Here is a 120,327-nt window from a genome sequence, read left to right as displayed (position 1 = left end):
TTACGGTCATGTCAACTTGTTTTGCTGGAAACTTGCGTACGTGCGAAGTGGTGAAATGTAATACGTCATTGTAGCAGTCGTCACTCGAAGATGAAGGAAAACAACGACTTCTATGCACCTTACGTCACGTAGGCACGTGTTAATAATGTGAATAAAATAACGAAATCCTCAACGTTTCAGACCAATAAATGAGATATTAAATATTGTTTTTCATAAAATTAAACTTTAAGCGACAAAAAAGGACAAACACCGGCAAACCAAACTAAAGTTTTTCCTCGCGAACCGCGTTTAACAATTAGCCAATAGCCTACTTTTTGCATGTTTTGGACCGTAATTCCAAGTAAGTATGAACATGCGTTAATTAGTGTTGGATGTGTGCATTGCCCGATTTAACCTTGTTGGTGTCCCAAACCTACATACGTCGGCAGTCTGCGGCTCGGGGTGCAATATTGCAATGCATTTACATTATAATGTGGCCCGCGATGACACCGCAACTTACACCAGGTTCAATATCAAAGTGTTCGGGAGTTTTCTTTGGATTCTGATTCGAGCTACAATATTAATTCCTATTCAAGGGAATGTGATTAACACGGGTAAAAAACAACAATATGATCATCAAGCGACGGTGAAAACCATAGGCTATTTAGTTAGGCTTGGAAAAAATACAAAAACCCATTCCTTTTCAATTTTGAACCTATTGTTACATATTATTCTGATAATATTCCGTTCTTGATATATACACTCGAAACCCCATTATAAACAGACTTGATGTTTATAACTTCTAGTTGTCTTTTTAGCGCTCTCACGTCTAAGCTGAAAAACCGCTTAAATGCCGAGGTTTTTTAGATGATTGTTATTCATAAAGTTTCTCCACTAGTTGCGTTGGTAAAACTGGTTATGTTTTCAATACGCAACTCACCTGAACAAAATCTTTACAATCCAATGGCCAGAACGCCAGAACGCTTGTAAATTAATAAAAAGTAACAGTGGCAAGACATTTTCCATTGTTGAATACAGGCGATCGAAAATGTCTTGCCACCAAGACAGGAATTCGGAAAGGGTCTATTTATTCCTTCCACCTTTGTTTGACCTTCATTGCATCCTTCAATTAATGTTCCATCTTAAATGCTGTTGACAGTATTTTGTTGTTGTGTGCTTTGAATCTTCTTCCCTATTAAAGTGAGGGGCAAGTCCAAAAAAAATTGACCTTAAATCAATAGTTGTCAGTAAACACAGTGGAAAAGGATTTGCACTAATATATAGTGGTTAAGCGGTTATTGTTTATTGCCATAAATAGTGTCAAAAGAACGCAAACTCGTCGCTCAATTATAACGAATATGGCGATTGTTACTATGTCAAAATAACAGAGGTAATATGGATGATTTAGGTATTTGGATCATGTATGAATAGAATGTTTTGTGTGGTTGACAAGTAAATAGGTGTGATGAAATAGGTATAAAAAAGATATAAAAAGCGTAATTGACTGTATAATAAAAAAACTTTCGGTTAAATAATCCTAAACTTGCTTACCGTTGCCTGCCCAGGCGCATCTATCTTTACCATGTGTTAACTAAGCATCATAATTAGGGCGATTATTTTTTGACCAAAAAAACGAAAATTTTGACCTAAAAATTGAAAATTTTGACAAATTTTGACATTAAAAAACTATTTTTTGACAAATTTTGACGTATGAAGAACTCAAGTAGTTAATTACGCATTATTATACAAAATTTAAAACTTATTGTAGTCTAACAGAAGGGCAAAAATGTGAACACAGGCCTAGTCTATTCTGAAAAGGGAAATGAGCTAATTACAAATCACTGCCAAAAAACTGCAGCTAAGACACAACAAAACTGTTCAATACATTCAATACACTATAAACTAAAGATACATGAAGTATCTGAAGCAAAACCGAAGCAAGATTTGCACCTAACCTACAGCTGCCGCAAAATGACTTAAAACCTACCAAAAATTTACACGTTTTGAGGTGTGTTGAGCATCACACCAATTAACCTAATCAACCTAATTATTTAACTTAATGGTTAATGATTCACAATAAGTAGACTATGGGCCATTTACAACAGGGTAAAGTAGACTACGTTGTGTAAAATGAAAAGTTCACTGACAGTGAAACCTCTACGACACCACGACAATGCAGTTTGTAACAATTTTGACTTTATAAAAAATTTTGTCTTTGTGAAAAATTTTTACAATTTGACAAATTTTTGACTTTTTTTGACAAATCACAAAATAATCGCCCTATTCATAATCTTTGGATTTCCTCGTCTTTTCTGCTTAACTCTATAACTCAATTTGCAGTATGCTGTACCTATACGTTTTTCAGCCTTCTTCTGTATCGTTAGTCTTTCCCATAAGTCTCTCAGTCTCATCCATTTTATTTACCATTTGTTCAAAGACACACGGTTTTGGCTGCCATTATTTCACCGGAAAAAAAATCGTGTGTTCAAAGCTATTTTACACAGTTTCTTGTTAACCTAACGTAAATGTTATAAAATAGTAATCTAAATCTACCTTCTAATCTTAATTTAACTTCAATAAATCCTTAAATAGCTAAAATCAACTTTTTGCATATCAATTCTCCTAATCCTAATCTTTAACAACAAGTAGCGTGACCTACATACATAAGGTGATATAGTCACTTCACACGATTTTCTGATTTCATACACCCGCTTTAGGCATTATAGGCGTTTGCGTTAAAGATACAATAAAATAGCTTTCCGAATTAATAGCCTACTTCTATAGCAAGGTAATGTGCCAACGGACTGAGCGGTCGTAGTAATCAATAGAATGTTTGTTGATTTGATTCCGCATAGTTTTATATACTATAGAATATAAATATAGTATACACACAAAGTATAGCATAGCGTTAGAGAGTAAAAACACAAAATACATCACTAAATACATTAATCTAGTAAAATTCAGGATTTGTATACTGTTATGGGTGAAACTCCTTTCACTATAACTTTCTAGTTGATCCTAAACTAAACTATGTTGAATTTTCTTCATGACTATTGCCACAGTGTAGGCCTATTGTGGCCTATTGGCCTATTGTAGGCCTATTGTGCCTATTGCCTATTTTATATAACTTTTAACGATACATCCATAATTAACTTCAAACAACTTACACAAAATAGGTATAACATTAACAGACGGGTTTAAGGCATTTCAAAATCAATGTATACGACCTTAGAAGTTGTACATGGCATCTCAAGTGTGAGCATTATTAGTTGGCTGCTGAATTGTCCACGTATAGACATGACAATACATTTGAAGCGGTATTTGACATTCGCGTATATTGGACGGGGTAGACAAGCTCAGGAATTATAAAACAAATTTTTAAAACTTTTTTGATCCCCTTAACGTAACTCTAAATACGCAGCTGCATGCTAACTATACACAGTTTTACTTGCTAACGTATTACAGTGGTTATTGGTATTTTAATATTTTTACGCTGACGTTAATATTTTAAGTATAGCCTAGGCTAGTTGCGCAATTCTTTATCGATTGAACAATAACAAGAGCTGGCTGGTCTAAATAGACCTACAAAAAGGTATTGAAGTTCATAAAGCTAAACTGGTCAAGACACGCAATGATAAAGATATTTGGAGTTTTGGGCAACATAAAATCATATACAGTATATCATTATCACTCAAATCGTATAATTTAAATACTCAACAATGCTAATTTGGATGTTACAATAGTCGACAAGAGCACGGAACTGTTATTGGAGTCAGATCATTATGAATTCATGAAGGGGCTCTCTCTCCTGCGGCCATAAGCGATGCCCGTTAAGCGTCTTTCAAGTCGCTTCTCAGTTTGCACCCAAAGTTTTCAGGAGGGTATCCAGAGGACGCCTCGTAACGTATACATCCGTCGTTGGTCGGTCCGTCATCCGTCCGTCCGTCGTCCGTCGTCCATCATCCGTCCGTCACAAATGCAAGGAAATACCAGTAAAATCCCATTACAACAAGTGCGGTGCAAGAAAAAAAGAAAACGTGTTCCATGTGAAGTTTTATCAAAGTCTGTAGAGATTTCAATGGTCTTTGGATTTTATGGATGGAATCATTATTGCGTCATAATCAATCAGATGCAGAAACAGTTAATTAAAATCTTATCGGGAGGTGCAAAGAGATGTTTCAACCGTATTTCCCTAATTAGAAAATTATTGTACGAACTTTATACAAAATAATTCCAATTGGGAACGACCCTATAGAAAAACTGAAACGTCTGCGTATGGTATCTACACTTGAAATGAAGTTGGCAGATTAGAGACCAGGTATGGAAGAAGCAACATTGTCCAACTAAATTTCAACATCCTCTTTGAATATTGGTGAGAACAACAATTAAAGTGGTAAAAGATATTAAGTTGTCCGATCTAAGCCCTACTCAGAAAGCATTTGTTTAAGAAACAATTTTTAAAAATCGAAGTGGACGATCATCATAGGATTGAGAGCACAACTTTCAATATCAGAGCCGTGTAGGGCTATAAAGCCAAAACACAAAAGAATGAGTTGGTGAACAATTGTGGTAAAGAACTAAAATGACTTCGAACGTCAGTAAAAGCCTTTCATTGATTTGCTGTAAAAATGCTAGAAACAATAAGGGAAGTGAAATAAAAATATTTTTAATAGACAAAAGAGCCCTATCACAGCATTTCATGGTATAGGCCTAGTCTTGTTTTGTTTATCATACCAACCAATGGTAATCATCCTAAAGCAAGTGACAAGTGTATGCAAATATCAACTATAGTTATATATAGTTACCATTCTTACCAGCCAGCTGGCTATATACAGTCATTTTATAGCTTGCCTATAATATTAAAATACTGTATATATATGTCTTTATACGCGTGGGATAATGTCAGGTGACACGTAAGCGTAGGCTATGATAAACAATGTGCATAATAATCTAAAACGATAACAAATTATTATAGTAATACAATAAAAGGGAAATAAAATACCTGACATGTAAGCACACTGTTCATATAGTGACGGTGGCAATAGTTTTGTCACGCTTATACAGTATCTTTCATTAGTGTAGCGGTGTAGCCTATACACGTTCGGTATTTAAAAGTTGTCCAAAATGTGTTGTGCATTATTGCTCGAAATTCAGCACTTTTGTAAATATAAAAGGTCTAACGTTCTAATTCTGGTAAAAGGAAGGCATAATAGCAACCATAAAAATCTGCATTTGTTCCTCTGTAAAGAGCGAAGTTCAATTCACTTTAATTTAAAATAAACCTGAACAAATTTGTAAAACTATATCCATATACCGGTTTATATAGGTACTGTACCATATAGGCTAGCAATTTTATGTGGGTGGCGCAGGATCACATAATATAATTCTATCACGCATTGCAGAAATGCAATCTCTCGCAGATCAATCTTTAGTGCATGCCTGTAACAGCATTTCTCACTGTGACCATATAATATAGGCTATGTATTGCGCATAACCAGAATTGTGGGGTTTTGTTAGCCTGCGTAGTATAGGTACTAAGTTATTTACTAAAATGTTCTTCGTAGCTATTAAATGTATAAAAAAAGCTAGCTAAAGTTATGTAGATTTACGAGAATTACATCCAGGTATTACGGAAACATGGGAATCTTAAAATTGCTATAAAACTGAACTCAAACCAAAGTTTTCGAAAAGACTATAAATGTTTTGTCGTCATGATGGGATATCATCTATTTGACATTATTCTGTTGTTCGCACTACCGTTTCCCATATTGTCAAAGCCAGCAACTAAGCCAATTAGTTTGTATGCGTAAGTTTAATTGGTCGTGTGAATAAAAGTAAACTATTTAGTTTTGATAACCCACTTCTCGTGTCCACACATCTATCAATAGCATTTGCAATTATTACGCAAACGAATATAGGCTACAGTATTAATGGAATAGCTTATTTTACATATAACCACTGATAAAAAAATAATAATTATTCACAGTTTTATGCCTATGCAAGATTTTTCTTTCAGATTTTGAAACGTTCACGCCTATCGATGGGCCCTCGTATGCAGGTACTTCACCTTACTCCTCCGAACAACCGCCAATTAACGTTTCGATCGTAGGTAATTGAACCTAACCGCTAAAATTTTCTATTGTTGTTTATGCATGCAGTCATTGTAGAAATACACAAATTCGTTTTTTTTCACAGGTAGGCTAAAGAATTTCACATTTAATTTTCCTGAAACAAGGTTTGGATAACAATATAGGAAAAGTTTTACAAAACGTTTCTGTTACATCTCACAAAATAGCCTGGAGATGCATATATTGCATATATATTAATATATCGTATATGCCAAAAGTTATGGCTATTTTTGTATTGAATAAGGTGTAGGTATCCAAAATGACCTCGCGGTCTGCTGCTATATGTTTCTATGTTTCCTCTTTATCGCGTATAGGCTATCGTTTTACGTATTACTGGTACTTTAGAACTAACGTTCGGCCCCCATTTCATTACTAAAAGCTTAACAGACCATGTTAGCCTATAAATGAAAACTCAGGTAAGATATTTTTACCGGATAAATTAATAATAAAATTTTCCCATGATTAATTGCTAATTCAAGATGAGAGAACTTATCAAATATAAAAGTAGATAAACGAAATTTGTTAAGCCGTCAAATGAACGTTATTCTTGGACAAAAAGCAGGTCTGAATACATTAGTGTTACAAGCGCATTCATCAATTCTCATCCCGAGAATAAAATGATGATATCATATATGTAGCATTTATTACCATAGCTTAAAGGGCTTCGCATCCTTTCTTTTATTGATGTTATGGTGTAATACTATAGAAACCAGTGTTTCATCAACAAAAACATTTATCCCACATTTATACCACTGGTTATTTGTGCTTTAGATATCACTTATTTTTAGTTACTTGTTATAATCGTCGATAATTATGATTTTTAAGAGTCGACCACTGCCAACGGTGCTGTGTTAATCATTCCGAATACAGAAAAAGTAAACAGTACAGGTAACCAGTTTAACCAGTAGTGGTAAATTTTTAGTTTAGTATCAGCACTTTTTGTAACATAACATTCACATTTGATAATTCCCAACGAGCCAGTGTGAATACTTTGACGTCATTTGTGATAAAAATTTAAACAATTTTTGAAGATCTTGATCAATAGCTTTCTACTATATAGGCTCTATACCCATCATCCAGCACGCTAACGAGTCACACGAGTTTTCCAGATATACTACGTTTATAGTCAAGTTTACCCTTACTTCAAATGTAATGCCGACAAGTACCTCAGAAGCAGAATACGACACAAATGGTACTTTCGGCTAAACACTAATAGTTCTACCATGCAGTAGCCTACTACATTACTGAATGGTAAGCTTAAGTTTACAAGGTATTAAAGCTAAAATTTTTAACTTCATTAAAGGTTTTAAAGTTTGGATCGCCGCTGGTGTTTGTATTCTAATATTTTCCAGTCTCGTAATTCTGCTTTTTGCTTTAATATTTAAAAACAACCAAAGAGAGCGTCGTCTTGAGTTCCAACATGTTGAGATGACCTCCACTGGTATCAGTTGGCCAAGTTACGTAAATCGTACACCTAGCAATACAAATCATAGAGATCAAAATTAATTGTATATTGGCGCCAATTAGGCTAAACCTTTTATGCTGCAGTCAGATATGTCTAATTGACTTATAAGTGCAGTATTGGCAAGCTATACACTACGTACAGACGGTACAGTAAAAATATCTGTGATACATGTGGCCTAATTCTGTTGCTAAACTTTCAATAAAACTTTTTACTTTCAATAAAAAACTGACTAAAACAACTATAAAATTTTTAATATACATTAAATTCTTATTTTCCACAAATTTTTCTTTGTTTATGTTTTTACGTAAATCACCAATAAAGGTTCTTATCATGTGCAGAGGACGTTTATCATAGGCTATTATACTTCTATCAATTAGAGCAGCGTGGTCCAACTTCTTTTCATCGCGGGCCAAAATCAGAAAATTTTTTTATCTTGCGGGCCAATGTTTTTAAATTAGAACTGAAGAAATGTGAAATTAGAACTGAAAAACAATGTGACATTGATAACTTATTAGAACAGAAATTAGAATAGTTCAAAATTTAGCTATTAAATGCTGATCAACGTGACATCTGCGGTCGAGGTTCTTCCTCGACAATAGCGACTATCAAAGCTGACTATCAAAGCTGACTATCAGTTGGCGGGCCAAAAAATCAGTGCTCGCGGGCCAACTTTGGCCCGCGGGCCTGCAGTTGGACCACGCTGAATTAGAGTATAAACATGCTTTACTGTCGACTGTCGGCCTATGATTTGTAAAACATGCCACTTTCGCAAGCTCTATATTTCATTTTGTATTTCATTGATACTTGTTCAGTAGGCTATGACGCTTTGATTTGGTTGCCTAGTCGTATTTGACGTAATTATGACGTCACTGTGACTCGTTACGACTTAAGCAAAGTCCATTAAACGTCACAATAGATGGGATCACGACATATGGCCGTGAACAAACTCACCGGCGACAACTGGTAGTGGACAACTGACCGGCAACAAATTGGCCGGCGATCAAATTAACCGTGACGTAAACTGGCCGGCGATAAAATTAACCGTCGATAAATTGGCCGGCGAACAAATTAACCGGCGACAAATTGGCCGTCAAAAGGTCAAAATTCTAATTCACTATCTAGTCACTATCCAGTATGTGTATTGCAGTCAAGGTTGCCACTCGTAGAGTTTTTGGCCCCTTGTAGGGTGTAGGGTGACCCTACGGGTTTTTCACCTTTATTCATAGATTTCCTATTGTTACATGCATTTTCCGGTCTAGACGAGTTGTTTGATGTTCGGGTGTTAAATGGCGAAGCCAGACACCCAACCATTTGGAAATTTATAGAAGCTTTGAGGAAATTGCAGAACATAAACAAAAACAAGATTGAGGCGCTCTGTGCCCAAGGGCCTCCTGTCAAAAGGAGAAAATACAAGGATCTGGATGCGCGACTTCAAACCATCGTTGAAGATTTTGCAAACCGTGACATATTAGATTTTCTCAGAGGCATCGCCCACAACCTACAATTTGCGCAATAAACTTCCTTATTTGTCAAATAACAGTTTGTGTAAATTTTAGTGCCCTTATTATGTAGTGTCATATGTGTTTTGCAGTGAACGTCTTTTAATGTTGTTACTCGTATTTCTCGTATTTCCGGAAATATTTCTGTTAATTTCAATAAATGTTTCAATGTGTATTGAAATAAAAAAAATTTTTGTTAAAAACAAAGGAAATAGTTACAAACAAATATTTACATATCATATACTACCATCAACTTAAACACAATAATTCAGCACTTGCACGGTCAATTTACCTCCCGGTCAATTTTCATTCCGGTAAGTCTGTTCCCGGTTAGTTTGTTCGCGGTCAATTTACATCACGGTTAGTTTGTTCGCGGTCATTTTCCCGCGGTCATATGTCGTGGAACCACAATAGATAGCTGTCGTGGATTTAGCTATCCTTTTTGTCGACTGATGAGTCTCTTTCTCTTCTAATCGTGAAGTTTGGTGGTTCCGCTTACATCAACATGTAAATGCAATTTAGCGCACACTTACTTATTGATTTAATCGCCTGCAAGGAAATAAACACAACAGCAGCAAACAGAATACACTTTTTATTTATAACTTCCAGTCGCCCGATCGTAGTAATGACGTTTGCTTTGAATACATTTGTTTTACGGTATAAAATTAAGTTTTCATTTCTCCTCTATCTGTCTGTCTTGTGAATGGAATGCATCGTTTATATGGTGACGTAACTTCTTTGTGATGCATAAATCCTTCTTCTGTTCATCGTGTTGTTGACTTCAAACGTATGTGTTTACCAATCATTGTACCAGTTCAATCGAGGTAAGATCTTTTCTCTCTGTTTCTGATCACGCGGTCTTCACATGATCATTTCCGATGCAGATGTTTTCCACACGTAGACTTATGACGTAACATATAATCACGTGGTTGTGGTTTGGTTGTCACAAGGCTACATATACTCAGCGGATATAGTTATGTTATACTCTTTTAATTTCTGTATGTGTATAGCTTTATTTATGGAGCATTTTTGTTCAAATCTTTTGAAGCGTAACCCAACACTTTTTCAAGCCAGTTATGCGTGAATTGTGTGTTTAATGAATTGTCTATTGAAAAATTTATTGATGCTCATAAATTGAACAATTTCCTAAATTATCATTATTATGTAGTGGAAAGTTACTCATGTTGAGACCTATTCGAGTTCGGACAGAGCAATAATTTCGTTCAGCCGCAAGGTGGCACAAAAATAGTTTTATTTTAAGTCCATTACGTTGCCGCTTTCCTTTTGACATATTAACAAAAGCAGAAAAACCTATAGCTTAATTTTGTTTTGAACTACTTTTAGTTGAAAGTAATAAAGGACCCCAAATTTTAAAATCTTCTGGATTTTTGCTACACTGTAGCTAGGTTTTAGTTTGACGCTGCAATTGATTTTTTGTTATAAGCTATAGTTCTACATAGCCTACCAACAATTAAAACACATGAGTTGATATGAGGTAACTTAAAAATTTGCAGACATATCAATTTACCATTTAGAAGCGGTTTATTGACAGTGTTGTAGCCTGTAATTAGGCCGTGCTCTAAGATGAAACACTTTGTCCCGACTTGACCGAAATTTTGCATGTGATTTTAGTATGCCTTTAGCCGTTATCTCATGAAATCACATATCTTCATTTTTTGCCATAACCCGTTAAACTGAAGATTACAATTTTGGGCTAAAAAAGTAAAAATTTATCAGTTTTTAGCTACATTTTAAGCTAACCAAAACATGCGACTTGGAAGATTTTAGAAGACGCGAGTGGGGGTCGTCTGATTATAATTGGGTTGCAAAATGGGTCGCTGAATAGAAGTGGACTTCCGTTTTGGACCATTCCAACGTCAATTGGATGTTAGAATGTTTAGAGTTGAGGGCCTCCGAAAATTGGACAAGATTATCGTAACCGTGAGTCCAGATCATGAATATATCATCAATACATCGCAAATAAAGGAGTGGCTTCGGAGGGAAATCGAATATGCTCTTCGAGTCGAGCCATAAACATATTGGCGTCCTGGAGTGCCATGCGAGTTCCCATAGCTGTACCTTTCTTTTGAAGATAAACTTTGTTTTCAAAAATGAAGTAGGCTAATTGTGTTCCAAAATAAATTCAGTTAAAGATTCAGTAACGATAGAGGTGTCGTTAGGCGGAAGACTACAACGGATGGCCTGAAGACGGGCTTCGTGAGGAATTTTTGTATACAGTGATTTCACATCCATGGTCGCCAGGATGGTGTCATCAGGTGGATCTCCCACTGATTCAAGTTTTTTTAGAAAATCAGTAATGTCTTGGATGTAGCTGTTGCTGCTGGATGCGTATAGTTTTAATACGCCTTCTACCAAGCCAGATATCATCTCTGTGAGTGTACCGTTGCCAGAAATTATAGATCGGCCAGGGTTATTAGTTTTGTGAATTTTGGGTAACAAATAAAATGGAGCAAGTTAATAAACATTCTGGGAATGTGAACGTAAGTAAGTGTTTATGAGAAAGCCGTAAAATACAAAGTTGTATAAGTGCTCATAAGTACAATTGCATTACAGTGATTAGTAAAAGTGAGTTAGTCGAGTAGCTGCCAGTCAGATTACATGTTCTTGGACTGTCTCTTTAGTAAATATGCTTTTAATTTGTTACTAAAAAGAGTAGGCTAGTTGATGTAAGTTTAGGGTTACCATATTTGATAATGCGCAATCCCTGACAAACTTACCTCAATTGCATTGACTAACTTTAGAATATTACCGAAGTACATTGCTGCCATTGTTTTTGTAAAAGAAGAAAAAACGCCAAACAATACAAAAACAGCAAAGAAATGTTGCATTGCAATACAGAAAAAAGTTCGAATGAGTTGGAATAAAAGTGGCAACCTAGAAAAACTTGGACTAAAATACAATTTCAAAAAATTCCGAACTTTTAAGCACATTTTAGCATTTCTCCCTGACGCAGATTTGAACACTAAATTCCCTGACATGTCAGGGAAAATCCTGACGTATGGCAAATCTAATGTAAGTTCTCTTACAGAGCCTGGTAAAGTATTCCATTGTTTTGGTCCACAATATTTTACAGACTGTTGAGTGACCTGCTTGCTGAAAAAAGGTGAAGTGTAAGATTTAGAAGTATTTCTAGTATTTATGTATGGTTTTTTATTAAAATAGTCGTTAAAACAAGAGGGTAAATTTTGTTGCCTAAATTTATGGATCAAAGTACACCTGTTTAGGGCTTAGACTAAACAAACTCTCAATTGACAACAGCGTACTGTTCTTCTTGCTTCCTGTTATCATTTCTTCAAAATTATTACAGATTTTTTGTACTTGTGATTTACTTGATTTTTAACTTGTTTATTAAAGACCTCTGACCATGCTTCCGCACAGGTATGCAATATCGAATATAACTTTCCATTAAAGAGTGGTAAAGGATAGTTCGTTTTTCTTCATTTAAATAGGGTTTGATTTTTCTGACTATGCTGAGATTTATTCATAGTTTTTGCAACAAGGTGGTCATGTGCACATGACATGTACATGCACATGTCATGTCATGTACACATGACATCCATGGATGTTCCAAGAAAGGTTTTCAACAACTCAAGTGTTCAGGTGTGAAACGGCTAACCTAGTGTGCAACTATTCAATATTTGTTTAGTCCATACCAAGGCTAATACTAATACTTGCAATTATAACTATAAGTTTATCTTTCCTAACACAACACCTTACGTTGTCAGTCGAATAAATATTCATTGATTCTCATCCAAATTTAGAGGCAGACTCAAAACCAAAAGTGCGTATGCTGTTTTTAAATAGCGGCTACTGCTGCTGCTTGCTGACTCAGTAACAGATAGGCTGCTGTTCGTGAAGTGATCAGTAGTACCAAGTTTGTTTTTAAACAAAGTGAGCGGCTTATGTGGATTTATACAAGAAAAATGTACATTGATTTTTAAAAAAGAATAGGCCTATTGTAGTGTTTATATGTTTCGTATATATTTTTGAATACATATATTTAAAAATTGTGTGGGTGAGGATAGCGTAATTTATTTTCAAGTCTTGATACTCTTTAATACCCTTGATATAAACAAACAGCCAGCTATCCATATTTCAGCAGCCACCAATAACAACAGACGTGCTACACAAGAAATGACAGTCTGCTGTTCATTACGTCATGAACTGCAGCATGTCATTTACTGAGCAGTAAACCAAGGGTCGGCAACCTACGGGCCGGATCCGGCCCGCCAGGCGCAATCGTCCGGCCCGAGACATATTAATTAGTTATCACAAGAATACGGCCCGCCGTTTCTTATTGAGTTTCATACTGCAGTGTTAGCACTGTTTGAAAAAATTGTGGTATTGTTGCGCCATAAGTACGTCGTACTAGTGACTAGTCTATTGTTACGCCATAAAACTGGTGCGAAGGCGGTAGACTAGTATCTCGTACTAAGTACGAGATTGTCTGTAGACTAGACTAGTCGTTATAGATACAAAGAGTGACGAATTGAAGGCAAAATTTCATACAAAGGGTTTGACTTTTACAAAAAGTACCTTCTTGAAAGTGGTCTTTATCCCAGCTTGAACAACAGTGCAAAAACATGGCATCGATGTTTGGTTGCACGTACACATGTGAACAAATGTTTTCAACAATGAAATTCACGAAGAGCAAGCTAAGATCGCGCATTTCCGACGCCCATTTAGAAAATGTTCTGGTTCTTGCTTCATCTGACTTGTCACCAGATGTTGAAAAACTTTCAAAAAGCAAGCAGCATCAAGTGTCACATTAATGCTGTGTTGTTGAAGTGTGAATATACATATATTTTGCTCTTTTTGTGATTGGTATGATTGAGTTTGCAGCAATGTAGCGTAATATACTGAACTACTGAAGTGAGTGTGAATTATAGTATTAATGAAAATTCCAGCTCAACTTTTGTTCAGAGTTTCAGACACAAAAGGAAGAAAAAAGAAAAAGCGATGACGTATCAGAACAGGCAATCCTATCATGCACGGGGTTGCCTTATTGGCGTTTTTCCTAACGATTTCTTCAAATTTGGCGTTTTTATGACGTTTGGCTTGATATTTTGGACTTGGCATTGCCACATTTTTTGGAAAAACGTGTTTCAAACCGACTTACTCTGTGAAAGGATTGCCTCTCCTGGAATGGAGCTGATTTTAAAGGAAAATGTTGTAGTTTCCTGTCAACTTGCAAGCCGCTGACTAAAAATTCATTATCGGTGAGTTGTCGTTTGGTTTAACCGATGTCCGCTGGCAAATTTTACACCACTGAAAGGCGGCACAGAGACAATTGTACCTCAGTATACTTTGTTTGAAATTTATCAAGTTGTATGCCAGACCTTTAAAACATAGGCTACACCGCAATAACCTTTCAGCACAATGACACACATTAAACGTATTACCACGTCATAACGGATACCGATTAATTATTTAGAAAGGTAAGTATTTTGCCATCTGCACGTCACATATTTCAATGTGACGTGCAGAGTTTTCGTCACATATTTCACGTGTCAAAGTTTAGGCAGTTACAATAGTTAGGAAAACGGATATGCCGAACGCTGTATTCAGCGGCGTAGTGTTTATGTTTTAGATTAACTTATATCAGAAAATATATTTAGTAGTTGCTGTATTTTGGCGTTAACAATAAATAATTTGTTTAAGCCGCCATGGTTAATTTCACATACTTAGTTAACATAACTGCGGTCTCTTAAAACTTCTTCGCAGTCGCCAAAGTCAAATCTTAAAAAACCGCAGTTCATGATAATGTACGATGGAAAAGACATGTTTCTGAGGCACGTTTATTACAATCCACGTCGACTTTAAGCCAAGCAAATTGCAGCAAAAAACAAAAACAAATTAGCAGCAAAAAGACCATCCCCCTGGCAGCAATAATACGGGCACCTTGGCAAGAAAATGCCATACATCAGTGGTCATGGTGCAACAAAACAAGCTAGGACAAACACGATAAATATTACAAACAATATTGTTGATATTGCACTTGTTATTTTCTCCTTTTTCTGTTCCTCTCTTCTTCTAATTTTGCTTCTCTCGCATCTTCCTCTTGAGCTATGCGCAAGCTTAAAAACATACGAGTTTCATTAAACGAAATGCTGACATGATTCGAATTGTCAGTGATATTATCATACAAAACACCATACCTTCTTTTTTCCTCACGTTCAATGTCTTTAAATGAAGCGTCCATTTTGGAAAGTTCATATTCGCTCTCTCTTCCATATTTGAACTTATTATAACCAAAAATAGCACCAATCTCGGCCGAAATGCTGTGGTCCAAACCTGAAACGTGTTACAAGTAAAAGACTTAAAGAAAGATTTTTGGTGCCGGTAGAAAGACACTGGAAATTGTCCTAATCATACTAAAACATTCTACTAATCAAATTAGCACAAATTTGCGAATTTCGGCCTTAATCAAACTAGATTTTTGTTTATATTTAAATGTTCGATATATTTTCTTGCTGTTCACAAGTAAACATCATGCTTTTCATAATACCGTCTTCACAATCATCAATGAAATCATCCATTTCAGGGTCATATTCATCCTCATCATCATCGTGTATGCGGGCATGAGGTCGTCGAGCATGTGAGGTTGGAGCAATTCCTCGTCGACTGTATGCAGCTATTATCGCGTCTCGAAAAGGTGCTGAAAAAAAGCAAGCAAACCTTCCAACTGGCAAACCTTTGTATCTCGATTTAAGCAAACAAAAACTTTTTGCAACTCCTTAATGGATGCATAAGTCAATGAAATTGGAGTACAATTAAAACAAATCTGTTTTCACCACTAATTTTAACATTTTGGGTCAAAAAAGTAAAAAAGCACACTCACATAGAAATTTTTAAACCGACTCAAAATATTGGCTACAAAACTTTTTTCAATGCCTAATTTTCACTATAGCACCATTTGATGTTGTGACACACTTTCCCACAACCCTGCTATGCAGTACAATGAAGTCAAACCAACTAAATTTCACTTAATTTATATAAGGTTAATCTTGGCTTAACTGAAGTTGGACAAATCAGTCCCAGGGCTTTGGCACACGTTTAACTGATCAGAGATAAGCTGACATAAAATTTTACCCCATTTAAGAAAGAACAAAAGCAGAGTACAATTTTGCATCACCCCTAAATTTGTTTAAATGCCTTAGGCTTTCAAAAATTAAATGAAAAGTAATACTAGGGAACAGAAATATGCCAAATCAAACTCGAATCATTATAATTATTTGAATCATAAACATTGACTATTTTTGTCATTCTCACAAATCTAAATCTTACTAGGAGATTCTATTTCATATTTTAAAGGGTGAGTAAAACGCTCTACCGTTACTTCAATCATACATCAATGTTCAAAGTGAAAAACTATAACCATAAATCCTTTGATCTTCAAGTACTTTCATTAAGGTGAATGCGCAATATTAGCAGATTTTCATTCACACAAATATCAAAATCCATTATTTGTATTATCACAAATCCAAATCTTTTTCGATTTGGAAATTCCTTGATACAATAACGTAGTTGAAAGCAAACTTCGTTCACAAAAACTGTGTTACCTTTTAATTTATGGATTGTGGCATTTTTTGGGTCTGTCATTGACACACCTGGATAATTGGTCCGCACCACATCGGTCTTTACACTCAAAGTACACTTGTTTCCTGCAATTCTGAAATTTCAAGAAAGTATTGTAAGTTGAGGTGATAATAAAATCATACTACACAAATAATTCTACTTGTCCCAGGATCACTTCTATCAATACATGTTTCTCTGTTGGGAGTCAAATTATTACAATTTCAAAGATGATTGTTACCACTAATTTTAGTACTTACTCCTTTGCTTTCGCCATGAGTTCAGCATAAGGATTGGAAGGTGTTTTAGGATATGACTTTGTAGAATTGTTTAATTTTGCAACCTTCTTTATATCCTTCTTGGCGTTATTCTGCTGGTTGTTGACAGGTTTTTTAACATATTTTGATTTAGCAACAACAGATCCATTTGGTTTTTTGTCTGTTTTCGGAACTTGATCACAAACTCGTTTTTTGAGCTCCTGCTTTACAATTTTAAAATTGTTGGGGGTTTTCGTTGTAGCCGAAGAACATAATCCTTTTCTTCGATCAAGTGGTTTAATAGATTTACTAGTGGCATCAGATTTGTTCTGTGATTTTTTATTGAACTTGGCAAGGACGGCCTTGACCTTTTCCTGTTTATTTTCTTCGCTCATTCCTTTGTCCAACTTTGGGACTTTAAAAGCAGGTCCATAAGTTGAGTTAGCTTTGTGTTTTCCATGTTTTAAAGCCTTTATTTGTGTTTCTAACTCTTCTCTTTTTCGTTTTTTCCTTTCATAGCGTTCGTTTGGGTCCAGTTCTTCATCAATTGGATCATCTACAAGCAAAAATTATTGCTAAATCGGGTAAAGTTATGTAAAAATAAGATAAAGGTTTCCGTAGACCACAATTCTTTAAGCCAGGATCATTACAAATTAATCTTTTTGTTAACTGGTATTTGCTAATATAGAGAACACTAACTTTCAGCCTTTCTCAACACCAACAGCATGCCTTGCGAATACGAGATCTACTTTGTGTTAGGTAGTGAGTTCAACCAGAGACTAGACAACTGTCGTTACAAGCGCAAAGGTTGACATGGCAAACGTTAGTAACATAGTTATTCAACAGTGACTGCTGATGCATGACCATAATTTGCATTTAGGTAATTACGTAAATCTTTGAATTACGCCAAGCTCTAGATATCTCTGTCATTATAGTTTGTAAATGCACAACATGAAGCTATTTACCTGAAAATCTGGAAGAATCATCCGACCATTTGCTCGTCTGTTCTTGTGCAAGATTCATTAAATCACTATAGTTGAAGTTTGAGGCATGCTTAGACTTTTTATAATGTTTTTTCGACTTCTCTTTGCATCCGTTGACTAACTTTTTTCTGTCTCCGCCTTGATCAAATGGGCGAGGTCCACGTGGATGAGCCTTAAAATTTCACAGCAAAAGTGAATACTACCTTAAAGCTCACGACTTTTACACCCACCAAGTAGAGTAAAGTTTAAGTGAAGTTTAATAAAAAGGAAACACAAAACTATTAATGCAGTTTGGCGAAGTTCAAAGCCTATCCAAAAAGTATCCGAAATTATCTCGCACCACCAAAAATAATGCTACGGCAGCATAATTGTTTTTGTACTTAGTGATGTCACTATTACAAGTTTGTAATTGGTGTCATACACTTTTTCGAAGCATTTAGTACGGTTGTATTGTGTATGCCCATCAAATTTTTTGTTTGCAAACGAAATGATAAAACGCATAATCAAACTAAAACAATTTACGATTCAACAAGTTTTTGGAGCTAAAGCCTGAGGCAGGTAGGATAAGGCATCCACAAGCTGAAACGAGAAGGTGTGAAGAATTATGATAGTATGATTTTTAAGCAATAATCTACTCTACCTCATGCTTTACTTTATTCATGAATGCCTTGTGCATTCGTTCCTCTTCTGGAGATAAACCCATTTCATTTCTGGCAGCATCTCCTTTGTAACCCTGGTGAACAAGTACAAGAGATTTATACTAAGTAGTTTATTTGCTGCATTGAATGGCAAATGACACCTATTGCTAGCATAGCAAAGCATATTTGAGAAAAAAACTTTTTTGATGTAAATGTATGCTACTTTGGTGGCAAGTGAAAATAAAAAATACTACAAAAGTAGTGGCAAAGTCAAGCCAAAGCCAAAAAATTCAAAATAGTTTACTGCTGATAAGCACATTCAAAAGAGTTGGTCAGCATTTCAGATAACAATAAATTATTAGACACCTACAATTTTCTCTATAGCTCAAGGAATACTTCATTTTAAAGATGCATTTCAATACATTTTAGAGAAAAACTAGGTCTTATATATGAAAACAAACAACTACATCCAACAGAACTTGTATTAAGTAGCTTAATTCTTAGTTAAGTTACACCATTATTTTATCAGTTTTCCCAGAAAAAGTTACTTTTGCCACTACAAACCTGCATATTGTCCTTTGTTCTGCTTGCCATGGCCTTGACTTTCTTGGTGTGTTTCTGTTCATCTCGAAGTTTTCGAAGATTTTGTTTTGTTTTCAATTTTTCCTCCGCTATCACACAAACAAACAAACTATGTTTTTACAAATGAAGCAAGAAACTTTTTTAATAATCAGGCGAAACAACTGATATAAATTGATATATCTATAATTAAATCGAATAACTATGTTAAAGAAAATACATTAAATCTCATAACAAAATAACGAGAACAAATTTTAATTGTTACTTTGAATTTTTTCCATTTCTTTTTTTCGTTTTAAAAATGCTTTTATCGCATCAGGGTTGACTGTTCGTTGAAGTTTTTGTGCGGGACGCACTTGGGTGGTGTAACCTATTTTCTGCAAATATTGAATAATTTGTTATCAGTTTGGTTGGTGCTGTTATTAGCCTTTTCCAAGATAGAAAGCAACACAAGATATTCAAAGCAATACACTTATATATAGTCTTGAATCTATTATAAAAACTATATATACATTGCATCTATTGCAACAAAATACTTGGCAATATGTTGAGATACACTTAAATTACATACCTTGTTATTTTCCATTTCTTTTTGATTTTTCTCTGCCTGTGATATCATCGCATGTATATCCATGTTCAACGCTATTTTGATTTTATATATTCTGCACAGTAATAAACTTCCTAAATTAGTAAGCCAATAAAACAATGTTCACGAAGAGAAAAATATTTTTAATAGTAGCTTTCATGAACAAAAGAGAATGAGGATTAATTTAAACAAAGCAATTGAACAAAGTCACAACTTCCCTGTGGTTCCAATTATTTAACTTATTCCAACAGAAAAAGAACTTATCGCTAATGCATGTACCACATTTTTACACCTACTTAACTTGCCTGTTGAGATTATATCAACAAATGCGCTGTTATGTACTGTCATGTATGCCTCTGGGATAAATGAGTTAGCAAATATTTGCACCACAACATGAAAAATATTTCTTGGTCCTAGACTAATCAGGACATCTTGTATAGTTATGTTACTAACAAGCTACTGCTCTTTTTGTTGACTTTTGCGGAGTGTAGAAAATTGATTACAGTGCAGTATGAGTAAGGTGTAGAAAATTTTGAAAAACATTCGATGTTTTTGGTTCACAAAAAAACATATTTTTGATTTTTGTTTCACTTGTCTTGAAGTATGAACTGACTTTACTTTCGGCTTATTTGTGAAAGAATTCGACTCGAGTCAGTTCTTCAAAAACATTTGATTTCAATCTTATAAGGATCTAATCTTAAAGGATATAATCTTGCAACTCGAGCTTGAAGACTTTTTAGGAATCTGTTGGAACTTGGGTACATTGGAAATAAAGCAGGTAAAAAAGAGGGCAAGAATTTTGTTAAAAAAGTACTGGGTCCAACAACCTTTTTCTGTCTTAACTTAAGCTAGCATAATGCATCTTATTCGAAAAACAAACATTTTAAATAAAAAGATTTGGGTTCGAGATCAAATAAAAGCTAGATACACAGTATGACACTAAATTAAATTTGTCTTGAACCGGATATTTTTCAAACAAAGTTCTTACCTTCTTTTGCCACCTGATATCTGGTAGGCTATGTTATACCTGATACCTGGTAGGCTTTGTCCTCTCAAGGACAGAATCGAAATTTGTCTTGTGGTATTGAACGGATTTAGAACTGTCCACCAGATCCTCTGAACAGGAGCAAGTGTTGTTAATGCCATGCCAAAGTGTATTACAACGGTAGTGCCACTGGGTATCAAATTCAAGCCACATTATAGCAAGGCCAGCCCTTGAACAACTCGGCTACCAAACCGACCAATTATAATATTCATGTTGGCCTTTACTATTTTGACTGCGAGCATAAATATTCGGTGGATGATGTTTGCCGATTTCACTTTGGCATAGAAGTTACAATATTCTGACCACAGACAGAACATGTCCAAACATATTTTAGCCTGAATCCATTTTTATCAGACTTACAAGGTGAACTAACTGTTTTCGGGGAGGAATTTGTTGCACTAGTTTCCGAAACGAACAATAGACAATTAGGCTATGCACTTTTTGAAAAAGATAACTTTGTCTTTTCACCATTTTTTTAACTAAGTGACTGTATTATCGACGCCCATTTATCAAAGTTGAAAAGTCACAATATGGTAACAGGCAGATTTCCACTGACAGGTTTATTACTCTCATTTTCAAGAGAATGTAGAAGGTTAAATTAAGTAAAACCAATAACGTAAACTTTCTAAATTTTCATGTGTGAATAATATTGATTATAGTATCAAAAATTGATATCGTCACTTGCATTACATGCACTTAAAAATGCCGTGTTTTCTCCACAAGTAGCACGGTGATTCGAGAAAAGCAGCCTAAATTCTACAAATAATAAATTAGCCTACATCAGTTAAAAACGTAAGTCAGCTGGCAATTATGAAACCTGAATAGGCTATCCAATGCTGAAAAATTAACAACTGATTCTGTTATATATGTTAGTAAAATGCTAACGGTAAATGCTATTTCATTTTGCTGACTTCTGCAATAACGACAGAAAATCAAATGACTGATCGAAGTTAGACGACAACAATTTGTCGTTTTAAATCATGCGCATAGACATCTTATTGTTTGGCAAGAATCCTTTTCAATCAACCAAAGGATTCCTGGTTACAGGACCGACCGATAAACAACAAAAACAATCCGGTCCTTTTACCAGGGTCGAATTTTTTAAGGTCGCTCATGACAGTGTGTTTTTTTAAGGCATTCTACGGGACCGAAACGATCTCTTGAATTTTTTTAAGGGCCTGTAGTACCATTTTGCGCAGTTTTGAAACGGCTACACGGCGATTGTGACGAAGGTTGCATGCACGCAAGACATCACTATAGAAAAAGTATAAATGATTCCGGTCCAGTGCGCATGTGGCCTTAATTTGTGATGGTTTGTTGTTGTTCTGGCGTTTGCTGAGTGTAGGTTCAGGCTAAAGTTGACGTTTTGTGTTGGTTCAAAATTAAGGCTTTTTGGCTGATTTTTTGGAAAAATGTAAGGAAAAAAGTTGTTAAAAAGTTGAAGCATTTGGTGTGAGAATTCCAGATACGACAATTTGCTCAAAATACTGCATTAAGTTCTTTTATCCTACATCTCGGCGGATAGAAAAACTCAGCAAGGTGACTGGGCTTGTTTAGAAGCAAATTCAAATTGAAAAATGGTACTTTGCATTGTTTAAAATAGGGCTTCGGATTGGCCTACAGCCCTTAACGGTTTCACAAAAATTATTTTTTGCAACTACAGCAGAAAATTAGCAGCTACCGTATGTGCTGGCGTATAAGCTCACTCCTTGTTCTAATTAAATGTACGGTATTGGCGATTTGGTGTTATCATCACGCTAGGCTTACCATATTTTTGTGATTGAAAAGCGGGACGCTTCAGAACAACGAGCCCTATCAGATAAATGTGGTTCATAATTCATATTTTACTAGAAGTATGAGACTATTTTGGATTCCTATCGTCAGGGACAACTGAAGTAGTAAGACACCAAGAAAAACTAAAATAATGGATTTTACTAGGAAACAAAACAATGTTCAAGCATTTGTAAATTTACATAATCGTCCAATCATACTTTTCTGTAGACTTTTCTGTAGCCTACTTTCTCCCAGAAGTCTATATTCGACTTTATTTTCTCATAAAAATCACAGCAGGAAAAGTCAGTTTTAATTTTGCAGGTGATAAGGGCTTTCACATTCAAATGGTTTTTGCAGAAGAAAATGCAAACAAGTAACGGTATCGTACGAAATAAGTTCTTTCAATAACCTAACTGCAAAAAGATCATCTCCTCCTCCTAGCCTACTATTACTGAACAAGCGAATGCGCTAACAATCAACTCACTACTGGACCAATTACCCGCTACAATGACGTAACAACTATTTCACATTTAACACAACGAAACAAGAACACGCATCGAGTATTGCTTTTCAGCAAGTTGGCTAAACAGACCAATCACATCATGCTAATATCCGTGTAGTGTAGGGCAATGCTGGCTCAGTAAATACCAAAGCGGGACTTTTAGTTGACTGACCGGGACGCCGGGACAAAGCCTTTAAAAGCGGGACTGTCCCGGCTAAAACGGGACGTATGGTAAGCCTACATCACGCGCAATTTTTCGTGACAACTAGCCATATGCATGTAGGCTAAGTCCAGCTCAACTTTTGTTCAGAGTTTCAGACACAAAAGGAAGAAAAAAGAAAAAGCGATTACGTATCAGAACAGGCAATCCTATCATGCACGGGGTTGCCTTATTGGCGTTTATCCTAACGATTTCTTCAACTTTGGCGTTTTTATGACGTTTGGCTTGATATTTTGGACTAGGCATTTCGACATTTTTCGGAAAAACGTGTTTCAAACTGACTTACTCTGTGAAAGGATTGCCTCTCCTGGAATGGTGCTGATTTTAAAGGAAAATGTTGTTGTTTCCAGTCAACTTGCAAGCCGCTGACTAAAAATTCATTATCGGTGAGTTGTCGTTTGGTTTAACCGATGTCCGCTGGCAAATTTTACACCACTGAAAGGCGGCACAGAGACAATTGTACCTCAGTATACTTTGTTTGAAATTTATCAAGTTGTATGCCAGACCTTTAAAACATAGGCTACACCGCAATAACCTTTCAGCACAATGACACACATTAAACGTATTACCACGTCATAACGGATACCGATTAATTATTTAGAAAGGTAAGTATTTTGCCATCTGCACGTCACATATTTCAATGATAAGTTTAGGCAGTTACAATAGTTAGGAAAACGGATATACCGAACGTTGTATTCAGCGGCGTAGTGTTTATGTTTTAGATTAACTTATATCAGAAAATATATTTAGTAGTTGCTGTATTTTGGCGTTAAAAAGAAATTTTAACAATAAATAATTTGTTTAAGCCGCCATGGTTAATTTCACATACTTAGTTAACATAACTGCGGTCTCTTAAAACTTCTTCGCAGTCGCCAAAGTCAAATCTTAAAAAACCGCAGTTCATGATAATGTACGATGGAAAAGACATGTTTCTGAGGCACGTTTATTACAATCCACGTCGACTTTAAGCCAAGCAAATTGCAGCAAAAAACAAAAACAAATTAGCAGCAAAAAGACCATCCCCCTGGCAGCAATAATACGGGCACCTTGGCAAGAAAATGCCATACATCAGTGGTCATGGTGCAACAAAACAAGCTAGGACAAACACGATAAATATTACAAACAATATTGTTGATATTGCACTTGTTATTTTCTCCTTTTTCTGTTCCTCTCTTCTTCTAATTTTGCTTCTCTCGCATCTTCCTCTTGAGCTATGCGCAAGCTTAAAAACATACGAGTTTCATTAAACGAAATGCTGACATGATTCGAATTGTCAGTGATATTATCATACAAAACACCATACCTTCTTTTTTCCTCACGTTCAATGTCTTTAAATGAAGCGTCCATTTTGGAAAGTTCATATTCGCTCTCTCTTCCATATTTGAACTTATTATAACCAAAAATAGCACCAATCTCGGCCGAAATGCTGTGGTCCAAACCTGAAACGTGTTACAAGTAAAAGACTTAAAGAAAGATTTTTGGTGCCGGTAGAAAGACACTGGAAATTGTCCTAATCATACTAAAACATTCTACTAATCAAATTAGCACAAATTTGCGAATTTCGGCCTTAATCAAACTAGATTTTTGTTTATATTTAAATGTTCGATATATTTTCTTGCTGTTCACAAGTAAACATCATGCTTTTCATAATACCGTCTTCACAATCATCAATGAAATCATCCATTTCAGGGTCATATTCATCCTCATCATCATCGTGTATGCGGGCATGAGGTCGTCGAGCATGTGAGGTTGGAGCAATTCCTCGTCGACTGTATGCAGCTATTATCGCGTCTCGAAAAGGTGCTGAAAAAAAGCAAGCAAATCTTTCAACTGGCAAACCTTTGTATCTCGATTTAAGCAAACAAAAACTTTTTGCAACTCCTTAATGGATGCATAAGTCATTGAAATTGGAGTACAATTAAAACAAATCTGTTTTCACCACTAATTTTAACATTTTGGGTCAAAAAAGTAAAAAAGCACACTCACATAGAAATTTTTAAACCGACTCAAAATATTGGCTACAAAACTTTTTTCAATGCCTAATTTTCATTATAGCACCATTTGATGTTGTGACACACTTTCCCACAACCCTGCTATGCAGTACCATGAAGTCAAACCAACTAAATTTCACTGAATTTATATAAGGTTAATCTTGGCTTAACTGAAGTTGGACAAATCAGTCCCAGGGCTTTGGCACACGTTTAACTGATCAGAGATAAAATGACATAAAATTTTACCCCATTTAAGAAAGAACAAAAGCAGAGTACAATTTTGCATCACCCCTAAATTTGTTTAAATGCCTTAGGCTTTCAAAAGTTAAATGAAAAGTAATACTAGGGAACAGAAATATGCCAAATCAAACTCGAATCATTATAATTATTTGAAGCATAAACATTGACTATTTTTGTCATTCTCACAAATCTAAATCTTACTAGGAGATTCTATTTCATATTTTAAAGGGTGAGTAAAACGCTCTACCGTTACTTCAATCATACATCAATGTTCAAAGTGAAAAACTATAACCATAAATCCTTTGATCTTCAAGTACTTTCATTAAGGTGAATGCGCAAACTTAGCAGATTTTCATTCACACAAATATCAAAATCCATTATTTGTATTATCACAAATCCAAATCTTTTTCGATTTGGAAATTCCTTGATACAATAACGTAGTTGAAAGCAAACTTCGTTCACAAAAACTGTGTTACCTTTTAATTTATGGATTGTGGCATTTTTTGGGTCTGTCATTGACACACCTGGATAATTGGTCCGCACCACATCGGTCTTTACACTCAAAGTACACTTGTTTCCTGCAATTCTGAAATTTCAAGAAAGTATTGTAAGTTGAGGTGATAATAAAATCATACTACACAAATAATTCTACTTGTCCCAGGATCACTTCTATCAATACATGTTTCTCTGTTGGGAGTCAAATTATTACAATTCCAAAGATGATTGTTACCACTAATTTTAGTACTTACTCCTTTGCTTTTGCCATGAGTTCAGCATAAGGATTGGAAGGTGTTTTAGGATATGACTTTGTAGAATTGTTTAATTTTGCAACCTTCTTTATATCCTTCTTGGCGTTATTCTGCTGGTTGTTGACAGGTTTTTTAACAGATTTTGATTTAGCAACAACAGATCCATTTGGTTTTTTGTCTGTTTTCGGAACTTGATCACAAACTCGTTTTTTGAGCTCCTGCTTTACAATTTTAAAATTGTTGGGGGTTTTCGTTGTAGCCGAAGAACATAATCCTTTTCTTCGATCAAGTGGTTTAATAGATTTACTAGTGGCATCAGATTTGTTCTGCGATTTTTTATTGAACTTGGCAAGGACGGCCTTGACCTTTTCCTGCTTATTTTCTTCGCTCATTCCTTTGTCCAACTTTGGGACTTTAAAAGCAGGTCCATAAGTTGAGTCAGCTTTGTGTTTTCCATGTTTTAAAGCCTTTATTTGTGTTTCTAACTCTTCTCTTTTTCGTTTTTTCCTTTCATAGCGTTCGTTTGGGTCCAGTTCTTCATCAATTGGATCATCTACAAGCAAAAATTATTGCTAAATCGGGTAAAGTTATGTAAAAATAAGATAAAGGTTTCCGTAGACCACAATTCTTTAAGCCAGGATCATTACAAATTAATCTTTTTGTTAACTGGTATTTGCTAATATAGAGAACACTAACTTTCAGCCTTTCTCAACACCAACAGCATGCCTTGCGAATACGAGATCTACTTTGTGTTAGGTAGTGAGTTCAACCAGAGACTAGACAACTGTCGTTACAAGCGCAAAGGTTGACATGGCAAACGTTAGTAACATAGTTATTCAACAGTGACTGCTGATGCATGACCATAATTTGCATTTAGGTAATTACGTAAATCTTTGAATTACGCCAAGCTCTAGATATCTCTGTCATTATAGTTTGTAAATGCACAACATGAAGCTATTTACCTGAAAATCTGGAAGAATCATCCGACCATTTGCTCGTCTGTTCTTGTGCAAGATTCATTAAATCACTATAGTTGAAGTTTGAGGCATGCTTAGACTTTTTATAATGTTTTTTCGACTTCTCTTTGCATCCGTTGACTAACTTTTTTCTGTCTCCGCCTTGATCAAATGGGCGAGGTCCACGTGGATGAGCCTTAAAATTTCACAGCAAAAGTGAATACTACCTTAAAGCTCACGACTTTTACACCCACCAAGTAGAGTAAAGTTTAAGTGAAGTTTAATAAAAAGGAAACACAAAACTATTAATGCAGTTTGGCGAAGTTCAAAGCCTATCCAAAAAGTATCCGACATTATCTCGCACCACCAAAAATAATGCTACGGCAGCATAATTGTTTTTGTACTTAGTGATGTCACTATTACAAGTTTGTAATTGGTGTCATACACTTTTTCGAAGCATTTAGTACGGTTGTATTGTGTATGCCCATCAAATTTTTTGTTTGCAAACGAAATGATAAAACACATAATCAAACTAAAACAATTTACAATTCAACAAGTTTTTGGAGATAAAGCCTGAGGCAGGTAGGATAAGGCATCCACAAGCTGAAACGAGAAGGTGTGAAGAATTATGATAGTATGATTTTTAAGCAATAATCTACTCTACCTCATGCTTTACTTTATTCATGAATGCCTTGTGCATTCGTTCCTCTTCTGGAGATAAACCCATTTCATTTCTGGCAGCATCTCCTTTGTAACCCTGGTGAACAAGTACAAGAGATTTATACTAAGTAGTTTATTTGCTGCATTGAATGGCAAATGACACCTATTGCTAGCATAGCAAAGCATATTTGAGAAAAAAACTTTTTTGATGTAAATGTATGCTACTTTGGTGGCAAGTGAAAATAAAAAATACTACAAAAGTAGTGGCAAAGTCAAGCCAAAGCCAAAAAATTCAAAATAGTTTACTGCTGATAAGCACATTCAAAAGAGTTGGTCAGCATTTCAGATAACAATAAATTATTAGACACCTACAATTTTCTCTATAGCTCAAGGAATACTTCATTTTAAAGATGCATTTCAATACATTTTAGAGAAAAACTAGGTCTTATATATGAAAACAAACAACTACATCCAACAGAACTTGTATTAAGTAGCCTAATTCTTAGTTAAGTTACACCATTATTTTATCAGTTTTCCCAGAAAAAGTTACTTTTGCCACTACAAACCTGCATATTGTCCTTTGTTCTGCTTGCCATGGCCTTGGCTTTCTTGGTGTGTTTCTGTTCATCTCGAAGTTTTCGAAGATTTTGTTTTGTTTTCAATTTTTCCTCCGCTATCACACAAACAAACAAACAAACTATGTTTTTACAAATGAAGCAAAAAATTTTTTTAATAATCAGGCAAAACAACTGATATAAATTGATATATCTATAATTAAATCGAATAACTATGTTAAAGAAAATACATTAAATCTCATAACAAAATAACGAGAACAAATTTTAATTGTTACTTTGAATTTTTTCCATTTCTTTTTTTCGTTTTAAAAATGCTTTTATCGCATCAGGGTTGACTGTTCGTTGAAGTTTTTGTGCGGGACGCACTTGGGTGGTGTAACCTATTTTCTGCAAATATTGAATAATTTGTTATCAGTTTGGTTGGTGCTGTTATTAGCCTTTTCCAAGATAGAAAGCAACACAAGATATTCAAAGCAATACACTTATATATAGTCTTGAATCTATTATAAAAACTATATATACATTGCATCTATTGCAACAAAATACTTGGCAATATGTTGAGATACACTTAAATTACATACCTTGTTATTTTCCATTTCTTTTTGATTTTTCTCTGCCTGTGATATCATCGCATGTATATCCATGTTCAACGCTATTTTGATTTTATATATTCTGCACAGTAATAAACTTCCTAAATTAGTAAGCCAATAAAACAATGTTCACGAAGAGAAAAATATTTTTAATAGTAGCTTTCATGAACAAAAGAGAATGAGGATTAATTTAAACAAAGCAATTGAACAAAGTCACAACTTCCCTGTGGTTCCAATTATTTAACTTATTCCAACAGAAAAAGAACTTATCGCTAATGCATGTACCACATTTTTACACCTACTTAACTTGCCTGTTGAGATTATATCAACAAATGCGCTGTTATGTACTGTCATGTATGCCTCTGGGATAAATGAGTTAGCAAATATTTGCACCACAACATGAAAAATATATCTTGGTCCTAGACTAATCAGGACATCTTGTATAGTTATGTTACTAACAAGCTACTGCTCTTTTTGTTGACTTTTGCGGAGTGTAGAAAATTGATTACAGTGCAGTACGAGTAGGGTGTAGAAAATTTTGAAAAACTTTCGATGTTTTTGGTTCACAAAAAAAACATATTTTTGATTTTTGTTTCACTTGTCTTGAAGTATGAACTGACTTTACTTTCAGCTTATTTGTGAAAGAATTCGACTCGAGTCAATTCTTCAAAAACATTTGATTTCAATCTTATAAGGATCTAATCTTAAAGGATATGTGATAAATATATCAATTAATGTAATATAAAATTGTGTACGACATAGAATTCTCGTCTAGCGAATCAGCGAAGCATAACACTGCGTGACGTAATCGATTGCTTCCCTGTTACTGTGCGTGCATTACGAATTATCACTTATCCGTTGTATGTTCAACGCCGCAACATGTCTGTATGCTGTTGCTGTCACAATGTTCTATCTTGATTTATTCGTTCAATAAAGCTTCAATATAATCAGATTATACAGTTGTCATTCCCGTGTTATTATTGCTGAAGTCTATCAAAGTTCACTGTTAAGATATACACAAGTAAACAGACTTTGTAGTGAAGTGGGTAAACCTTACAGGTTAAGGTACCATATACCACTTTTCTTTACAAACTGATGCAGCCGAGTGAGGACGATAAAAGAAGACATTTTCATTACAAATGTTTATGGTGCCAACGAGCTCGGTGAGAACTACGCTTTTCTTTTATCGAAGAAACTATGAACAATTAAATTTGAGGTTGAGAAAAGTCTAGTGATCTCAGACTGCAAGTTTCGAAGATATGTCTTATCTACATCGTATGCAAGTGCTCAACGAAGACTCGTTGAATTCAGTCAACTATGAATGCAACAATGACCGACGAACAGAGCAAACTGAAACATCCATGAGACGTGACAGTTCGGTAAAAACACTTCATCGGTATTTGGACATTCAGTAATGATTTTTTGTTTGTTTATTCTATATATATCATAGAGTTTTGTTTATTTTGCTGTATATTTTTGGTCAAGCCTATAAAGCATAACTTGAGTCTTATGTCTAGGATGTTGTCCATTTGTATCGCTGTCAAATTGTCAATACCTCTCAAGGGTTTAAAACAGGCATGCACAACATACGGCCCGCGGGCCGCATGCGGCCCGCGAAACCTTTTCGTGCGGCCCACGAGATATTCCGTGATTTCGCTCATTCAGGCATTTTCTCCACGGTTACAGTTACATAATCAACGAATCCGATGCTTTACCGCCGATAAGCGTTAAAAACAACTACATACTGTAGTGCGAGAGGCAACCGACTCTTGACAGTAACCATCTTCTCAATAATATCTCTTATTCGACGGTTAATCGGTCACATTATATAAAGTAGGCTACACGTTAGTTACAACAATGTTAGCACGCGGCCCGCGAAAAATTTTTTTCCCTAAAACGGCCCGTGTACTGTTTTGAGTTGTGCATGCCTGGTTTAAAAGGACCTGTGGTAGGAATCTCTGACAATATGATTTTACGTTTATAATAGCGTTATTGTGTAGTTTACGCTTAATTGATGGTGGCTTAATTGCCATACTCTCTAAACGGTTTAAGTCATGCCGTGGAGAAATATTTCTTTGTATTATTTTGTTATGCTTTAAACATAGCGGTTGTTTTCGAAGGTTAAACAAATACCTGAGGCTAACACCGATACACTATGTTGAATGTCAATTACAAAACGTATTTGACTAATTTTATATATATTTTGTAATACGCTTATTTCCAAGTGAAATATTCACACAGCTATACTGGTAAAACCAGATGCTGAAATATTATTAAATGGTCTTATATTTGAAAATGCCTAGCGCAAATTTCTTTTATGTTGATCAGAACGCGTGAGCATAAGAAAATTTTATACTATAAGTTGTTTACGGAAACGGCGTCAAGAAACGTGAGATGAGTATTAAGCCGACGATTTCCTCATTTTGCAATCCTGCGCAAAAAGCCGCAGCATGCGCGTGACGTGTCAATGACATTCTGTTTTCTATTTAAAGCCGTGACATAAATGTCATCATTGTTTGTTTTGTACACTAATTTTGCTTTATGAGTTAAAGAACACATATTACCACCTTTTTGCGAATGTATTGCCAATATGAATTGTATTGTACCTATGTTTCAACGTTTATTGTTATTTGATCTATACTTAACGTGTTATATTGACTTTTGTTATCTTGCTATTGTTTTAATTATTGCTCATCGAGAATTGTTTTTATCATAATCATAAAATTCCTTTTTTCTCCACAAAAAGAAATTTTCTTGCGGGAGGTTATGTGATAAATATATCAATTAATGTAATATAAAATTGTGTACGACATAGAATTCTCGTCTAGCGAATCAGCGAAGCATAACACTGCGTGACGTAATCGATTGCTTCCCTGTTACTGTGCGTGCATTACGAATTATCACTTATCCGTCGTATGTTCAACGCCGCAACATGTCTGTATGCTGTTGCTGTCACAATGTTCTATCTTGATTTATTCGTTCAATGAAGCTTCAATATAATCAGATTATACAGTTGTCATTGCCGTGTTATTATTGCTGAAGTCTATCAAAGTTCACTGTTAAGATATACACAAGTAAACAGACTTTGTAGTGAAGTGGGTAAACCTTACAGGTTACGGTACCATATGCCACTTTTCATTACAGATATAATCTTGCAACTCGAGCTTGAAGACTTTTTAGGAATCTGTTGGAACTTGGGTACATTGGAAATAAAGCAGGTAAAAAAGAGGGCAAGAATTTTGTTAAAAAAGTACTGGGTCCAACAACCTTTTACTGTCTTAACTTAAGCTAGCATAATGCATCTTATTCGAAAAACAAACATTTTAAATAAAAAGATTTGGGTTCGAGATCAAATAAAAGCTAGATACACAGTATGACACTAAATTAAATTTGTCTTGAACCGGATATTTTTCAAACAAAGTTCTTACCTTCTTTTGCCACCTGATATCTGGTAGGCTATGTTATACCTGATACCTGGTAGGCTTTGTCCTCTCAAGGACAGAATCGAAATTTGTCTTGTGGTATTGAACGGATTTAGAACTGTCCACCAGATCCTCTGAACAGGAGCAAGTGTCGTTAATGCCATGCCAAAGTGTATTACAACGGTAGTGCCACTGGGTATCAAATTCAAGCCACATTATAGCAAGGCCAGCCCTTGAACAACTCGGCTACCAAACCGACCAATTATAATATTCATGTTGGCCTTTACTATTTTGACTGCGAGCATAAATATTCGGTGGATGATGTTTGCCGATTTCACTTTGGCATAGAAGTTACAATATTTTGACCACAGACAGAACATGTCCAAACATCTTTTAGCCTGAATCCATTTTTTATCAGACTTACAAGGTGAACTAACTGTTTTCGGGGAGGAATTTGTTGCACTACCGTAGTTTCCGAAACGAACAATAGACAATTAGGCTATGCACTTTTTGAAAAAGATAACTTTGTCTTTTCACAATTTTTTTAACTAAGTGACTGTATTATCGACGCCCATTTATCAAAGTTGAAAAGTCACAATATGTTTTTTTTATGTCACAAATTGATATCGTCACTTGCATTACATGCACTTAAAAATGCCGTGTTTTCTCCACAAGTAGCACGGTGATTCGAGAAAAGCAGCCTAAATTCTACAAATAATAAATTAGCCTACATCAGTTAAAAACGTAAGTCAGCTGGCAATTATGAAACCTGAATAGGCTATCCAATGCTGAACAGTTAACAACTGATTGTGTTATATATATTAGTAAAATGCTAACGGTAAATGCTATTTCATTTTGCTGACTTCTGCAATAACGACAGAAAATCAAATGACTGATCGAAGTTAGACGACAACAATTTGTCGTTTTAAATCATGCGCATAGACATCTTATTGTTTGGCAAGAATCCTTTTCAATCAACCAAAGGATTCCTGGTTACAGGACCGACCGATAAACAACAAAAACAATCCGGTCCCTTTACCAGGGTCGAATTTTTTAAGGTCGCTCATGACAGTGTGTTTTTTTAAGGCATTCTATGGGACCGAAACGATCTCTTGAATTTTTTTAAGGGCCTGTAGTACCATTTTGAGCAGTTTTGAAACGGCTACACGGCGATTGTGACGAAGGTTGCATGCACGCAAGACATCACTATAGAAAAAGTATAAATGATTCCGGTCCAGTGCGCATGTGGCCTTAATTTGTGATGGTTTGTTGTTGTTCTGGCGTTTGCTGAGTGTAGGTTCAGGCTAAAGTTGACGTTTTGTGTTGGTTCAAAATTAAGGCTTTTTGGCTGATTTTTTGGAAAAATGTAAGGAAAAAAGTTGTTAAAAAGTTGAAGCATTTGGTGTGAGAATTTGCTCAAAATACTGCATTAAGTCCTTTTATCCTACATCTCGGCGGATAGAAAAACTCAGCAAGGTGACTGGGCTTGTTTAGAAGCAAATTCAAATTGAAAAATGGTACTTTGCATTGTTTAAAATAGGGCTTCGGATTGGCCTACAGCTCCTTAATGGCGGAATCGCAAAGTTTCAATTTGGCTTCAATTCTAGAGGCGAGTTGAGCGATCTAGTGCTTTATAGGATATCTATGAGCTAAACGCATGAAGCTAGCCATGCTCATTCGTCACGCTCCGATGATTCTAAAAATTTTTTAAGTTTACTTAGAACTTTTTTCTCAAGTATGATTATACAGCATCCTTACTTTGCGTTTTATGCAAAGCATCGTGTCGTCTCGCTTTACTAGATAATACAAACCTGAAGTTGTATTTTACAATTTTATAATACTTCAACAAATCACAAATTAAGTTGTAGAGGGTAAATTGATATGTTACTATAAATTGTGTTATTTTACATTTGTATTAGGTGGTATATGGTGATATATATGTTGGTACAGTACTTCCTCGATTATCCGTACCTCGTTTAACCGGCATTCAATTATCCGGCCGAGACATTCGATTATGACGTAACAAACTAACCGACTAATTCTAGAATGGAGAATGCATTAATTGTTGCATTTGTACTGGTTACAATTGTTGAATATGTCTCTATGGGTCCAGCAGCATATCCTTCGTAAGTAGTGTGAAGTTAGACCAGCCTAAACAATAAATACAGTATCGAGATGGCTTCATATTCGAGAAGTACTACTGTGAAACGAAAAAGGACAGTTTTATCTATTGAAGACAAGCTGATGGTGTGTGACATGGTGCGAAGAAAAATTCCTAAAACAGAAATTATGTTCAAATACAACATCGGAAAGTCAACTGTAAATGACATTTGCAAGAGTGAAGAAAGTTTAAAGAATTTCAAGATGGCAAAATGTGAACTAGGCATTTCAAAATCAGTTAAAGCAACCAAAACTATGAAAGGAGGAATGTACCATAAATTGGACAGTGCCCTTTATCTATGGTTTAGACAGCAGCGTGAAAAAGGAATTCCAGTGACTGGGCCAATTCTCTTAGAAAAGGCCACGGAATTTCACGACCTTCTTTATGAAGAAAACCCTAAGCCTTTTAATGCAAGTTATGGTTTCCAATGGCGCTTTTGCAATCGTTTTGGGATCAAAAGTCTTGCAATTGTGGGAGAGAAAATAAGTGCTGATGTTATCTCCGCTGACAACTTTGTTCGTTCTTTCGATGAGCTTGCTGATGGATATTCTTTGGATCAAGTTTTTAATTGCGATGAGACTGGTCTCTATTATAAAATGCTTCCTGGACGAACTTTGACTACGAACCACAGTGATCCATCTGGCACCAAAAAAGCTAAAGAGCGTATAACTATAAATGCATGTTCTAATGCAAGTGGCTCCATTAAACTGCCATTATTGTTCATCGGCAAAGCAAAAAATCCCCGATGCTTTCGTGGAATTGACAAATCGACATTGCCCGTTGTGTATCGACACCAGAAAAATGCTTGGGTTAATACAGTTATATTCAACGATTGGTTTCAAAACTGCTTCGTGCCTGATGTAAAGAAAAATCTAATTGAATTAGGACAGGAACCAAAAGCATTATTGATATTGGACAACTGTTCAGCTCACCCAAGCGAGGATGAACTAGTGTCCAATGATGGTAAGATTGTTGCTAAGTTTTTACCGCCCAATGTCACTTCTCTCATACAACCCATGGATCAAGGTGTTTTGGAGTGCCTGAAGAGAATTTATCGGCGGTCTGTTTTAAAAAGGCTGGTTTCTCAGACAGAGGATGATATGTTAACTTTTCTGAATTAAATTGATATGCTGAGAGTTGTAGAAAAGATAGCAAATGCTTGGGAACAGATAAGTCCAGAGACATTAAGGAAATCTTGGCAAAAACTTATTCCACTCGACGAATCTTCTCTGGACGAAATCGCCGTTTGTTCCGAAAGCATACTAAATGCTGATTTCGTGGAACAATTTGCCGCACTAAACATTGAATTAGAACCCTCTGACGTTGACAGATGGTTTCAAGCTGACGGTCCAGGTTACGAACATATGGATGAGCAGGGAATAGTTGATCTTGTTTCAGCAGAAGAAGAAGAGGATATATGTGATGAAGAAGATGCAGATGAAACTACAGAAGATGCAACAAAAAGAGCACAATGCCCTGTTTCTCATGCAGAAGCAATGCGAATGTTTGATCAGTGTCTGACGTGGCTACGTTTTCAGCCAGAAGCAACGGTTTCAAACACTTCCACGTTAGTACAACTTCGTGAGTTAGCTGCCGAAAAACGTCAATCTTCCCGCAAACAATCCAAGATTGATTCATTTTTTAGTAGATTTTAAGCGTAATTTTTTTGTAAACTGCTACATTTCGATCAGTTTTTTACCATAAAAGTGCTGAGTTATGACATTTTTCTGTACATTACTGCATTAGTTCTCTCTGTTTCTATTTCTATGATGTAAAAATACAAATTCAATTATCCGTTTTTTTTGCTTATCCGGTCAGATTTTTGAAAACATTGACCCAACTTGACCGGATAATCGAGGAAGTACTTGTAGTATATTAGGTGGTATTGTATATAAATAAATTCCCGATGTCAATGGCCACACCTTGCCTACCACAAACGCCGGATAGGTCAGGTCCACTAGTCACAGCGCACACCAACTTTCAACACCTGCCCACCAGAATTTTGTTTCTGCACTACTCTTCAGTCCAGGTTTCAGCACACACCGAAATTTGTGTGCTTCTGTATTTGCACGTACGAGATCGTAAAACCAAGAATCAAACAGACTAAAACTTGAATAGAGGAATATCAAATAAAATTACGAAATAAGCAACGTGCCCCAAATTACAGAAAATGATAAATTGCGGAATGTATTTTTAAAATAAGTCTATCTGTAGTAATTGAAATTGCGAATTTGAAATTTTATGACTCTCGTTTAGACAGTGGGAAGAAAGCAATGCGGTGGTGTAGGCCTAGTGGTTAACGATGGGACTCGTGTGCAGGAGGTCTCGGGTTTGAATCTTGTGATTATTTAACTTCTTTTTTGTCCAAATTTAGTATATTGTCCATTGAACAATAGTAACTGTGACATGCCTACAGGCTATTTAACAGTGTCCGAAGGTGATAAGTAATTTTGTGATCACAACTGCATATCTTTTTGAGCGAGTAAAGCGTTTGTAATAGAAAACGAAGAAAAAAGTATGGTATCCTTTTTTAGAAAAATTGCTCTTCTGCAGCTGTGCAATACTGTTTCTGCCAAAACTCTGAAGGGTGTGCTCTTGGCATACTCTGCAGTTAGTAGACACAATTTAAGTGTTATGTGACCAAGTTGATTGCAGCTGGAGTCGAATGCTTTTGTTATCGACTCTATAGCCTTGCTTAACTGTCAAGTCAGATAACTTTTTGCCATATGACTAGAATTCAATAGGATTTATTGAAAATGTGATGGCTGATAGGCAAGTGTAACTCATTAAGGAAATGTCACTATTATCTTTTTTCATTTAGCTCACTTCATTTTGCCCATCACAGTGATCCTGACTTTTCTAGCGTCAAGTTGTATATGTGTAGAAATGAATCAAAGCACGGAAGCCAGGCTGCATTTTGTACAACGGGTGTTAGTTTGACATACATAACAAGTCTTTGGCATCCCAAAGACAGGGGTTCTCAACCTTTTGTTATTGCAACCCATTTTTGATGCACGCAGCCCAACCTTTTGCTATACCAAATCAGAAATATCAATACCACTTAAAAATGTAACCTAGTCTTAAGTATAATACACGACACCATAATATGTTGCAAATAAATCATCAAACGCTAATATGTCACAACCAAATATATATTGGATCAGCTTGCTGAAATAAAACATTTTTATGCACCATTCTTCAAGAAGGGGCGCATTGTTTCTTCAGTGTTTTGTCATAAACGTAATATATGACACAAAAAACACTTATTAAAAACGTCACAGGTTGTTTAGCAATGGTTATCAGCCAATCAGGGAATATCCTTAAACTTTTTTGAGTAGTTGCCCACTGTCATCCCGGGTCTTTAAAACTGGGTGCCCCTGGAAAATGTTGGAAGCCCAACTTTGTGAAACTGTGAGACCGTGAACAATGCGCACAAATACAGTTAATAACGATTAACTCTTGTGTAAAATTTAAGGCTGATAATGCAGACGTGCCGCATAATTTATATAACGTCTTTAATTAATTCTAAGTTTTTTGTATCTCTGCCTTTTTTCTTAATTTTTATTCCTGTTGGCGTAAAAAAATTTTCACCTATTTACAACACTAACGTCAAGACAATCATTACTAGCTAGGGCTAGGTGCTAGTTGACATAAGATAGTAGGCGAAGACGTCATTTGCGACGTTTTTCATCATTAGCGTAGCAAAGATAAGAAACGATGTCAGATAATAGTATTATGCCTTAATAGACAAAAAACTTTTTTATTGATAAATGGATACTATGTGTCCATACTTTGAACCAGGCTGCAAGTTGCAGCGCATTCTGCGTTAGGTGTGTGGCTTGTTCTCCTCACTCCTTTCTTCTCGAGATCATTTTTCTCTTTTGACTTCTTGGCGTGCGCTATGTTTTCTGTACAAGGTACTTTAAGAGAAAGATGCCAAATTACCAGATGATCGTGTAATAAATACGATTTATCGCATCTGTTTTTATTTTGTCTGTTTTCCTTAGGTTTTAAAGACGTGGTAATTTGGTACAGTTGCAAATTTTTATCTTGCACAAACAGTGCTGTAACTTTTCCATTGCTTTTATGGACTGCATTGTGATTGTTCTTTTCTAAAAAGTCCATAGCGAAATGACGATGCAGGGCCAAGCGTAATCAACACAAGACGCTCTGTGCCGAGAAAGATTAAATTGCGTTCTCGTGAAGGGGATTGTTTATATTATAATGATCATTTTAAACAAGGACGAAAAATCAACCAGGGGAAACAGTTCAAAACGTGAATGAATAAGTAACCATAATAAACCAATCTACATCGTTTCGTGAAGAAATTAAGTCAAATGTTAAAGTTGCAATAACTTTTATCAGTCTTCATAACGTTCCAAACCTAAACATTAATATACCGTATTTTACGGACCATAAGGCACAATTTAAATCCTTTTTTTTCCTCATAAATTGATCGTGCGCCTTATAAGCCGGTGCCCCTAATGTATGGATCAAGTATCGTAGTGCTTTATTGCCTACACTCAAAACCAGTACCGATACTATTATTATATAAATAAACCACCGTCTTACACAATAAACTACGGTAAAAGCAACTAGCAACTGTGATATTCACTAGGCTCATTTTTTCTTTTGCTCATTGTACTATTGTGACTTGCTTACATTTATTACGTAACAAGTAAACTTTTATCGTGCGCCTTATGTATGAACAAAAAACTAATCGAAGCAATTTATTGACAGTGCGCCTTATGGTCCGTAAAATACGGTACTAAGAATGCTGCATTGTAATTAATTGAACTATAATGTCAGCTCAAAGTATTTCAATTACGTTGCCAGTCAACAAATTTCAACAACATGACAGACTTTAACTTCAAATTTTGTTATTTTAAGGATGCAGAGGTGCACTGTTTATCGCTCGCATGGTAATTCGGCCGATGATATGTAAAATATAGGCCATTATCCGGCCAAATTCTGGGATTCGACTAATCCCAGCCTTACTTGGTATTATTCGTAATATAATATATTTATTAAAAACAAAATTATGTCCTGATGGTAGGGATGCACAATACAGAATACCTGGCTATTCTAGAATACTTAATTTCGAATCCAGAATTTCGAATCTATTCTGAAATTACGCGGCAATTTTTTCTAGGCAATTTTTTCCAAATAATAACGAACAAAAAGCAAAAATATTTGTACATTATTTTGAATTGTATTAGTATCACATGACAAACAGTATAACATATGCTAAATCAAGCATCATACGATTCATATTCAAGCATAGAGCGGTGTAGTTCTTGCCACCTGCACTACCAACAGTCTTAATACCATACTTTTCGGAGGTAACACATTTACACATCGAATCATGGAATTAATCAAGAAGCTGCTTGTTGCAATGTAGGATATTCAGTGCTTCTAAGTGACTTCCGGTAAGTCGAGATTGCAGTTAGCCCTGCGCAGGAGAAGCACCTTTCTGATGCTGGCAGCGAAAGGTATTTCTGGCAAATGTTGTACCACATAGGGAATTCTTTTTTTTTTAAGTTCCAATACTCGAACACGTCTGTGTTATTGGAGTTCTCTTTTAGGTAGGCTGAAACCTCATTAGTTACAATAGTGTCAATGTCAGCTCCCTCATCATCTGCATCTTCTTGGTTGCTTTGTTGCACCTCCATTCCTAAATTAAACAAATTTTCCATCATGGAAACAGAACTGGTGGTGCTGTTGCCAACAGGAATGGGATTATGGGATTATCACTGCTATGGTTGTGTCAGAAATCATTTCTGATTTTAAATGCAGGCGAACCCTTGTTGCATGATGCGGTTTAAAATACTTTTCTTTGTATGCTGGGTGAAGCCATGTAGCCATATCAAATAAAAATGGAAATGGAACATCATCAGATGCAACAGCAAAGTCAAATCTGCATTCTATAGCAGATTTAATCTTTTGTCTAAATGCAGAAATATGCACACTAGCACTGCTTGTAGAGAAGGAGCTTGAGTAGTTGCAGAGAGACTGCCTTCAATTCCGCTGATATTTAAGAACACATGCTTTTTCTTCAAGTGCTTCAACAGACTGCCAGTACTGTTGCAATATGATAAAATTGCCTTGCAATGGCGACAAACCACGCTATTCTTTTCATCTGGCTTACAAAAATGTTCCCACACGCTGGAACTTTTTTTTCGTCCACGACCAGTCGACATGACGCAGTGATAATAGATTACCTTATTCCTCTACAGCAGTGTTTCTCAAACTTTTTGCGATCGCGTACCACTCATTCGTTTTTTTTGCTACACTGCGTACCACCTGGCTCCTGAATGACTTATTTTACTCAAATGTACCGGTATTTATTAGTTATTACCGTTATTACTATACCATAACACCAATGAATAGCAAGAAAACACAATTTAATTTGATAGAAGCAACTGTTTCTTCTGCACAAGCTTGTCTATCCGGGGCAACACATTACTCACAGCACATCGAAAATCATGTTCAGCGGTACGCGGTACCACTTAAAAAGCTCTCGCGTACCACAGTTTGAGAACCACTGCTCTACAGTCTACACTTACATACAGTCTACTGCTTACTTGTTTACGAATCTCAAGCGCGTGGTTAGTGAGTGAATCAATGTAGCTGTAGTTGTAGCTCTTCTTTTCACTTCGGGCTGTAATCCCACTTACAACTTTATGACGTTATCGTATGACGGTTTAGGTTGCCTAGTCGTATTTGACGTAATTATGATGTCACTATGTCACCTTACTGTTGTAACGCCATATTGCTCCGCATCAGTACCGTCTGCGTGCATATTACGTGTAAATACAACTACCATTATTTTTCATGATCTTGTTTGTGTTGTGTTTTGCTGTAGTGTACGCAAAAACATGACATTAATCGGCAGTGCTGATTAGAGTACACATTTAACCCTTACCAGGCCCTTACATTGAACTAAAACCGGAATTTAAGAACAATTTATATTGATTCGTCTATAGCGACATTTTTTCTTCATCCCCTTGAGGTGTCGATATAGGCTAATTCTACTGTATAACCTACAATTTGGTATTTACAATATAGTCAGAATCAGACATCAGCTTGTTTTTGAAGATTTTTATGGAAAGGGCGACTTTGTTGTATTAATGTGACATGAGTGTGGATAATCGTTATCGCCACCTTTCTTTCGAAAAGTTTTGTGATGTTTATAAAGAGTTACTGGCTGGAAATGGTATAAGTCCCCATCTCTTTAGATCCCTCCATTACAAACTGGAGAATGAGGTTTGCTTGTTAAAATGTATTTTGTTAAAACCATGATGATGTATGCTACCCAGTACAGTAAGTAAACTATCTAAATTACCTCTTCCTATTTCAAAAGGTTTATGATGCTGGGGATTATTTCATGTTAACCAGGGATGAAGAAGAGGATCACCTTAAGGCTGTTGCTTCCTGTGAAGATGGAATCAGAGTTTCTGATGCAAATGCAATTTTCTTAATTGATCATGCATGGACTTATCGTATTCGTTCCGCACGACAACAGTTATGTGAAATACCAGGTTGCAACAAAAATAATATTGTGCAGTTAATCATATTGTTAAAAATTTTGTAATGGAAAACAATTGTGTATACAATAACAATTAATTAATCGTAGGGTTATTGCCAAGAATAGCAGAGATCATGGGGTTTTCAGTGCATGGTGAGGTGTTTAATGCAGATGATGATATTGTGAATGAAGTTATGCGGAAATTGTGGAAATATAGCCAGACCTACACTATTAATGATGCGGTGTGTATTTAAAATATTGGTAACATATTTTTGATAAATAGTTTGTTTATAATATAAACCTTCTATATCTTTAGCCAACTGAAGAAAAGACACCAGTATGGTATGTTATGGATGAATTTGGTTCTCGTGTTAGGCATTCAGATCATCCAACAGTTGCCATAGTGCCTTTCTTTTACCAGCCAACACAAACACCATATTCATTGATGTGGTTGTTAGAAGACCTCGACTGTGGAGGTTGTTTATTAGCACTGCTTGTTAAAATAGTATTACACATTTTGTTCGACACATTCTGTTTAGAAGTTTCAATTGAATACACTATTTTTCGTTTGTTCTACTCAAGAATTTCCATTAGAAAATGTCATTGTAGCTACCTTGTAGCTCAATTTTACAGATGAAGCTACTAGAGATTATGCTAATTGGGAAAAAGACTCTCTGTTGAGAAAATGCAAGCTTCTTCCTTGGCAACCAGAAGATCTGACTCATGTTTCAACTGAATCAGTATATTTTCCTGACAAAAAATATGAGGCATGTAGAAGGAAACTTGACATGTTGGTTGACATCTCTAAGAAGACCAATTGTAAATTTTGTGTGACTGATTTGATTCTGACTTTTTGATTTCTGTGTACTAAATTTAATCTGTGCTGCTAATTTTGCACTTATGTGCCAAATTGTGTTGTGTACAGGATCGTTATAAATTTTCGAAGGAGACGATGCCAGATGATGAATGTGGAGAGGTTGCTGGTAAAACAAGGTTGAAACTGTACATGCCTATTTACAGTGAACTTTTAACAAATGTTATGAACTTTGAATTAGTGGAAGAACCAGCTGAAGCCGACGTCATTTTTACTGAACAACGTATTAAAGATTTTAAGTATGTTTTTGTCTAAGTTGTATATATGAACGCATTGAATTGTTGTATGTATTTGTGCCATGTATAGTGGTCATTTGATGATATTGAATGTCGTGTATCTTTGTCATCAGAGTTGGCTCATTTTTTTAGTTACGTTACTACATTTACTCACATTGTTGTTACAGAAAATATTCTCAGGAGTGCCCTAATGTTTGGTTAAATCAGTTTCCATGTGAGCAGCTTCTGTCTTGCAAAGATTTCTTTATTGATATAGGAAGACGATCTTCTTCCAATGACACCGGTAACTAAATTTAACATAAAAAACTATGACCGTAATTTATATTTTGTGAGAAGACCTTTTAATATGTTGTGTTCAAGACATGAAATGTATTTCTTAGTCAATGGGATAGTTAAAACAACGCTCGCTAATCTATTAACATTGTCTGTTGGTTCTTGAATCACATGCTCTGTATTTCCAAATTTCTTTGTAGAAGAATTATTACAACCCAGACAGACAGACAGACACAAAGTCAGTAGTTGAAGTCATTTCAAAGAATTTCATGCTTTGTGTGAAGTATCAATCAGCCCAATTCTTACATTAAAGTTAGGGGCAACTTCAAAAACTATTTGGCCTTGTATCAAGGAGTAGTTATCAGTAAACATACTGGTGAAAGAATATTTAATAATAAATAGTGGTTAAGCAGTAATTGCCAAAATTGTATCCCAAATTTGGCCTCTTTTTATGACGAAGAGTCATTATGATGTCACCATGTATAAAAACAAATGCATGATTACTTGGGTTTGTATTAGGTATGGTAGGCTAGCTAACGCTTTTTGGGTGGAAACATCTCCATAGGCAGGTGATTAGTAGCAGGAAATGTTTATTTTCACTAAGGAATGCTACAGATGACGGTATATAAACTGGTAAAGCATTCTTGTTTTCACCACAGTTCCCGGTATCGGACTAGGTTAAAGCTTACATTCAAGACTAAACTGTACTGTAAGTTGGAAATTTTCATTAGCCAGTAGAAATGTGCTGCTTTGGGCTTATTTAACGTAAAAAGGTTTCTGTTATACACTTAAATATGCTATAATTATACCTATTACTCTTGTCTGTCGAAGGAAACATTGTATTTGTTACCTGATACTCATACTCCAAATACCCTAACAGTCCTATTGTGACGTAATAAGAACCGCCATCTTCGTCATAATTAAGCAATGAATTTGTGTTTTTTGCCACTTAATAGTAATAACTGCTCAACCTCAACTGCACAATAACTCTACATATTAGTACAAATCTTTTCACCGGTATATTTACTACCAAGTACTTCTTCATCTAAGGCCAAGTTGTTTCCGGACTTGCCCCTAACTTCAACTAGAGATTAAGCAAATGTTGCCTATAAACAAATTGAACATAGTACGAGGAGTTTTGCATTTAGGCGTCATTTATATTTTAACTTCTTGCTTTGCTAAGCTAAGACTGGTGTTGCATATTTATGGAAGAATAGTGATTTCATTTTTTCAGCACCACCATGGCTTCCGGTGTCATTTGATCTACAAACCGAATTTCCTCAGTTTCTTTCTTATTTTCAACACAATGCTGCTTCAAAATTGGACCAGAATTGTTGGATTTGCAAACCATGGAGTTTATCTCGTGCGCTTGGCATTCATGTATCAAATAGCTTGGATGAAATCGTTCGCCTCAGAGAGACCAATATTCCGATGGTAAGGAAGGAAACCAATCAACATCCTTTAGTTTGATCATTATTTGAACCATTTTTATGAAATGGCCCTCACTCATTAACTCATACACACTATATGCACAGTTTTTTGATTATTATTATTTCTTAATATGTCTAGACTACTAGATTGTAATGTAATGTCGTCCAATGTATTATAGATGACTGTATTTATATTGTAAAAATAAATTTGCTATTAAATCTGTTACTTGGACATTACCGGGACTTTTAAATAATGCGGTGGTGAAATTAAAAGTGTTCAAATGTTTTTCCAAAATTATCAGGTTGCTTGTAAGTACATTGAAGACCCTGTTCTTATCAGATGTGGTGATGAAGCACCAGCTGTGAAATTCGATATAAAATTTGTACTTCTTGTTACTTCTTTTCGTCCTTTAAAAGTTCATTGTTGGGAAGGTTTTACTGTTCGATGTGCCAACAAGTAAGAGACATGTTTTGTGTTTCACATGTCATTGTATTTTGTGCTCCAGTTGTATTTGTGTATACCTTATTGACATTATGTATTATTATATTGAACGTTAGGGGTTTTGCACTGAATAATTTTGACGATTACGAGCAACATTTCACCATTATGCCATACGGAGGTTTTAACAGTAATTTCGATTGGATGGATCCTGATGAATTCATTGAGCGATTTCAAACCCAACATGAAGATACCAAATGGGAAGATGTTGTGGTAAGAAATTGAGGCTTTTGTATCGAAATTACAGAGACTTTCCTTTTCATACTTTATCTAAATTTATGTTTGGTGATATGGCAAAGTCATTTGTAAAAATACCACAGTAATGTTTTTGTAAAACACACTGTTTCAACAGAAAAACATTTACAAGTGCATCAACGCTTTTATGAAGTCATCTGTAGCGAGACCTATCCCGTTTGGTGTAGGTCAATATTCAAGATCACGAGCTATATACAGTGCCGATGTTATGCTTGAATGGAAGACAAATGAAGAAACAGGTTTGTAACTTTTCGACAAGCAGCCTAGCTAACGTTTTTCATTCCTGATTGCCATTTAAAAATATTTACCTCTAGACAGGTCACAAAGTTTTAGAATATTTTTTGTGATGCTTCGTTCAGCTTAAAATTTATTGCACTATTTGTTGCACCTGGAGTTGGTGCCGTATGTCATTCGTCATTGAGCAAATGTTTAGTATTTCACACAAGCTCTAAACTGGCGTCGAACCGCGTGCGCGTAACCTCATCCAGAAATTTCACACAAATTTCTTGTCACATGAGATGAAAGTGTTTAAAAGCGGTCAGTAAAGTGATCACAATTGATATAATCAAGTTTCACGTTTGCTATCTGCCATGCTTGCATTTATATCAGTTAAGTATATTCACAAAAACATATTTTTAGTTCAATTGCGATCCAGAGACTTTTCTGTGGTTTTTATATCTTGACACGTTTGTAAGGGATAATGAACATGGATCGCAATCATGCGTTCAGTTATCGATAATAATTATAATTACCGGTAATTGGCAGCTGTAGGGATGGCCCCATCAAACACGAATCCGAACATTGCGTATAGGAATATTGACCATAAGACGATGGAATAGTTGTAAGAAAGTTAATCGATTTCGTATACACGAAAAACAGACTAATTTCTTTCGTTCCCGAACATCAGGACAAGTTAAAAGCAAGGTTCCTTTGCTTGTCAGGCACTTTCATAAAGCAAAGTTAGCTGATTAGGTTTGTATTTTAATATCGAAATCTCAGCCGTAATTTCTACAATCAGAATCTTTCAATTGGATTTATCCTTAGTGAGCAGGTTTCATTTGCCAGCTTACTGGAACAGCGACTGCTTTATTATATGGTGTAAAGTCAAGTGTTACTTGTCAGTCAAATTTGTGAAAAGGTCGCCAATTTTAATGAAAAATCGGTACAAAATTATTTCCTTTTAAAACTAAATAGTTGTGTGGCCGGGCCAAACTGAAGTACGGTATTTAAATTTACTAACAATGTAGGAATACCTAGTTGGAAGGTAAACCGAAATGCTGGACCTAGTTCAAACATTTTCGAGAAATACTAGACATTGAATGACTTCGTCACATGCAACTGTAGGGTGAGCATCGGTTTAATGTAATTTTTGAAGGATTTTTTGTTCTACCCCGTGGAAGAATTTTTTCTTGATTGCATTGTCTTCACCATTCTTTGCTTTCTTAAAATTTTATCAAAACATTATCGCTTACCAAAAAACTGTTTTTTCTTTTTAAATTCTGCATGAATGCAGACAGACATTTTGCAACTCCGATATTGTTTTCTTTTTTTGCAATTTATAAGTTTACAAATACGGCTGTAGATCGGTTGGGAGCTAGTTGAATCATGTGAACTGGGAAGTCCATCTGTTTTGCAATATTTCTTTTTCCTCCTTTACTATGCCCCACAGATAAATCCCATGATCCCAAAAAATTCGTTAATAAAGAAGACAAGACAAACACAAAACATGTGGATTGTTTTAGAGCAGGGGTTCCCAACCTTTTTATGTTCTCGTACCACTTAGCCACCACGGATTGTCAACACGTACCACTATTTTCAAAACAACTAATTTGTTCCAATATTCGCACAGCAGCATTGTATTAATAACAATGACAGCAGGGAGCAAGATCGACAAAAGTAGCTTACTGAGTGCAGAGAATTTAGTACGGAAAGAAATAAAAGTGTTGTTCGCATATTTTAGAAACTCAAAATTAAATCGTTATACTACTATACCAGGGGTTCTTAAACTTTTTTGCACACGCCCCCCTTGACGGTACCTAAAAATTTCGCGCCCCACCTCATTGCAAAATAAAAAAGCATTAAATAAAACAACAATTTATTTTCAATTAACTTTCATTAATGTGAAGGATGTAGTTGTTTTTGGGAAACCAAACGTTTAATTCGAGGCTTTGTAGAAGATAATGCACATCTTAGGTCGGCTTCACAGTCAAGTTTGTTCCTAGGTTTTGTCTTTATATTCATAAAAATGACATTGCAAACGACTTGGTCTCAAAACGTCGTTGCTTAGCACGACTTTTCCGTTCACTGTGGTATCTATAAAGCCATACTTCAGATAATTTTGGTCATACTTTCTCTTTTTTCCACTCATTTTGTGTCACTACAATTAGTTTAATTACTAAAGTACCTGGTTATTAAATCAGTACTAAATTTAAGTTTTCTTCATTTTACGGTTTTACTATTGGCGGACGTTGGTTTTACCCTATTTAAACCGGGTGCACGACATTACTATTTTTATTATGTGTGGCCGACACTGCACATAAATTTTCAATCGTTAATGACTCGAAAATTATACGTCGTAAACTGATCGGATATTTACAGGTTAGTAGCAAAACCATCTGGCTTCCTGTATACATCATAATTGTAAAACTAAAGAAAATGCATTTAGTGTAAATTAAGTATTTCTACAAGTGATACATTTGTAAAAGTTTTTCTTGTTACGCCGCCCCCCGTTGTGAGAAAAAACAGGTCACCGCAAAAAGAGAACACAAGAGAACAGTTAGTCGAGCTAGGAGTGCGTGAATGAGTAAACGAAAACAATACGCTTCAATGCGGAGAGACACCAAATATTATGACGTAACAATTGACGTATTTCAGAATCCAAATTTCAAAAATACAATTGCCATCATGACACACTTTAAAATTTTAGTAAAAATGAATCTATAGCGAAAGTCAAGAAAGCATGTTTAGACATAGCTCATATAATAGACAGTTTGTCATCTCTCGCGCCCCCCCTATGAATGTTAAACGCCCCCCAAGGGGGGCGCGCCCCCCAGTTTAAGAACCACTGTACTATACTGTATATCGCATGCAACGGAGAGCTGCTCGCGTACCACCGGTTGGGAACCCCTGTTTTAGAGCCAAAGGTAATGGGCCGTCACTATACGTTTGTAAATTCCCGCAGCAAAGATACTTCAAGTGAGGGGCAAGTCCAAATACAATTTGGCCTTAAATCAGAGTAGTTGCCACTTGTGAGTAAATATACTGGTGAAAGGATTTGTACTGATATGTAGTGATTAAGAGTTATAAGTGTTATTTCCATAAATAAGTGGCAAAAAACGCAAATTCATCGCTTGATTATGACAAGCATGTATGAATAGAATGTTTCATGTGACAGACAAGTAAATAGTAATAGCTTAGTAATTTTGCGTTAAATAAGCCAAAACTAGCTTACCGTTGATGTATTTGTGCTGGTTAATGTAAATGCGAACCTACAGCTCGGTTCAGTCTTGATTGTTGCCTCTAGCATAGTCCGGTACTGGTAACTGCGGTGAAAACAAGAATGCTTTACCAGTTTATGTATTGTCACCTGTGACATTCCTTAGCGGAAAATAGACATTTCCTGCTACTAATCACCTACCTATGGAACTGTATTCCATCCAAAACGCGTTAGTTAGACCAACGATATAAAGAACGTTCTTTATATCGTTGGTTAGACTACCATACCTAATACAAATCCCAGTCGTCAGGCATATTATTTTTACCTTGTGACGTCATAATGACTTCCGTCCTTGGCCTAAAAGGGTACCAGATATGCGACATAATTTTGGCAATAACTACTTAACCACTACATATTATTAAAAAATCTTTCACCAGTATGTGTACTGACAACTAGTCTTTCATTTAAGGCCAACTTGTTTCTGGACTTGCCCGTCGCTAAAGACTTACTGCTGTCTGATATCTAATTGTAATGGGCAGCATGATACATGATTATATTTTATTTAAATGAAGAGTATAGTTTTTAAGGAATAAAGCAAGATAGTAACATTCACGCACCATCTTTATAAATAGGCATCTTCTTCTGAACAAAGATAAACTATTTGTGTGAGTAGCACATTTTGTTATATTCTCTTTCCAAAATCCAAATGACCTTACTCGTTCGGGTAAAATTCGCAACATAGGCAGCTATCGGATCCTGCTGAAAGTATTGTGTGTTTCATTTTAACTTTTATTACTAGAGTTTGCCTCTTACATACTTCATAAAACGGTGTCCTCGTTAAATCGGTTTGTTTTTACACCTTCGTAAGTATGTGCGAATTTCTTGTACGATACACTTGTTCAGTTCTAGTCACTTGACCAGTTCCAAAATCCAGTCGAAGTTCAGTCAGATGTCGGTTGCTGACCAATTCATCCGTCATGTCTTCGCCGACTATAACTGCTTTCCAGATTGTTTGATGTTCAGTTTGCGTTGATTTCTCGCTTTTAATTGGGAATACAGTTTGAATTTGTTTATTTGCATACTTCGTCTTTGGATCTTGTTCTTTGCCGAATTTCTTTGTTTCCTCAAGCCCGATCAGTGCTCGTCGTCGTCTTTTTCCCAACCATAATAACAACAATAGCACACCACCGCCAGCAAGAATCGTCTCAAAAATAGCCGATATAAAACCACGCTCTCGCATCGACTTTGATTCATCCATGCATTTAACAGCGTGAAACGCAGCAGTATTGTTACTGTACCACGTTATATGTGTTTCCTGGGTTGTTTTACAAGGTGTTTACGATTTTTTAACTAGTAGTTCACACAGCAGCTGCAAACAAAAAGCTTATTACACTATCTTAAGCTAAAGTGCCCTTTTCAAAAATTGTAGATAACAAAAAATATTGCTGACTTTTGTAGCTGTTAAGCTAAACAAGATGCCTTTACCCTTGCATCACAATGCTTTTGAACTGGTAACCAGTGTAGTGAGTTAATGGGTTGCCAGCAGTTCAGCCTCAAGATTTTATGCTGTAATTTATACGTTTCGGCCTCGCACGCGATTACGGTATTTTAACAGCAGTTCTTGTACCGGTTATGTACTGGGATTAATTAATTACTATCAAACTGTTAATAAGATATGCAAGTACAGTACCCTTTTCAGCCAAAACGACGCATATTTCCCCTGCAATTAAGTTTACGGTTTAATTATTGTAAAATAATTGACCCGTAAGTTTTCTCTTAGATTTATTAGGTGGTTGAATACGTAACCAGAAGTACCTACCTTACTGTCTGATCTGACCTTTTACATTCAAACGCTTCTTATAAATCGTCATATTATTGAAGTGTGTGACATCATATATAATGCCATATTTACAGTATTTATTTACTTACTGCTTTTGCCGGCATGCTATCTGTTGCACTCAGCTCAATAGTTTGTGCTTCAAAGGTTTATATATAATCTAGTTAGTCAGTACTAGCATTATTCGCTGCAGTTCCAGTCGTAGTTTACGCAACAATATCCTTCCTTTTTCCTTTGTTTAAAGGCACTTGCCTCAATTTTTGAAGGGATGATCCTTCAGGTTTCCTTAAAGCCAGCAAAGCGCTTTACGCACTGGCAGTTTTTTAACAATACAGTGGTGAAAAGCTGAGCAAATTTCAATACGTGGTTCTTGTTCAGATGTGCACGCCAATACTAAGCTATGAATTGGAAAGAGTTACACGTATCTCAAAACTCGATCATGATATTGACATGTGTATGAGAGCTAAACCTCAATGCAGTAGGCTACTTGTTCAAATTGTTCTTTGTACAGTTTACGCTACACACATAATAATTCTACTTCAGCCATGTTTAATGGCTGAAGTATTAATGACGCAATGTTTGGAAGTTACTGCTAGTGTATCAACCATCACCTAAAACCCACAAACTAAAATTAGCTTTTTAATAATCTGGCGCTGGTTCGCTGTCTGTCTCAACAATATAATGTACATTACGAGGTCTTCGCTGGACACGCACTTCGTTTCGCCGAGGTTGTTGTGTTGAGATTTTTGTCTTTTTTATCTGGCGGGCTTTTGTGTATTGAAGCGTGACGATTCTCGCCCACCGGTGTTATTCCTAAAGTCAATTCGGTTCGGAAGTGAAACATTTCCCGTTTTTGCTTTCATTGGCTACTTCACCTCAACTCGTGGCTGCAAAATCTTTAGTGTAGTTCTGAAATCCTATAATAAACAATAAAACATGATATACCTTTTTGTTCTTATTATTTCAAATTTGCGCAACGAAAACACAAAGGTTATCTTCTTAAACAGGATTAGATTAAGGTTTTGTTGGAATTGCGCTGCATTGAGCCACTAACAAATAAACCAGTTGACCGATATTTCCATCGTATTTTGGTTTCATCTTTGTGTCTCAGCGTTATGTAATATGCCTTATTTGTTTTGCACTACTCATTACTTGCGAGCATAAGGAAATGACGTGTCCCGCGTGTGCAATATACTCTACAAAGAAGGTGTCCTTCCAATTTTTATTTTGTGCGTTGTTAATATGACATCTTTCATGTCACCGGTTTCTAACGTGGTTTTGGTGAGCACGTTTCTGAGATTCAACGGGAAGCCTTCATAAATGCCCAATGCAATTTTTAGGAAATAATATTTTTACTGGCAAACGCGATTTTGCGTTACACTTACTTTATTGGAAAGTAGGATTTGCTACATATTCTTTCTATTAGGAATTTTTCCATGCATCCTTTTATGCAACAGGAGTACAAAAGTCGAAAAGGATTGCTAGAAGCCATCGTTTTATAGTATTCTCTGTACAAGAATGTACCCAGTTTCTTTCATAAAACACAACAATCAAAAACCTTAACTTTTAAATGAAAAACGGTTTTCAGTGCTTCGTACTGTAGATTGGCATCATTTTGGTATAGTTGTAGCTAGCTCTGCTTTTGCAGATCAACATGTAATGATTCCATTCCTATGAGTGACGTTACTTATTCGTTTGTTTTAAATAAAACTAGTAAAATGGTAAATTTTCAGAGTTGTCGCGGGGACACTGTTGTGTTTTTATTCAGTGTGATTTACTTTGTAATTGCAGGAACAAGATATATGCAGCCCAAATTGCTGGAATTTAATTTCTTGCCTTCATTGGCAAGGACATGTCAAATTTCGCCATCGTTTCTGAATGATGCGCTAAAGTTCCTTTTCATGGGAGATGAGGCTTCTGCCATAGTGGACATTTCTGATTTCTGACAAGTGCAAACCTGTTTAAATTGGTACTGACTCTGTTGATTTGCTTTACAGCTGACTCGTAGTTGGATTTAAATGTATTCATGTCATTATCAGTGGTTACCCTTGCACTGAAACAAGACTTGTGGTCGTTTTGTTATGCTTTTACCTAATAAAACCAACAAGGTCACTCTCGAATGCTTATTTTTTAACCAAACATCTAGCGTATAAACATAAGTTTGCATAAAAATTATTCGCTATAATTGTCGTGATATGCGAATTGGGGTCAACTAAAATGACCAGGTCCACAGGTCCAGTATCCACCCGAAATACCTAACCAGTGTTTTTTTAAGGTGTTTTGGGGGACCGAAACGGTCCATCAAATTTCTCCAGCGGTTTCCCAAAATTTGGACTTGCAACTTACTACTACTATTTTTTGGTATTTAAATGAAACACTTGCGGTCTCTTAAAACTACTTAGCGGTCACCCAAACCAAACCTTAAAAAAAAACCTGTACCTAACACGGCCAAAAGTGACGTCACTATTTTAATGAAGGTCGCACAGTAAATAACTTATTCCAAGTGACAATTTTCATCGTTTGTAGCTCATGCAGCCTGTTAAAGATAGATGGTTAGGTTGGGAGAATGGGTATGCAAAAAGTTGACTTTAGCTGTTTAAGGTTTTATTGGAATTAGATTTAGGTTAGGTTGAAGTAACTATGTTATAACGTTTAGGGTAGGTTAAGGGGTAACTGTGAAAAATAGCTTCGAACGCACGAATTTTTTCAGTGAAATAGTGGCAACCTAACTTTTATACAAAATTATGAACAACATAGTTTTTCTGAGTGAAAGCAATAAATCAAACCAATTCTTAACCCGTTTAGCGCTTACCGGCAAAACGTTTTCCACAAAACAGGTCAACACACTGTTATAATCGTTTTGTTTTAGTTAATTTCTAACGGCCAGACAATCCCGACCATTGTCTTCGACTTAATAAAATAAGGACTTTTAGTTCTGTGAACTCCTATACCTAAAAGTCTTGTTAATGCATGTAACTATAAAATAACCCAGTGTTTAATTATATTTACCACTATAACTAAGCAACGACTAATTAATGCATCTATAAATAAAATCATAATTATTTTATTATAACAAGTTATTGTAAATGTTTATTTTTTGCTACTTTTCACCGTCAGAAAAAAATTTATCTTGTCTCAGTATGTGAAAGTGGAACGAACGCATGTAATGTATGGTACAAACAAAACACTAATAAGTAATAACAGAGATGAGCGTGTTATTATGAAATCGATTGAGCATACAAAGAAAACAGTTTGTTCCAACTTGGCATAAGACGTAGTTCCCAGAAATCGAAGTCGTATTGCCAAGCTTGCTGAAGAGCAGCTTTATTGTCTGAAATTCACAATTTGAAGTCCAGTTAGATTTTGCTGATTGAAATTCGATATTCTTGAATGATTTCAAGCAGTTGACGTTACCGTATAAGCATATAGCCTACAGTAGAATTACAGACAATTTGTATTACACTATGTCATTCTTAATTACACTTACCTGAAGTATCGACGTTGCAATAACAGTATTTACAGCAGTATAAATCGTCCACACATGTTTTGCTGACACAGTTCAGTTCTTCTATAATAGGGCATTTTGTGCATGCATCCAATTCGGTATCTGAAAGTGTTTTAGAGCAGTTTAAGTATAGACACGAGAATGATTCTGAGACTAAACAGTAACTTACACTTTTTACCTGTAAATAAAACAACCTGATCATAAAGCTTTCTGTAAAATAGGAAACTCTGCCACCTTTAACGTATTGACGCATTGCCGGCAACCATTTGTTAAAAAGGTCGTTTTTCCAAGCGAAGTACTGCTGTTTCCACTCGGTGAAATTAGAGATGGTGGAAGGTGGAGTTGTAACTATAGAATACAGGCAAATAGCCAAACCCGTAAAAATCTGATATTTTAAGCATTTTCTATAATAATTTTATTTTCATTAAGTGCAACTCTATGAATATGCGTATGCAATGCAGGATTGTATTTCATCTTATACTTAGCTTATAGTCTACAATCTCTTGTTATAACAATCAACTGTCTGAACTAATACAAGTGTTTGCGAAATAGCGCGTGATCAAAATGAAATTACTTAAAAAAGTGATGGCCAAGTCCAAAAACAAGTAGGCCTTTAACCAAAGAGTAGCTTTCATTAAATATACTGGACGAAGGATTTCTCCTAATATGTAGTGGTTAAGCAGTCAATGCCATAAATAAGTGGCAAATTGATCGTTTAATTATGACGAATTTGGCGGTTTTTTATTACGTCACTATAAAAGAAACAACAGGGATGACTCAGGTATTTGGATTAAGTATGAATAGAAGGTTTCTTGTGACAGACAAACAAATAGTAGCCTAATGGGTATAATTATAGCGTACTTAATTGTATAACAGGAATATTTTGCCTTAAATAAACCCAAAGTAGCTTGCTGTTGGTGTATTTATGCTGGTTAATCTAAATGCTAACCTACATTAGAGTTGCGGTAACAACAAGAATTGTTTACCCATTTATGTACTGACATCTGTGATATTTCTATGCTGAAAACTAGGGATGTGCCGCGAGGAAGATCATGAAGGTCGACACGAACGAATCCCGAATCTATTCGCGTTAGAATCAAACAATAAAATTTCCTCCAAAAGTTGTCAAGTCTTGCTTCTAGAATGACGTAATCGATAAAGAAATCGCTTTCTTTCGAAAAATAGCATTTAAAAAACGATCGAAAAAGCAAAATCGTTAGGAAAACGACCTTCGTTGTAAGTACTGCTGAGTTTAGTTTAGCATTGTCGGGAAAATAGATCATTATTTTTTACGAAAGTCAGTAAATTTATAAGTAATAATGTACTGTTTTCGGGTTCGCCATTGTTGGTATTGGTGTTGGCCCGAATCTTCCATAAAGGCGATATTCGGGTTTGGGGTTCGTATCGGCCCATCCCTACTGAAAACAAACATTGCGTGCTGCTACTAATCATCAACTTATGAAGACATATTCCATTCGGAACGTGTTGGCTAGCCTAACATACCTAATACAGACCCCAGTCATCAGACATATCGTCACATCGTGACGTCATAATAACTCAAATTTGTGATATAAATTTGGCAATAACTACTTAACCATTACATATTATTAGAAATCCTTTCACCAGTATGTTTATTGACAATAATCCTTTGATTTTAGGCCAACTTGTTTCTGAACTTGACCCTCACTTTAAATGGAACTGCTACAAGAATTTGTGCATAGCCAACATCAACCGTGTAGTGCTAAATTTGTTCCCGGCATTGTGACGTAAACACGTCACATTACTCAGCGCAAGTTTGATACATACTGTTTTGTTGTTTGTAAGTTAAGTTGATAATCTTGTAAGTTTTCCCTGAACCCGAGGGCAATCTCCAAGGTTTCGAGCGGAAAACTTACGCTGAGTCAAGCCAAATTTCTATGTCACAATACTAAAGAACAGATTTGCCAGCTTAAACTACTTCATGCTAAAGATGTCTAAATACTTCAGTGCTAATGTCTTAGAATTAGTGATAGCCTATAAATAGTAAGTAACCGATGATTAAACTAGTAGGCTATTATAGCCAAAAATTGCAAAAGCGTTATTGCAAAAGAATTTTTTTTATAATGCAAATAGAACTGTTAAAAATAAAGCCAAAGAAGCAACAGAGATTTAAAAGAATTATGCAAATAAAGTGCACGTAATAATATTCTGAAATCATGCAACATTGCATAGTCTCATGCATTTAATTACATAATTTTTACTAAAACTAAAAGCACAAAAATTGTACTATAAGCACGCAACTACAAAAGAGGTCGGTCAACGACCTGTCATAAAATCTTATATGACATATAAAACATATAAAATGGCATAAATAACAAACGGATATTGCTAATGAATGTGCACTTAAATATAAAAAGTTCAATAAAGTGAAATTATATCAACTTTGTGTATACGCCTATAACGAAAGGTAGGTACAACAGTTGGAAATGTCACAAGCCTGGAATACTCTCTTCCACTGCAAAATCACAAGCAAGAGTGACTTCTAACAAGTTCACTAACTAGACATCAACTACTTCTGATTTCGGTCAGCATCCAAACAACCAAATTATCATGGAAATCATCAGTAAATCTGCAACGTCCAGGACAGAAAATTATTTCACACGACAAGTGCAAGATGGTGCATGGTGTGTACGTTTTAACGTTATACGAAGTAAATAGGTCTAATAATTATAATCAAGCACCGCTTAGTATCGTACATCCACTGGACAAAGTAGCAGGGCAAATGCATGAAACACTGAAACAATTTTCAGCCTCACCACACCGCAAATAGCAATTTAAATGCGAGGAATTGGTTGTTAGATGGGGCTCGATATGAGACATGCACATAACATATATTACAATTAGAAGGTCTACATATATGCTTACATGGTATCGTGACGGATGGTGTGGCAGTGGTAGCACTACATCCGGGATCGTTACTCTTCCAATGCGAAAGTCGTCCATTGGGAGAGCAAGAAACTTCCGTACAGTTTGTAACAAGAATTGTTGAACCTATGTACAACATTGCTATTCCAATCAAAGGTAATAATGAACGGTTAAAACTATGTCTTTTTTCAAACAACAAGATATTCAAACTATGGTTTACTCCTATTTAGTATTGTGCATGGTTGGCAAACAACCGACCAGCATGAATATCAAGTTAACTCAGGTGCATTTTGTGTCAGCCGTGTAAAGTTTAAATTATCATGGAGGAATTTCTATATATGAATAATTACGTTAGTTTCCTTGTGACCAATAACGCAGAATGACGTTTCCGAGCAGAACTTTGTTGGTATAAGAACACACCTGCTGGATATCGTGCTCCTTCATATAAACACTGTTTATCTGTGGCACTTAAAATGGTGCTGTCGTGGGTTGGTGTTGCAGTGGTAGCAGCAGCATGGGTTGTGACATCAATAAGATTCGATGAGGATTTTGGTGTTGACGAAGTTGTATTGTCTGCAATATAAATATGATTATTTCGTTGGCATCGAGTGAATAGATGATGAACCATGAGCTAGGTTTATGAAATGAACAGGTATTGTATTGTTTGTGTATCTCATTGTCTACGGGGGAACAAAAAATTAAGATGATGTTGACATATCGGAGAATATTATTTAGGTGCTTACGGGCTATTTTCAAAAATAATACCTTTATTAAAAGGACAGTCTGTTTCGTCGGAACCGTCGTGGCAGTCATGAACATTGTCACAAAGTGAAGTTGTGGGAATGCAAACGCCACTTCCGCAATGAAACTCGTTACCTTCGCAGTCATCATAGTCATAATAATCAGATGCAGTCGTGGATACTACCGAAGGTTCTGTTGAACGAGCTACAAGAATGATTTAAACATTAATTGGTTGAAATAATTAAAGATCAACGCGAATAAAAACGATTTCAATCATAAAATAATAGCACAGTCATTTCGTCATTTCTCACCGGTACAGTTATTTTCATCTGAACCATCATCGCAGTCATGAATTCCATCACAAAGAGCACTTTTATGAATGCAGACCCCATTCTGGCATTTAAATTCTTCGGGGCTGCAATCTTCATAATCCACATAATCTGTGTATAGAGCAAAAATTACTGTGAATGCATTTCATTATTTGGTATTAACTACCACGACCTGAAAGATATAAAATCATTTTTTATTAACGTTAGCATATAATCAATGCATGTATAACTGAACCATATTTATCGAAGTCGCGGTTCTTCATCAATAACGTAATATCATCATCATAAAACCTTCAAAATTGCGTGAATAATTCCACCAAAAAACGTTTACCTATCTTTTCCATTTTTAACATAATACCCCTTTGTTGGTTTTATTCCATTTGGTGATTGTCTTATTCCTATATAGGCTATATGATTTTTTTCCATTTATGATTTTATTTCTTCGATGGAAATAATAGGACCACCATAAAATGTTTTACTCACAAACCTACCGCAATCCTCCTCGTCCAATCCATTCGGACACTCTTTAATTCCGTTGCAAACATTTGCCAGTGCCGTACAGATACCTCCACCGCAGTGAAACTCATTACTTCCGCAAGCAGGATAACTGTAGTCTTCTGTAGTTGCCGTGCTTGACACTGCCGTGGTACTTTCTGATGACAATATGAAAAAAAAGTCAAGCGGTTTGTAAATACTACTGTAAGTAGAACGGAAAACTGTAAAAAAACATGTAAATTTCTGTATCATATAGGTATCACATAAGTCTATATATTCTACATAATATTTTAACTTCTAACAAAACAAGCAACTTCCGTAAAAGTTTGCTGATCAATTCCTAATTCTAACATCATACTTTAGGAGCAAGCGTTAAGTTAACGAAGTATAATTGTAGCCTAGGTGCTTTATACAAAGTCACTCACCTGTGCAGTTCTCATCCGAGCCATCTGCACAATCCTTGAACCCATCGCATACCATTGAACTTTGAATGCAGAAACCATCGCTTGGGCACGTATACTCGTCGCCTAAACAATCGTCCGTGCCATAGTTATAATCCCCATCGTACCCTCCATATTCATCACCATCGTCTGCAAACATTGTTAGCATCAGTTATTATAAGTTACATTTTGTGTTAACAAATAGTCAAATAGCCCATATATAATGTGTGTGTGCGTTATGGTTCTGACCGTAAACAAAGTTACAAGTTGAAACAATTTTTAGCAGTGTAATGCAGTCAATTTTTCCGATTAGTCAAGCAAGCATATAGGCTACAATGATAGACGAATTTTCGCCATTTTTTAACCATATGAAACTAATGTGCTATTTTTGTGTAGTTCGTTGGATGATAAAACTTTATGAGATCGATCACATGTCCAATTTAATTAGAAAAGTATTCAATAACATACATTGCATCAAGCAGAAAAATATTATTATTACCTGACTCTGCTGCATCCATGGAATCGATGACACTTTGACATGAAACCTGTACATTGTGCAATGATATGCCTTTTAACTCATCAAAGGTGAAGTGTTAATGAGATCTTACAAAAAGGTTTTAATTGAAGACAGCTTGAGTCACACAAAATTAAGGGCAAAATTCTATTTTCAGGATTGGGTCAGTTTTGAAAATTTCATCTCTGTTATGATGGCGAAAACTTTACCAGCTTTTCCAGTAAAAATGGTATACTTTAAATATACACATGGTAATATTAATGATAATATAATTAAAACTTTAGGAATCATATTATAACTGTTTATCTTTTGAAGTTTTAAGGGGTGGGGTCGGTTTTCAGGAAAGACATTGATAAATCTCAATAAATCATATTAAAATTTTGCTACTCATTGTATAGCTTACTTACCAAATGTGCCAGGAAGACAACCGTCAGAATACCAGTAGAAATGTTTTTAAACATTTTGGGTAACACAGTTTCAACACGTGATAAATGACTAAGCTACGGCGAGAAATACAAAACTAAGTGACAAATGGCAAAATAAGTACTAAAGTCTAAACCAAGCAAAATCTCTTTAATCGGGCAAAATATGCTGTAAACTGCAGGTATCACGTAGGATAGATAATATAGTCCATCAATGGTTAATGAATTCTATACAGAGTTACGCAATTTCAACGTCTTTAACAATGCGACAAATTAAATTTACAGAATTTTACTTTTTCGCCTTTGACGAAGATTTAAATCAGAAAACTTCGAGTAAAAAATGCTTTAACTAGTAAAAATAGATAAACAGAGGGGCAAAGAAGTCACAGGGTTATCAGAGCCAATACTTTAGCGTATAGTGTACTTTGTTTGCTTACACTTCATTTTGGCAAATATTTAATGAATGTTATTACTAAACGATTTTTTTGCTTGGGCGGCACTAAAATAACTATTGTTGACATACCTTCTTTGGACCGTTTTCAACAATAGTAACAGAAGATAGTGTCTAACTACACCGTAATGTGTGGACGGTTGTGGACTATGTTGGTTATGTCGGAAATAATGACGTAAGTTATGATGTAACACCATATACCGAAACTATAACATCATTTACGCCTACGGAATAAACGTTCATAAAGATGCTTGGGATAAACAAGAATTCTTCGTTTTCTTTTTCAGTTATAAGTATTTTTGACGTCTTTACGTGGTTTGAGGTCGTTTCAATCCTGGCCACTTATACAACAGAATGATCTAATAAGACAAGTGGTCATATATCACTAACTATCAGCTGACATACGTTCTTCCTCATTTAACTAAAAGAAGTTTCCTGTTTTAACAGTTCCACATGACGAAAACCTTTTTGGATTGAAAGTAAATGGAAAGTTGAGGTATTTGGCTCCCTAGAAAGCTTAACTTATTTTAGATCAACTCATTTACAAGTAAAGTCGGATAAGAAAAATTTTCTACATACTGCACGACTTGCTATGACTCAAATCTTGGTTTATACGTCTGTGACGTACAATGTAAGTTTAGTTTTAGTCAATAACTTCGACTTCCGCATTTTGGTCTTATGTTTGGCGGCTCTTTGTCACTGTTCAATTGTCACCTTATTTGATACTTTCTTTGTAACATGAAAGTTAATTAATGTTTTATTTTTAACTTCTTACGTGAAAACCACGTGGGCTAGTGTTTTGTACAGCTAGTAATAGAACCTTTCACTAATATACGAAAGCACGGACAATATGCAGGCTCACCACGGTACGTGTCCCAAGCAAACCAGCAGAATAAGACAGTTGATTAAATTACATTACTTAACCACTGCCTTTATAAACTTATGAGCTATCACTGTTTTACAGGGAAATGTAATATACGACCTGCCTGACCCACTTCAGTCACTTTGAAACTTATGTTGGAAACTAAGTACGGCATTAGAATTTGCCGGCTTGTGACTTAATTTTTGTTAGAACTTTAAAAGGAAAACTCGGAAGAGATTACATCAAACTTCAATTTTAATTTAAAAGACAAACTTTCATAAAAGATCCTTCTGAAGCAGCGATTGTGAAACAGCAAAAGTCATTTCAGTCTCTACTATGCAAACAACCTGCTACAGGCTACGTCACAACTGTCTTACCTTTTCTTTGCTTTAGAAGAATGAAAATATTGAGTAAACGCTTCCTATACACCTTTTCATAATTGTTCAAAACTAATTCCTGTTTAATCAACACAAACCGTGAAATTTATTATTAAAAAATCTAACCAACCGCTTTTTTACATCGATTTCATATACACAGCCGCATGCTTGCTCCTCAGCGTGTGACTACTCATTTATATCAATACCTGCTTTATGCCTAGTCTGGTCAAAGATCCGGGAGAAATGCCTTACGATATCAGGAGAATGTGCACACGGCGCACGTCTTCTTGAAACGACATTTTCCAGACAACAGGACTCAAGGCAATTTTTTCGAGTATGACGTAGCAAGGCGAATTGGTTCGTTAACCACAAAGTTTATACTTGGTCAATAGTATTGTCACGTGCGTTGGCTTTACCATTCACGTTGAAACTAAGTCAATAGGTAAAGCACTTTTGAACTTTTAGGCTGCATACTGTAAAACCATGTACTATTTCCACCTGCATTTTGGTTCTCTGCGTAAGTAAAAGAGCTCTTGAACGTGCATTTAGAAATAAAGCGCAGATCGAAGATGAAAGAGAATAGAAGAATTGCTCGTGATTAACAACCCGTAACATATTTATTCAGAGGCTCATTTCTCGGCAGAGTTGTTCTCCTATTTTGGAACGTTCTTTGTAAGAGGTGTCGATAAGAAGTTTTCTGTCACGCATACGTACTTTTTATACCCACAACGTTTTAATTTTTTCCATATATGTACATTATAGATCCATAAAAGCTATCACTCGCACATCAGTATAGCGTCTATAGAGCATATACGATTTGTAAAGGAACTGCTATGATTATTTCAAAAATCTCTAAATTTAACGAGACCAAAGATGTCATATTACAACCAAGTACAACGTAATCCACCTAATGCTGCTTTGAATTATACTGTCTCATCGTAACCTAGCAAAATCGTTTATTTTAAGCTTATTTTTCAACTTGTTGTAGTTGTTATGTTGACTGTAATCTGACAGTCATCACATATTAACCTGATCGTACTTTTCTTCTTTCTTCTAACCTTACTGAAACCTTATAAACCAATGGTTATTAACCAATTAGCCAAATCTAGTGTTTGCATGTCTTTCTTTTTAACTATCCATCTTAAACAATGCAGTCTGCCAAAGACATACTGTAATGACTTTTTTATCTAATAACTAATAAACTTGAGATGAATTGTTTGCGTCTACGACAAGCTCCTATCCGAAAAACTGGGGTGCTGCAGTCTGATGCAAGCAAAAAAATTAGTTAGCTCTTGCTAAGATATTTGTAGCAGGCTGCATATTCCCAAGTCGCTCACGTCAAAAAAACCTGCCGAATTTTCTTACAAGATGAAGTATCATATCTTTCCTCTAATACATAAGCCTGTTATTGATTTAAAATATAACCTAAACAAAAAACAGAAAATCGAAGGCCCTTATCCTTTTCCTGAAACACAAATATAATCACAGTATTTAATGGTCACTGACCTGTACGATACGTTAAACAATAAGTTCATCAAGAATGATTTATTCATTTATTTGTGAATGAATGAATCGTGTACAGGATTATGACCGGCTGAGAAACTTTCGGCATGATTTGCCTCAGGGTAATCGGTAAGAGGCAAAGTTTGCTAGCCAGCTCGAATATAGAATGACTGATAGGGCTATCTAATTTTCTCTTTGTATCAACGCTGAGATTATGTTGATAAATAGCGTAAAACTAAATACCAGTAATCTTCTAACATATACTGAAACGCTCACGAGGTATAATATTCATCTCATCAACCTGCTGTAATGATAGATAATTTAATAACAAATCCTAGTCGCCTGTTTTAAGACTGTGGTAAAATATTATGCTCAAAGTGAGGGACTAGTCCAAAAACAAGTTAATCATACATGAAAGAACACTATTAACTGAACATTCTGGTAAAATATTTTTGAAAACTTATTTGTGGTTAGGTAGTTATCGGCAAAAGAAAACCGCAAAAAGTCTCAGTTTTTGGCCTTCATTGTGACAAATCAGATCAAGGCTCTTGTTATATCTTACATTAGTCAATCTTTGATCTACGTCACAATTAAGGCCAATTTTGCAATTTTCTTTTGCTAATGATTACACCTCACCAAGAATTATTTTTCAAAACTATTTTTCCAGAATATTCATTGAGTAGTGTTTTTTCATAAAAGATCAACTTGTTCTTGGACTTGCTTCTCAGTTTAGTAATAAATGTTAACATAACGTCATGCATGTAGGCAGATATTTTCTATAATTATGACGTGTTGCACGCAAAAAAATTTTTTTTTTCGGCCCAGTGACGTTGTGGATTCGAGCTTCGGACTAAAATTACGCGTCTCAAACTTGCGTGTGACGCCCTTCACTACGTAGTATCACGTTCTTGGGCAAGACGATAATATCACTTATGTAGATTACACCAGTGGGTATGGTGAACTGTAGGAATTTCATTTAAGGCCTTTCAATTAATTATTATAAAAGCCTATAAAAATGTCTAACATAATAAATAAATGCGTTGACGAGAAACGCAAACAGAAAAGCTATGAAAGACAATGGTATTTTTGAAAGCGATAATTAAGGAATTGGATATTTTGCTAAAGGATCCAAGTCATTCATAAACACAAAAAATGTTACACCAAGCTGAAGTAACAAAGCAACTGTTTTTCAAACTTTACGTTTTTATTCCGAGCAAAAATTAGATACCGCATTACCAAACCTTATAAAAAAAATGAAACAAAACACCAGTGTAATGCAATTATACGTAAATTAAATGGCCTTACAGATTTTTATAATATTTGTATCCAGCCCTAATCTCAAATTTTGTAGTAATTCCTAACGTGAAATTTAAAGATGTCGGTGGGTGTGTAACTATCTGGAAGCCAGGGGGCTACGTTCAGAATAACGCTGTTCCAACACTTTACTCTTCTTTCGTTCTGCAACATGACGCAGCACATTAATTGTATCCATTCATAAGTAGAATAATAGCTTGCTATATGATTGTCTTTTACCACGAAAAATCTGTTCTTTTTGTAGCCGACGTTTACCGATACAAAATCGCCACTCTACCATGGACTTAAAGTAACACAATAGAAGTTTTGAAAAAAATTTTTTCACGTGCGTCAGTATTCTGCAAAACAAACAGTTGTAGAAAATGTCAGTGCAAAATCCGTTTATAGAAATTAAATCAAATTTAAATGGCACGACTTTGTGTACCAAGCTCTATACCATCTCCGACTTCTTCTCTCTGGACACTAGACACTAACACGAGAGTGTTGTTAAAAAGTAACTACTCTCGCGCTGGGATGCAAATAAACGAGATCTAAGCAGAAAGACTTCCATTCTCTGACTGCGGTGTTCCCCTGTTGTGCTACATATTGAAGACCAACATCCTAAGTAGATAGATCAGTTTAAATATATTATGCGTTTCATTTCCTCTTTCGGCACTATTGATTGTGATGTAAAAATCGCATTCGTCTTGCCGCAGTTGCATTCGGACAGCTCCGAAACCTCATGTTTTCAAATCAATTACTTAGCCGCCCCACCCAAAGATATATATAAATTCGTGTGTATATGAACCCTATCATAAGGCTGTGAAACCTGGACCAACATGTAATCCAATGGAAGCATCTTATAAAAATCCGAATGAAAAACTTACTGGAAGCCTAACTCAGCAAAGATTGGATGGAAGAATACGTCAGGAAAACTTAGGCCAGTGTATCATTCTGTAATTCAAACAGTGGATAAACTGTGAACTGCTTCATTCCCGTATGCGGAGTCACAAAAAGAGACAAGGATGTTGTCTTTGCTTCGACAGACCACCATATAAGCAAGTAAGCATTTGCCCTCACATAAATGCAATGCAATTGTTTATTCACATAAATCGTTAACATATGTTGTTCACACATGTTTCAGACTGTAAAGTCTGGGGGATGTGCATGCCGATTGTTTTAAATTATGACGCATTAATTACTAATCTGTATTTCGAAACTTCTCTGTGACAATGGTCTTTCAAGATTTGTGCGTTAAACTGGATAGATGCTGTTTCCAGTTCATTCTTGATTTTTACTTTTCAGATTAAGGTATGCCCATGTGTAATCCCATGTGGATTGTCTGTTACTGAATTCTATACTGCTGTGACATTGTTCTCTCAAAAGTAAGCAAGCAGAATTCGCCAAGCAGTGTGGTCGTTATTTAAAGGTAAATTAATTATTTGAAGGTTAAAACGACAGAAATAACACCTCACACCTCCACTCTTATTGCCGTCATGCAATGACACCAAATGCACAAATACCACAAAAACAACCATACAAGCATGCACATTTGATTTCGTTTAAATGCACATACGTTCAAACCAAATCAATTCAAGCACAACATGTCAAAACGTGATAACAGTTTGGCCGCGACGAGAAGAAATGCTACACGCGGTACAACAAATAATGTTTCAATATGACGTTTGACCGCGAATTTGAACATCGTTCTCCCAATCTCCCCCGAAAGTTAAAATTTAACTTTATCATGTTAAAATTGAATTTATATTCGATAAACTTGAATTCATATTCGTTAAGTTCAAAGTTGTCCGCCACCGTAGAAGTTACTAATTAGTGTCGGCAGACACGATCGCACTTCACGACTATGGAAATTTTGCGCTAATTTTCGACCTTTACGACGTTTGACCACGATTTTGGACATCTTTCCTCATCGGAAGTTATAATTTAACTTTGTTTCGTTAAGCTTGAATTCATATTTGATATGTTTAAAGTGTACTACCGCTGTAGAAGTCACTAATTAGTGCATGCAGACGCGATCGTAATTAACGACTATTAGGTTTTTTGGGTTAACTTTTGATGTTTTTATGACGTTTGACCACGATTTTGGACATGGTTCCTCACCGGCAGTTTAAATTTAACTTTATATTGTCTGCTCGAATGATTTTGTCAAGCCAGCAAACAATGTTTGCCAAAAGATGTTTGCTGGAATGGTTTAGCACTACAATACCAGGGACTTTTTACAAGGTACTTTTTACCTAAAAGGCCTAACGCTAGTCATTTTGACTACTTCGGTTAATATGAAATAATGCACATATTTGATGTGATACTCGCTTGTATACAACTCGTGTTGTACATCTAAAAGGAAAATTAACTATCAACACGTTTATATTAGATAATCGTTTGTATGCTTTGTGTATACTTGCTGATTGTGGAATGAGCTTTTTAATAATAAAGCTATAATTACCTACATCACATTAATTGCAGTTTTTGTAGACAGGTTGTACTGTGTGCAATGCAGTGCAAGCTCCACATAAAGATTTTTTGCAATTAGTGCACACACCAACAGATTGGTTTCTCTTGCACAAATTCTATATAGGCCTATATACATATATCTTTAAAAAAAAACAGATAAAAAATGTGTGTGTGCAACTGTACATCACCCATAGTGGAAACCGTGGCAGCTGCACGCAAGAGGTTTATTAATGTGCATGCCAAATTTCCTCATCTTCACGTCTATTTACAATAAACAAGCAAAGAAAAGCTGGTTGTATGTAATAAATAAATAAAGAAAGAAAGAATTGATGACATATATATCTGTATATTGGCTATATATACCTGTATATTGTATATATCTATGACACATATATCTATAAATGACATATCTGTTATATAATGTAAGACCCCATACAATGACCCTCAAAATGCGTGGCCCCTGCTCGTCAATAAAAAATGTAGATTGTTGATTGCAAAACACTTTTTATTTCATTACTGCATGTGCAGTAGCCTTTGTGCTGCTAATTTTTCACTTCAAACGCAAGCACAAAAATGTGAGAAACTTGTGTCTCGCTTTGACTTGTATTTCCTTAATACTACGCTATAGCTTACTAATGAGGCATCTGCTGGTACCCACCGGAGAACGACCCCATTGCCCCCAGTCGAGAAACCCTGCTATAGACCTTGTAAATCCAAAATGTTTTGGGCAAGCATGCCCCCATTGCCCTCATATCCACTAGCATAGATCATTACATCTCTTGCACTTGACTAGAACGCAATAATCTTTGCACAATGAGCATTCATAAATGACAGAATGACCTCTTTTCCACACAGAGAAAATATTCCATTAACTTTGAATTATATGCAACTTTTCAGAGTTGTTATATATTTTTACAAATGAAGTTGGTTACCCTATTTTTTTTTAGCGGCTTAGAAAGTCAGTTTTTATGTGCAAAATACGTAATTGTATACTTACCTTTTTTCATTTTAATACGATGAAACTAGAACTAGAGGTGCCGAAAGGCTGTAGTGGAAAGTTTGGCAGCTGCAAGCAGATTCTCCTATGTGCACGCTGGATTTTTTTTATCTTTGCGCCAATTTTTAATAAATAAAGTAAAGTTGTTTGTTTGAATTCCAATTTACAATAATACACAAAGAATTGAGGCTTCAGTACATGCCATCACACCAAAATTTCCATCTTTGCACACACGATTTCTGGTCGGAAACTGCCGTACTTTCCAGTTTTGATTAAAGGCTCCCAAAATGCAAATTGTATTTGATGCTTGACAATACTTGAAATCCAGCCTATTTTGTTCTTTTTTTGCAGCAGTTAGTTTACTGGTCACCAGTTTTCTTGTAGAGACAATTTTTGCATAAATGAAGCGAGAATGTGAAGTTGTGGTGTACTGAATGCATACAACTAAAGCCTTATTGTACACTTTCACCGAGTCTGGAACTTGAACAACAACTTAATAGACTTGCAAATTACATAGCCTATATATAAAACCTGATATAACAACAGATTGACAATTAGGTGCTCGATGAAATTGGAATTGTTGGTTTTATATCAAAGATATGGAGAAGTCTGAGACAAGAAATTTGCTAAGGTGAAGTTGCCAAGTTTTTTTTTTAATAAAACAACATGTGCCATTTCACCCAGATCAGTCAGACTAGTTAAATACTTTAGATTGTGCGTTAACATTGTCTGTCAGACTTTCACTTGAATATGTAGGTTGGGTGATTTTGGTTGCCATGCTTATCTACCACCATCTTGCACAATTGTATTATTACTATCTTGCATATTTTAAGCCCTTGGGCTTTTCATGTTCATTGTTCGTGAGTATGTTAATTTTTTTGTTAATGTAACGGTTGGTGGGTTTTTTGTACTGTGCACAATCAATTGAAGGCCTTGAAATAAAAGGAGACTTTATGAAATAATAAATAAGATAAATTCTGACGTAATAATTCCCCAATATTCGATTCTGATTTTGGGGTGCAAAAGTAAAGGAGATCAGCAACTTAGTATTTGTTCTGCACAGCTAATGGCAAAAACCAAGCTATATATATACAATACAATAAGTACACCGTAGCAATTCAATTGTAAGCCGTAGTTTATAAAGTTTTTTATTATAATTTTTTGCAGCTGATGATACAGATCGGCTTAGGTACATTTTTCTATCTTTGAACCAAAATTTTATCTGGCCCTTTTTTTGCTGGCCACACTATATCAAGAAAACTTTTTTCCTCTCTGTATCTTTTTGTTGTTGTAAAGAATAAATAGTACATTGCAAGATTTGCTGTACCGTAAGTTCCAGTGCAGTTTACTTTACTATTACATACGGCTACGTGACGCAACTTAAAATCGAGAGTCCGTATATTTTTAGAAAACATGACACGAGCATAAGGTAGTAAATATATGTTAGTGAATAATAAATTAAATCAAAGTCTTTAACTACACTATTTGTCATTACAGCAATACAGATGTTGCACCAGAGCAGTATTCAGCAGACACACTGAGTTCAAATTGCAGCAGAACTAAGGTTAGTTAACGTAGAAGTAAAATTAGTGATGTATTTAGTGTTTTTATGATTGCTGTATATTCTATCCTATTTTGTATTCTGGACTGTCTACTAAGTTATCAATCTTGTTTTTTCTATTCTTAAAAAAAAGTTACTATATTAATTCTATCCAGCACCTTATGGTATTATGAGGATTGCTCCATCATCCACTTTCTTAAAACTTTGTGTGTAGTAGGCCATTAAATGGTGTCAAATTACATATTGTTTCCCAGACGAGCACATTCATATATGTTTTGACTTTCTTTTCTGCGATTGGAGGCTTTTTGTTTGGTTATGACACTGGTGTTATCAGTGGTGCAATGATTATTCTTAAGACACAATTCAACCTCAATAACATTTGGCAAGTAAGCAGTCACCTTATCATATTTCACTTGTTCAACTTACTGATTGATATACTGATGAATGGAGATAGCTAATTTTTGGAGTGTATAATGATGATTTTATCATGGTCTACAGCCTTTGGTCATCATAATACTATACATCTTATGATAGTTTTATTAGCTTTTTCCTTTATTACAGACTGTTTAGCACACAGACTATGGAATTGACTAGTTTTACTATATTTTTTAGTTTTTGGTTTATAACCGGTTATCACTTTTTTCAAATTAAGGAACTGATTGTGTCTATAACTGTTGGCTGTGCGGCTGTTTTTGCAATGGTTGGGGGCTATTTAAATTCATGCTGGGGTCGACGAATTGTGATAATCCTCGCAAGTGCAGTGTTTTTTTCTGGATCAGTTGTGTTGGCATCAGCATACAATAAGGAGATGCTTTTGACTGGACGAGCAATTGTTGGAATTGGCATTGGTATGATGCTATGACTGCCCTATGGTTTCTTAGTGTTGGTGTTTGTCTATTCTGAAAGACCAATAATAAAGGTTTTATTGAAACCAACCTAAGGTTTAACATCGATGACTGTTCCAATGTACATTGCTGAAGTTTCACCTCATCATATTAGAGGTAGATTGGTTACTGTCAACAATCTCTTTATAACTGGTGGACAGTTTTTTGCCTCTTGTGTTGATGGATTCTTTAGCGCGGATAAAAAAGATGGGTGGAGGTAAGTTAGTCGCATGATTCAAATTTCTGTTTGGGATTTTCTATGTAAAGCTTTATTGTTGTACGTAATTGGGTTTTGCTCATTTAACAGGATCTTTACTAAATCAATTTTCTGTTTTTTCTAGATACATGCTGGGCCTCGCGGCTGTCCCTGCATTTATACAGATGGTTGGCTTTTTGTTTTTGCCAGAAAGCCCCCGATGGCTAATGCAAAAAGGGAAATGTGCTAAGGCTGAAAAGTCATTGCAAAAGGTGTGGTATGAGACTATGATCTGTGTTTGTGAAACTTGCAGCAAATCATCGCCAAAAGACTAAAATGTTGCTAGACACAATAATTTGAAAGTTACATTTGAGTTATCATACTAAATTTACATAGTGTGGTTGCTTTCAAGATAATACAGACAGCAATTGTTATATAAGTTTGTGAAAAGGATTTTTAAATTAAAGAAATATTAGTGACTGGTCAATGGGTGCATTACACGGTTACTGTATTTAGGCTCAGCTGAAACTGTCTTTCACTATGAGGTTTCTTTTGGTTATTATTCAGTTTTTTTTTCTTAATACTTTTGAGTAGTATCCTTTTATGTGGGTATACTGTACACCAATGCACATCAGTACCATTTTGCCTGAAGTTTCAGTCAAAGCATCATGTTCACAGTATATATAGTATTTAATAGTACAGTAAATATTAAAAATCTGTGTTTTTCAATTACTTTTAAAGATTCTAAATGATGAAAGGAACGTACAAAATGAACTTGAGATACTAAAAGCTGCCGTTACTGAAGAAGAAAAAGCTAGTATGATACTTTTACCTTAATAACATGAATTATAGTTCAAAATGTCAAAGTACTTATGTTTACAATATTTTAACACCATGTTGCTGATTCTGGTGAAAAGTTCATAATAAATTTATAAACACAAAATAATTTTTCACAAATTCCACACGAAAGAAGCTTTTAAACACCAATTACTTTTTGTTTTCTTTGCAAGTGTAACAATCATGAAACAAAAACTGGAGAATAGCTAGTCCAATTTTCAGATGCTTGTACAGATTGTTTTTATTTACTGTCGAATCAGTTTGACATATATATAACACTGTTTATGTTTCGAATAAATACGATAGCAATTATAACTAAAAAGTATATCTACTGCATTTGGTATTTAATATTTTGCTTCTAAGCTGTAAGCAATACATTGAATGCAAACATGGGCAATATCTTGGCACTATAAGACCAAATTACTGTAACCCACTACTTTGTCAGTACCTATACTGGTATCATTGGTACTTTTGGAAAAATGCACCAAATTCCTTTTTTCAAGAACTTTTAGTTGGTCCAGGTACTCCATACTTTTCAAGGGATTATTTCAAGGTTTTGAGAAGTATATCTTTCAAAAATTTATTTTAATTAAACCTTAATGCAATTTTTGGCAATCACTGTTCTTTTTCAATCTACAAATGTCTAATGAAATCGCAATAAGTGGGGTCACATATGTTTTGACCTGGATTAACCTGTAGCTGGTCCATAATAGGAACACAAATTGCACTTGCAGCAGGATCTGATATACAAAAAGTTACGGTACAGGGTGCCGACAGAGTACTGAATTACTTTTTTAAAACAATACTGGAATATCAGTACCATTACTGACTGTACTTTTAAGTGCCAACTGCCCACCTCTGATTTTTTCCATGCAGGTAGCGGTAGCGGTGGTGGTGTTATACAAGTGTTAAACGATCCTGCCGTTCGTCATGCCATATTTGTTGGCTGTGGATTACAAATGTTCCAGCAGTTATCAGGAATTAATACCGTAATGTAAGTATGTTGATTCCTACCAACTGATTTTTGATATAACTAACTAACAGATACGCATAGTTTAACTTAAAGGTTATAATATTCTATTATTCTAGGTATTACTCTGCAACAATTGTTCAGATGTCAGGAGTAAGAAATACAACTGTAGCTATATGGCTTGCGGCTGCTTTGGCTTTTGTTAACTTTGCCTTTACATTTGTTGGAGTATGGCTTGTAGAAAAAATGGGAAGAAGGTTATTATCATTGCTAAGTATTGCAGGTATGTGGAAAACTCAAAGCTCTGCCTTTTACAGTATCTTAGTAACTCATGGTAAGGTTCATAATAATCATTCCGTTCATTTTAGGTGTGGCTGCATCATTGTTGTTTTTAGCGGCTGGTTTTTACGTGTCAGCTCTGCATTCTCCTCCCGTTAACCTCAATTCTACACTTGTTAAAAACAATTCACGATGTTCTTCGTTTTTGTAAGTTGTTAAGAAGAGATCTTGACTACAGATAAATCAATTGTCTTCCACTTCGATATGTCTTTTATTGTATTTTTATTAATAAATGTAGCTCCTGTACTCATTGCATCCGAAGTCAAGATTGTGGTTATTGCTTCAAAAAGCAAGAAACATGGAATTTTACAGCATCCTGTTTGGCAATTGCTCCTGACAATCCTCAGGTTAACCCTTTTTCCATCAATCGAAAAAAAATAACGATTGGTTGCTACTTAAGTTTACTTTCATAGTTCGAAAATGTGTAAAGTTTGTTAATGGAGAGCTCAGTGTTATAAATGTATTATTGAATGGCTTATATTAGTGTCTTTTTAACAAGTGTACATCTGATAGCTTTCTGAGAATGGTGATTGCTCTCAAAATGCTCAAGGAGATTTCACATTTGCTCCAAATTATTGCCCTACTTCTTACTCCTGGATGGCATTAGCTGGCATGGTCCTATATCTTGCATTTTTTGCTCCAGGTATGTTTTCAGCCAGGGGGGGGGGCGAAAGGCACCTTTACCCCTCCCAAGATTTTAACGACGGAAATGTGGTCGGTTTCATACACTTTACACTTATGCTTATAAGTAAGCCTGTAAAAAGCTATTTAAAATCAGTTTCCTTTCGCACTCCAAGATCAGGATCGACTATTGAGAAATAATTACGTCATAATTCCTTTTGTATTATCTCATCACTCCTTCCCATTTAGGCCTTCAAGTCGCAGTGCAAAAGTACAAAAAAAACCTTTAAAATATTATTTTAAACCGTGGACTACGTTAACATACGCCTGCTACCCAAACAGTTTGCAAAAAAGGTTGCTCCATGGTTGATCTGATATGGTCAATGCAAGTTCATTTATTAACTAAGTTGTGCTACACCCATATGTATGTGCAAATTCCATAAATTTTCATTTGTCAACAATCACAAATTTGTAGTGCTCGCCTGCTTTTTAGTCGTTGTTTTTGTGTTGAATGTACATTATACTAATTGCTTAAATTTTGGTTTTGTCCATTTTTAGCATTACTCGTTATTTTGAATGCAGTTATGTTTTATTTAAGATTTTAAAGGAAACGGCGCAGTTGAACATCTATGACAGCGTGTGGTCACAATGTTGTTCTGTTGAATTTGTCAATTCCGTGCTGCCAAAATGTCATCATAAACCATTAGATGGTGTTGACTGTTGATATTCACATAAATTATTGTATGGTCAACTTTGTAATGTTCAGAACTGTCATCGTTTTGTTTTAGAATGTTTTTTGAAGTTTCTGTTTAAAGAAATGAGCTCTTAACGCAGCGATAGTTTGAGCAATCTACCACGTGACTCAACAAGTTTAAAACGTCATTAATGGCACCAAAAATCTCGCCCCCTCCAGATATATTTTCTTTCTACGCCCCTGCTTTCAGCTACAATTATGAGTTATGTTTTCTGCTTTATAATTTTATTGATCATTATTAATTCACAATTTTTATTTTACACCTTACAGGAATGGGACCTATGCCATGGACTATTAATTCCGAAATTTATCCACAGTGGGCAAGAAGTACCGGTAATGCTTTCAGTACCACCACCAATTGGGTTTTTAATGTTATAGTGTCTCTAACATTTCTGGATGTCACACAGTGGCTTACAATACAAGGTTTGTCATCTGGATATTAAAACATTAAAGTTAATTCAGCGGGACAAATGTGAAATTCATGTTTAGGTGCATTTCTCCTTTATACTGGTTTGGCATTTCTGGGTTTCGTATTTATTTATCTCTTTCTCCCTGAAACTAAAAACAAACCATTAGAAGAGGTTCGAACGTTGTTTGAAAGGGGCTGGTTTGTTCCATGTCATAAAGAAAAATGTAAGCTGATTTCACGTGCAACAAAAATTTGGTATGAAATTTGAGAGAAAACTTGACTTGATTCAGTTAATCTTTTTCAGTATACCACGTTATCTTGAACCAAACTCAGGAAGGAGATGAAACAGACGAAGAAACTTGATATAGCAAATAACTTCTTTTAGTGCAATACATATACCTTTATATAGATTTTTTTGGCAATATTTTGTCATTTTTCTTGTTGTAAATTATCTTGTCCCAGTATTACAATGAATAAAGCACTTTTTCTTTATTAATTTAAAGTGAAATTGAAAATTAAATGTGATAATAATCAGTTTTGGTATCTCTGTGATGTGATCACATGTCAAATTCGTTGTTAGTATGTAGTAAGGTTATGCCCAGACGAAAATTACTGCAATTCGTGTGAATATAAGAATTTTAACATAGACAATTGATTATGACTCAACGCTTTTTTACGTATGATAGTTTGCTGATTGCAGTTTATCAACAGAAATGCATGACAGAATTGTTTTGCATATCTGAAAATCAAAGCTGGGCAGCAACGAATTACTGCATCCCGGTACTATTTCCGGACCGATACTGGTAACGTCTTTTTTGAAGAAATTTTAGTTGTTCTCGCTACTTTAAAAGTGATTAGTTCATGGTTATAGGAATTATACTTTTTAAAAGTTCATTATATTTTAATCCCAATGCCAACTTCAGCCCTTATTATTCCCTTTTAACCTTTCGATATCTGATACAGTCGCAATGAGTGAAGTCACGTATGTTTCGACCTAGATTCCTAGAATAACCTGTAGCTGGGCCATAATAAGGGCAAAAATTGCACTTGCGGCAGGATCCGATATACAAAAAGTACTGACATAGAATACCCAAAAAGTACTGAACTACGTTTTTCAAACACCACCGTTACCACATGTTTTGCCGAGCACGGGTACCGTTTCCGACGTTCTTACAAAGTACCGACTGCCCACCTTTGATGATAATATTATTATCATTGAGGTACGTGTGTTCTATTGTTAAACACGTTGTTACAATTTTGGCACAGTTGTAGGGGGTGGCCTACCCACCTGAATCCCAAAACCGGTCTATTCTAAAGTAAGTGGAAGTTTGTTGACTCGAAGTTGAAGGGATCGACCAGATTACTTTTGCAACCGATTTTTCCGAAGCTGGTTAAATTGGCAGTCAATAATCACGAAAACGTATGTTAGGAATTATAATATAACCAAAATAAAACATCTAATGAATTGCAATTTCGAGGAATATATCACTGTGCGTTTTTCATATTTTTCGTCCTGATAATAGTTAAATTTTGTTTGGTGTAAAAGCATTTCAATAAACTGTCATGACGGTCTTAAATGTAGCACTGGAAATAGCCAACTATTATGGCCGTTTAAGTCTAATACCCTAGCCTACTTGGTTATCATAAATACCGTAACTTTTCTGGTGGCTGAGATCATCATACAGTGTTTACTTTTATTGGTTATGTTACTCTTGATTCTTTCTATTGTTACGCTAATCTCCATAACCTTGACTGGCTGACTGCAGTGTCGACCGGGTTTTAAAATGTTATACGTTAGAGTCCACTTGAGAGCGTTAAGGAGAAAAGACAACAGATTATTAATAAAAATTAGTGTTCAGAGTTCTTGGCTTAAACCCTAACAACGAAGCAAACGACCAAGGACAGAGTGTTTACGTTACAATGAGTAAATTTTGAAATATTTACGAGAGAATGAACACTATTTTCGTTATAGGAACAAAAAAACATCAAAAGTTAACCGAATTTCGGGTTATCTATTGTTATTTGCTTTTCTTTGTTATTATTATTAAATAAATTGTAATGGGCGATTCGCTGGAACCGGTGTAGTTGCATCAGGTTATCCAAAATTTCAACTAAACTAAAGTCGAGTTAATGACCATCTCATTCTACTGTATGGTAACGTGTTTTGGTTTTGCGCACCGCTTGCGTGACCTCGTTTCCGGTGACGTAACTTTTTGCAACGAAATGGTTGAACTTTTGTTCGAATGTGTCAATTACCATCTTATGCCGTAACTTGTTTGTAATCATATTTAACAACCGGCTGGAGGAAAACGCGAAACAGTTTTTAGGCTGTACTTATTTATGCTTTTTTCGTCGTTACTTATGTGATAAATTCATAAAACACATTATAAGAAGAATGTGACTAAACGTTGATTTGATTTCATCTCAAACTACGCGTAGTTTACACGTTTTCTAAAGAGCACACTACTGTATCACTCAAGCAGAGAATGAAACAGTCCAAACTTGCCACCGTTGTTTGAGCCAGAATTATGACCAATCGTAAGTATCAGCCCCAGATTTACATGGTAGAGTGCCCTGGGGCCCAGCTTTGGTGGGAGCCCTTTTATTTCATCGCCCTTTTCAGTTTTGTGTTTTGAATTGCATTGAGGAGTGGGGTTAGATTTTTTGATAGTTGGATCTAAAGATAATAAATTGTAAAGATAAACGTGTCCGATAACAACGATAAAAGGTCCGCTGGACCCGCCCAAAATGTACGGAGCGCAAGAATTTTGCTTTCAAAAAATTGCTTAAAAATGTTTCAAAGTGAACTGTATTCTCATATTTACTTGTACAGTAGACGGCAAATTGGATAGTCGCAATGTTGCTTTAATAAACATTCTAGCAGTTGCATATAGCATTATAATATTTTAAAACTTTGTACATCTCAATGAAAACCTTACACCAAACTGGTTCTATGCTCACAAAACTTTTCAAAGTGTTTATTAGTGTTTAAAATGCAACAGTAGGATAACAGTGTGACTTCTTGTCACAAACAAGGAAGTGCAATGAACGAAAAGCAATGAGGACGTAAACACGGCTATACGCTACGGCTATAGCATCCATAATTGGGTTCGCGGGGAACAGCGGTAAAATAAACCTGTTAACAATGAATACGCAAGTATTAACAAGCCATTCTTGGGTCATCGACGTGTGCAGCCGGTTTTCGATTAGTTTTAGTTTAAAAAAATAATATTCTTTAGTACGTTTTAAAAGCATTCAAACCAAATAAATACGCAATGCAATTTAAATTTTCATTCCTAGCTTTCCATGGCAGAAAAGCCTCATTCTCTGTTTGAACACCTGATCGTTTCATGGCATTTTCTTACTTTTTTATTCCTTTGATATATAACACTGGCCAACAAAAAAATTTTGGCATGGAAGGTAAGAACGATTTTAGAGTATATCAGGGGCGCTGAACTCGAAAATGCCATTAGTTTATGCAAATTGGCTCTAGTTTTTAAGATATTAGCGAATTTCGATATTTTTGGTACCTTTTAAATTTGAAGGTAGGTTGCATTTTATCTTAAGGAACTGCCTATATTAAATGTTGTTGTAAGTCTATCAGCACTAAAACCACAAGAATGAGCTAAAGCTAAAGACACAATGAAATTAGCTAAATGAAGAAGTGCTGCATAAATCTATTCGTTTCCATATATTCAACACAAAAAATGCCCGAGTTATTCGTATTTTCATCAGATTCTCTTAACATATTGCAATTTGTGAGACTAAGCTTCCAATACCACATTAAAACTTCCTTGAAGTGAATAATAAATAGCAGTAATTTGGTAATAACAAACCAAGTATGCCTAAGCCTACACAAGAAAGACAGCAATTTGTAAAAACAGACGAAATGAACAAGCAATCAATGTTTTTCATTTACCACGGAGTATTCAAAGCAAAACACTTTACGAAGAAATAAATCCATTTCAGGATGTGCGTTAGTGAAGTTCTTAGATGCACTCTAGTTAATTACTCAAATTAGCTTAAAGTCATCTGCAGGAAAGTCCTCTTGTACGACTTTCGCCTGTAGTCTTGTTGTGGACAGCTTCGCATTAGGCACCAGCAGTAATCTGCCATCATGTGAGTGATCTACCTTGATATATCTCTTCCATTAATTTGACATCTTGGTGAAACCTTTCACCTTGTTCCTCACTCATATTTGCGAGGTTTTCAGGAAAGCGATCCAAGTGAATGAATAGATAGTGAACTTTTATGCTCATCCTTGATCCAAGAGCTTGAAAGTTCGTAAGCTTCACTTCTACGAGATCCACATAGTTGCTTGCTTTTACAACTTCCAGAGTACCAGGCTGCCTTCTCAACTTCAGTCATATGTGATGGAAAAACTTGATCTTAAATTAATTTTCGTATTTGTGGCCCATCAAAAATTCCTGCTTTCAGCTTTTCAATACTAAGACTAGGGAATACTTTACACAGGTAATCAAAACAAGCACCATCTTTTTCTAAGGCCTTGACAAATTGTTTCATCAAACCCAATTTGATGTGCAATGTGGGTAAAATAATGTGATCACGACTGACCAAAGGTTTATTTACAATGTTTTTATCTCTGTGCACAAGCTGTTCACGTGTGGGCCACTCCTTTTTAATCCAGTGATGATCAGTGGCCCAACTATCCCATTAACAAATAAAGCAGAGGTACTTGGTGTAGCCGCCTTGTTGTCCTAAGAGAAAGTTGACCATTTTCAAATCAACGCATATCTCCCAGTTATGCTCAGTATAAGAAAGTTTCTTCAAGACCATCTTAACACGTTGGTAGTGTTCCTTTAAAACGACTGAGTGGCCAATTGGAACACAGGCAAACTTATTTTCGTTGTGAAGTAGCACACATTTCAAACTTTTTTTGGAGCTGTCGTTGAATAACCTCCATTCTTCTGGTTTATATACAAGTAGACCCATAGATGAAAGAAGTCCTTCGATGTTTTTACAGTACACAAAATTATCTTCTTGAGAGTAAAAATGGATTAACATTTCTTCTCTGTCCCGTTAAAACGTTATATTTGTTGCCAAATCAAGAATGTTATGCTGTGTGTAGATGTTAAGGCTTATGTTAGTGCTTGATGGGAGATGATATAAACTAATCTAAGGTCTTATTTACCTCCCAAGTGAGTAATTTGGACAAAACTAAATAGCTGCTTCACATGGCTTCAGTTTTTGTTAACCTTTGTTACTCACTAGCACAGGGCTTCCCAAACTTTTTTGCTCGCGACCCCTTTCAAACTTCTAAAGTTTTCCGCGACCCTTCACGTTTAAATTGATTAAATTAGCAGTGCGAAACATACATTAGTCATTAGTGACATTTATTGAGATGCAAAGAGTAAAGACTGATTTCAAGCAACCAGTACTCAAAGTCTATTTACTACTTTACACATATATAGGCTACTGGAAACAAAAAATCACACACATTTATTCAGTGTGATTGGTGCGACTGCTTTCTGCTACAAAGCAAGTCCAGCCGTGGCTCAATATCTGTTAATGCTGGTCTCAAGGCGGTTTCAATGTTGATTAGGCTGGAACGATATTTTGTTTCGATTGTATTTTGTACTTCGTGTAAAATTGGTATACGCTCTGCGACCCCTGAAGTTCGTTACGCGACCCCTTGCGGGGTCGCGACCCCCAGTTTGGGAAGCCCTGCACTAGCATACATTTCTAACTTTTCATGGTATATGTAGGAAGAAGCAATATCTCAAAAACTAGAGCCAATTCAGCAAAAGTAATGATATTTTCGGACTCAGCGCCCCTGATATACCCCTAAATCGATCTAAGATATCATGCCTTTCGAAAAAAAATTTTTTTTGTTGGCCTGTGTATAATTAATTAATTTACTTGACAACGGCATCAGACGAACGAAGTTTTTCAAAACTAAAACTAATTAAGGCATTTATTTACTGTACACTTAACATTATCGGAAGATGGATAATTTGGCGATGCTGTCTATAAAAAATAACCAGACCAACCAGAAAAATTTAAGTTTAGTTTTTGTTACGATTTCGAGAAGATAGTGTCGCTTTTTGGTTTAACTTGTTTGTTCCTTGTAAAAAGTTTGACAACTTCAACGTAAATTTTTGTTGTCGTTTTTACGATTTTCTGCCAACATTTATTCAGACTTATAAAGAAGAAATTATACTGATTGCTGTTGTTTTTGCAAAAATGATTTTCCTTGAAGGAGTTGTGTAAGCAGCGAGACGAATTGAGAGTCTTTGATCAAACACAAAATTTAAACACCAAGCAATTGTTGAATGCTTAAAAATAAACATGATTGCATGCGTTCTCATGAATTTTGATGGTGTAGAATGTAGATTGTTTTACTGTATTTTTTTGTCATGTTGTTTTTGACCACTTATGGCCGCTGTTTGTTTATTTCTTCAACGAAGCCCTTCTTAAATAAAACTATTTGCATGCATTTAGCATGTAGTAATTGTAGTTTGGGCCTCGTGTGCAGGTAACAAAGCCCGAAAAATTTATTTATATTTCTCAGAATATTTAAAAACTGTTTTACTGACACACTAAATAGTAACCATGCATCGATCCTATCAAATGGTCAAATTTGGGCCGAGTACACTGAGCGATAAGATTAAAGAGCGTTAAAATTAGTGTTTTGCATTATGGTCAAATATAATTTGAGTTTAATTATAACAGCAAGTATACGTTGAATATAAAACGAGTTGAGTTAATTCAAAAAACCACTCATGCGGAGATGCATATCTAGACGTGTTCTTTTGATAATCTACCCATTGAATACAAAAAAAGCAAGATTACTAAAATAAAATAGCTTTAACCTGAATTGTGTAAACTCTGTAGTGACTCTGTAGAAACTCTGTAGTTAAGGTATACATCAAACAAAGTCCAATTAAGATAATACTTTGAGGCACCCTTGTAACTTATTAACTTATACATTACAAATGGCGCCTTTGCTGGGTACGGCTTTATGCCGATCGACGCGGTTGAAAATCATAAAACATACTTTGTTGAAATGACCACTTCACGACAAAGTCAATTTGTTACTTGTTGCGGGATTGTTGAAACCCGATTTCCGGTAACTTCCCTAAGCTAACTCCATGTAAACGTAGCCTTTAAAACGCCGAGTAGATCGCATTGTCCAGTATCAGTTAATCGGTATTTTACTAAGTTAAAGTAGCCTACATGTATTATTTGTATCAGAATATCAAATCAGTCGGTACTATATTTCAGAAATAGCTGCATATATCAAGGCGTAAAAAAATGTTAAAAAACAACTGTAGGTTCACCAATGAGCCCGGTCTCTGGCACCGTATGAAATCTCTGCCAAACTGGGGTAAAACGAGTAACCACCGAAACTCCAAGCCAGACGAAGCATCAGCTTAATCTTATTTTAGAAATGGTATCCTTATCATGAGATTGTCGCGTAACTATATCTGCATTCACGTAATTAATCCAAATTGGATACTACGACGTCCAAATATTGATTCAGCTGTGAATTTCCGAAAAAGACTTTCTGACCGCATTTGGTTATGTCCGGTCCTTTGACAATGATAACATATAAACTTCAAACATAGTACAGCATTTTTCGAAAAGCAGCTTTTCTCTTGGTTTCCATCATTCAACGTACTACACAACAACGACGCAAACTCCGTCGGTTGAAATAACCGATCTCGTGAAGGTAAAATCCAACTGTATGAAAATGGATGTAATGACATAACCATCACTCATTAAATATACGCATACTGGATCGTACAGTAAATAGTTTATTGAAGTCGCATGTGATCAATCTAAATCGCTCTTCTTTGTAAGCCGATTTATAAGCCTATGTTAGGGTAAGTGGCACAGTTAAGGTAAGTCGTATTGTAAGCCTATGCTATGTATCCTACTCTATGAACGTCAAACGCTGTAAAATCGTTTATATGAACTAACCATTAAAAATGTGCCAAAATTTATAACTTATTGAATTTGGTAAAAGAAAAACGTAACACGCCCTTCAGAAGCCGTTAAACATCAAAAAAATTACATAAAAGTCTTGTTTGTTTTGTTATACAGTGAATTTACTAAAAAACTGATTACTCGAAATATACTATATAGGGCTCTCTGAAATTTCGCGTTATACTTTTGTATGCTTTCGACTAACATTCCATAAAATGCCATCAGAAACCATGATTCCAACTTTTTTTAACAGAGGCTCAAAATCTATAGCAGATTTTTTGGCCTAAAAAACAATTTTAGCTCATTTCATGGCAAATTTTTAGCCTAATTCTGCACCGGACCTAGGAATTCAAGCATGCCAATGCTGGGGTAATTTCCAGGCTAGAAAGCAATACCAACCATGCTGCATTCGATTGGTCTAAACAGGTTTTTTAAAACCCTAAGCGTTCACCAAAGTCGTGGAGATCTTAGTTTCACCCTGTTTGAAGTTGTTGAAGATAAGATAAGTTTTAAAACTTTTAACGGTGGATTACAATTAAATAAAAACGGTATTAATGACTTTGGCGAGTAGGCCTACTACCACAAATTGAATCGAAGCTCAGTGGCGGAATGGATATCGTGAATGGGTCGTAAGTATGCAAACCGGGTTCGATTGCCTGTTGCCCTACCGTTGTAATACTCTTGAGCAATGAACGAACAACGCTGGCTTCTGTTCAGTGATGCTGGTGAATAGTCTCCAATTTGGGCAAAAAAAAAATAAATAGAGTGTAGGCCTATTCATCGGAATTCGCGCAATAAAAAAGTTTGGAAACAGGAATTCGCTGAGCTAAATTTTTCAAAGTCCGAGGATAAAAACTGTGATGTCAGTTCGAAACCAACGTACTAAAATTAACCACTCTTCGCTCACTGCAATTGTAATTAAAAAAAACTACGTGGTTGTACTAGACTACTAGAGCGTCTCAGTTGTTTGTGCCTCATGCTGGTCAGTGACTAATAAACGCATATTCCAGAATTTTTTATGGTGTTTTACGCATTCAAACTGACGGTTCGATAGTTTGCAGTATAACCCACCATTTAATTCAAAAGTAATGTCAATTCAATAGTAATCATGCAACACTCAAATGAAAAATACGGCATAATTAACTATAAATCGTAGCATTGCAGAGTGCTATCATAATTAATACAAGGAAATTGTGACTTTATTAATTACTACAACGATTTAGCTCGTTTTGAAAGAGCTGCACCATATTCCGGTCTCATAGTTGCTATTTTTCGTTTTCTCTGTTGTTTTGTTCTTTCATGTTTGCGAATTTTTGCAGCAGCAGCTTTTACAGGATTGGCAACAAGCTGCACAGCTTTTTCACGTTTTCGCTTCCTTTGCTTGTGCGAAATTGTCTGGGAAACTTTCAGGTATGCTCTTGCAAAAATATCGCTGGCAAACTTTTGCTTTATGATTTCAAGAACTTCTGATGATAAGGATTTTAGGTCTGTGATTGATTGTATCTCATTGCTACCATGTGTAGCACTAGCATTGATTCCTCTGTACACAGGATTCAGCAGCAAATTTAACATGCGTTCTGGGTATTTTATGTTAAGAGAGAATGCTGCTATAAATTTCAATACAGTCATTCGCTTTGTGGTATCCTTGGGATTGAGTGTTTGTTCATTTTTGGAGATAATAAGAAGCTGTCGAAGAATAAATAAAATGGTACGATGCACGACTACCTTCTCTTGATCATCATGATGTCCCACTTTGTGCTGATGTTTTAAATCCAAGACTCGACAAATATACAAAATGTTTTTGATTATTTGTTCTGCATGCTGCTCTTTCAACTGATTGAATCTCAACTGATTGCAAAAGCATTTTGCCAGATCAAACATAGTTGATTCCAAATCAATAGTCAAATAAGTGCCTTTTGTTTGAATTATTTCTGCAGGATCGCAGGAAGCAAACAAACTACCCATAATCTGAGCGCAAATGAAACGAATCCAGTCATGTGGATGAGTTAAAAGAGTCTGTACAGCTTGGAATATCTGGGATAATTCATTCTGCCATTTTCCTTCTGTTAAGACAGCGCAATGTTTCACTATACTCAAAAAAGCCGAGAGATGATGGAAAAGTGCATGGTCTTTTGCTTTCAAGTTGTCATCTACTAAACAAAACAAACTTTTATGATGTTAAGGAAAAGCAACCGCAGCAAAAAAATTTCAAAAAATGCATACCTTCATCTGTTTCTTTCATTTCTTGCAATATGTGGTTATGAACCAGGGGCAGGAGATCAGATATATGTCTACAAATAAAATTGTGCTTAAAGTACATAAAGCTCAAAATGCATATTGGTTCCCACAGACAATGTACGAATGGCCACGTAACACAGAACAAGATGAGTACAGCAAAAAATGCAGTTTTGTGCTGTACAAAGCTTACTTATGGAAGCCCGTTTTATCCACTTCAGTAAAAATTGACAGCAGCAGAGAACCAAGCTTTTGATGAAGCACCGTATCATCTTGTCGGTACCTAAGTAATAACATGCAGTCTTTGAATTAGTTTGGTATTGTGTCACCCTAGGGCACAAAAGTGTATCTACTAAAATAAGTGTCTAGTCCTAGAATTTCATGACCAACTGTTTCATGAGCATAATTTTGGCTGCTACAACTGCCAATAAAATGGCTAACTGAAGAAAAACTAAAAGCTAGAAAAACAGTGTTAAGTGGCGAACTAATGGGATTAGAATGTGGTGCAAAGTGGGGCTACGTCAGTAATGATCGTTATGTCATGTAAGCAGATAGGCGAAGCAATCGTAACATTGTGGTACTAAAAGCTAATAAATGCTCCACAATCTAAATTTCCAATCAAATAATGTTCTTACCACTGCATAACATATGTGAAGAGCTCATTCTTCTGCTCATGTTCAAGTCTTCCGATCAGCACTTTGATAACTTCACCAGCAGCTTTTCTACAGGTTGGTGACTCATCATTGATTAAGACTGCTGCTGTTGGAATGAACAAAACTCCAGAATGACTTGATATAATTTTAAGAGGAAAATCATTTATAATTGCCAACAAAAGTTCAATTGCCGCTAATCTTCCCGCTTCATATTCATATGTCAGTTGTGCCAAAACAAATTCAAGGTGATGATCAAGTTTTTTTAGAGTCATGGGATAGTTGACTATAAAATAAAGATACAGGTTGCTTGCCAAGGCTCTAGACGAAGTCACTTGTGATTGGATTGCAATTTTCTTGACCTTATCCATAATGTCGAGCAGTGAATCACATTTCAGACCCTTCTTCATAATGGACTTCAACAGACTGAATGCATGACTTTGTCTTTGACTGTCATATAAATCTTCTTCACTGTAAGTAAGCAATATTTGAAGTTGTGTGTCACTCAAACTCTTCCCATGATCTGTTGAACACATTACACTCAAGCATTTAAAGCTGACTGCTGCAACCTCTTGATTTCCAGTATCATTTGTGTGGTTTTTCAAGATTTTGAATAATGATGCATTTATATTTTTGCAGTTGGCAGCCATACTTGGCAGATCAGCCCTCAGTAACTTAGTTATACATCTTGCAGAGTTAACTACTGTTTGCTGATGTGTCGATTTTAAACATTTGGCAAAACAGGGCACTAGAGGATCAAGCATTTCGAGATGAAGTTGATCAGACAAATTGACAACATGACGTTTCATAGAATGGTGGAGAAGTTGCAGGGCAAATTCAACTATTACATGTAAATTTGTTTGTATTGATTTCACAGTAGATTTGAAGCCATATCTCGCAGGTGCCTCTTGCAACAACAAACATGAAGGAGGCTTCCTACTCTTATCCTTTGGTTGTGGCACACTTTCAAAATTTTCTTTAAAGAGAGAAGGAATATTTTCTGTTACCAGGCCATGAACCAATGATAGCAAATCAGTAGCAGAAAAGCTAGAATTTGAAAGCAGGCCAGCATTTATTTCTGAAAATACTTCTTTTGCAATGTTTTTGACTGTATGTTTATGAGTTCCATTCAAATGATTTTTCAAAGGCTCAATTAAGGTCATAATGTAATCCTTGCTTATGAATGTAGCAATTAATTTGTATACATTGTAAGCTTTACTGCGACCTCTGGCTTCAGGTATTTTTGCTTTCAATTTATCTACCACTTTTTCCGCTGCCAATGCACCAAATAACTCCTCATTCAATACTTCAAGCAACAAATTCAAGGAATAGTCAAACATGCCAATCTTTCCGATCGAAGCTGCTGCATTTAACAAGTTGTTAATGACGTGAGTGATGACATGGCGTTGGAAACCTTTTGCCAACCCACTCTTTAACTCTTTGACTATTACAAATAAATATTGTATACCCAACTGTTGAAACATGGTGACAATTGTTTCAACAGCAACCACCCTTATGTCGTGCAACTTGTGTCGTAAAAAGCCAATAACCTTAATTATGACACCGGTAATGCTTGCTTTCATAGTTGCAATAGGCATTTTTCTCAACAATGAAGTGATTGCAATTGCTAAAGGTATTTTCTTTTTATATTGATCTATATCAGCTTTGGTACTAGATAATTTGTGTTGATCATCCTCATTTTTGCTGGACAAAATTTTGTTCAGCTTTGGCAAAATTTTGTCTGTGACATCAACATAAATGCTTCTGTACAGTGCAGACTCACTTCCATTCTCCATGACATTTTCCTCACTCAAGTGTTCTTCTTCCGTCAACATATCTTCTTCTTTAGCCTCATGACCAACACTTCCCCTGATAGCACAGCTCACCACTGGAGGAACAACACTCCCCCTTATATCTGGCAAGTTAATGTTAGCAAGGTCATAAGGAAAAACTTCCAAAATGGCACAAATTATTTCTATAGCATGTGGGTATCGCTGTAAATTCCAAATTGTCCTCAACAAAAGTCGTTTGTATGCTGACCACTGCATGCCGGATGCACAACTCCTGACCAATTCAATGCACGCATCACGCAAATATTCTAATTTTGTGAAGTCTTGGTTGTTTAATGTCTGAAGTGCAAGTGGAAGAAGGTATCTGCGGGCGACAATAGAAGGAATTGCAGCATTCCCATTTTTCATAACTTGGGCTTCTTCATTTTCATCAGAAAACTGGCTAAATTTAGTTTCGTTGCTGGATCCATACGATGATAAAGCATTTGCTAGCTTTCGATAAGCTCTTGCCCTTCGATGCATTTGGATGTGTCGAACATTTTCAAAAAAATCATCATCGGGATTTGTAGCATTAGTTAAAGTCATCAAACCTTCCAAAAATGGTTCATTTGGAAACACTGAAACAATTTTAGCTAAGATTTGTATGCTTTCATGTCTGCATCCTTCATCTGCAGATTTGATCCCAATCTGCACAGTAGATAATATTAAGTTTTTTATCATGAGGGAATATACTGGTGAGCCTGTTTCAAAATCCTCCTCAAGTAAAATCTTTACTTTGCTTATTACTAAATCCAACACTCTAAACACACTTTCACGCAGAGATAAATCTGAATAATTGGTAAGAACCGTATGCATACAGCAATGTATGATGGGCAAAAACTTAAAACAGTTGTCTTCAAATAGTTCACAACAATTATCACTGTTGAGCTTTTGAAAAATATCTTGAAAAGCAGTTAATCTTGCATCAAAATCCATCTCCTCAACAAATCGCTTGTTCCATGCATTTAATCTTGTAACAATACTGCATGTCCATGAAAGATCTAAGGAAGACTCACAAGCTTTATTCAAAACATCAACAAGCAACAACCTACAGTCCCGATCAGACAGCTTCGAAAACAGACAAGATATCTGGGGTAATAGTCTTGGACCTTTGATTATATGCGAAAGGGTTTTCAATGATGTACATATTGATTTGAAATTGGGATTCCCTTGTTTTAAACAAATTGCATTGATATGAGCAATGAGAAGTTCACTCAAATTCAAAAGCATCGACTCCATCGTTATATTTCTGCTGAGAACAGTTAAAAGGTCCAAATGTTTAGATGGAAGCAAGAGCCCTTTCTTGCTTTGCCTCAGCTTTCTGACAAAATATTCCAGAATTTTACTCACGTAAGGTGTAACAATAAGCGTGCCTAGTTCCGATATGGTGTGAGCTTTATCCAGATTGATGTCCACCGCCAAGTTCCCTACAACATTCAAAGAATGCCGTACAATGCTTTGCAAATCTCCAGATGATTCTAACTGACTATCTTCTTCACTAAACAGAAGGTGTGTTACGATATTTAGAATGTGTGTGGTAACCTCAGTGCTGCATTTGGAAGAACTCATCAAATTAAGAAGGACTTCCAAGGCACATTGGGCATGTTTTTCTGAAGCATCGGAAACTTCTTTCAAATTTATCTTCACTAAATAAAGCATAAACTTGGGCTTTTTGGCAAAACAATCAAACAGCTTTAACAAGAATCCAGGATTTCCAGAACTTTCATGAATTAGTTTAGGCAGCTCAGGCCAAACAAGTCTATCAAATAAAACTGCAATCTCAGATTTACTCAATCCTTTGGGATCAGGCCAGACATTTAAGAGGTTAAGCAAGCAATCTCGCGACATTTTTTTCACAAGTTTTAAATATGAAAGTATTGTTTTCTTTTCACCAACACTGGAATCTGATGTATGTTGAGAAATAAGTGTTGTATGAGACACAACAAAACTAAGGAGGACTTTCATCATAACAGAATAACTGTCTATTGGCAAATTCTGTTTTTGCTTGTCAATAAGAACATCAATAGTTCCAAGAATGCCTTGTTGTCTTGCTAGAGGAACAATAATTTTTGAGTTTTTAGCGTTCTCTTCAGCAATCGAGACACACTCTAATATAGACTTGTTTGCAAAATTGTTGTAAGGATCTAGCACCAGTTCCAAAAATAAACGCATTTCCTTTTCATTGACACTGCCAAGATATCGCACAATAATTGAACATCTAGTAGCTGACAAAGATTTACCTCCTGTGGACGCTCCAGTTTTAGATTTCATGCGACCAAATAATAGTCTAAGCAGCACAGGCATTATCATCTGACGATCATCATCATCCAGTTCAGAAGGGATGAAATGGGTCAAATTATCACGAAACTTTTTGTCATCAAAAAAGTCAAAAAGTTTCTCTTTAAACTTCATGACACCCTTTAATTTATAAGTCATAATACATTTCAGTGCAGCTTGTTGAACTTCAGCATTTAAATGACTTAAAAATTCATAAAAGATATTCTTCAACTTCTTTGATTGAACTGCGGAGTCAAGATTATGAAATCTTGCAAAGACTAAAAAAATTGTTGTTAATGTGCATGTTACATTCTTCTTGCAATGTCTAGAAACAGAAAATCCATCCTCGCCAATAGAACACGAATTTAAATCTTGACTAGGAGCTAGCCATTGATCAACAATGTAATACTCATTTTCCAAAAACTGGAAGAGCAAACCAACTAAGATCCGATTAAAACTTTCAATCACTCCAGGTTGTGGAAGCAATGAAAGGGTTTTCCAAAGCTGCAAACGAAAATTATAAAAACTTGGTCGTGTATTTACATTTTCTTTGGCAAAACATATTCCACTTACAAAGGTATCAAACACATCAATTTCACTCGATTTCAAAGTGTTGTTACCCTCTATGGTATTGTTTTTTTTCCACCACTGGCTTTTAATGGCAATATCCATGCTATTTTTCAATAACTGAGTCACTACCACCCAGAACTCATCCTTTTTATTGGCAACAGCATGAGAACAAATTACTTCTTGGACAGGTGGCCACAAGGAAGAAAAGTTAATGTAAAAGTTGGCAAATAAAAACCGAATCATAATCCTTTTCACAAAATCTGCCATTTCAGGTGCTCCTGCATGCTTTTGCAGCTTACTGATATGCAAGATTTTCTGCCTTGCATCTTGAATAGAAGCTGTTGTTCCCTCACATAATATACATGCTTCATAAATTAATTCATTATTTGTATCAATTTGTTGCAGAATTTTCAAGGACAGCAATCGCAAATGTGAACTGTGGGATGAAACATTTTCTTCCAAACTACATTTTACTGTTTCGCAATCAATAACTTGTGCAAAGTTTTTTGCCTTGTTCAAAATTAATTCCAAGATCATTAAAAAATGGAAATTCGTTTTCCAAGTGTTCAGCAGAGATACCCAGTCAATACTCAGTAAGTCCTGCAAAGTTTCATAGGGGTGTAAAATTACAAGAGTTTGGCATGCTATGGAAGCTACTGCAAGATTTTCTGGAGAAACCATATTTTCTGAGAGTACATTTCTTATTAAATCCAATACTGATCTTGAGGCTGTTTGAGGAAATGGCCTTATGTGCTGGGCAGCAACTAAAGCATACCAAAGTGTGGGAGGGCTGCGACAATTTTCAATCAAATTTTTTATCACATTGCATGGTCTGGTTTCAATGACTTTCTTAGCAACAGCAGCAAAATTTAAAATACTAGGTGAGTAGGATTGCAGCTGTTTGTAAGTAAGTGGTATAGCTTCGTTCTTTAAGGAATACTTTACGATCAACTTCAAAATCATGTGCGTCCACTCTTCTAGCTGGATTAACTTTTGACAAAAAATTAAAAAAGGACGAAGAGCAATGTCTTCAAAATCTGGTAAACCAAAGATAGATTCAAAAAATTGAATGGTGACTTCGTAATTTGAATCTAATTCTATGAATATCCTAATAACTTCGGATTTTGTGAGCTGTTTTAATTCAGATTTTGATCCATGCAAAACTGTTGATAAAAGCATTGATGCAGAAGAAAAGACATCACCGCCTTGGTCACTGGACTGATAATGCTCACATAATTTGAAACATGTTCTCAAAGCGTTGACAAATTCTTCTTCACAAACCAATCTAGAGCATTGGTAGCTAGAACACCAAGTATTTAACAACTTCAAAAGAAAGTTTACATACATTAAGTTAACATCGTCATTGTCACTTGTGCTAATCTCATTTATGAGCACTTTCCATACAGGCACTGCATATTGTCTTCTTGTGTGTTCTGCCATAAGTTTGATGGAAAAATTTATGGCACTAAAAGTGCTGCAAGGAAAGTTTTTGTCTTTATGGCCACCCTTCAAAAAGCTCAGGATGACTGGCAAAACCCTATCAGTGCTTGAATGAAAATGGTTCTGAGATGATCTCAACATATAAAAAAGGATGTATCCCACAGCACTTGAAGAGGCTGACTTTTCGCACACCATCAAGAATAGATTTCCCAGTACACTTTTTATATCTGAAGTTTTACGAAGCAAAAAAGAAATGCTTTCACCTGCAAAATTCTGTATATGAGCTGGATGATCACCTGACAACAAAATTTTGTACATACTGAGCACGTTTTCGATATCACAAATCATCAATCGCCATAACTGACCAAACAGCAATGACAAGGTTAAAAAGACCTGTTCCAGTCTTTCAGGGTCATTACACTTTAAGATCTGCGTCAGTATAATAAAAAACTTGGGAAAATGAGGATAAAAATCTGAACTTAAATCTTTGCATAGGGCAACCAACAGCTCGAGTAAGCCATGATAAGCAAGGGAATCAGACACCTGCAGGTGGTGTTGTAGTGCCTGTATTAAGTCATCTTTGTAATGAATTATCATCTTATATGTTTTGCACTTGGATGAAACTTCCTTTCGAAATGCAACAAAGTGTGCAGACAAATCTAAATCCCTCCATTTCTTCATAGCTTCTAAAAATTCAGAAAAGTCTTCCTCTTCATCAACATCTTCTCTTCGTCGGATTCGATGTATGCCATCGACATTGACCAGTGCAATGCGTTCAGAAAAAGTCTTAAATCGAAATTGATTTTTTTCTTTGTGTTTGGGTGCAGCTGAAGCTGGCATTGCTATGTGACTGAATCTCTCTGGAAAAAATAAACAGCATGAATTCGGTAAGAGAGAGATAAAATCGCATGACATTAAATGAATAGATATATATTCTGCTTACATTAGTTTTAATAGGGCAGCATGCTAAATCTTTCTTACCTGTTGTCCAAATGAGGAATCTACAGTTTTCACTCTACGATAACTTAACCAGCCAATTAATAGCTCGTTATAATAAGCACAGTGTTACAGAGTATGAAAATTCTACTATTTCTACAAAAAAAAACAATGTAAAGCGAATTAAAGGCATTTAGAAATTTAATCGCCAGTCTACACCAAATTTACATTCAATTCATTAGTAAAATAAGACCATGTGTACATGAAAAAGACAAATATGCAAATATTGCAATTTGTAATTGAATCCGTACAAGATTACAATAACTGTTGCAATATATGAAACAGTTAAATATGAAAAGCATCCCAATAACTAATAGCTATGCTAAGACGGTTTACAAATATATCAGTGCCTGCAATTAAACTGTCTACAACAAGTAAGCATCTTTTCTTGATGAAAAATGCAGCATTCTAATTAGTTACGTACAATAAGTCACATTAATAATATTAGGAAGTTAAAATTTCATCAAGTTGTCTATCGTGAGCAGAAGTTGGTATTTCCCTGCACATTTGAACAGTGAAGGCCAATCCAATCAAATACGGTTTATTAATTTTGGAAATTTTATCTATGTAAGTGTCATAATAGCCTTTACCATGGCCAAGCCTGTGCCCTAAGTTAGAAAAGCCGAGACCAGGAACAATTATTAGGTCTAATCCACCCGTTTCACAAGCATTTTCCCTTGTATTATCCTCATCCAATGGTTGTTTAATATTCCAAGATGTAACAGGAAGACTGTCATAATCTTCAAGAGAGTCCAACTTCACCATGTCCATGTCATTGCCAACATATTTTGGTATATAAACATGTTTGCCAGAGCCGATAGCGTCAGCTAATATGTCGCAAGTCTGCACTTCATTTTTCATGTGAAGGTATACTGAAATCCTTTTACTCTTCTTGTAAACAGGATGACTGCACAATTTCTTGATAATGACCTGTGACTCTGCTAGTTTTTCTTGTTCAGTCATTAGTTTTAATTTCTTTTTTATTTCCTTCCTTAGAATTTGCTTAGCAGCCTGCATCTTGCAACCATTAATTAAAGCTTCAGATTGTAAACTAAACAGAGAAAACGTTGATTATTTTTCCTGTAAGTATACTACGAGATGTCTGTGAAAGAAATAAAACAAATCTATTCTCTCCATTGGTGACCACACGATACATTGCAACATTTGTAAAATATAGTCATTGGTTCATCAGCTGAGCGTGTTTGTATTTGCATGAAGTATGCCCTTGAATGCTCACACTTTGGACAAGTTTCCTGAGTTGAATCGACATTTTCCCAAGCTGCTGCTCCACCAAGAACATCATCAACAGCTTTAAGCTGAGGATAGGTCTTGCTACTTATCTTCTGCGTGATATTATGAATATACGGACAGGTTGGGCATGCAAATCTATAGCAACGACCTCCCTCTTCCACAGTAAGTAGATTACCACAAGTTGGACAAAATAGCAACATCTCTCAGCTTTTATATGATACTGCAATTAATACTCAATGTTTCAACAATTCATGTAACTTTAGGAGCAAATAAAGTAAAAGAATTGTGATTATCATGGAGTTGCATTCAATCGCAAGACAAGCAGGCATTTATTTTCCCTAAACGACGACATTTTCATTGAATATGTCAAAACAACCTCTAAATTTGTAATTGCAACATATGATATTCTGGTGATATAGTAATTTCTTTACTACTGTAAGTCTACTAAAAGTTTTAGACAATGTGTTAGTGGTTGTTTTCTTTGTTTTGTCATCTGATAAACAGCTTGTAGATCTGAAAACTGATTTCGTTTACATTTAATAACAGCAAGCATCCGCATATGCTTTGATGGTAACAAAAGGGGTCTGATACACGTTTTTACCAAAAACGGCCTAACCTGCAAAGAGTTCACATAAAACAAAACCGACATAATTAATAAAAGAAGTCATTTAAACCCTAACCAAGTGTCCTAGACTACTTAAATGTATTTCTACGATCCTTTCTAGTGACCGACAATTTTACATTTTCATAATGTTACAAACAACGAAAACAAAGTATTTGCAAAGCAACCACTTTTGCAAATACGAAGTAAATTAGAAACACGCAGGGGCAATGTTTAAATGAAAGCATAACAACAATTTCCTTAAAAAAATTTGGCATTGAGTTAATCCTGAAAGTTATTTTAGTTTTGCTCAACAAACCTTAAGACAAACACAGGTAAAAACATGAAGGTTATAAATAAGGAAAAAAGCAGCCAGCATCCAGCTTTATAATTTCTCCATTTATCATTTGGTTGTCAATAATAGATTGAACACAGCGAAAAAATTCATCTGGGTGACCCACTCTGTAAGGAAAAGTGTTAAAACTTTCCAAAAAATATTTTTCTGAACTAATCTGTAAATTATTGCTTATCATTGGAGTATCAAAGTAACCAGGTGCAATAGCCACTACTCTAATGGCTAAACTGGCTAAATCCCGTGCAACAGGAAGAGTCAAACTTGCAATTCCACCCGCTGCAGCACAACTGGCAACACCTCCTTTTCTTCCTTGGAAAGCATCTATACTTGATGTGGTAATTATAACACCACGTTCTTGTTTTGCATTTAAACCATTTTTTGCCATTGCTCTTGATACAAGGCGAACTACATTAAACGTTCCAATCAAATTGGTATTTACAATTCTTTGGAAAATATCATATCTATGACAACGGTCTTTCGAAGTATTGTATATTAAATGGTTTGCACCTACACCAGCACAATTGATAGCAACATCTAATGAACCCCATTCTTCTTGAGCTTTTTCTACGGATGTTGCTACATCTTTGGTGCAAGTAACGTCTCCTTTAACAAATGCACAGTTTTTCTTCAATAACTCTATATCTCCAAGTGAATTATTATTTCCAGCACAGAGTGCATCAAAATTTTCTTCATGATCAATTGAATGTTCTTTATCTAATGATATCACATAAGAGCCATTTACCAAAAAGTTAAATGCAGTCCTTTTTCCTAGACCAGAAGCTGCACCAGTAACAAAAGCAACAAGTCCTCTCATAATCTGATTATGCTGTGGTAAGTATTTGAAATTCAAATGTTAAAATCATTTCAAAAAGAAGTCTAAAACACTACATTTAACACTAACACTACTTTTCGGAACTATGCAAATAGTAATATCCAGTATGTTTTTGGCCTGCTTGAAAAGCTACTTAAGCATGACTATTGCATGTAATTTAACACAGACTGGTATACAGCTCAACTTTCTCTTGACTTAAATCAAAGCTGTTTAATTTATAAACTTAACTGTAAAGTTAGTATGCTCTAAAGCAGTGGTTCTCAACCGCCAGTCCGCGGACCGGTGCCGGCTCGCGTCAACTTTCCTGCCGGTCCGCCAAATATATTACAATTTTATATCTTAATTGCAAAATGCAAGATGTTGAAGGCTTGTCAATTGATAAAAAGAAATAAAACATCAAATTTTAAATTGATTTAGAACTTCGCCAGTTCCGTAATTTGCAGCACTGTGACGTAACATAGAGTTCATGGTCTACTTTGGACTTTATCGTACGTCACAATGCTGCAAGTGTTGTTCACAACTGTTTAAAAGTAGGCTACAACTCGTTTAAGACCAGTTGTATGTGAAAGCTAAGAAGATTTTTGAAAAAAATTTAACGAAATTTTAAAGTATAATTTAGCGAAATTTGACAGTATAATGGAGTCTAGCAAACAGCTAAGTATTATGCATTTCTTTCAAAAGAAACCCAACAGTGAAAATCAAGTTAGTGGTTTTAACAGGACAGAGGAAAAAACTACTACTTCAGATTTACAACATGACTTGAAACGATCATGCAATGCTGATATGGATTACGCAGAAACAAGCAAAAAGTGAAAAGGAGACTTCATAAGGCAGTATGATAGTAAGTATTTAAGAGTTCGGGTTCACTATTGCTCCTAGCAGTGAAAAAGTACCACTGCCTATGTGCTTAGTCTGCACAAAAATACTTTCAAACGATGCAATGAAATCCTCAAAGCTTACTCGACATTTTCACTCGCTGCATAGCAACCTCGTTGGAAAGCCTTTTGTGTATTTCAAAAGACTACTGAGCAAAACTGAAAATGAAAGAATTGAAATAAAAAAGATGACAACGATTGATAAACACCTTCTTAAATCATCTTATTTAATTGCTCTCCCAATCAGCAAAACTAAAAAGCATTTTACGATTGGAGAAGATTTAGCCTTGCATGTTAGCAGCTGCTACACAGGTTTTGAGTCCGGAACAAGCTAACAAACTTTAAGTCATACCACTTTCAAATGACACAATTAAAAGGAGAATATTAGATATGGCAGTTGATGTAGAATAGCAAGTCTTGAACAAGTAAAGAAAGAGATATTTCGCTATACAACTTGACGAATCTACAGACTTGAGCATTTGTGCTATTCTTGCTTGCTTTGTTCGGTATGAGAATGAAGCAAGTATTATTGGAGAATTTCTTTGTTGTCTCCAACTACATGGATTCAACGACCAGTTCAGAAATATTTCGGTCTCTTAATACTTAAGTGCAAGAGCAAGGTTTAGCTTGGTCGGTATTTGTACTGACGGTGATGCTAACATGATTGGATGTCATTCGGGTGTAACTATGAAAATTAAAGAAGTAGCAAACAAAGATCTGCTGATTACACACTGCGTTCTTCACCGGGAAAATTTATCTGACAAAAAACTGTCTCCTGGATTAAAGTCAAGTCAGTCAGGCGCAGTCAAGATCATAAATTATATACGTAGCCGAGCATTGCACTCAAGGCTCTTTGAAGCTTTGTGTGATAGCATAGGTACGCAACAAAAACATCTGTTACTTCATGCAGAAGTAAGGTGGCTCTCGAGAGGACGCGTTCTTACTCGTTTATTTGAGTTGAGAGAAGAAGCCAAGCAGTTTTTACGAAAAGAAATTCTCCACTAAAAGAACTCTTATCCGATGAGATATGGACTGCTGAGCTGGCGTAATTAGAGGACATATTCAGCCGCTTCAATGACCTTAACAGTTCTCTGCAAGGTAATGGCATCAACATATTTACATTGCGTAACAAAATTGATGCTTTCAAAAAGAAACTGATGTTTTGGAATAACAATATGCAGAAAGGCGATATCGATATGTTTCCATGTTTGCAAGACGTCGTCGCAAATGCTTCTGTAAACACAGGAGAGTTATTTGCTGATATAAGTCAACGCTTAGAAGAGATAAGGATCAGTTTTGAAAAATATTTTCCGGAAAATGCAGATCCTCGAAAGGGAAATTTTTGGATTGTTAATCCTTTTGCAAATGATAATAATTCCTGCAATCTTAACACTATTGAGAAAGAATCGCTGATTGAGCTTTCCTGTGATACCACGTTGTTGTCCAAGCATAAAGACTTGCCATTTTCACAGTTTTGGATATCGCTTAAAAATGAATATTCTGAGCTCAGTGACAAAGCCATGAAATTACTGCTGATTTTTTTGTGCAACTTACCTATCTGAGAAAAGCTTTTCATCGTTATCTCTCATCAAAGACCAAACAAAGAAGTTATGTGGAAGTCGACGCTGTACTTCGCCTTGCAGAAACTTCAATAGAACCACGTATGATAACAAAATAACAGCAGCAAATTTCTCATTAAATTGAAGTTTCCATTCTTTGCTTTTAAGTTGCATACTTTTGGGTTGATTTTAGAAGGTCCACCGGTCCGCAAAATTTGTTTTGAAACTTTACCGGACCGCAAGCTAAAGAGGTTGAGAACCACTGCTCTAAAGCACGGGTCGGCAACCTTTAGCATTGAAAGAGCCATTTGGTCTTGTTTCCGCCAAACTAAAACCTACTCTGAGCCACAACACCTAATTGACCGCTTAAAACAAAAAACCTAACGCTACATATAATTCGAACTAATGCTTTACAGTTACAGGTAAACTACAACGATGACAATCCACATAGCCACCAAACTAAGACCAATATCCAAGATATGCGACCTCAAACAAAAACAATCTTAGGATCACGTCAGTGGCAAGCAGTCATGCATATTATGCCCGCGAAAATTACTGTGTAGTATTTATATAAGATTTTCCACATCCGAATAAGACATTCTGAATAATAATCAGACAAGCGCATTAAGTTATTACATAGTGACACTAATAAACACCATTATTTATTCACATTAAGTTCTCTTAAATGAGCTCGTTGTGAGTCGCGGCAGCCAGAGATGAAAAAGCCGGATGCGGCTCCAGATCCGCGGGTTGCCATCCTATGCTTTAAAGTACGGTATGATGTGCCAAATGGGTAGATTTTGTTATTTTCATTTAGCATGGTTCATAATTTGTTTTAGTTAGGCAAACTATATTTTGCTACTATATATTTTTTACTCTACTGTAGGCAGTGGGCCAGATTTGTAGGATAATTGAACTGCAAGGGCACACAAAGTATCATATATACAGTACAGTAGAACCCAAGTAAGTTAACCAACCCCGGGAACTGAACTGAAGTGGTAGTGGGGTGGTTGCGTTAGTGGATTTCGCATTGAACCATGATGTTACAATTGAACACAGGACCATATTGTTTATATAGCCTAGGCCCAAGACCTAGAGTATAAAGCGCATTGTCCACATAGAGATGAAAATACATTTCGTTTAAAGCGGTAGGCTCTTTGAGGGGCAAAAACACAAAATTTTTGGGCTTCGTGCATTTTGGGCGGTGTGGACAAGCTCGGCAATTTTTGAACCAATTTTGCAAGACCTTGGGCTTCCATCACAACCTAAAATACATACAAATGTATGCTAACTACACAATTTTACTTGCTAATGCAATATTACAGTGATGGTTCTAGGTATTTTTAATATTTTTACGGTGACGCTATAATTTTGAGCATGGGCTAGCCTAGTTGTGCAATTCTTTATCAAATGAACAATAAAAGCAGCTGGCTATAGGCCTAGTTTAATTAGGCTAGACCGACAAAAAGGTGTTGGATTTCACAAAGGTAAACTTGGCACATATGCGCTCAAATTATAATTTTATTGATAAAAGGGCCCTCACCAATGCTGGGCCCCGGGAACTCCGCCATGTATGTCCGGCACTGACGTTCGCATGCAACTACACAGGAATGTTTAATGTACACAGTTTAACTTATTCAATCTTTAAATCAATTGAAATTTGAGTGCACAGAAGTTCTGAACATGTCATAATGCTGAAACGTGCAAAATAACGCATCTAAGAGCGGCACTAAAGCTCATGAAAAGCAATATTCAGTGCGCCTATGCCAAACTCTGCAGTCTGGCCTACCTACCAATGAAGCGGTACCTAATCCACGTGGGTTTGTTTAATAAAAGCCTAGTGCTTTGCTGTACGTGACTGTAGTGAGACCGGTGAGACCATGGAGGCCGAATCTCCTCCTAGCTTGATTTCTTTATTATCCTCCGCTCCATGCGTCACGCATCAGTGGCGCATCATTTTCTCACGCCTACATAGTTTGCCAATGGAGTGACTTTGCTGATAAAATAAATTTGGCAAATTGTAGTAGCATGCGCTTGTTCTGCTTATTTCGAAAGATTTTTATAATCCATACATAAATTCAATTAAAAAATTTCTAATTCCAACACGTTACAGGGGCTCGAGCAGTGAGATATGATCGAAGAGTTTAAAAGTTTAAAGTTTAAAACGCCATTGGCATCTATCTTCATACATCGCCGGCGAAGTACCAGAGTAAATTCCATCTTGCAAGGAGCAGCAATATCACATCTTCCAAAGAACATTATTGGCTTTTTCAGCACGTTTAAAGCCTTCTCGGCTTGGTACCTTTTTCCAGTTCTTTGGTGCATGCTATAATAACAATTAATTGGCTTGACCTTTTCGTCCCCATAATGTTTATCAAGTCAAAGTTTCAACACATGCCGTGTAACAAACAAGTCACCATTTGCCATTTATTTTTCGTTTACAACGATAATAAACGGCTTTCTGAATACTTATAACGTAAAGATAAGCATAAAACCTGATTTCATCCAACTATGGCGATTGTAATGGTGAATTGTAATAAGTTATATAATTGGCATTTTAAGAAACGATTGTGTGTTCTCCAGTTAGATGAAATGTAATATTTATAAAGCTGTAGGCTATTATCCTTGGTTAATCATGTTATTCAAACATTGAATTCCTAAACCGACATATTTGACAAGTGTGTTCAATTAGTAGCGTCACATTTTAGAGTGTATGAAGTCGGATGGTGCTTGTGATGAAAAGCCTCGGTGACGTAGAATATGTTACATTTTAGTAATTATTGTGAAAATGCGATCTATACGTAGCATGATGCAAGTAATATGTCTGTCGATGATTGGCTCACATAGCGACATAAAAACTTAGGCTTGGTTCAAACCGGTCTCTCTTTTTCCCTTCTCGCTTATTCATGATTTCAATTCAAGTGATAGCTCTATTCGGACGTGAAATGGATATGAAATTGTTTCTGATATGACTACGACTATATTTCGGAAAATATAACAATTTAGACTTTATGAATGTGGTGCTGACTTAAAGAAACAATCAGAGATAGCATTCAAAAAACCTTACTCGAGTCACACTCGAGTCTTTCATTTCTGGTTCATAGGATTGTCACTTGACTTCGTCAGTCGTCTGTAAATAACCAAATTTTAATTGGTGAAACCAATATCCTATCATCTGTTACTGCCTAGCAACTTCTAGATTCACAAAGCGACTATCAGGAAATTGCTTTGTAGATTAAATTGACTCGACTTGACTTGGAAATGTAATTAAATGACTCCACTTGACTTGGACTTGCGTTGTTAGTGACTTGACTTGACTTGGGAATGTAATTAAATGACTCGACTTGACTTGGACTTGCGTTGTTAGCGACTTGATTTGTGTCAAGACCATTCATACCTATTTCCATTACAGCTAAGAACGTTTTAAATAACTTCGACTTGACTATAAGTATTGCAATGCTCTACACTTTGGTATTCCGCAACACCTTTATGTCCCGACTGCAACGTGTCCAGAATACCGCCGCACGATTGATTTGTCGATTGAGGGAGCGGCGGCACATCGAAGCTGTCGTTATATTGCTTCATTGGTTTCCAATTGAGTATAGGTTGCGTCTTAAGGTTCTAACCATTGCTTTTAAAAGTCTGGGCGGAGCAGTCCTGATTATATCGGTAATCGCCTGACTATCTCGGTAAGCCTATCAACCAACAAGATTTCTGAGATCACAATCTAAGAACCTATTGCAAGTTATATCGCGTCCGACGGAAACGTATGGTTACAAAAGTTATTTTTCGGAGCTGCTGCCCGGGCCTGGAATGATTTACAACAAGACGTTGATGATGCCGACAATGTAAACATTTTTAAAATATTATTATAAACGCATTTTGTCCGCTATGCTTTTGTGTTTTAACGTTTTAAATTTTAATTTTAGGGTAACGTTTTGCTGTTCTTAATGTTTTTTTTTGGGTATTGAGCGCTATAGAAATGTTTAGTCATATTATTACTATTATTATTATCATTATTATAATCTTCCAAAGATTTCAGTTTACGAGACGAGTCAGTAACCTAACAGACTTCTGAAAGCGACAGAAAAATCACAGCTGACCTCCGAGCCGATGAAAACGGACAAAAATCTTTAAGTTTCTTCATTTTCACCTAAGCTAATTTATTGAAAATTTCTGTTTTTGAGAACTTCATAATTCAAATGAGATTACGGTTATTCTCAGCAATGGTGCTTTCCCTGTAAAGAAACATTACCATTCTTCGGTTGCTCACCCAGGCTACTCTATTTTTTGGGGGTCTGGTATACAAATGCACAACCACAGGATGCCATTGTATAGTAGACCCCAGTTGCTCGAATTGTAACGTCGTCTGGTTGTGCACTTGTATACTAGACTCCTTTTTTGCATGTGTGCTTTTCAGTTATGTGCAATAGGCAACGGCTAGCAATGAATATGTACGAGTGTGGAGTATCCCTCGCATATCTATGCATACTGTATAATGCATATAGTTCCACATATTCCAGATTGAATTCTTTGTACGCTGCATAGATATGGTGCTCACAGTATTTAATAAAGTCAGCGTTAGAACTAGTTAGAATTTAAATTTATGCAATAATATTTCAATGGCTGCCGGTTACACAATTTGGAGAAAACTCCTTTGGTAAACGGCTTACGGCTAGCCGGTTACGCAATTGGTGTTTTCTTGCTTCGGTAAACGGCAATAAAGCTAGTCTGTAAATTGAAAGGTATGTTCATTTTCAACTTAAAACGACGCATAAATTTTTTTAATGTTTACATTAACCTAAAACTAATCTCATCTGACTCAAACTCTCACTTCTCATGAATAAATTACAAAGCTAGGCTGCGAATTGAAATAAACGCTATTCAACTAAAACGGCAAGTTTTTCCAAAATCAAAATTAATTTTAAACTAATCCCCTCCGACTCAAACTCTTACTTCTCATAACTAAATTACATTAAAAATAAATTTCTATAAAAAGAAGTCAATCAATAGCAAGATTTGAACCCAAAACCTCCAGCATACGCGTACCATTGTTAAACACTAGTCACTATGCCGCCGCATTGCTTTCATCCTCTCGTCCAAACCGGGACTGATAAACCCATTAGCGAAATTCTGCCGGTCACTGTATTGTGATTCAGCAACTTCGGTAAATGGATGCCGGTAAAATGATCACTTTGTTTAAAAAAATATATACCAAACCAAACTTCTAGGGCAGTGCACTATATAGCACTGAGAAGATATTTCCAAAAGTAAACAAAAAGTGCTGTGCGACATAAGGCTATAGCTGAATACGCATAAAATAGTAATAGCCTGGTAACTAAACAGCACAACCCAAAATATATTAACAGTAAAATTTTTCTGTTGGAAAGACACATTACTTTGTTAGTATATGAGTATCATACAAGTTTATTAGACAGTGGAAACTTTTTAGGAGTTTGTATCATTTAATTTATTGGTGAGGTTTCTTTAATTTAATTTAACCTTGTGGATTGATTTAACTTGGTTTACGTGCATAAGATCTTTTTGACATCAGTTATGTATTAATTTGACATGGCTAGACTGCAGAGTTAGGCAGGAGCACACTCGTGATTTTTTGGCTGATACAACTTTTGCACGTCCAAGACCTCAACAAAAACTGCCATACTCTGCAGTCCAGCATATTTGCATGTCAGTTTGTTTACCAAATAATAAATTTACCCATTTACCTTGCAACGATTCATCTGTGGCATAGACTATTCCTTTACGTGATAAAAAAATTATTTTGAAAATATATTGTCATGAAACAAACAAATTGTGGTTTATGACTAACCTAAAAGTATAAAATAACAACTGCTACAGTGAGCATTATCATGGTGCAAGCAGCATCAACTTTCAACATCTTTATAGTGCTAACCAATGTTGCATCTCCCTGCTATAGAAAGTTAGTTACCGGCCTAATCAGACTAGCCTGTTAGTATGTTATTCTTTAAGCTGAAATTTTGAAAGTTTATTGCAATTACATAAAATATACTCAGACTACTACCTCCAGACGCAGACATATGACTGGGAATTGGTTTAAAACTTTAGTTAACAGCAAGTGTATTGCAAATAAACCGATTTTAATTATTTTTGTACTTACTATCGAACAATTAATGTACTAATACTTCAAAAATCGAATAATCAATGAATTACTGTGACTTTGGTGTCTAAACAATGAAATAATCAACCAATTACTGCAGGCAAATCCTGAATGCAAAGTAAAATAGGGTGACTTTGACATATCTTTGCAATTTCATTTAATTTTCACATAATACAGCAATCCCATAACATTTTCATTTTATTTTGATCTCAAGTCTATTTTTGTAAAATAAATCATACCTTTTTCTGGAAAATAAAAATATTGTAGTTTGTCACTTTTTTTGTTTGTTAAACTTTCATTGTTACCCAGGGTTAGGGTGACTTTCACACCTAAAGGTGTTTTTAAAAAATTACAGAGCAATCATTGAAGTTACAGTTAAGCAATTATAGGATATTTTTAAGGTCAAAAACTCCCCTATTGCTCACTGGAGCAAGATCATTCAGTTTTTCCAAAATGTATGTTTATGATAGTCTAGCTCAGTGGTTCTTAAACTGGGGGGCGTGTAACATTTATAAGGGGGGCGCGAGAGATGACAAACTGTCTATTTAATTATTTACATATGAGCTATGTCTAAACATGCTTTCTTGACTTTCGCTATAGGTTCATTTTTAGTAAAATTTTAAAGTGTGTCACGATGGCAATTGTATTTTTGAGATTTGGATTCTGAAATACGTCAATGGTTACGTCATAATATTTGGTGTCTCCGTTTTGAAGCATATTGTTTTCGTTTACTCATTCACGCACTACTAGCTCGACTAACTGTTCTCTTGTGTTCTCTTTTTGCGGTGACCTGTTTTTCTCACAACGGGGGGCGGCGTAACAAGAAAAACTTTTACAAATGTATCACTTGTAGAAATACTTAATTTGCACTAAATGCATTTTCTTTAGTTTTACAATTATCATGTATACAGGAAGCCAGATGTTTTTGCTACTAACCTATTCAGTTTACAACGTATAATTTTCGAGTCATTAACGATTGAAAATTTGTGTGCAGTGTCGGCCACACATAATAAAAATAGTAATGTCGCGCACCTGGTTTAAATAGGGTAAAACCAACGTCAGCCAATATTAAAACCGTAAAATGAAGTAAAACGTAAATTTAGTATTGATTTAATAACCAGGTATTTTAGTAATTAAACTAATTGTATTGACACAAAATGAGTGGAAAAAAGAGAAAGTATGACCAAAATTATCTGAAGCATGGCTTTATAAATACCACAGTAAACGGAAAAGTCGTATGGCAATGCGTGATATGCTTAGAAAAGTCGTTTTCAGCGTCATCTTCATGAATATAAAGACAAAACCAAGGAGCAAACTTGACTGTGAAGCCGACCTAAGATGTGCATTATCTTCTACAAAGCCTCGAATTAAACGTTTGGTTTCCCAAAAACAACTACATCCTTCACATTAATGAAAGTTAATTGAAAATAAATTGTTGTTTTGCTTAATGCTTTTTTATTTTGCAATGAGGTGGGGCGCGAAATTTTTAGGTACCGTCAAGGGGGGCGTGTGCCAAAAAGTTTAAGAACCCCTGGTCTAGCTCATGGATGTCCAACCTTTTATTAAGTGGGCCGCATTGTCACTTGAAATAATTCAATGGGCCGCAGAAACTATTAATTTTCAAGAAAAATTGATGAAATTAACTACTTTAACAATATCAGTCATCAAAGTATTCGGAGTGAAAATGACTAGCGGGCCGCGCAAAAATCTCAGGCGGGCCGCAGGTTGGACATCCCTGGTCTCGCTGATCAATATATGAAGACCATTTCCGGTAGTAATGGCCAATGCTAATCCACACATTGATTTTTGCACTTCTTCCAGTATGATTAATCTTCTCAACTACTCCTGGAAAGCTGTCACCCTCATATACTATTTTCACATAGTTATTTTGACATAATGTCAAAGTTATCCCAGAATGAGAAGTTGTTCATACTTTCTTCAAAGTAATTTGCCATTTAAATTTTTATTTATATGTGTTATGTGTTACTTTAACAAAAATATTAACAATATATATGATAAAAAAACACCATGTCCTTACCAAAGTTTTCTGTCTTCAAAAAATGATTGAAATGTAACTTAATAAAAACAAAAACCAATATACAATTATCTATTTTTTAACCAATTATTTTGTGGGGTTGTTTCTGGAAAATAGACTTATCAATATCCTATTCCTTGATTTGAGTGCTTGTTTTAGCATGCCATATTGTTTATAATTCATCAAGATCAGGGAGGTCAAAACCCTGGCACGTGAGCTGCATGTGGTCTACGGAAAGATTTTGTGTGGCCCGCAAATATTTTCCAGTGCAAAATCCGTGGTTGTTACTGTAAAATACACTTGTGATTCATTCGAATAGGTTTCTTTTACCGCAGCCTGAGATCAGGCACACATCGTTGAAGTGTAAGTCGATACACACATACATGCGATGATTTTAGATTTTTGCTGCAAGCACATTTGCAAACTAGCAGGAGTGTAGTAAAGCATCAAGTTGATTAGAACAGCCTACTCAGTCTTTTCCAAACATTATAGTTTCCCCATTTGCAACCCACAGTGTTTTCCTTAAACCTTAATGTGGCCTTTCCTGCTCGCATTCTTGGATCACCCTGATCTAGATTACCCATTCTTTTTCCCAGTTGTTTATTAAACCATTCGAAAAAACAATGGCCTACAAAATTGAATATAATATAACTTTAAAATTTAATTAATAAACAATGTGGCAGTTATATTTTTTTGTTGTATCAAGAAATCGATATGCTACTGACCTCAGTTAAATAGTGACAATTTAATGCCCAGAATGCTTGCAACTTAAAAATGCTGAAGTGGATCAATGATTTCTTCCATTGTTAAGTAAAGGCATTCAAAAATTTTCCACTCAAACAAGATGGAAATTATTACTTGGGAAAAGGTCTATATTGTAATTTATTGAGATTGTTGCATTGGAATTTCTTTCTTAGAAATGGCCAACATTCCAGTCTGGGATAAGTATCATAACAGCACCTTTTCAGCTGGTAAACTTGTGCATAAATCAAATTTTGCAGCAGGTATATCCGACACATCACACAAACTTAATTTGTGTTAATATTTTGTGCTTACGAAGTTTGACTTCCAAACCTTTACACGACAAAGTGTGTAGTTGTACAAATTACGTAACAAAGTAAATGCTCTTGACTCTTGCTGCTTCCAGAAGTTTCCAAAAATATTTAAAGTACGGTATGCAGTTATCTATGGAAAGATTGTTAAACAGGTTTTTAAAACTTGATCTGAAAGAAAGTGTTTGGTATCGTTTAATATCCAACAAAAATATTTATTTAAAGTTATTTCTAAGACTTGGCACAATTTCAAGTATGTTAGAAGGTTCTATTTTTCTTGAGACTGCAAAGTATGCTTTAAAGAAATTGTCTTTTTTTAATTTTATAGGTTTTACTAATCTTTTTTTAGTTTACAAGTTGCTCTAGAGATGTTATCAATAGTAACAAGAATTTTGTCACGACACTCTCTGGTGAGAATTACAAAAACTATGACGCTAATTGCACTGTACCTGAATTGTAAAAACAGCACTATTTACGAATTTCTTATGAAGTAACATACATGTACACTCCAGGGTTTACCATCTTTACATTTGCGACGTTGCTTAACAACATCTGGAGACCCACTTACAATATGTACACAAGAGAATGGAATTCGTCGCATTACTCTCAATAATCCTAAAACAAGGTGATTTTTATGGTATTAGTTACTCATCAAAACATGGAAGTATATCTTGTTGAAAAGATTTTCATTTTAAGTTAAAGTGTGGTTGAATGGTTTTATCTTGTTTTTACAGAAATGCTTTGTCTTTGGCACTGATGGAAAGTTTCAAAGAGAATTTAATGAAGGATGTGAAAGATCATGACTTAAGGGTGATAGTGATTTCAGGCAATGGTCCAGTGTTTTGTGCTGGACATGACCTAAAAGAATTGGTAAAATTGTCAAATGTTTTTGAAACTTGTGATAATATATTTTCAAAAAGAGAAAGCATTTTGTAAATTGGTTCATTTGTGGCATATGAAAAGGTGGATACAAGTCTATTTTGTTGAACGCTTTGAGTACCTTTTGAATGAAAGTTGAATCAGGGCAGCATTTCTATTTAAACACTCTTCCACCTTTTGTCCTTTGTTTGCATTTACTGAAACTAGCAAAGCCCATGGCACCAATTTTAATGAATATGAGGATTTAACCGGTAATATTAATAAATTGTTACAGCTCAGCAAGAAGACAAGATCTGACCATGCTCATATATTTCGGATGTGTAGTGATATCATGGAACTTATACAGGACATACCTGTGCCAGTGATTTGTGAGGTTGGAGCATTGGCAACTGCTGCAGGTTGCCAGCTGGTTGCAAGCTGTGATGTTGCTATTGCTTCTGATCAAGCAAAGTTTTGCACTCCTGGGTATGTATTTTTTGAAGTTTATTTTTGTGCATAATATCCATTCAAAAATTATTTCTGATATTGTTTGCACAACTATTAATTTACCATAAAAACTTTGCCACAGTTTTAAAAATGAGTCGGTGATTTCAATAGTGATTCACTCAATGCTACTTGCAGAGTCAATATTGGTCTGTTTTGCTCAACTCCAGCTGTTGCACTTGCTCGTTCCGTTCCAAGGAAACTGGCTTTGGAGATGTTGTTTACAGGAGAAATTATAAGTGCTGATAGTAAGATTAACTACAGTGATATATGATATTATTATTTCATCATGGCAAAGGGTTCAAGTAAGAATAAATTCTGGATCAGCCAGGGTATTCTTCAAACAGAATCATATATTTTGTAGAAAAGCGGTATCATGAGTTTGTGGGTAAAAACAATATCTCTGCAAAGGTACAGTATTGGCCATGACTATTGATATTTTGTCATGCAGGTGGTAGATTATTTTTATCTATTACTGGCAACTTTATTGATACCGGTACGCCAGTTTACAATTAAATGTTATTTTTGATTCTCAGGAGCTTTAGCACATGGCCTTGTAAGCCGTGTGGTCAAGCATGAAGATTTACAAAATGAAGTAACAAAAATGGCAGAGACTATAATACGCTCAAGTCGATCAGTTTTAGCTCTTGGAAAATCAACATTCTACAGACAAGTGGTCAAGGATCGGCACTCTGCTTATCAGTATGTGACTTACTTATTTTCCATGTTTACCACACTCTTTACATTATATCTAACATAGTTTTTGGTATTTTATGGACAGAGATGCTTCAAATATCATGGTGGAGAATTTAAGCTTACATGATGGACGAGAAGGAATATCTGCTTTTCTCGAGAAGAGGAAAGCTGAATGGGATCATAGTTTGGATTAGGTTAACCATAATAACCGTTTCATTTTTCTCTCTCCAATATTTCAAAACATTCTTCATCACTTGCTAGGCCAGGGGTCGGCAACCTGCGGCTCCGGAGCCGCATGCGGCTCTTTCATCCTTCTGATGCGGCTCTTATTAATTTTATTGCCCCGGTAGAAACAAACAGAAGAACACTCGCGTCTTTATCTCACTGAGCACATTATAGTAAATGAAAGCATAATCATTCTGGTTGTGACGTCATAATTAGTCGATTAACATAGTATGCTCTTGGGACCCTGTCGATATTTGGATCCACATACGTATGTGAGCAACTTTTCTCTAACATGAACTACATTAAAAACAGATCCCGCACACGTCTCACAGATGACAGCTAACAATCATGTGTGAAGATGAAGATGACATCCTACAGCCCTCACGTACAGATGCTTTGCAATGAAATGCAAGAGCAAAAATCACATTAATTAAATCTTACTGAATTAACTGCTTTTATAAATGCGACACATGACAGTTTTGTTACAGAGTGTCGTTTTCGTTTTATCTCTTGAGAAACTTTTAAAACATTCGTTCTTCTTTTTACAGACAATCTTTCAAATTGTTACTGTATACTGATAATATTTTTTACCGTTTCAAAAGCAGACACTTCTAAACTTAGTTTTTTACTCTGATTTGGTTTGGAATTTTGTTTGCTTGTAAAGTTGACCCTTTGATCGTTTAGATGAGCTTTTAGATATTATTGTTTTTTTAATGTAAACATTACTGTTACGTTTTGGGTAATATTTGGTGTCATGACATGTTTTTGTGGAATTAATTTTGTTTTTCTTGACAAGTTGAAAACATATTTTCGGTTTAAATTAATAACAATATAATTTTAAATACTGAATGTAGGAGTTGGCATCTATTATTATTATTCTAATTGCCATGCGATATATTGTATATATTTAAGTTAAATCTATCCTTAATCACTAGCTTTTCTGCTGACGATTTGAAATATAGAAGAATAAGAAATAGCATCATGACAAGCTTACGTATCTACCAAATGGTGTTTACCGGATATTTATATTTTGCCTGCAATAAAAAAATGCTCAAATGTCCGGAATTTTATGATGGGCGTTTTGGGGGAATTAGAATTGCGGGAATAATCCTGTAAATCAGGGTTGTCCAACACGTGGCACGCGACGTGTCTGACCTAGACCCTAGCCTAGAGATCACCAGAGGTCAAATCAGAAATAGCCCAATAGCCTAGTGAATTCACGACACTATGTTCAAAAATCCACTCCGGTATACAATGGATAGGCAAAGCATTGCTAGTGTGACGTCATATTGACAGACAATGTGTTCATACCTCATTTTTAAAAACCGCTAGTGGGCACTAAAGAGTGTCCGGATTTTAGACCACGAAAATATGGTAACCCTAATCTTCAGTATCTATGAGTATGTACAGAAATGGTGTTTTTAATATTTCTACTTTTTTGATTTAATCAATTTTATAGGCTTGATTAATTTCATGAGTTGTATCTGTATGTACTCATAGACACTAAGTGTGCTTGTATTGAAAATGTATTCAAATATTACAACTATCTTAAACAGTAGGAAATGTGTGAACTTTGAGAAATGTTGTCTTGGTAACTTTTTGCATTTATTTCATGGGCCATAGTAATACATACTGAAAACAATAGATACAATGTGCAAAGATGTGGTTTCTAGCGTTTGGGTAACTGGATGTGCACCATTCAAGTTTTGTCTGTTAATACTTGATTGGCCTGTGAATTGCCAACTCATGCTTGATACAAATGATTGTTGTTGTTAAAAGTTTTAAATTAAATATGAAGTGGAAGCTGTTCAACCCTTCACTAAATTAACTAGTCCCAATAAAATGTCTAATGTTTCATTGTATTGTGTAACCCTTGCAACTCCTGCGTATGTAGCATTTGTATCACTTGATGTGACTTTATAAACAATATCCATTTGTATCAACAAATAGTGACGAACTACATTACGTTACGTATTTGCTTGTTCTTGGTATTCATATGCACTTTCTATTTACCAATATCTGTTAACTTAATTCACTTACAGTATGTACCCATCGTTTGCAAATACTGGCATTCTTTGATAATGTACATATCAGCTATGCAACGTCAGTTGGTAATTGCGGTGTAATTAAACATTTGTACAATTACTGAAAACACCTTTAGAAATACAAAAAAAGATCAATGAGTTGCTTTAGGCAGGTAAACATTTGTGCTTGTATCAACTAAATGGCAAGTCATTTGTGTGAGAACAGTGATTAGGAAATGTACAAATATTAACAGAAAGTGATGAATGGTTATGCTCAAAAGAGCAGTGCGTTGATTGCATATTTCATAAACACACAATGTTTGAAGTTCTTAGCAATGTGAGCAAGTACAATGGAACATATAGCATTTGCTGAAATGCAACAAATGTTAGGATTTATTTCTTCTCAATCGATTTATCAATGTTTTCAAATTTCTACTTGACCCTGAGAAGCCAGAAGCTTTGGGAGGAAGAGCAGGTGGTGATGGGTTGGGGTCGATTCTGTCGCATATGTCGGGGCAAGATTGAGCTGGTTTTAAGTTTCTTTTACCTCCAAGGGACTTGTTCTTTAAATGAAACACTTTCGTGGGAAATACAGAGCTACGGTGCTGTGACTTGGAAGAAGCTTTGGGTGCCACATCAACATTGAATGTCATAGACCTCCGACTAAAAAATTAGTTCAATTTTGTAACTCGTAATGTACTTAAAATCTATATTTAATTCATATTTTTTATTGAATTATACAGTAGTAATTATAATTTTTTATATATTACACAGTACTTTGTATCAATCTATAGCAGTTCATACAGAGAATAACAAATACTGTGTAACAACTTACTGTCTTGCTTTTTCTTTCAGTGAGCATTCTTCATTTGAAGAGTTTCTGGATTTTAAACTTGTAACTAATGATTTCATGACATCCATAGATTTTGACCTAGGCAGGGGAACTTTCTGTCTCAGCTGGACATTTGAGCATTGAATTTGAGAACATTCGACGAAGGAACCATCATTGTCACCTTCAGTGTACCTAATATGACAAAGGGTATTATTTACAATTATTTTGTTTTTGGATGGTATGGCTAGTATTAGATAGAATGGCTATTTAAATTATTAAATAAATGTCTTTGTTATGCAGTTGAATATTTTAAAAACTTTCTTTACCGTAAAACTGGTCTTTGAATCCTTTTCAGTTTTTCATCCACTTCTGCAGCAATATTTTCAGGCACTTTCATCACCTGTTAAATCAAATAACAAAATGACTATAAAAAATAATGTGAATGCATCACAAAAGATGACAATGATATAGCAATGCACAAGTTTTGGGACTAATTGGACATTTTAACTAACAAGATCCATGGCAATACAATAGAAAGCTGTCCACTTAAAACTAAAGGAACCTAATTATATTTCTTATTGTAACTACCATAGACTTGAGAAAGTTTTCTGAGTCTTGCTGGGTTACTTCCAGTTTCCAAATTTTCGTATTTAAAGCTTTTGTTAACAAGAAAACTACCATAGGTCATACGACTAAACATACCTCTGCATGATGGTCTATTAAAAAGGTAACCAGTCTCATGGCCAGCAGTTCATCTAAATGGACTTCTTCAAAGCATGACAAGATATGTCGTGAGAATGTGTGTAAAAGCAAAACTCTGTTAGACAAGATAAAAATTTTAAAAATTGAATTTCGGCTTACCTAAAAATATAAATTAGTTAAAGCAGATTACATGATATTAATTCTTTATCATTAATACCTGGTAGAAATATCTCTACTCATGTGATCCAAATGTGGGTTTGTACATACTTTAGCCATAAGTCGCAAAAGAAGATGTAGTTTTCTGCGGTTAGGTGGAGGTACCAGTAAAAGACAGTATTTCAAAGCTTCAATGGCAATGGTATTCATTTTAGGATTCAGCAAGCATATTATGTTAGTGAAGATTTCATAAAGTTCAAATGTTAATAAGGGTTCGGTTAGAGGCTTTTTAGTCTGGCCATCATAGATCTCGTCTGATACTGGCTCACTCTCGTTTTTTTCATTCTCAAAATCTTTAGGTAGAGGCATTGATGATATTCCACTCTTGCAGTAGTAATCACAAATTGCTTTGAAAACGTCTTTCTCAAACCCAGGATAACAGGTAAGCCCTATAAAGGATATATAAAACAAATGCTTTTCCAAACGTTATACAAAGAAGTAAACAAGTTATCAGTTATTGAAATGGAACTTTGGTTAGCAAAAAATATATACTGGTACTTGCTTTCTAAGGTCGAGCCGCTGTACTTACCAGAATTTTTTCCATTTGGCCAGTTCGCCAAACAAGTCATTGCACTAAGGGTCCAATAAGGTAAGTCTTGGTCAACTGGAACTTGTACAACACCTGATTTGCCAACTTTGGTTGCATTGTGTTTAATCCATTCACCTGAAATTTGAATAAAATCATAAATAATAAATAATATCAAGTTGAAAAGCTGCTATTTGAATTGTAACCTTTCATATTCTGTGAAAGCACCAAATCGTCCAAAGTGTCCAGCTGCAAAGTACGTTTAATATTTCCACACAAAACATCTTTCCAAACATTATTAACATCATCATCCGTTATCGTTTTTGAAAACTCCTTGCACTGTGGAATAGGAGGCAAAGGTGGCTTTTTGGTCGGAGGAGATGACAAAGCAGATTTGGAAGAAGTGTCATTTGAATCACCTAAAAAATAAAGCAAAGTAAATACAGTAAACTACGCTTATTATGACCACCTTGTCAAAATAACCGAAACTGCTACAGTACTGTGTAATCACACCAGGATCAATACAATTAGGCATAAAATGAGAAAATATGTCAAATGCATCACATATTTCATTAACGATAAGCAGTAACATTAAAATGAACGTCAGTAGGCAAATTGGGAATAAATGCACAATTGTCTCCGTCAAGTTGCATAATTGACACGAAACAATTGATAGAAAAATCTGTAAAAGTGGCCATAAAATATGTAGACTGGTCATAGTAAATGGAAGAGTTTTATACGACAAAATTTGGTACCATAACAAAATGGTTATAAAAACCAGGTGGTCATATTAAGCGGATTCTACTGTAAATAGAAAGTTAACAATACATTGTCAATTACCCTGATACTCTCCTCTCTAAAGTTCTAAACAGTTTTGACAGTTTAATATAAATTACTTTACCTCTGGTTAACTCAGGTTTGATTTTAAACAAACTCTTTCTGTTTTTAAACTTTAATTCAATGGTTGACTTTTGGCCATTTTTCGCTGATGTGGTATCACTAATGGTGTTTTCATTAACAAGCGACAATGGTTTACGCATTGGTTGAATGTCTCTTTCAAATTCTTCTTTATTTATGAATCTAAAAAACAGTTGTGGATATTATAAATGAATGACGTAGTGATAAAATTCCACAGCTAAATTAAAATATCAAGAATTTGCTATAACTCACCTATACAAGCGATTGTCATCATGCAAGTCCTCACTTCCCCATTTACCTTGAATGTCTTCAATTATGTGATTTTTATAGAACTTTCGCAGCAGTTGAACGGTCTAGGCATAAAAATGTTAATTGCATGGAGATGTAATTGTGAAGTGATAGATTCTAAGATATGTGATAGAAAGTGAAACAATTTTTTATATCTCGATAAACTAAGTATGATACCAGAAACCAATCCTAATACTTCCAGAATTACTAAAATTAGCACTGTAATTGGTTGACTGTAATCAATTCACATGGATTTAGTTCATTGGATATTCAGTTTAATGCCACATGTCAAGGTTATGGTGGAAAAATATTAAAATTGTTATACTTTGTTACTTAAAACTGGAAAATATTCATACAAGATGTGATTATGATACACATTATGTTCAAACGGTGATATGTAATTAGCTGTCTACTTGATCTGATTTAATTGAGAACGCAAACAATAGTGATGTGCCTGATTAATGGTGTTTACTGATTTAACAAATTTTCGTAATCTTATTTTTACTTTTTAAACAATTGGTAACCGCTTTAGCACAATTCAAGTGCGAGTGATAGTTGATATGTATATGTTTATTTACATTAATGGAGCAATTAATACATTAATGGAGCAAACCAGGATGTGAAGAAAAAGATAATTAAATTTTTATGTACCTGCATTCTTGTTACTTCATTGCCAATATTATGATTTTGCTTTAGCAAAACATGAAGGAAGTCGATCGCTTCACTTGCGGTGAAACAGTCGTTGTACAGTTTCAAGTGTCGTCTGTGCCGCCTTCGTGGCATACCTTGACTGAACAGTTGAATAATTTCATTCCAGAGCTTCGTAGCGCGATAGGGACCGGGGGTAATTTTCTTCGTGTTTGCCGGAAATGGCATATTCTGCGGGACGCTTGCCGTATCGTACATTGTGTATCTATTTGTAGCTCCAAAGTCTTTACACTAAGTATATTTACAGTACAGTAAAAAATTTACTGCCATACATACACCTTTATTTGAAAAAATAGTACAGATTCAATCCAAAAGCTTTTACAGTGTGACTATTTCACCGTTAGTATGCAAAAGTATGGATATGCAAAAAGCCGATTTAAGCTATTTAGGGTTTAATTGAAGTTAGATTTAGATTAAAAGATTTTGGTTTAGTTAAGATTCATTCATTTTATTTTTCGCCTTAAATGTAGGGGACAAAAAATTGTGGTGACACAGGTGGTCGTAAATAAAAAAGCAATAGCGATGATATCTTTAGGTTACTAATGTTATAACATCTTAGTTGGGTTAACAAGAGGCCATGAAAAAATTGCTTTAAACGTACAATTTCTTTCGGGAAAATGGTGACAGCCAAGCTTTTAACAGTTTTTGTTACAGTTGACCACTGTTCGCTGTATGAAAGCAGTGTAGAGCATTTGCCAGGTCAGTATGTTATCAATATGAACCAGTAAGTTTTAACTTGCCAAATCTAATCCGATATTTTTATGCTTCTCATTTTGGCATTCCGTAATTGATACATATGAAAGCTATATCCACTGTCTGACCTAGTACCGTACTGTATAGAGCAGGGGTGGGCAAACTGCGGCTCGTCGACATGTTTTTGTGGCTCCTTTAGTCGAATCGTAAAATTCCAAAAAAATTGTAAAGGCTACCTAGAGTCCTAGAGTACCGTTTATGAATGTTTCTGTCTAATTTTTTCTTTATTTAGGCCAGCATTTCGTTTATGACGTAACAATAGACATAGAATCCGACATTGTTTTCAGATATAGACTCTATACTCTATGACAAAGGTGGTCAAAGTGCGTCTCGCCGACATGTTTTTTATGGGTCTTCTAGCTGAAAAGTAATATCCCAAAATGACTACTAATAATATAATAACCAAATTGACAATCATTACTGATTTTGCGGCTCGCTGGTGTTTATAGTTTTCCGCAAGTGACTCTTTCATTGAACAAGTTTGCCCACCCCTGGTATAGAGGTTTCGATCAGAATCGGTAATTTCAAGACTAGCCTATTCAAAATGTACAACCACAGTTTAGTCTTAGGGCTTGTACGCAATTTATTCTAGCATTAAAATATTCCATTGAATACAATTTAATGGCTAAATCTAACCAATGTCCTTTCATCTTGCAACCTTCTTACAGCACGTTGAAACAGTGTTTTCACCGTAATCGATGTTTGCAAATTTAAAATGCCGCTCGCTTCTCTGAATGGATGAAGTTATTTGCGAAAAAGAAATTTTCTCTTTTCTTCCAAACTCATTTGAAGATCAGCCAACCAGATAATCACTTTGCCTTAAGCGCGTGTTCTTAGTGCCGCGTTCATTTAAACCCGACTGCTGACAATGAAGTCTGGATTAAATAGACCGACGTTAATGGGGATCTATTAAAGGCCTTTTAAAGACGTTCTGGCTTAAGTCGATTAAAACAATCTCTAGCACACACACTTTTTAACTTCATTGTGACAGATGTTTGTGCAGATAAAGCTGCTGATAACTGGTTACAACCTGACTAAGCAGAACACGTTAATGCTAAACCTAAATATTATAACAGCGCGGTATGTGTCGTTATGATATGTCAACGTTTGCAAGTTATATCGCTGAGTGTATGGCGTACGCTATTACTGCTGGTAACTTACGGAAGGCACTGAATTGTCCAGAAAAAGTTTCGTACTTCCAGCTAACTGCCTCTATAAGTCTACTCTAACTGCCACATTTCTCAATCTGCATGTTAAAACGTTTTTAACTTTATGTGATGCGCATTTATAGGGTTTCATCAGACGCTGCTTGACCTGCGTCTGTATTTACACAAGCACTTCTCAAGCAGAGTAACATGCGCTTGGTCTGAAGTGTCGCGCTGCATTTCACTTGCGTTTAACAGCGGGAAATGTTCTTATTGATAGGTCTATTCCGCAAAAAATGAAATCTACATCACACAACAAACACAGACTTACGACCTTTTAGCCACTTGATATCATTATATAGTAATAATGTCCCCTTTGTTATCCGCCTGGCTGACGGCAAACAATAAAGTCACACCTTATGTCAAGCTTACATTTTAAAATCTTATCAATCACATTTAACATCTTTTTTAATGGCTGCCAAAACTAACTATAATTTAATATAAAGTTTTTCGTTTTAGGATGACAGATGATACGATAACTTCATTTATGGATGCGATAACCTCAGTTATTTTCCGCGATGACTTTGCAATGATATAACTCGAGTTATATCATTGCAAAGTCCACTTACAATTACTTTTCTCCGTAATTAACAAGATATTTTGCGTTGACAATTGGAGGCCATTCTGAAGAGCAAGAAAAGAATATTTATCTAAAATAAGATCAATAGATACATGTATGCCAAATTTCTGTAAAAAGTTCAAATTTAGACGAATTCGACTCAAACAGCAGGTTGTTATTTCAATAGCTTTTAGTCTAATAAGCCTACTTTATTGCAACATTCCATTTTCTCTATTCGCTCATAGTGCAATTCGTTTTACTGCATCTTGCCACGCTGAACTTATTGTGCTAAAAGCATAATGGACAATGGTATGACCCATGCCTTGCTTTACCAATTTTTTGATGCGTGTTGCGTTGATATTTTGGCTCATGAATATAATGCTCTATAATTAGCTTATGATGGTTGCATTAATCATGTTTTAATTATACTAAAGTTATACAGGAAGGATCTTCTGCAAGGGACAAGCCACGGGGTAGTTTTAGGGGGCAACTATACTGTGTAGCTTACTAGCTTCTATCAATAGTTTTTGAATATGATAATATTTTGATCATGGAATCTTACGTTGTGACCGCGGTACAACAGTACAGATATAATAGATATGTCACCATACACGATGAGGTCATTTAGCTGTCGACACTTCAACTCCAATTTGTTGGCACTTACTAAGATTTTAGTTTGTCGTCACAACAGCATTTGTGATCTGGCACCAATTACTAGATTAGACAAATTTCCTGTTTTCCAAGCAGTGTTTATAAGTTTGAATATATCTAAGGTTTACAGTTTATTGGTTAACTAATTTATCGAGGACCAAATTTCCTCTTTTTAATTTGCACTTCTTAAACACACTCGCGCATATTTTCAACCCGATCTGAATTTCGAGAATGTTGTTTCCGTAATTACGTATAAGACTAAATAAACGGTTAACTAATTCAGCTCTCGGCTCATGTAGACTGAATAAAGCACGTTATTTCTTCACGTCCCCATCTTGTTTGGCACGATGACTGCCCCGCTTTGCACGCAACCAACAAATTGCTTTTAAAGAGACTTTATGTTGCCACGCGATATACAGTAATCACAAAAATATCCTGTTGTTGTAGTTGAGAACAATTCTTGGTGTAGATGTAGTTTTTTTGCCACTGACACTCTGAAAGTTGAATTTTTGGTGATGCATGTTCAGTAGGGATGGGCCGATACGAACCCAAACCCGAATAGATTCGCCGAATATCGCCTTTATGGAAGATTCGGACGAACACGAATACCAACAATGGCGAACCCGAATACAATATTACTTATAAATTTACTGACTTTAGTTAAAAATGATGGTCTAGTTTTCCGACAAAGCTAAACTAGAGTCAGCAATACTTACAATGAAGGTCGTTTTCCTAACGATTTTGCTTTTTCAATCGTTTTTAAACACTATTTTTTGAAAGAAAGCGATTTCTATATCGATTACGTCATTTTACAAGCAAGACTTGACAACTTTTAGACGAAATTTTATTGTTTGGTTCCAATACGAATAGATTCGGGATTCGTTCGTGTCGACCTTCATGATATTCGGGTTCGCACGAACCCGAATAATCTTCCTCGCGGCACATCCCTAAATTGTTCAGCATGACTAACATATATATGTGTTAAAGTCAGATGATAACTGGATAGATGTCATTATAAAAAAATGTTAAATACGTGTTTGACAGTAGCAAAGCGAAGTGTGCTCCTTATAGGCAACATTTATGCATGGCATTTCGTTTCATGGATTAGATCTAATTAGAAATTAAACGATTTTATCCTTTTCCGTTGCACATAAAATACATGCTATCTTGGTAGGGGT

At 35.5% G+C, this 120,327-nt stretch overlaps 11 protein-coding genes, 1 long non-coding RNA gene and 1 pseudogene across 17 annotated transcripts; 5 read left to right on the top strand and 8 right to left on the bottom strand.

The window, feature by feature from the left end:
* The first annotated feature begins 5,992 nt into the window (after positions 1-5,992).
* LOC143472632 (uncharacterized) lies at positions 5,993-8,187 on the top strand. 2 transcript variants are annotated; one of them, XR_013119985.1, is made up of 3 exons: positions 5,993-6,088; positions 6,933-6,995; positions 7,411-8,187. It is a non-coding gene; the product is annotated as an uncharacterized LOC143472632 (long non-coding RNA). The 2 variants fall into 2 exon arrangements; XR_013119981.1 differs by lacking the exons at positions 5,993-6,088; positions 6,933-6,995 and adding an exon at positions 7,176-7,299.
* Positions 8,188-14,880: 6,693 nt separating this feature from the next.
* LOC143444175 (uncharacterized) lies at positions 14,881-21,523 on the bottom strand. Its single transcript, XM_076943310.1, has 11 exons — positions 20,699-21,523; positions 19,696-19,786; positions 19,390-19,501; positions 19,110-19,216; positions 18,548-18,640; positions 17,890-18,079; positions 16,928-17,480; positions 16,655-16,764; positions 15,601-15,750; positions 15,251-15,386; positions 14,881-15,169 (listed from the first exon to the last, which is right to left on the bottom strand). Exons 1-11 carry the CDS (start codon positions 20,854-20,856, stop codon positions 15,094-15,096), a joined length of 1,776 nt encoding a protein of 591 aa, XP_076799425.1. The 5' UTR covers positions 20,857-21,523; the 3' UTR covers positions 14,881-15,093.
* A 2,660-nt stretch (positions 21,524-24,183) lies between these two features.
* Positions 24,184-33,274, bottom strand: LOC143444145 (uncharacterized). Its single transcript, XM_076943278.1, has 11 exons — positions 32,440-33,274; positions 29,003-29,093; positions 28,697-28,808; positions 28,413-28,519; positions 27,851-27,943; positions 27,193-27,382; positions 26,231-26,783; positions 25,958-26,067; positions 24,904-25,053; positions 24,554-24,689; positions 24,184-24,472 (listed from the first exon to the last, which is right to left on the bottom strand). The coding sequence occupies exons 1-11, from the start codon at positions 32,595-32,597 to the stop codon at positions 24,397-24,399; spliced, it is 1,776 nt and encodes a 591-aa protein (XP_076799393.1). The 5' UTR covers positions 32,598-33,274; the 3' UTR covers positions 24,184-24,396.
* Positions 33,275-41,582: 8,308 nt separating this feature from the next.
* On the top strand, positions 41,583-53,074 carry LOC143453475 (tubulin--tyrosine ligase-like protein 12). The gene is made up of 12 exons (XM_076954823.1): positions 41,583-41,860; positions 41,958-42,135; positions 42,231-42,364; positions 42,439-42,598; positions 42,756-42,889; positions 43,048-43,235; positions 43,400-43,515; positions 44,740-44,939; positions 45,238-45,392; positions 45,494-45,647; positions 45,787-45,928; positions 52,754-53,074. Exons 1-12 carry the CDS (start codon positions 41,732-41,734, stop codon positions 52,906-52,908), a joined length of 1,845 nt encoding a protein of 614 aa, XP_076810938.1. The 5' UTR covers positions 41,583-41,731; the 3' UTR covers positions 52,909-53,074.
* A 936-nt stretch (positions 53,075-54,010) lies between these two features.
* On the bottom strand, positions 54,011-63,463 carry LOC143453490 (uncharacterized). Of its 3 annotated transcripts, none has more exons than XR_013115208.1 (11): positions 60,298-63,463; positions 59,876-59,921; positions 59,362-59,526; positions 58,933-59,094; positions 58,424-58,552; positions 58,137-58,316; positions 57,792-57,944; positions 57,372-57,497; positions 54,646-54,815; positions 54,450-54,569; positions 54,011-54,293 (listed from the first exon to the last, which is right to left on the bottom strand). XR_013115208.1 is itself a non-coding variant. In XM_076954843.1 (11 exons), exons 1-11 carry the CDS (start codon positions 60,349-60,351, stop codon positions 54,181-54,183), a joined length of 1,362 nt encoding a protein of 453 aa, XP_076810958.1. In that variant the 5' UTR covers positions 60,352-63,453; the 3' UTR covers positions 54,011-54,180. The 3 variants fall into 3 exon arrangements, 1 of the variants encoding a protein (XP_076810958.1); XM_076954843.1 differs by having other exon boundaries at positions 54,702-54,815; positions 60,298-63,453; XR_013115210.1 differs by lacking the exon at positions 54,011-54,293 and having other exon boundaries at positions 54,535-54,569; positions 54,702-57,075; positions 60,298-63,456.
* Positions 63,464-68,598: 5,135 nt separating this feature from the next.
* LOC143453480 (proton myo-inositol cotransporter-like) lies at positions 68,599-75,373 on the top strand. The gene is made up of 15 exons (XM_076954834.1): positions 68,599-68,898; positions 69,765-69,831; positions 70,083-70,214; positions 70,481-70,676; positions 70,770-70,929; positions 71,054-71,180; positions 71,650-71,725; positions 72,622-72,739; positions 72,835-72,998; positions 73,084-73,201; positions 73,293-73,401; positions 73,568-73,697; positions 74,700-74,852; positions 74,919-75,062; positions 75,143-75,373. Exons 1-15 carry the CDS (start codon positions 68,867-68,869, stop codon positions 75,199-75,201), a joined length of 1,785 nt encoding a protein of 594 aa, XP_076810949.1. The 5' UTR covers positions 68,599-68,866; the 3' UTR covers positions 75,202-75,373.
* An 8,417-nt stretch (positions 75,374-83,790) lies between these two features.
* LOC143472999 (small subunit processome component 20 homolog) lies at positions 83,791-92,883 on the bottom strand. Of its 2 annotated transcripts, none has more exons than XM_076970039.1 (5): positions 92,771-92,883; positions 85,659-92,649; positions 85,217-85,306; positions 85,012-85,079; positions 83,791-84,941 (listed from the first exon to the last, which is right to left on the bottom strand). In XM_076970039.1, exons 2-5 carry the CDS (start codon positions 92,627-92,629, stop codon positions 83,998-84,000), a joined length of 8,073 nt encoding a protein of 2,690 aa, XP_076826154.1. In that variant the 5' UTR covers positions 92,630-92,649; positions 92,771-92,883; the 3' UTR covers positions 83,791-83,997. The 2 variants fall into 2 exon arrangements, with proteins under 2 accessions (XP_076826154.1, XP_076826155.1); XM_076970040.1 differs by having other exon boundaries at positions 83,791-84,938.
* Positions 92,884-93,219: 336 nt separating this feature from the next.
* On the bottom strand, positions 93,220-93,802 carry LOC143473041 (5-formyltetrahydrofolate cyclo-ligase-like). The gene has a single exon (XM_076970041.1). It carries the CDS (start codon positions 93,800-93,802, stop codon positions 93,230-93,232), a length of 573 nt encoding a protein of 190 aa, XP_076826156.1. The 3' UTR covers positions 93,220-93,229.
* Positions 93,803-93,909: 107 nt separating this feature from the next.
* On the bottom strand, positions 93,910-94,498 carry LOC143473058 (DNA-directed RNA polymerase III subunit RPC10-like). The gene has a single exon (XM_076970042.1). It carries the CDS (start codon positions 94,234-94,236, stop codon positions 93,910-93,912), a length of 327 nt encoding a protein of 108 aa, XP_076826157.1. The 5' UTR covers positions 94,237-94,498.
* A 154-nt stretch (positions 94,499-94,652) lies between these two features.
* Positions 94,653-99,382, bottom strand: LOC143473025 (3-hydroxyacyl-CoA dehydrogenase type-2 pseudogene; annotated as a pseudogene).
* Positions 97,360-98,642, top strand: LOC143449341 (zinc finger MYM-type protein 6-like). The gene is made up of 4 exons (XM_076949499.1): positions 97,360-97,576; positions 97,753-98,208; positions 98,268-98,360; positions 98,452-98,642. The coding sequence occupies exons 1-4, from the start codon at positions 97,360-97,362 to the stop codon at positions 98,640-98,642; spliced, it is 957 nt and encodes a 318-aa protein (XP_076805614.1).
* Positions 99,383-107,810: 8,428 nt separating the features above from the next.
* On the top strand, positions 107,811-110,809 carry LOC143472234 (enoyl-CoA hydratase domain-containing protein 3, mitochondrial-like). Of its 2 annotated transcripts, XM_076969960.1 has the most exons (8): positions 107,811-107,894; positions 107,997-108,109; positions 108,219-108,354; positions 108,638-108,828; positions 108,985-109,094; positions 109,383-109,548; positions 109,628-109,736; positions 110,080-110,809. In XM_076969960.1, exons 1-7 carry the CDS (start codon positions 107,853-107,855, stop codon positions 109,734-109,736), a joined length of 867 nt encoding a protein of 288 aa, XP_076826075.1. In that variant the 5' UTR covers positions 107,811-107,852; the 3' UTR covers positions 110,080-110,809. The 2 variants fall into 2 exon arrangements, with proteins under 2 accessions (XP_076826075.1, XP_076826066.1); XM_076969951.1 differs by lacking the exon at positions 110,080-110,809 and having other exon boundaries at positions 109,628-110,058.
* A 1,062-nt stretch (positions 110,810-111,871) lies between these two features.
* On the bottom strand, positions 111,872-116,870 carry LOC143451942 (DEP domain-containing protein 1B-like). The gene is made up of 10 exons (XM_076952731.1): positions 115,925-116,870; positions 115,238-115,338; positions 114,969-115,147; positions 114,274-114,486; positions 114,071-114,205; positions 113,543-113,930; positions 113,326-113,440; positions 112,950-113,023; positions 112,627-112,815; positions 111,872-112,454 (listed from the first exon to the last, which is right to left on the bottom strand). Exons 1-10 carry the CDS (start codon positions 116,177-116,179, stop codon positions 112,178-112,180), a joined length of 1,926 nt encoding a protein of 641 aa, XP_076808846.1. The 5' UTR covers positions 116,180-116,870; the 3' UTR covers positions 111,872-112,177.
* Between the last annotated feature and the right edge of the window lie 3,457 nt (positions 116,871-120,327).

The sequence above is a fragment of the Clavelina lepadiformis genome, chromosome 1 (assembly GCF_947623445.1).
Source record: "Clavelina lepadiformis chromosome 1, kaClaLepa1.1, whole genome shotgun sequence".
Lineage (NCBI taxonomy): Eukaryota > Metazoa > Chordata > Ascidiacea > Aplousobranchia > Clavelinidae > Clavelina > Clavelina lepadiformis.
Note: the sequence above shows the minus strand (reverse complement) of the source record. Positions and strands in the feature narration are given on the sequence as shown.

Excerpts from the sequence above, each read along its gene's own strand:
- LOC143444175 (XM_076943310.1), bottom strand. The coding sequence starts at position 20,856 with ATGGCATTAACAACACTTGCTCCTGTTCAGAGGATCTGGTGGACAGTT. Across the intron at positions 16,765-16,927 it reads CTCATGGCGAAAGCAAAGGA|AATTGCAGGAAACAAGTGTA; the intron begins GTAAGTACTAAA and ends TTGAAATTTCAG. Across the intron at positions 15,751-16,654 it reads CACAATCCATAAATTAAAAG|CACCTTTTCGAGACGCGATA; the intron begins GTAACACAGTTT and ends GCTTTTTTTCAG.
- LOC143444145 (XM_076943278.1), bottom strand. The coding sequence starts at position 32,597 with ATGGCATTAACGACACTTGCTCCTGTTCAGAGGATCTGGTGGACAGTT. Across the intron at positions 26,784-27,192 it reads TGATTCTTCCAGATTTTCAG|ATGATCCAATTGATGAAGAA; the intron begins GTAAATAGCTTC and ends TTTTGCTTGTAG. Across the intron at positions 25,054-25,957 it reads CACAATCCATAAATTAAAAG|CACCTTTTCGAGACGCGATA; the intron begins GTAACACAGTTT and ends GCTTTTTTTCAG.
- LOC143453475 (XM_076954823.1), top strand. The coding sequence starts at position 41,732 with ATGAGTGTGGATAATCGTTATCGCCACCTTTCTTTCGAAAAGTTTTGT. Across the intron at positions 43,516-44,739 it reads ATCTTCTTCCAATGACACCG|CACCACCATGGCTTCCGGTG; the intron begins GTAACTAAATTT and ends TCATTTTTTCAG. Across the intron at positions 44,940-45,237 it reads GAGAGACCAATATTCCGATG|GTTGCTTGTAAGTACATTGA; the intron begins GTAAGGAAGGAA and ends CAAAATTATCAG.
- LOC143453490 (XM_076954843.1), bottom strand. The coding sequence starts at position 60,351 with ATGTTTAAAAACATTTCTACTGGTATTCTGACGGTTGTCTTCCTGGCA. Across the intron at positions 57,945-58,136 it reads AGACTGTCCTTTTAATAAAG|ACAATACAACTTCGTCAACA; the intron begins GTATTATTTTTG and ends TTTATATTGCAG. Across the intron at positions 54,294-54,449 it reads TTGCAACGTCGATACTTCAG|ACAATAAAGCTGCTCTTCAG; the intron begins GTAAGTGTAATT and ends TGTGAATTTCAG.
- LOC143453480 (XM_076954834.1), top strand. The coding sequence starts at position 68,867 with ATGGAGAAGTCTGAGACAAGAAATTTGCTAAG. Across the intron at positions 70,930-71,053 it reads GATAAAAAAGATGGGTGGAG|ATACATGCTGGGCCTCGCGG; the intron begins GTAAGTTAGTCG and ends TGTTTTTTCTAG. Across the intron at positions 75,063-75,142 it reads TCCATGTCATAAAGAAAAAT|TATACCACGTTATCTTGAAC; the intron begins GTAAGCTGATTT and ends AATCTTTTTCAG.
- LOC143472999 (XM_076970039.1), bottom strand. The coding sequence starts at position 92,629 with ATGCCAGCTTCAGCTGCACCCAAACACAAAGAAAAAAATCAATTTCGA. Across the intron at positions 85,307-85,658 it reads TTCACATATGTTATGCAGTG|GTACCGACAAGATGATACGG; the intron begins GTAAGAACATTA and ends GTTATTACTTAG. Across the intron at positions 84,942-85,011 it reads AATGAAAGAAACAGATGAAG|TAGATGACAACTTGAAAGCA; the intron begins GTATGCATTTTT and ends TGTTTTGTTTAG.
- LOC143473041 (XM_076970041.1), bottom strand. The coding sequence starts at position 93,802 with ATGCAGGCTGCTAAGCAAATTCTAAGGAAGGAAATAAAAAAGAAATTA.
- LOC143473058 (XM_076970042.1), bottom strand. The coding sequence starts at position 94,236 with ATGTTGCTATTTTGTCCAACTTGTGGTAATCTACTTACTGTGGAAGAG.
- LOC143449341 (XM_076949499.1), top strand. The coding sequence starts at position 97,360 with ATGATTGGATGTCATTCGGGTGTAACTATGAAAATTAAAGAAGTAGCA. Across the intron at positions 97,577-97,752 it reads AGCTTTGTGTGATAGCATAG|AGGACATATTCAGCCGCTTC; the intron begins GTACGCAACAAA and ends TGGCGTAATTAG. Across the intron at positions 98,209-98,267 it reads AAATGAATATTCTGAGCTCA|CTTTTCATCGTTATCTCTCA; the intron begins GTGACAAAGCCA and ends ATCTGAGAAAAG.
- LOC143472234 (XM_076969960.1), top strand. The coding sequence starts at position 107,853 with ATGTTATCAATAGTAACAAGAATTTTGTCACGACACTCTCTG. Across the intron at positions 107,895-107,996 it reads TTTTGTCACGACACTCTCTG|GGTTTACCATCTTTACATTT; the intron begins GTGAGAATTACA and ends TGTACACTCCAG. Across the intron at positions 109,095-109,382 it reads AGAAATTATAAGTGCTGATA|GAGCTTTAGCACATGGCCTT; the intron begins GTAAGATTAACT and ends TTTGATTCTCAG.
- LOC143451942 (XM_076952731.1), bottom strand. The coding sequence starts at position 116,179 with ATGTACGATACGGCAAGCGTCCCGCAGAATATGCCATTTCCGGCAAAC. Across the intron at positions 115,339-115,924 it reads ATGAAGTAACAAGAATGCAG|ACCGTTCAACTGCTGCGAAA; the intron begins GTACATAAAAAT and ends TTTTATGCCTAG. Across the intron at positions 113,024-113,325 it reads TAATAGACCATCATGCAGAG|GTGATGAAAGTGCCTGAAAA; the intron begins GTATGTTTAGTC and ends TTGATTTAACAG.